General features: G+C 46.0%; 1 long non-coding RNA gene and 1 other non-coding gene across 5 annotated transcripts; both read right to left on the bottom strand.

Moving 5' to 3' along the window:
- Positions 1-19,623: 19,623 nt before the first annotated feature.
- Positions 19,624-19,695, bottom strand: Trnar-ucu (transfer RNA arginine (anticodon UCU)). The gene has a single exon. It is a non-coding gene; the product is annotated as a tRNA-Arg (tRNA).
- A 5,937-nt stretch (positions 19,696-25,632) lies between these two features.
- LOC144165107 (uncharacterized) lies at positions 25,633-128,630 on the bottom strand. 4 transcript variants are annotated; one of them, XR_013321364.1, is made up of 7 exons: positions 128,591-128,630; positions 101,882-102,080; positions 72,736-72,819; positions 62,243-62,287; positions 58,870-58,914; positions 30,646-30,690; positions 25,633-27,122 (listed from the first exon to the last, which is right to left on the bottom strand). It is a non-coding gene; the product is annotated as an uncharacterized LOC144165107 (long non-coding RNA). The 4 variants fall into 4 exon arrangements; XR_013321362.1 differs by having other exon boundaries at positions 128,394-128,605; XR_013321363.1 differs by lacking the exons at positions 101,882-102,080; positions 128,591-128,630 and adding an exon at positions 75,589-75,668.
- Positions 128,631-144,179: the final 15,549 nt, after the last annotated feature.

Here is a 144,179-nt window from a genome sequence, read left to right as displayed (position 1 = left end):
AACACTCCCATAGTCCAATCTAGACCCCACTAGGCTTCTGAAAATACGTAACAGGAGTTGCTTATCCGTTCCATACGACTGGTGGGACAAGATTTTAAGAATGTTGAGAGCCTTTAGACATTTATGTTTCAATTGTTTAATGTGAGGGATGAACTTAAGCCTTTCATCCAACACCACACCTAAAAACTTGTGTTCCTTCCTCACAGGAATCGATACGCCATTAAGGATAATGTCTGGGTCCGGATGGATCCCACGCCTCCTGGAGAAGACAACACAGGTGCTTTTTTCTGGGTTAAGTTTAAAACCGTTCTTGTCTGCCCAGCTGGCAAGTTTTTTGACACCGAGCTGGACTTGACGCTCACAGATGGACATATTACATGATTTAAAAGATACCTGGATGTCGTCTACATACATTGAATAAGAAATTGTTGGTGGCAGTGCCTTCCCAAGGGAGTTCATCTTAACTATGAACAGAGTGCAGCTTAGCACTCCACCTTGCGGAACGCCGTTTTCTTGCACATGAACTCTTGAGAGTGCGCTACCTACTCTCACGCGAAACGTTCTTTCGGACAAATAACTAGCAAGGGTGTTGAGCATATGGCCCGAAACACCGAAAGACTTTAGGTCACAGAGGATCCCGTAACGCCAAGTGGTGTCATAGGCCTTCTCAAGGTCAAAAAATACCGTTGTGCAAAACTGCTTGTGAAAGAAGGCGTCCTTTATATAGGACTCGAGCGCGACGAGTTGGTCGTTGGTGGACCGCCCCGCCCTGAAGCCTGCCTGGTAGCTCTCGAGAAGACTATTGTACTCAAGAAAGTACATGCGTCTCCTGTTTATCATCTTCTCGAGGAGCTTGCACAGGCAGCTTGTGAGGGCGATGGGCCGATAGCTAGCGGGAGAGGAAGGGTCCTTTCCTTCCTTCAGGAAAGCCACTACTATGGCCTCTCTCCAAGAGCGAGGAATGTGCCCCGAAAGCCATATGTTGTTGTATAGATGTAGGAGTGTTTCAAGGTGTCTGGGTGTAGGTGTTGTATCATGGTGTATGTGATTTTGTCTGCACCTGGAGCTGAAGGCTTACTACATGCGTTCAGAGCAACCTTCAGCTCATGAATTGAAAAAGGAGAATTGTAAGAAGTGTGCGACTTGTTGTTATCACGCAGGGACTTCTTTTCTACAGATTTCTTGTGTTTCATGAAAGTTTTTGTGTAGTGTGCTGAACTGGACACGTGTTCGAAGTGTTGCGCAAGTGTGTTAGCCTGGTCTTCCAGTGTGTCTCCTGTTGTACTAACAAGGGGCAGGCTGTGTGTCTGTTGTCCTTTTAGTTTTCGTATTCGTGTCCAGACTTTGTGTGTGTCGGTGTATGAGTTGATGGAAGTGAGGAAGGTGCGCCAACTCTCCCTTTTCGCCTCACGACGCACTCGCTTCCCAAGAGCCTTTGCCCGTTTAAACGAAATGAGGTTATCTGACGTGGGGTACCGGCGAAGGACACCCCACGCCTTGTTCTGGGCCTCTCGCGCCCGCCTGCAGTCCTCGTTCCACCAGGGCCTCCTTGGGTTGCGGGACGCACTGGAGGCCTGGGGCATGGACTTTTCGGCGGCGTCGACTATGTGCGCCGTGACGAGTTGGGCTGCTTCCTCAACGTGTAGGTGTTTTATGGTTGTGTGGTGTAGTTTAGATGTTTCTGTGAATGTACTCCAGTTTGCTTTTGATTCATTAAACCTGTTATGGGAAGATGGACTGCACGGGCCTTTACCTATGTATGTTAGGGATGTGGGGAAGTGGTCACTACCATATGGGTCCGTGCCCACGCCCCACTCAAGACATGAAAAGAGAATTGCAGAACCAATAGCCAAGTCGAGATGTGAGTACGTATTATGTCCCAAGTTATGGTATGTAGGCTGTTTTTGGTTGAAAAGGCATGCTCCTGAAGATGTAAGAAATTTCTCTATCAGGCGACCTCGGGCATCCGTTCTGGAGGAGCCCCAAAGAGAGTTGTGTGCATTAAGGTCGCCTGTTAGCATGTACGGTTCGGGCAGCTGGTCGACCAGCGCCTCGAAGTCAGAGCTCAAAAGTGTGACATCAGGAGGAATGTATATGGAGCATACCGTTATCAACCTATTAAAAATTATTGTGCGTATTGCTACAGCCTCAAGGACGGTGTTGAGAGCGACAGGGTGGCATGCTAGGGATTTCCGGGCTATTATGGCTACACCGCCCGAAGAGTGTGTGCAGCCATCCCTGTCCTTTCTGAAGACCATGTACCTATTTAAGAAATTTGTGTGCTTGGAATTCAAATGCTTCTCCTGAAGACACATCACACTTGGCTGATTAGCATGCAGTATTTCGTATACATCGTCAAGATTTTTAAGAAGGCCTCTACAGTTCCATTGAATTATGTTTTCTCTGCCCATTATTTAGTGTGAGAGCTACTGGAGTGTGTGTGTTTGTTTATGTGTCGTCTTTCGGGGCTGTGACTCTCGCCTTTTTTGGCTTGTCGGGAGGCTTTGGCGTCGGGACGCGTTCCTTGCGCTGCGTTGCAGGCAGGAACGGCCCGACATCCATCTCGTCGTCGGATGTCCGAGGGGTGCCCGACGGACCGGGCCCCCTGGACTTGGCCCCCCCTCGGGAGCCCTTCGTTTGAGCCGCCACCGCCGAGGGCGTCCGGGGCGCCAGAGGTGGCACAGGCGGTGCGGTGGCGGTGGGAACCGGTGCGGGACCCGTGGTGTCCATCACCTCTGTACCCTCCAACGCACTGGAGGGCGGGGAAACAGAGGCGGGAGCGGCACCGGTCCCGACGGAAGAGATTGCCACCACAACCGCTGCTGCCTCCGCAAGCGGCGTGGTGGCGGGTTGGGCTGCCAGAGGCAACCCAGGGGGGGGCGGGCGAGGGACCAGGTCAGACTCGCTGAACTGGGTCCCTGTGGAAACGAGACGCCGCTCCGCCCCCCGGCGAGCCGCGTCGGCGTACCTCCCCAGGGGGAAAGAGGCGAACCTCTTTCGCGCCTCTGGGAAGGTGATGTTTTCAGTGACTTTGATGTTGATGATTTTCTTTTCTAGTTGAAATTTTTCGCACTTGCGGGAGTATGCCGCATGCGGCCCCCCGCAGTTTACACAAGTGAGAGTTTCGGCTGAGCAGTTCTCGCTCGGATGATCGTGCGCCGCGCACTTTGCACACGTCGTTCGGCCACGGCAAGAGTTCGTACCATGCCCGAACCGCTGGCACTTAAAACAGCGCCGCGGGTTCGGGATGTACGGACGGATGGAGCAACGCATAAAACCTGCATTTATGTATTGTGGAAGAATTGCGCGGTCGAAAGTCAAGATAATGTGTTTGGTGGGAATCTCCTTGTCGTCTCTGCGGATGGTGATGCGTCTCACGGCAGTGACGCCCTGATCCTTCAAGCCGGCAAGGAGATCCGCATCCGTTTCGTTCAAGAGATCCGTCTCGGATATCACACCTTGCGAGCTGTTGAGGCTCCGATGGGGTGTGACCCTGATGTCTAGATCAGCCAGTCTAGTCTGAGCTAGAAGCTTCGTCGACTGCTGCTTGTCATTTACCTCGATTAGTAGTTCACCAGACCTTTGTTTTTTGGACTTATATGATTTTCCTATTATGGCTTCAAGATATTTTGCGATCAAGAAGACTGACTGAGATGCAAGAGGGTGGGTTGGATTGAGGGACTCCATGACAAGAAATCGAGAGTAATGATCTGGTTCAGGAAATGTCAAAGATGGCAATGGAGGAAACGATACTTCGGTGCGGCCCCTTTTAGGGGGCCGATCACGTTTGGGGGGGGTTTTGAAAATGCCATATAGCATAGTATAAAAGCAGGGAGACGGGGGTACTTTCTTCTTTGACCTTACCCTGGTAGCCAAAGAGGTCCCGGAGCTCCCTGCCTGGTGAACAGACAGGGAGCCCATCCGCCGGAGCTTGACCTGGGCTCCGACGGCCACCGTTCGTGGTTTCTAACCCTCCACCTATAAACACATTGCCACGGTTGGATCCAGCGTATGTTTGGGGGCTCGGGGTCCGCAGCATCGCCAGTACCGTCACCAAGATTGCTCAAGGTGCCCCGTGCGGGGAAAGAGCAATGCACTGCCTGTGGTATTGCCATAGAAACCTTCCTTCCGGATTTCTACTTTTTCTGTTTCTATAAGCCTACAGGGTGGTTTTTCCCCCTACCATTCTGTGTACCCGATTCGTTGTGTCTGCTGCTTTTACCAGCTTTTTAATTGTTGTCTATACCCCACCTTTGCCTACCAAATTTCCGTACTCCTTGGACAGCTGTATGCTCCTCCGTCTCCACCCCGTGTCTATGCGTATCTATGCGCCTCGATGATGATGATGATGATGATGATTAGTGGCTTTCCCTTTGAATCGGGGCGTCGGTTGTCAGCAATCGACTTGCCTGTTTTATTACGTTTACATGCCCTACTCCCAGGTTAACCTATAGATTTGCTTCCTCCCTCCCATTTCTCCCTCTTTTCTGTTTTAAACTCCTCGCCCCCACCCCCCTTTTTTCTCCCCTCGCTGTTCTAAATTCTCGTCCGCATGATTACTCAACCTGCGTACCCATCCCTTCCCTGCTTTTCCTCCACCACCACTCCAGTCGCCTCTTCGCCACCTCTATGGCCTTGAAGTTGAGGTTCCCCCTCGCCCCAAATCCCAAAGCCTCCGCCAGCGTCGTTTCCCCCTCACCCCACGGTGGCCGTATCTCTGTGCAGCTCCTGACAATATGTTCTATAGTTTCTCGATCACTGCCGCAGCATGCACACGTTTCATCCTGCTGCCTGTAGCTACCCGTGTATGCCCGGGTTCTCAGGCACCCTGCCCGTGCCTCGAAGAGCAACGCACTGCCTCTCGTATTGCCATAGAATCCCTCCTTCTTAATTTCCCGTTTCTCTGTCCTATAAGTCTCCAGGGTTTTTTTCGCTTCCATTCTCTCTGCCCACTTCGTCGTCTCTGCTGCCTTTACCTGCTTTTTAACTGTTGTGTAAACCCCGCTTTCCCCTACCGACTTTCCGTACCGCTTGGTCAGCTGTCTGGTCCTCCGTCTCCACCGCGTGTCCACGCTCCTCAAATACAGGTACTTAAACACCCTCGCGGCCCATCTTTCGTCCTCCATGTCACGAAGTCGCTCCTCAAACTTTATCTTGCTCTGCGCCTCCCTCGCCTCGAAAGACGACCAGCCCATATCCCCTTGTACCGCTTCATTTGTAGTTTTACTGTGGGCCCCTAGGGCCAATCTGCCTACCGCCCTCTGATTTACTTCCAGGCCCGCTTGGGTCTCTGACTTCATGCACAGAACCGAATTAGCGAAAGTTAATCCTGGTACCATGACCCCTTTCCAGACTCCCCTTACCACCTCGTATTTGCTGTATCCCCAGAGGGCTCTATGCTTCATTATAGCCGCGTTCCGTCTTCCTTTCGTCTTAAGGTGAGCCTCATGCGCCTGCGTGTAGTCTTCGCTGTTGTTCAGCCATACTCCTAAATATTTATACTCTTTCACCAATGGTATTTCTACTTGCTGTACTGATACTGTTTTGTGCTCCTCGCCGTCATTAAAGACCATGATCCCCGATTTTTCTCTGCTAAAGGATAGCCCTAGGTGCGTCGCTTCTTCACCGCATATATCCATCAAGCCCTGCATACTTATCCGGTTGTCCGCCATCAACAATATGTCGTCTGCATACATTAGTCCCGGAACCCGTTGTTCCGCCACCTGCCCGTTTTTCATGTAGGATAAGTCGAACCCCATCGTGCTGACTTCTAGCTTCCTTTCTAACCCCGTCATGTAGATCATGAACAGCAGCGGAGAGAGAGGACATCCTTGTTTCAGACCCTTGTAGGTGTATACAGGCCTATTGTATGTTACCCCCTCCCACACTATTTGCACTTGGTTCTCCCGGTATAGCTCCCTGAGTAAGCTAATGAATTCTGCCCCAACTCCCTCGTCCTCCAGGATACTCCAAAGCCGCTCCCTGTCTACATTATCATAAGCCGCTTTAATGTCCAGAAAGGCTAACCACAAAGGTCGGTTTTGCATTTTCGCCACCTCTATGCATTGGCTTACCACGAATAAGTTGTCGTCTAGTCTTCTGTCCTTTCGAAACCCATTTTGAAGCTCCCCTAATATCCTATTTTCTTCCACCCACTGCTCTAGTTCGAACTTCACTGCCTGCATTGCTAACCTGTACAGCACTGACGTGACGGTTACTGGCCTATACGAGCTTGGGTTTTTCCTGACTCCTTTGCCCTTGTACACTAAGTTCATCCTGCTCATTTGCCACGCGGCTGGTATTGCCTTTTCTTCTATCCTTGTTCTGATGGCTTGCAGTAGCTTTCCCTTGCTCTTTGGTCCAAACTGGTTAATCAACTCCATCGGTATCCCATCCGTGCCTGCCGCGGTATTCTTGGGGACCTTTTCCTCTGCTCTTTTCCATTTCAGCTTGTCCCCATCTATCTCCAGACCTTTCGGCCTACCCGCCGCGACATCTCTGTGTCGCTGCGGGGCCTCTTCATCCACCTTACCGAACTTCTCCGTGATGATTTTGTGCAGGTATGCTAATGCTTCCTCTCCCTTGAGCATCTGTCCCTGCTCGTTTTCTATAGTACCGCCTTCTGTGGGACTCGTACGTTTCCCTAATGCCTGCACATGGTTCCAAAACCTTCTCGGCGCGTCTCTACCCCTTCCTCGTATTTGCGTTACCCATCGCTCGCTGTCCCCCTTTATTTTCGCCTGCACTAATTGCTGCACTTCCTGTTTCATTTGCTTATACTGCTCCCATTTTAGGTCCACCTCCTCCTGATGTCTCCCCATCCTCTTGGCCTGCTTGTGCTCTCTAGACGCCTGTTTACGCCTCTCTATCGCCGCCTTTATTTCTTTGTTCCACCAGCTTTTGGGTGTTTTTTTTCCTCTCCATCGGTTGGACCCCTCTGCCTTGACTATTTTTTCCTGCATAGTCTTGATGAGCCTGTCATATTCCCACTCTTCTCCAGGATTTCTTTCTATGTCAGCCTCAATGCTTTTGGCTATATCCGCAATTTGTTTGCTGTTTAACTTTGTGCGCTGCTCCCGTCGACCCGTTTTTTCGCCCCCCAGTTTCCCAAAACTCAGGTTTATGCGCTTGTGGTCACTGCCCAGACTGTGGCCCCCTTCCTCATCTATGGTCATGCCATCCAACCATTCATAAAGTCCCTCTGAAATAAGGCAGTAGTCAATACTCGACTGTCTCCTACCACACTCCCACGTTATTTGACCCTCGCATTTTTGTTCCCTATTTACTATGATCAGCTTCTGGTACTCACACATATCTAGCATTAGATTTCCGTTGAAGTCGGTGTACCCGTCTAGATCTTCAATGTGGGCGTTCATGTCCCCTACCAATAGTACCTCCCCAGAACGCTTCAAATCTTCGATGTCCTTTTTCAGACACGCCACCAGTTTTTCGTTTTGTTCTTTGCTATCCTTACCCGTCCACAGGTAAGACACCCCTAAAGCCATCTCTCTACCCTCCACTATCCCTTTCATCCACACATGGTCTTTACAGTCTTCTTTCACTCTCTTCCAATTAGTCCCCTGCCGTACCAGCATACCTACTCCTCCGCCTTTTCTCAATCCAGCCGTCCTGTTACAACCTTCCCATACATACTCTCCGATTACCGGAGGTTCCTCCAAGTCCCTCAGGTGCGTCTCGGTCACAGCGTATACCTGGATATCTTCCTCTTCTAGCTGCCTAGTAATCTCCATCCACTTCTCTCTTTTCCTGCCACCCTGCATGTTTATGTACGCGATATTCAGTTTTCCCCCTCTCTTCTTTACACGCCGTCATCGTCCCTTTCGTTTGTCTGCACCGATCTGCACCGGCCCCGCTATCTCCCTTTGCTCCTTGCATTTGTCTACGCCATCTTCGCAAAGGCCTGTGGGCCCCCTAAAAAAGCCACAGTTCGCGCCGCGTGTCGTCTTCCGATGGCTGCTCCCACCTGCCCGCTGAAATGCACTCCGTCACGCTGGAACGCCCTTTGTCGGCCCATCCATCGGACATCCCTGTTGATGTCTACGACAGCGAAACTCAGCTCCTTGCCCAGCTCCCGTATGTCTCGGTTTACCGCCACAACTTCCCTTTCCACATGTACCCCTCTCCCAATTATCTCTGGTACTGTGCTCACGACGACCTGCACATGTGGGCACAGCTCCCGAAGTTCCTTCACCCCCTTTTCTAGCTGCTTGCGCACTCCCGCACCCCTTCCCTGCAGAACGTCATTGGTTCCTCCTGCGATAATCACTAGGTTCTGCCCCTGCATATTTTCCCACATTTTATCCTTTGCTTTTTCTAACACTACCCTGACCGTCTGCCCCGGGAACACGCCAACCTGCACTCTCTCGTCCTCTCTCACCCGGCCTCTAATCTCCATTTCTGAGTACCGCATGTTGGAGTCCCCCGCCACTATCACCATGCGCCTTTCTTCCTTTTCCTGGCTGCCCCCCGGCGCGGCCACCTGCTCCGGCACCGGCTGAGTCAGCGCCAGTCCGGGATCGTCTTCCGGCGTGGCGTCTTTGTTCTCCTCCTTTCCCTTCTCGGGATCAAGCACTGCCGACGCATCTGCCTGGTGACCTGCTTCATCCTTTGTTTGGATGTCACCCTTCGTCGCCATTTTGACCTCCATTTGCGCCAACCTCGCTTCGAGTGCCTTCTTCTGCTCTTTTTCATGCTTCAACTCCTCCTGTAGCTCGCCTACCTGAACTCTGAGCTGCTCCTTTTCTTCCTCGAGCCGGTCGAGGCGCGACGCTAGCACACACACTCTGCACATGAAGTCCTGTCCTTCCGCGTCCTCGACCGACTCGAATCTCGTCTCCTCGAGCGGGTATTCGTGCTCGCATCCCGTGCACATCACACCCGGCTTCTTCCTCTGAGGCATGGTACTGTCCGTCCAAGGCGTGCCCAACTCTGGCTTACTTCAGTGCCGCGTTCTCGCGCGCTCCCTTCCAATCTAAAAGTAAGCCGCAACGTGCGATTCTCTCCTACAGCATCAATTCTTCTTTCACGAATTACCAACGCTTACAAACCGCCACGTGCAACAACCGCGCGACACCTCTGGTTCGGTCACTTCCCTACGCTAACTACCGCCCCTTTCAACTAGTCTAACCTACATCTCTCTCTAAAACATGGTCACTCTAAAAAAGGAATAATAAATTTGAAACACTTATCCGTTTTCGTCGTCGATGCCTCCGCCGCGCTCTGTACGTCCGCACACCTCGACAGCTCGACAGCTCGACGTCCGCACACCTCGAGCTCGACCTCGCTCGCAGTGCTCGCGCGCCATCTATTGGCGTCACGCGGCTCCATAACCCTGTTTTCTTAACGCGTTGTTTTTTCTTTCGCTGTCGTAGATGGCAATAGAGCGTACATATGAATTCAAAAGACAACTGTTACGCTTTCACTTGCAGGTAGCCCAAACAACCAAATCGTCTGTAAAAAGTGAGTGCGTTAACACAGCAACCCTGGATATAAGGAGGACAGGACAAACGCCTACCCTCCACTCAATTTATTGCAAGCGTCGTCACATTTAAACACATTCGTTAATTGGAGGCCGCATGGGAAGGTCGACCCAGAAGCGACAAAAATAAATAGGCACATTCAAAGCGAAGCGTCTGGAAACGCCATTTTATTGCCCGCGTGAAGCCACAGAATTCGGGCGAACGCACAGTTCCACCTTTTTCATGATATAAAATGCTTCTAACAGAACCCAGGTCACTGTCCTCGTGTCCTGGCTTCTGCTAAGATTTTTTCTCTGCTCCAAGAAAGGCTCGCACTCGCACGTTTCGCACTGCGCAAGTATACGCGCGCACGTCTTGCTATTCAGACAGGGATTATGCTTGTGTGCCCTTTTTTTCACACAACTGCCCGTACTAGCGGCATAGGCATTGCCGCAAGATAGGGGAATCTTGTAGGCCATCTTTTAAACAGGCATAAGTGTCTTGGCATGATTCTTTTAGCATATTTAATGTCTTGGCTTCCAAAAAATTTGCTTCACAGACGGCAAAGTTTGCGATGGGCGGAAAACATTATAGCTAATTTTCATCTTTCTGCCACCTTCTTCAAGTTGTGCGTACCCCTATGTACATGGCGAAGTACTACTGGTTTCTTCTTCAACAGGTCTGGTGGTCTACGGTATACATGGCCTTTGGCTTTAGGCACTAAGGCCTCAACAGCATCCACCAAGACAGCATGTCAGTCGCAAACCGACTGCAGTTAATCGAGATCATAGTCAGGGCTGTCTTGAGCAGTGTGTAGGCATTACGTAGTCAGTGCATACTCAAAAGCCAGAGATACTATAGCTACTTTCCCTGCCATATAAATAGCAGGAGCATCGGGAAATAGCTGTTCATTATGGCCGATTGTCACTTTTGCATTGTGACAATGTATATTTCTTATACGTAAGAATCAAAGATGCTTTTTTTTGCTTTGAAGATTTTTTTTCGAATTTGAAACGAGGGTGCTCTTTCTTGGTAAGGCTTCATATACACTACAGTATGCTAAGGGCCTAACAAATATTAGGACACAATTTAAAAGTTACGTAGAACGCCGATTGCCGACTGGCACGCTCCTACATATGCTTGCTCTTCCGCTTGGCAGTGCACTTCGCAGTCAACACACAACACTGCTCCTCTTTTGCATATTGAACATACGGGTGATTAGACAATGTTAAAATATTCAGCAAACATGGTGCTATGGTATTCTGCAAGTAACGTTGTAACAAAATTATGAGTGTTGCGGCTACAAACTTTCAAAAGCGACATTGCCTGGGGCGTGTTTCTCTGCACACATTTGTAGCATTAGGAAAGATAGGGGGGTGCCCGTGTTCTCTTGCTAGGCCTTGATCGGGACAATCCGGATAATCTATTCGGCATTTAGAACAGTAGCAGTGTTCGCAATACAGCTGATCGCATTCTGCAGGGGGCCTGGCTCGTGCCATTCCTTGAACACGTAGTTCACAGAGTATTTTCTCTCTATCTGGAACAGAAGATAAAGGAACAAGGCGGTAAATATTTAGAAGCGTAAACATAATACATAAGAACGATTTCGACGCTTCAACCACCGTATATTGTGCGAAAGCAGCATGCAGTTCAATTTATAAAGCGTCGTTTATTCAACTATGTTCTTCTGGGCAATTCTGGGGTATGGTAGTACTTGCTGGCCTAGCGGAAGAAGCCATCGGGAATACACTCTTGTCAAAAACTTCACCTTTTACTTTGAAATATTGCGTTTTGTGACCCACTGGTGCGGGTACAAGCAGCATTTGGGTAGGTGACAGTTTTTTAGAATACGCCACTGCTTTGGCTTAGCATAACGCCTTTATGTCTCATTTCGTGAACGGATAACCATAGAATAAATGCCCTTACTACAATACGTATGTCCGGAACCACGGGGCGTAGCGCAACGCCAGAGCAACATGCCTACTGCGGTAGGCTTTCAGTACAGAAATGCCCGTGCGGTAGTGGAAAACGAAGCACGAGCTCCTCGTTTTATTTATGCTTTTCATTATATGTAGACGACCATAAAGCGCCGACGGTTCGCGCTCACGGAAAGAGCTCTGATGACCCCCGCCCTAACGAAACATGGAATTCCACAGGGCTTTGTGTTGAATCTGGAAGTAGGCAGACGAACGGTTGAGCTGGCTACTTCTGAACGGGGTTTGTTGGGTGGAGTTTCGAGGCACGCCGGCTTGAGGCCGTGCAAGAAGGCGGCTTCTTCGAGACCAATCAGGGTGGTAGCGGACTTCACCATCTTATTTGGGACACGGCGCGGCTCATCGTAGGAGGGTAGAAGACGTGTCTTTGCATTGCGACGTCTCACCCGAGAAAACCATGTGTCGAGGTTGCAGGGTTTCAACGCACAAAAATGCTGCGGCCACGTGATCAAGGTAAGACTGGGCGCAGGTGCTGTATGTAAAAAAAATTAATGGGAAATCTCAGAACGGCCTCGTGCCGCAACTTAAGACGGATCCAAGATGAGTTAAGAATAATCGAACTTTTCCTCGATAGACGCGAGCTCAAAGGTCTACTTCGGTGGCAGAAGAAAGGAAATCCTTATTCTGATTCCCCGCAAAGGTGTAATTTTTTTCAGAAATTGTTGTAGACGGTAACGATGGAAAGGACAGAAAATGGTCGTGCTAAGGAGGTGTAGATGAAACATCCTCCACGTTACTGTCTGAGGTAGCTTTATCGACATTAGCGCAACTTAAGATTCAGGCATTCAAAGCACAAGAGTTTTAGAAGCAGTGATGGTTGCTTTTCTTGATGATCTGAACAAGGAGTTGCAAGTTTCCGACGCATCTGTACATTCAAGGGGCACATAGGAAAATAGTTTTGAGGCCTCTGAGCTCCCTGTCTAATTACTTGAATGGTTCTTACTCAATGGAGCCTTCAGAAATTATATTCAGAGCAATGAAGCAGGAGAAATGTGCACTTTTTTTTCAGTTTATCGGAGGACTGACATTCTCAATCGAAGACTGCTTTGTATTTCTTCGTTGAAACACAACCGTTTTCCCATTGTTTTTAACAAAGTTCAGACAAAGGGTTTGCTAAATCACTAAATTCGGGTTATACAACTTGTTGCTGGGCTAGTTGGTTCATGATCATAACAACTGGGATTGGCGCTATAAAGAACAGGACACACGTAAGAAAAAACGAACAGGAAGCGCCAGTCCTGTCCGTTTTTTCTTACGTGTGTCCTGTTCTTTATAGTGCTAATCCCAGTTGTTATGACAATAAATTGGGGTCGGCGTTACGTAAGTACGTATTTTCTTGCTTTGCTCGTTGGAACATAAAAATTGGAGAGCTGCTACTATCACGGCAGAATAGATCCTTTTTTATTAAGGAGCGTAAAGGCGTAGGCGTGGAAGAGTGGGCACTGTTGCAAGAAACAAAATTTTGGGAGGGTATTTTCTGAGAACTTTGAAATCATGGTAATAGTTATTCTGCGAATTCGTGGATGTTGGAACCTGATATCACACATTGAAATAACAAAAACTTCGTAGGGATGGTTCATGTGCTGTTGCTGTGGCAGTTTCTTATCTCTGGCGCGCGGCAGAAACGATCGTGCGTAATACGACTGGCTTTGCAGTTAGCGACCTGTCCATGCTCGCCGATCCTGCGTGCCGAATTTCTTATTGCTTGTTTAGTTTTTTTTTTGTTCTTTTGGACGCCACTGCACCAGTTGGCGCTGCATTACTCCCAATTTCCCGTTGCATACGCGTTTTATCCCCATTCCATCGTTGCTACTTCGTCGTTTTCTCGGTCCGTTGCGGTCAGCTTTTGCCGATTCCCACTTGGGCACGTGCACAACTACTGTGGCCTCGTCGATGTGCCCAAATGAGGGTTTTTGACGCGAGATTATTACTTGGCTAGGCAGGCGAAAGCACGCACACGGCCGGCGTACACTGAACGCGCTCCGACTCGGATATCATCCGCAATGAAGTGTCCACAGCTGCTAACCATTTGCTAACGCCTTTCATGGCGTTCAACGCCTTTGAAATATGAAAGTATAAACCATCTTAAAATATTCAGCGCCTTTCAAGAGAAAGAAATTATACAAAATTAACAAGAGGAAGCACTCTGCGCGCAATGTTTCAAATAGTGCAACAAAACAAAAACACGGGAAGAAACACTCAGCTCGTGGTCGATTCGCATTGCCTTACAACGCATAGCTAGAGTATACAACAAGAACAATACTGTGTGCGTCAGAAATTCTCCCCGCAGTCTTGGTAGACCTTCAGCTTATATGCAGGCAGTGTAGCAATACCACGAGCAGCGATTTTTTGAAAAAGTGGCTGCATGTGAGTCTTAAACTAAGGTAGGTTATAGTCGACTTAAGCAAGAGCACGGCCGCTGGATGGGAACGTGAGTGCGCCCTTCATCCAGCTCTGCGGCAAACCTAGCCAGAATTAAAGGTTCCGATCGCTTAGGTACGATGGCAGTGGCTCAAAAATATTTCCCGAAGATAACCATGATTCTCACAGCAAGCATTTAGCGGGGACGGTTGTCATACCAAGTTTGCCATTTGTTGGACAGCGCTCGGTTATGGTGAAAGCGCCGCAGCCGCTGAATAGGTGGCGTCGATTAGCGCTGCTTTCGCTGGAAAAGCATATTTCCCGGTAAGAATGAAGCACTTCCACCCACGGAGAGGCCCTGTCGGAGTGTTCACACAAATCCGCGCCTCCCCTGTCCACTTTTGCACGTGCATAGACGAGATTCACGTCAACTGAAAGTGCCTCGATGTAAACAGAAAGTCGATAATGTTTCCGCATACCTAGCCGAACTGAAATGCTCGAAATGCATAAATTCCAGTCGCGCAGGCGGCAATAATAGCAGTGTAGTTTACTTGTATCCGTTGATGTTGGCAAAACAAAGAAACGGATCTATTGATCTAACTATTATTTCTCGTTGCTGGCTGGTATATAGGTAGCGATCTTTACAATCGGCACCGATTAGTATTACCGCTACTTTTTATGCGAGGAATGTCCGGCCGCACTGCGAGCCAACCGAAGCTGCGAGTTTGGGGATTAAAATTAGCCCCATCTGATGGAGCCCTCAGTCCCTACGCAGCAGTCTTTTGGCACGCCGGCTCCCATTATTTCTGGCGGCGATCGGCAGGTCGCTGTCTATAAAGCCGGTCGTGGTGTGTAATGTCTCGTGTGTAGATGTGGACAGATAAAATAACGATCGGCCGTTATCCGCAGCGTCGCTCTGGCGACAGGTGGCTGGCACGTCGCATCTCCACTAAAATTTGAAAAAGGAAATCGCACAAGACAACCACGACGACGAGTTCCTCCTTAGCCACTCTCTTCAGAGGCAACAAAAGAAGACCGACTCAATACTGCACCATCTGTGTGGTGTTCTAGATATCGAGAGGACGGGAGCGTGATTGTGCGCGGATAAGTGATATTCGGGAACTAATATCGTCTAACTGATGCGCAACGAAACTTAAAATTGTGCCCCGCCCTGGTTTCGTGGTGATCTGTGCGCGCACGTCAACCAGACAAGGATATATTGATTTTGATTGATTGTTGGGTTTAACGCGCCGGAGCAACTGGCGATGAGGCGCGCCGTAGTGGAAGGCTCCGGATTAATTTTGAGCCCCTGGGGATCTTTAACATGCGCCGAAATCTCTGGCACACGGGCGTTTTTGCTTCTCGCTTACATCAGAAAGCGGCCGCCGCGGCTGGGAATCGAACGCGCGACCTCGTGCTCAGCAGCGCAACCCCTTAGCCACTCAGCCACCACGGCGGGTAACCAGACCAGGAACTTTGACGACTGGCGTTGGAGGCGGCGGCAGTTGCAACGGAGAGAGCGCTCGCCCTGGAGGAGCTCAAAGGCGTTGCGCCTGGAGTCCGATTGACGCGAAAAAAGTCTGTGCCGTAACGGTAATAAACTGCGTTGGTTTGCTCTGCACAAGTTGGTTGACTCTCTTGCTGCTACCACTGCTTCCCGTAAGCGTCATTTTAGATGCAGAGCATCTGATTCACTCGCCTTGTCCCTCCGGCGTCGTCGTCGGCGGCGGCGGCGTTGTCCGCCCCTCCCCCATTATCCTCGCCGCGCCAGCTGCGCTCTCCGCCGCTCACCCCCTCTCCTCTCCGATAGCGAACACTCTCTCGCGAGGGGCATTGGATTGGATTGGATTGGGTTTGATTGGATTGGCTTGGCTTGGCTTGGCTTGAATTGGATTGGATCGGATTAAAGTGGATTGTGTTGGATTGTGTTGCGTCATAGCCGCGGCACGTTGCGTCATAGCCGCGGCAGACGCGCTGGGGCCAGCGCATGTGCAGTACTCTCTCTTCCGCGATTTCCTCTCCTATGGGCGCACTGCGCATATAACCGGTGTGCCGTTCTCGGGCGAAGCAACATCCACGCTTGGCTCAAACACCAAGAGTCCACGCCGCTTTACAAGTACGCCAACGTCGTCATCGACTGGGACCGGCTTACGCAGTCCCCTCAACGTTATGCGCGCTATTAAACGCGGTCCCTTCGCCGCTCCGCCAACGCGTCGCATCTACACAGGGGTTCCCGCGAGGGGAGGAGGGAGTTTTTTGTCAATCTTCGAGCTGCCTCTTTACCTCTTTGGGCTGTAAAGAGCATCGTTAAGTAGCGCTTGAAACGGGACGACAGTCGAGAAGACACACACGGCGGCGCTGTGTGTGTCATGGCGCCGTCATGTGTGTCTTCTCTACTGTCATCCCGTTTTAAGCGCTACTTAAGGATGTATCAACACCAACTAGCCCAACTGTCTATTTTACTGTAATGAGCATTTTGACTAGGTTTGCCACTGCTGGCGTTCGCCATTGGTGAGCTTGGGAGAATTATACCCCTATGACCCACCTTAAGGGAAGGGCAGAGCGAGTGCGATGACAGCTTGCGGATCAATCTTGCAACTTTTTGTATCATAGTCGTTAGGATTGGGTTTGGCGAAAGCCCTTCCTTTCGCAAACTTTATGAATGTCAGGGGCCTTTTATCATGGAGAGCATTTGTTGCTTTGTGTTTTTATGTGCAATAACATCTCAACATTCGCAAAAAAAGCAATCTCCGAAAATGCACGCCGCGAAACATTCTAAAACTATTCATCCGAACTAGATGACGCCAGAAAATTGCGGAAGTAAAGGTATTAATGCTTCCGGCACTGTTGATGATTACAAATACACTGCGCCGAAGCCAAGAAAAATGATATTCTATTTCGCATCTAAGAACCTTCGGTCAGGAATACCCTACGCTGTAAACCTTTTGTGGAACTCGAATGCCGAACATGCCATTTCATAGTAGATGCGAAAAGAAAAGTTTCCTTCCCTAATTCTGAAATGATGCAGGATTGATTTTACCCGCTCTGCGAGTAAGGGAAGGGGACGTTCCCGATAACTGCTATAACGTTTTGCGAAACATGAAACGTTTGACAAGATTTCGGGGAAAGGGTGAGTGCAGAATGTGTACCCATGCCCGCTCGACTGGTTTGGGTAATTCATCTACACTGCGTAAACGCGAAGGGCGTGAAAGCGAATTTTTCAATAAGCTAGAATTTCTAGCATGATTGAACGCTACCGCAAATTTTTTTAAGCATTTGGGGAGTATCGCTCCTGCTCACAAAATATTCCTCGCACACTCAACGCAACCCAACCACAGCTTTGTATAAGATATTTAGAAGCATATTGAAGAGCGAACATTTATCGTTCGAGGTGAATGCCAAATCTGCCCTAGTTTTTAAGTATCCCACGTTTCTGCGCGTTCACATCTCAGCATTCGCAAAGCTAAGGAGGGCAATGCAAGAACTAATCGCACTAGAGGGGATGGCATCAACTTGCCCTCGGGGGTGACCGTCACACTTGTAGAATTTCGCGACAACTTTCGCGAATTTCGCGACAAGACCACGGAATTTATTGCATGTGCCTCAATCTTGGGATTTTTCCCACACGTAGATATTACAAGCATTCCTTAACCGAATCTAGGCCATCATACGTTTACGGGAAGCTCCCGCTTCAGCAATTGGCGAGGCATTTTGCTGACTCTGTTCGTATACAATACAAGTGCAAATCACTTTTCAATTTGCAGCTCATTTCCCGGCATGCAGTGTGGGCTATGGCAACGATGCGTAAACAAGGACGCGTGCCTCCAACGATGCCAAAATCCAACCTCAGCAATTTCAAATTACCCGCTGATTTGCCGGCGTGCCCCGCAGCTGCTGTAAATAGTGCGTGTCCATGCAACGCCACCCCGCAACTTCCAAATTAAGGGGTGATTTCCCTGCATGTAGCGTGGCCGAATGACGACAGCGTAGACATTGCGACGGCCCAGCGGTAAACAAGTGTGTGCAGCGGTCTCAAAACCCAAACTCCGCCGTTTCTAAACAGACGCTGAAATCTCAGCATGCAACCTAACAACCGCAGCGTCCAAAGCTACAGCAAAGCGGTACTACATAACGCGTGTCTGAAACGCCACCCCGCAACTTTCGAATTAGCGGCTCATAACCAAGCATGCAGCACGTCCTAACAACGACAGCGCCCATGCCAACGGGTCAGCGCAAAGATCACCCCAAACTATTTGCATAGAACAACAGCCTGTCTGCGTGGAGCACTGGGTTAGAACGTCAGACTAGTAAGCCCAGAGTTCCTGTTCAATTCCCTTGCCAGCTGGAAAGCGAATGTCTTTCCTCGGCCTCTGCTCGTGCCGAGCAGGCCAACTACGCCATCGGTCTCGTAAACAGGTAACTAACCTATTAGTTAAGACAGAGTTAATCAAAAACTGCTTCTCGGTGACACTTGGACAGATGGCTTGTCTACGGCTTGTCGAGAGTGGTCGACCAGCGTTTTTTTTCACCACTTTCTTTTCGACAAAAAATTCATCTCTTTCTATGACTCACCACAACCTCCCCTTTGCTTTCCGAGGTTTTCTTGACTGCAAACCCTTATTTTCTGTCTTATTTCACGGAGCCCCTCATTTCCAATTTTCTGATTCGCTACATGCTTAGCGAGGGCCTCTGTTCTGGCAGTCTTGGTGCCAAAGGGAGCTTAAGAGGGTTCAACGCTGGTCGACCACTCTCAACAAGCCGTAGACACTCGAGTCACGGCCCGGGGGTTAAAAAGAAGGTCCCCTTCACCCCGAGTAGTCCGAGTGGCGCTGGCTAACACCCCCAAGTGCAGGAAACAAAAATACCTGAACATAACTACCCGAGAAAGTGCTGGGGAACAGCCCCGCTGGTAGCGTAGTGGTTATCGCACCAGACCGGTATTCTGGAGGTCGTGGGTTCGGATCCCACCAGGCGGGCATTTTTTCACCACTTTTTTTTCGACTCAAAAAATTCTTCATCTCTTTCTATGACCCACCACAACATCTCCTTTGCTTTCCGAGGTTTTCTTGACTGCCAACCCTTATTTTCTGTCTTATTTCACGGAGCCCCTCATTTCCAATTTTCTGATTCGCTACATGCTTAGCGAGGGCCTCTGTTCTGGCAGTCTTGGTGCCAAAGGGAGCTTAAGAGGGTTCAACGCTGGTCGACCACTCTCGACAAGCCGTAGACACTCGAGTCACGGCCCGGGGGTTAAAAAGAAGGTCCCCTTCACCCCGTATAGTCCGAGTGGCGCTGGCTAACACCCCCAAGTGCAGGAAACAAAAATACCTGAACATAAATACCCGAGAAAGTGCTGGGGAAACAGCCCCGCTGGTAGCGTAGTGGTTATCGCACCAGACCGGTATTCTGGAGGTCGTGGGTTCGGATCCCACCCGGCGGGCATTTTTTCACCACTTTCTTTTCGACTCAAAAAATTCTTCATCTCTTTCTATGACCCACCACAACCTCCCCTTTGCTTTCCGAGGTTTTCTTGACTGCCAACCCTTATTTTCTATATATATATATATATATATATATATATATATATATATATATATATATATATATATATATATATATATAGGGTTTAGAAATGAGGGGCTCGTTAGGAAATACAGAAAGAAATGCCGGCAGTCTACAACGCCAAAGAAGACATAGGGGGGAATGGTTGGACTATTTGTTACTGTTAGTGACGTTACGTTATTATTATTTTTTATTAATTACATAATAAACAAAGAAAGAAAAACACGCGCCCAGAGTGGGGACTGAACCCACGCCTTTCGATTAGATCTCGAATGCCTTACCAACTCGGCTATCTGGGCGACTATGTGCTCCTTCACTTTCTGGGGTACTTATATTTACTACAACTGTATCTGACGCTTGAGGGTGGTAGCCAGCGCCACTCAGACTACACGGGGAGAAGGGTACCTTCTTTTCAACCCCCGGGGCGTGACGCGAACGTCTACAGCCTGTCATAAGCGGGCAACTGGCGGGAAACCCTCTTATGCTACCTTGGCATCAAGGCTGCCAGAACCGAGGCCCTCGCTAAGCTTTCGCACGATAATAGGGTTTAGAAATGAGGGGCTCGTTAGGAAATACAGAAAGAAATGCCGGCAGTCTACAACGCTGCCGGGATTTCTTTCTGTATATATATATATATATATATATATATTGTTACAGCGCAGTTTCTACGAAGTACATTCTTTGGGGTTTCTAATGGAAAGGGATTGACCGAGCCCCTTGTGGTTTGGTAGAAGAGGAGGTTGAGGTGGTGACTGTGCCGGCCGCTTCCCGATCTGCTCGCTTGGCCCTTCCCGGCCCACACTACTGTAAATAAACCCATTCCATCCATCAAGACCGTGTCACGTGGTAGAAGTGCGGGGTAGCAACGTCCTGGACCCTGCGGACTCAGCGGAATCCTGCGTTCTCCGTCGGAGTAGGCGAATCGCCGACTTGCCCGTGGACCCGGCTTGCATGGCGCCGCCCCGGAATGGTGAACACCCTTCCCCAGTGGTGGTCAACGGTTGGCACCACAAGGAACCACGCTCGTTCTCTGGGAACGATGACGACGATGTCGAGGATTGGCTCAAACACTACGAAAGGGTGAGCAAATACAATCGCTGGGACACAGCCGCGCAACTAGCCTATGTAGTGGTGTATCTCGTCGAAATAGCTTTGACCTGGTTTGAAAAAGCAAAGCTCACGACATCGGCGAGCTTTGTCGAGGAGCTGAGGAAATCTTTTGGCGACCCCATTTCCCGCCGCTAAAAGGCCGAGCAGACGCTCGCGCAGCGAGCACAGGTACTGGGCGAGACTTGTACGGCATACATAGAAGAGGTCCTTAAACTCTGCTCTCTTGTAAACCCGAACATGACTGGGGAGGACAAGGTGGGCCATTTGCTAAAAGGTATAGCGGAAGACGTATACCACTTCTTGATTGCAAAGGAAAACCTAGCCTCTGCAGCAGACGTGGCCAGCTACTGCCGCGCATTTGAAGCTCTCAAGCTTCGGCGGATTTGCCCCAAATTTGGCCGTCTTCCAAACGTTCCCACTGTCGCTAGCGTGGACAGTGGTCCATCTGGGGATATGCAATCCTTGGTTCGCCGTATTACACGGGAAGAACTAGGGTATCAAGTTCAAGCGTACACCGCCGGTCCGCCTGCCTATTCGGGGCCTCCTGCAAATTGCGTGTTCCACCAGCGCGCCGTTCACGAGCCTTGCCTTCAAGTACCCCGCACCTCCACCACGTGACACGGTCTTGATGGATGGAATGGGTTTATTTACAGTTGTGTGAACCGGGAAGGGCCAAGCGTACAGATCGGGAAACGGCCGGCTGTTGTTGTTGTTGTTGTTGTTGTTGTTCCTTGATATTATTGGCGCATACCCAATCAGGGGATCGGCCAAATATCAGTCGTTAATTCGAATGAGATTACTGCCTAGGTGGATGATTCAAAGAAATTAGAAAAAATTGGAAGCTTTTTTTTGTTGCGTTGGAGTAATTGAGTTTGGAATTTGGTCAATATTGAAACAAAAAAAAGGAAATAAATAAATAAATAACTAAATAAAGAAAAATAAGAAGAACAAGGACAAGAAGAAGAACAAGAAAGGGAGAGGAGGAGGAGAATAATAATAATAATAATAAAATATAATCAAAAATCACAAATGAATGCTTTTGGAGGGCTCAGGTGAGGTGCCAGAAGAAGATGCGAATTAGGTTGTAAATCTTTTGGAATTTTCTATGAAGCGCAGAAGAGCAGAACAAACATCCCGGCACACTCACCACCTCAACCTCCTCTTCTACCAAACCACATGGGGCTTGGTCAATCCCTTTCCATCAGAAACCCCAAAGACAATGTCCTTCGTAGAAACTGCGCTGTAACAATATATATATATATATATATATATATATATATATATATATATATATATATATATATATATATATATATATATATATATAGATATATATACATATATACATATCAAGGTTGCAGTCGTCATCGCCAGTGCTATTCGGCTGTTTCCGAGATATTTATTAGTGCCGAATGACGCGTGTTTGTCTTTAATACAGTGCTAAATTGGCGAAAATATAAGTCGAGAAAAAATCCGCCGTTTTTCTGGCAGCGGGAGTCGAACCAACATCTCCGCATAACGCGTGCGGTGCGTTAACCAATTACGCTACCCCGCAGCGACTCCCCTCTCGACTTTTACCGGGGGGGTTTATATTTACAAGTGCTCTGAGGCCGGACAACTAGCGCCACCCCTCGACTACCGCGGGAGACGTAGAACGTCTTTTTTCCCAGCGGCCGCCACGTAAGACGTTGTCGGAGGTCGGGGTTAGTAGTTGGCATATCCGAACTGCTGGAGCCAGAGTCCTCGTAATGCATGTAGCAGAACAGAAAGATACGGGACGAGGGACTCAGTAAGGACACATATCAAGGTTGCAGTCGTCATTGCCAGTGCTATTCGGCTGTTTCCGAGATATTTAATAGTGCCGAATGACGTGTGTTTGTCATGTTTCTTTAATAGAGTGCTAAATTGGCGAAAATATAAGTCGAGAAAAAATCCGCCTTTTTTCCGGGAGCGGGAGTCGAACCTCGAACCCACATCTCCGCATAACGCGTGCGGTGCTATATATATATATATATATATATATATATATATATATATATATATATAGCTATATATAAACATATATATATATATAGGTAACGTGTTCACTAAGTAGACAAACAACAGTTCGGTTCTCGTCCTTTCACCCCTTCTTCCTCCTCCTCTGGCAGCTGTCCGGCTCTCCGTCGACCTATTCCCCTTCCTGTTACACAGGGGCCGCTCATCTGTTGTCAACCCTCCTGGGTTGATACGGCACTACGTTGCACATAGACGCAGCTTCCACGATGTTATTAGGTCCATTGTAGTATATGTACTTCAAAATTCCTTGTTTGCGAGCAGTCTTCACAACCATGTAGGGCCCTGAAAAAGGAGCCTTTGAACCCTGCAAGCTTTTCCGGACAACGACATAATCTCCAACGTTAATTTTCGGAACCTTGCCCGTGTGAATACGGTCGTAATGCTTCTTCATTGCGAACCGGTACCTTTCATTTTCCCCCTTGGCCTTTCTTGTTCACGGAGTACTATTGAATCAGTAATCCCCAGGAGGTGATCGGCATGCAGCCACTTAGATTTCCCATGATATGCAAAGTATGGACTACATCCTAAAGCTTCTGTGTGCGAGTGGTTGTGGTGCGCAACAGCGGCTTCTAGAGCACATTTCCCGCCCCTTTTAAAATCTGGATAGAGGGAAATGAACTGCTTGATGTCACGTATAGCTCTCTCAGATAACCCGTTCGCTTCAGGGTGGTATGGCGCTGAGAAACAAAGCTTCACATTGCGCTGGAGAGCCCAATTCTTCAAATTCTCGCTCCTCAGCCCCTGACGTCCTCAGCCCCCTACAAACTGTGTCAGCAGCATGGCAACGTTAGCAAATGTTTAACATATTTTATATCAGCCGACACTTGGTCTTGTATACAATCAAACAAAGCAATCGCTGTCATCAGCAGAAAAATAAGCAAAACTGAAAAAGCCGATAGATTAAGGTATAAGAAATGAGGTCAGCAAGACATAAACGAAGGATAAAAACACAAAAGTTTACCGGGAATGATAAGACGTCGATAAAAACATGAACAAAAAAAGCGCGCCAATCCGTCCTGTGAAGGTGGTTGGGAAGCGAAGCTGTAAACGACACCCACAACGATTACCCATGCGACTTCACTTTAATTGACAAACGTGGCTCTAGAATAAGTGAAACCGGAAACCTAACCAGAGCCTTCATTACTTCAAAGAGATATTCTTTCCTAAGATTAAATCAATGCATGGTTCATCAACGGTGGTTGGTTGAGTTGTTTTGCCGAAGCACATGAGCGGAAACGTTTTTTTATAAAATTAAAGGAAGCTAAAACCCGGTTTTAGGCCGTTTGCTAGATGTGTTTATGAAAGAACTCAAATATGTTGGAGAGAAGTTTGCCATCCTAATTTGATAGGCTATAATTGGGCCATTTCGAATATCCAAACCCGAATACTCGGTTCTGGAAACTATTAGCCGATATTCGGAGCCTCTCCCGTCGGTATTATTACCTTCAGTCTAGTCATTTTTTTTATTCTCTAACCTAGTACAATAATGGCAACTACCTGACGAGCGCCATTAACGCAAGTGACTGACTAACAGACTCATCAAGACCCGACTAAAACTGTTGGACGTAGAGATTGCAGATTTCGGGAGTAGATTCCTATCAAGGCGTAGGGACATACTAAAAGTAATGCTTAGGAATAACACCCCTGAGACGGCAAAAACAACAATTGTATTCTGATAATTATGTATATTACTCTTCAACCGTGGGGCTATCAAACTGGTTTTGTATGATAGATGTTACTCGTAAGAGTATCCAAGAGCCAGTTTCACGCTTACGCCCCAGCCGACGCTTGCTGGTAAAATGCTGGTTTGGGGACTAAACTGGGCGTTTTTACGGATTCTTGAAGGTGCCTATGGCTACGTCAATGTTTTTTTTTCGGGTCTTTATAGTTGGGCTTTTGTCTTGTTGGTAAATATTACTCACAATATACGTAAGATATCTATGTAAGATTGTTGTCCCGAAGACTAGGCTAAAAGGGTGAGGAGGACCTTATTTCAAAATACACGCCCAACTTTTGTCAAGATGTAGCAGCCTGACCTAGCTGACGTTCTTCGAAATTGCAGACCGGATGCAGAAACATTTTCGAAATATATTTTTCAGTAATTTCTTATTACATCACACAACCATTGAAATATTGTTCCGATGTTTGCTCGTACACGCAACCAGTACGAATGTCAAAAGGCTGTTTTACGAGATTTTCTCTAACCAATCACTACAGGGACTAGTTTGAATTTTGGTAAATAACGTGTTCTTGGGAAGCTCTCAAAAAAGATCAACCCGTTCATATATCCCATTGGTTTTTACTTCAAACGGGGTCGACACAAATGCCCGTTCACCCAATTTAGGCGTTTTGTCTTATAAACAGGTAAAACGATGGACGCGATCTTTTGAAGTTGCGCCTCAACGCAGTGAGTATGGCTAAGATATCATCGCCCAGCACAATATGCTGGACCTTATTCCAACTTGCATTTCCAGAACTACATTGCAATGACAATGTAGGAGCTCAAATAAGCTTTATTTATTTTTATGCAGCCCTCAAGCAAAGAAAACCACTGGACACGTATCCGCTTGCTTTGAAACCAAATGACGTCAATTGTAGTCTTCTGCCGCCCCTGCCGCGTAACTACCGCTTTTTTTCTTAACCCTTCCTCCATTCCCCTCCTCTTCCGAAGCTACGATATGAATTGATATAGTTTCGTTGTAGGCAATTACATATTCCTGCATGCCAGAGCTCGCTCGCAGTGCTCGCTAACCATCTACTGGGGTCACGCGGCTCCTTAACACCGTTTTTTACCCGCATTCGTTTTATTTTTTTTGCTATCGTAAAAGGCAATAGAGCATGTCTTTGCATTTCAAAGGCAGCTGTTACGCTTTCACTTCCAGGTAACTCAAAATCCCCAATCATACGTAAAAAATTTAGGCCATGGCAAGTCACAAAACACAAGGTTTAGCAGTGACGCCAAACTGCACTAAAACAACTTTTCGGCCACGTGGTGCATGCATAACTGAAACATTTGAGCGCAATAAACACAGCTACCCTAGAAGTAAGGAGGACGAGACAAGTGCGCACTCTAAACTCAATTTATTGCAAGCGTCGTCACATATAAACACATTCTTTTATTGGAGGGTGCATGCGCAGTTCGACCCAGATATAAAACAATAGGGTAGGCATATTCAGAGAAAACCTTTTCAAAACGCAATTTCCTTGCCGCATAAAGGCACAGAAGTGGGAATAATGCATTATTCCGCATTCTTCATAATATAAGATGCCGTATACCCAGACGTAGTGTTTTCGCTTCGGCTAAGATTTTTTATCTGTTCAAAAAAATGTTCGCACTCGCACGTTTCACACTGCGCATTTATATCCCCGCGCGTCGTGCATGCTCTTTAGAGAGGAATTATGCTCGCGTGCCCTTTTTTTTCACGCATCTGGCCGTGTGAACGGCAAAGGCATCGCCCAACGATATGGGTATCTCGTAGGCCATGCAAAGTTGCAAGGCATAAATGTCTTGGCATGATTCTTTTAGCGCTTTTTATGTATTCGCTTCCAAGAAATTTGCGCTCACAGACGGCAAACTTTGCGAGGGGCAGAACACAACTGCTTCTCTTCATCTTTCTGCCACCTTCTTCAAGTTGTGCGTAGCCCTAGGTACATAGCGAAGTACTACTGGTTTCTCCTTGAACAGGTCCGGTCTCCGGTATGCATGGCCTTTGCTTTTTCCAATAACGTCTAAATAGCACCCACCAAGACAGCGCTCCAGTCGCAAAGCTACTGCAGTCAATTCAGCCGGCAGTCACAGCAGTCCTTAGCAGTGTTTGGGAGCTATATAGTCAGTGTGTCCTGAAAGTCTACACACTATAGCGCTTTTCACTGTCTTGGAAAGAGCAGAAGCACCAGAAAATAGCTATTTATTATGTCCCATTTTCGCTTTTGCATTGTAACAAGGGATATTTCTTATACCGAATAATCAAAGATTTTTTTTGCTTCACAGCTCTTTTTTTTAATTTGAAACAAAGATTCTCATTCTTCTTGGTGAGGCTTCGTAGCGTACACTACATTATGCTAAGGGCGTAACAAATGGTAAGGTGCGATTTAAAAGACACGTAGAATACAAATTGATGGGTGGAAAGCCAGGGCTGCGTAACACGTTCCTATATACGCTTTGTCATCCGCTTGGCAGTGCACTTCGCAGTCAACATAAAACATTGCTCCTCATGCATATAGAACATACGGGTGATTTCACAATGTGAAAATATTAAGCAACATGGTGCTATTGCGTCCTGTAAGTAACGTTGCAACAAAATTATCAGTGTCGCGGCTCCAAACTATCATAAGCGGCATCGCCTGGGGAGTTTCTTCGTTGGGCACACATTTGTAGCATTAAGAAAGAGAGGGGGGTGCCGGTATTTTCTTGCTGGGTCTTGATCGGGACAATCCGAAAAATCTATTTGGCATTTAGAACAGTAGCAGTGTTTGCAATACATCTGATCGCATTCTGGAGGGGGCCTGTTTCGTGCCATTCCTTGAACACGTAGTTCACACAGTATTCTTTCTCTATCTGGAAGAGAAGAGAAAAGGAGAAGACGGCAAATATTGAGACGCGTAAACATAATGTATACGAACGATTTCAACGCTCCAACCAACGTATATTGTGCGAAAGCAGAATGCAGTTCAAATTATAATTCAACTATGCTCTTATTGGCAATTCTGTGGGTTTGGTAGGCCTTGCTGGACTTGGAGAAGAAAACATCGGGAATACACTATGGTAAAAAACTTCATCTTTTACTTTGGGATATTTCGTTTTGTAATTCACTGGTGCAGGTACGTGCACCAGTGAATTGGGTAGGTAGGTGACAGTTTTTTAGAACAGAAATAGCAACTGCCCTAAAGCTTCACTTCTTAGGCTTAGCATAACGCCTTTATGTCTCATTTCGTAAACGAACAAACGCAGACTAAAGTGCCCAGACTACAATAAGTATGTCGCGAACCGCGGGGCGTAGCGCAACGCCAGAGCAACATGCCTAGTGGGGTAGGTTTTCAGAACAGAAATGCCCGTGCAGTAGTGGCGAACGGAGCACGAGCTCCTCGTTTTATTTATTCTTTTCGTCATATATAGAAGACGCTAAAGCGCCGGCTGTGCGCCCTCACGGAAAGAGCTCTGGGGCGGTATTCTCGAGTTTTGTCCCTTTTGCGTCCCTTTCAAAAGTGTCCCTTTTGGCAAGCCCTTATTGGCTAAAAGCAAACAACCGGAAGTAACGTAACGCAAGCGCGGCAAAGCTACTGTTAACGCTCATTGCTTAACCGGAAGTACGTCAGGAGGAAGGGGCACAAAAGGGACGTTTTCAAAAGGGACAGTTACGAGAATACCGCCCCTGATGGCCCCCACCCTGACGGAACATGAAATTGCACGCGGCTTCGAGGGAGGGGTGCTTTGATTGTGGAAGTAGGCAGATGAGCGGTTCAGCTGGCTACTTCTGAACGGGGTTGGGTGGAGTTTCGAGGCACGCCGATTTGAGGCAGTGTAACAAGGCGGCCTCTTTGAGACCAATCAGCAGTGTAGTAGCGTTCTTCTCCATCTTATTGGAAACACAGTGCGACTCGTCGTGGGAGGGTGGAAGAGGTGTCTTTGTATTGCAATGTCTCACCCGAGAAAACGATGTGTCGAGGTTGCAGGGTTTCAACGCACAAAAATGATCTGGCCAGGCGGTCAAGGCGAAGGGGCTGAATGTAAAAAAAAAACAAGTAATGGGATATCTCAAAAGGGCCTCGTGGCGCAACTTAAGACGAATCCAAGATGCGATAAGATGAATCCAAGTTTTCTTTCATAGACGTAAATTCAAAGGTCTCCTTCGGTGGCAGAGGAAAGAAAATCCTGATTTTCATTCCCCGCGAAGGTGTAATTTTCTCAGAAACTGTAGACCGTAACGATGGAAGGACACAAAATGGTCGTACTAAGGAGGTGGAGATAACAAATCAGCCACGTTACTGTCTGAGATAGCTTTATCGACCTTACCGCAAATTAAGGTTCATGCATTCAAAGCACAAGAGTTTTAGAAGCAGTGATGGTTGCTTTTGTTGATGATATGAACAAGAAGCCTGAAGTTTCCCACGCGTGTTATCGTTCAAGAGGCAAATTGGAAAGCAGTTTTGGGGCCTCTGTGCTCCCCGTGCAATTACTTGGATGGTTCGTACTAAACGAAGCCTTCAAAACGTTTTCTTTTTTTCAGTTTATTGGACGACTGGCATCCGCAATCGAAAACTGTTTTGTATGTCTTCGTTGAAACAAAAGCGTTTTCCAATTGTTTTTGATAAATTTCAGTCCCTGGCCAGCTTCCTGGCCAGTGAAGTTTCCTGGCCAGCGAGAAAGCGATATTCTTTCCTCTGCCTCTGCTCGTGCTGAGCAGGACCACAACGTCATCGACCACGTAAACGAGTAAGTAGTCACTTAGTTAAGACGGGGTTCATCAAAAACTGCATCTCGGCGACACTTGGACAGATGGGGCCACTTCCAAAAAAAGAGGTCGCTCCGAATGGTGCGCCTCTCCTTCTAGATCATAGATGGCGCCACCCGGAACTGATGATCATGATTGGCCACACCCCGGTTTAAAATTCCCGCGCAGGTCCCTGCATGCAGTGCGCCAAGTCGATGATGATGACTGCAGTGACCTAGCGGCACGTCATAGTCATGTCACGGCGTCACGTGGTTCACCATAAGTACAATTCTCCCCTTGGTATCATTTTACGCTACCTACAATCGACCGCGTTGCAACGCGCCCTAAAAAGATCAAAGCCATTTGAAAGTGCCGAGGCAGACTGCAATGTTTCTCGTTCGAAGCGACAAGATTACGATACCCTTCGATAACATGCGGCAGGAACAAGGCGTCTCGGGCATTCGACAAGAAATTCGTGTTTTCGCGTTCACAAGCCATAAGAATCATTAGGTGTCCTCAGATTTTTCTTAACGAAACCTACAAATATGGACTTTATCCAAATTTCACCGTTTCCAGCCGTCCCAGGCTTTGAAACCCATTAAGTGAAAGCGAATTTAAAGCCGGTTTCGCATTTGCCGCAAAATAAAATTTTGTGCTGATTGGGATTCAGGTTAGGATATTCTATGCGGCTACTAGGCGTTGCTTTGGACGGGTTTAGTTTTTGTGTATAGCATACACTCATTTTTTTATCGCTTGTTTAGAACAGGCACATATGTTTTGTTTTGTTTTCAAAATTTTCCGCAGCTTGAACTTGTGTATGGAAAGCTGGAGAAACAGCAGAGCTGGCGACCCCGCTTCCTTCGTCGGAGACCTGGCTGTAGAACCTCACACGGATTTCTGGACGTGCCGCTGAAAGTTCTCCATGACTGGCAGGCCCGGATGGTTTTGTCCACAAGCCTTCACATCTCTCCCAAAGTGGACAGTGAGCACGCGTTATAACCCATGGAAATCGGACGCCCTAACTTGGTGTCCTTAAGGCGAACGCGGCGTCTGTGTTCCCTACTTCAGGCGCGAACGCAGCTGAACTGGCGACGACCACAGCACGCGAGAGATCACGCAGCGAACATTGCGTGGAGTGTTCCCGAATGTCCAGCTGGCTTACGCCAGGCGCTCTTCTTGCGCGTCTCTAAAAATGCAGCGGGGTGTTATTTTTTCCTGGTATTTTTTGCGAGCTCCTCCCCTGGCGCAATCCCACATGTAAGCCTGGGCGACGCCGGGTGCGCCTCACGAAGTGCACGCTCACGTGCGCTCGGTATGTTTACTTGGTATTTCTACCTGGTAACGCTTGATGGTAGAACTAAAAGCTCAAAGAGCTCTTGTGCTCACATTTTTTGTTTCCTTACATGGTACCATAGAATTAGTACGACACTGCAGATTGAGGCCATACTAGCACGCTGGTCGGCAGTTCCGTTGCGAAATAGGATATTTTACAGAGAAATCATTTAGTGCGTTCTTTAGAATACTGAAATACGACGGGTATATAATGGTGTATAAGGAATTTTTTATTCTGATTCTTTATCGCGAAGTTGTGACGCGTATCAAAAATTCAGTAATAATTAACTGAGCACTGTGCTTTGGTGCGACACTTACTGATATTGCAGGCTTTCGTATAGTAGTTGCTTCCGCTTGTACTACCTGAAATACAGATTGTATAATTTGATATGCACTTATAGGAGAGATTTAACATTCTCCGTTTACAGTTTTATTAAAACGAACTAGAATGTTCAAAATAATTAACACATGAGTTACTGATCCGAACATTGGTGAAATCACCATTGATTGGTTTGTCGAATTGTACCCATGGTTGAATTTGTGGAGGCCCAAAACGTAAACTGTTGCATCTTTATGGTTGCCTTTTGAACAAAATAGGAAGTATTCGAGACCGCAAAATTATTGTTGCTAAAATTGAGTAACGAAAAAAAGGTTAAAAGTCTCATGAATAACTGGCACCCTGATACATGATTACGTGTGCAATTTATACTTCAGCACGTGTAAACTATAGAAATCCTGCTTCATAATGCAGAATTTTATAACGTATACAATACCCTAAACAGGAATACCGATAAACCTTGTAATACCAAATTACAGCGAGAGGTATCAGAAAGATGCCTTATCCTCAGAATACTGGATGTTCGTCAAGCTATCGCTAAATAAAATACAAGTCTGTACAGGCTTAAGAACGTTCGAAATACTTTTGAACAGGAAAGGTTCAAGATACCCAATCTAAAAGCAGTTTTGTGCTTTTCGAGCGTTTTATTCTACCAAGTCTCCGTAAATGAGGAAAAAATCTCTCGGGGTACGTGAAGGGCCATAAAGACAGGATGCGCGTTTCTTTTTTTTTTTTTGTTAATATTCAGAATATTTGGTGTTTTGTAGCACCTTAAGCCCTAGTGCAGAAGCGAAATACGCAATATTAACAAAGAAATTAGGCACATTTAGTAAAAAATTTAATTCACCCGCGCCGTCGTATGTTTCGTTATGTCAGTAATGACGTGCCTAGCACACGTACCTAAAACCAAAAATAGTACTCTCACGATAAAACCGGAGTGGGCTAGGCAGCAGCATTTCCGGCATGACGCTCAACCCTTTCGCTTCGTGCTGCAGGAGGTCACCCTTCTACTTGGATCCTTTTCATGGCCGTACTACTACGCTTCGCAGACGACGCATGCGCACAGACTCGTAGGATTCGGCTCCGTGTCATCTTAACGAGGTGATAACGTCGCCCTCGATGGACCATGTCTGCCGCACTTCATTGACTCAACATGGCTGCTATAATCGGTGACGTTACCTCACGTGGGAGCATCGCGGACTATTGGCGGTGAGATGTTTGAGTGGCGCCCCCTGGCTCTGACGTCGGCTTAGGGACTCGCGCCGCTGTCGTCTGCTACACTCCGCTTGTGAGGGGCAGCAGTGCCTGGGCAAGAAATCACCAGCTTCGTTGCTGTAGTGCGTTAAAAAACGTATTTCTAGCGACTAACTTATTTTGCCAGCTTCTGACGCATCTGAATAATTTGAAGCTGTATCCCCCCAAGTTTGCAACACACGAAGAGATAGAGAACATCTTTCTTGAGAATATCGGTCAGAAGATCGTGTGTAACTCGTCCTTTCTTGCTTATTCGCGAGCATCAGCGATCAGAGCTTTTCGATAAGTATTCAAAATGCGTAGGCTTCCCTGCAGTATTTTTGAGATGCTCCTATGAAGACTCAACAGTTTAATGCTACGTACCAAGCAGCGGCCTCTACACGCGCATCGCACAGCAGGAAATAAAGCGGCTTTCTTCTATTTCTTTCGTTGTTGTCTTGTATCAGAATAATGTTTCTTGCTTTTTTTCTGCCCAACGCATTAATTTTTCTGCGCCGTCACCAACACCTTATAAGGAGGTTTCGGGATGTTTGGGAGGCTCACAAAGGTCGTGTGAATACTTCCTTCATGTTGTATGTCATACATTCCCTACTTCACAAATTGGCTTCCATTACGGCTGCGTGCAAGAAGGTGCATATCCGCAACGTGCTTTGTTTATTCACATGCAAATACAATGAGAAGGTTTGTGCTACGCCCCCGCGATCCGCCCTAAATGACGTGGTCCACAGTACTCGAAGGCGGCTTTTGTGCTCCGAATTTCTATCGTAATTATATCGTTATCATAACGAACTGACTCTGAACTTGAACAATGATGACATGATTACGGTGTTGAAGGCATGATATACTCGCTAACTAACGTAATAAATAGTATATCTGCATATATTACAAGAATCGAAACCGAAGACGAATTCCAAGTAGCTCTTTATTGCTTTTCAACCCTTCCAGGCGCGAAGAACAAATCCTATTCTACTCGGGATGGCGTTCTATGATTTGAAGAAAATTATACTTTTACTCTCTTGTCCTGGACTGAGGACCCGTCCCACTAACCAGATCGATTTAATTGTTAAATAAGGTTTTCCCCTTCTCTCCTTCCTAATCCTCCTCCTCTTGAGTGCAGTTTTCCTATAACGCATATCCGAATATCGGGAAGATATGGCTGTGCAAAATGTTCCGAAATATCCCGCCAGGTCTTAAAAAATATATATGTGTTACTATAAATTTAACGAAGACGTGACTCGTTGTGCTCAATAAACCTCCATACTCGTTAGATGCGTGGTATAGAATCAGCACGCGCGTATATACACACTTGGTTATTTGGAACTCAACCTACAGTTTTTGCACTCTATAGTGCATGTCGGCAAATTTTCATGCCTTGACAACGTAAAGTGATGTGACAAAATACGTTCGAGCGCTCGGCAAGGTTGCAAAAACTGTCTTACCTTACATATGATTACCGGGAATTGTAATGCCTTCTGCCAAAGCCTTCAGCCCTGAAGGCCTAGAATTTGTTTTGGTCTTCCATTTTCGCTGTTATCGGTTATTAGCAGCTGACTGTTCCTTTTGTTCGAATGCTTACTTGAGAAGCTGACGCCTAGCTCCGACTCTTCGCGCTCCGCTCAGGACCGGCTTCACAAGGAATGGGTTGGCGCCGTCAATGTTTCCCCCGTAGCGGTATCCAAAACTATACTTTAATTGACACCATGAGTTAGTGTATGCGATTTTAAGCCTATTTTTATAATAAAAAGTTACCCACGCGCCAATTCTGGTGCGGACAAGCATCAGACATTGACCGAGCGCAAAGAAACAGCAGGGAGAGCGAGCCTGAGTGAAGCAGACGACAAATGCGAGAATCCCTAAGCTGACGTCGCGGAGGCGGGCTTCAAGCGCCGCCTGTGTTCGCGCTCACCGCCAATAGGAGCGCCAACGGAACGCGCTTTCGGCAGTGGGCGTAGCAGCAGCAGCATACCTGGCATGACGCTCAACCCTTGTCACTCCGTGCTGCAGGTTGGTAATTATTCCTCCATTCAGTGTTATCGTAGTGACGACCGTTTTCTGGTGCTGCTTCCCTGCCCACTACGTTTAAGATATCTCCTTTCTGTTGTTTGTTTCGTGTCGCTAATCTGTTGGCATGCGGGGGTAGAGGCGAACCCCAGTCCTACAAAGATGACACAACTGTTAGCCGGACAGGCACACATTACTGCCTCATTTGAAGCAATAAGGAGCTCTCAAAAAGGAATTGAGGGAAAAAAAATTCCCCGTTAACTCAGCGCGCAGAAGTGGTTAAAGCACAGTGGCCGGGCCGGTTTAACCACCCTGAGGAGCAAAGTACAAAGCATTGAGATGCACATTGCTAATCGACATGAACAAATTTCTGTGCTTGTATCAAAAGATAATGATTCGGAAAACAGAGGCCACAGAACTAACCCACTTATAGTTGGGGTAGAAGACCCTGATAAGGAATATAGCGAGGAACTAATGAATGATGTAAGAGAAGAAATTTGGGGAAGAAGCTAGAGAAAACTACGACCGGCATTGAACGATGCCGTAGGCTTGACCGTAAATTGGAAATCAGTCATGTCCAGTAATCATCAAATTTCTAAATTATCGGGAAAAGGCTTGTGTATACAGCAGGCATTTAAACTAAAGAGAACTACGATGTCTACCTCTGAGGAGTTTTCTAGCAGGGTGTGGGTGATACGGAAACATTAGCGGGAAAGCGGAGCTCGGGAAACAGAAATTGGTGCAAAAGTTAAGACATTGTACGACAAGTTGAGCATTGATTACACTCTTTACCATTGGAATGAAACCGAAAAATCGCGTTTTAAACTTCACAAGAACACCGGTAACTGACGCCGTGCTCCTGGGTCTGAACCATTCAGAATCCTGAATGCATATGGACGAAGTGGCTTGAACAAAGCAACTGAATAAAACACTTTGCTCCTTACTGAAAATCCAGATATAATACCACTCACGAAAACATGATCTAATGATGTTTGACAGTGAAATAATCCCACCTGGTCACAATATATTAAGACCAGAGCCTGAAGGCAAGGCAGGAGGCGTTGCAGTTGCGTTATAAGAAATTCCTAATGGTGATTAGAATGCCAGAAATTGCTCAAGTGGTAAGCTTATTGTGCAAAATGTACAACAATAATCTACAGTGTATTGTAGCTCCCACATACAGACTCCCGACATCGTCTATTGAAGTCATCGATTAATTTAAAATATATGGGCTCACACTAAACTTTTTAACACCCTTTAAGGTTCTAGAAGGGTGCACTCAACATTTTGCACCCATTTTGCACCTTTTAGGGACCAAAACATTGCTCCAGCACCCAATGATGAGGGTGCAACAAATTAAGGGATGTAAATCTTAACATTTTTGCACCCTTTAAGGTGCTAGAAGGGTGTACTGAACATTTTGCACCCTTTTTGCACCTTTCAAGCGCCCAAATATTGCTCGGGCACCCCACATCGAGGGTGCCAAACTTCAGGGGTGTAATCAACAGTTTCAAAGGGTGCTACGACCGTTAAAGGGGTGCTAAACAGTATTTCTTCTCGATTGGGGTGTTATCACGGCACCCTATCGTTAGGGTGCCTAAAAGAACGGTGTGTGAATACAAGCATGCAAAATTGCACAAAAACAGGCTGAATGTTTAAACCGCACATTGCACTATTTCACCTCCCATTGAGAGGTTTAAATATGAACTCTCCACATAGACCAGGGGAAATGCTCTAACATTGCTGCTCGTAATTTGCACAAAACGTGCTGAATGTTTAAATTCCACTCTGCACTAATCCACTTCTTCGAATGTATCACAAGGTTCGTTTCGATGTCTGGGTGCACGGGAAGAGAAAGCTACAAAATGCCTCTTGTAGTCCTATAAATAAAACTTTTACGCGAGGCATCGGTGTCCTCAACGAAATCGAATTTACCTAAGAATTTGTTCCCGTATTATTATTCCCCAGGCAAAAAGTCCAACAAGACTTTCTTGTTGGGATCACAGCACGCCTGTGGGGCCAATACAAAGTTCTGTCGGCACTCTATCATTCCAATAGCCTAGTCTTCCAACAGGGAGTTTAACCTTGATGGCGTTTGTGGGGCCAATATGAAGCTCTGTCGGCACTCTATCGTCCCACAGCGTAGTCTTCCAACAGGGAGTTTAACCGTGATGGCGTTTACCGGCTCGCCAACACGATCAGTGAACGCCAACAGACGCCTTGTTCGTAATCAGCGGCGCGAGCGCGCCATCAGACACAACCGACAGACGCCCTGAAGGTGGTTTTTAAGGCCTAAACAGCAGCGTTTATGTCGGGCATAGACGCTAGACGTCAACGTTTGTGTTCTGAATTTTCCCTTCAATAAGTAACAGTCAGACGGACGATAACATAACGATTTGAAGATATGCTTTGGTTCATACCACGGCAAGCACAATCGTTTGTGGCTGCAGCCGATTGGTTGCTCTTCGTCCACAACAAACTGAATCGGCCGTACAGCTTTCTTCGAGGGCGTGTATGCAGGGGTTCTATCTTCCTTTTTTGCGCAGGCCGACGGGGGCGGTCGTGTAAAATCATTTTCGCTCGTCGCTGCCGTTCTGCCTACCTGTTTGCTGTACCTATTACGTCGCCGCCACCGCATGCTTCGGTCGCTTTCTAATAATCCCCACTTGTTACAAACTCAGAGGTTTTCGCACTGTTAGCAGTCGTTTTACACGACGGGTTTGATGCGCCTGACATGCCAGGAGTGACATCGCTTGTAGTATAAGCGCGACGTTGCTTGTCTGCAAGACGGTGCCGTACAAACAAGCGTTATCAACGCCATAATTCTAAAGCACATTCCATTTATTTCGTCGCTACCGTGGCTTGCGCAGGAAAGGTCGGGTTGACTGCGATAGCTTTTCTTGAGTCAAATAAGGGAGCTTTGGCTCAATCGCTTGCAGCGCTAGCAACGCGGCCTCGTCTGCAAGACCGGTGCGTGAGAAACAAGCGTTAGGACATCCAGAATTTCAAAAATGCAGCATAAACTAAACACAAGCGACAATATTTGTTGACAACTTACGTACGCCATGCTAGCGGGAAGGCAGTAAGCGCCTATTTTTCTGCATGCGTTGAGCTGGTATTGTGTACGACGAATACCCTGCAATCATCTGATGTGATCCTGTATATATCTCTGTAAATAAAGTTTTTTTGTTTATCAAAAAAAAAACCGCCCGCCGACATAGCTGAGTGTTAACGCGTCCGTTTACTGTTTTGTAGGTCAATGGTTCGATTCCTCGTCGAACCTGTTTTTTTTTTACGTCAGGGTTTTATTAGCTTTTTGTTTTTCTTACGACCAGGGTGAGCGCCTGTTCCTTGCTTTCTATCACGCCGACATTTACCGCCCTCTTCATAAACCCAAAGTAGCTCGTTTTCTCGCACCTTCTCTCTTGAGAAGCCCGCCGTGAAAACCAAACCAAAACAAACGTCAAAACCTCTTTTCAATATCAGTATATATGTCAATTACTTTATGTGTATTCAATTTTTGTGTTTAAAAACCTTAATAATAAGTTATAAACACATTCCATACTTTGAAAGCAGAAGGATAATTACCAACATTACAGTACTAACACAATTTTCGTCAAACATAGAGGTGCTGCATTTGAAGTCTGGCAACTATCTCTCACTTTTTGTGTGTTTTTTCATGGCGTTTTGTGCCTAGTGGTTGCTGGAGTCATTTGATTAGTTTTACCTATTTCAAGCTTAAATCATAGTTATAAAAGCTTTATGGGTGATGTCTACCCTTCCAACCTACGCGTGTGTTGAACATGGGGACCCCGGAAGAACGATCATCGCCGGATAAAATACTGCGCGTCAAAAGTGATGACATTGCATCAGAACAAAGCGTATTCGTGTGTCCGCGAGATGAAGACGACAGTGAAGGAGAATTGTACGTTGGAAACATCGGTTTTGCTCGGGTAAGTACGCATTTTTTATTATTCTGTATTTGGTTGGAACGAGTTCTGGTGTTTATGGGTCAGTAATTCGCTAGACCCCCATCTCGCTTGCTCTGAGAGCCTACGTGAGTTAGTATACTTGTGTGGCGCCCAGTCCACCGTTTCCGCAGAAGTCAGCATCAATTTACGCTGAAGCTAAACCCTGGCTACGATGCTCGCGCTGTGGTACACGGCTGCTAATAATTTCATATCACGCAAGGCTCTTTAACACCGGGGCGTTTGTTTATGTGTCTCTTAAACAGTGCCTTTGCGGTTGCAGATCGCAGTCGCGATTTCGCGTGAGTGGCACAACGCTGTGATTAATCCTCCCTCGTGAATACTCGCGGTATACCAAGAAATAACTTGAACAGGAGGTTCCCTGGAAGTGCATGTGAAAAAGCGTACACTTGATTCCTTGGCTGGCGTCTCGTAGGTGTTGTGAAATTCCCCCCCCCCCTCTACACGAATTCCGTGCAGTGCGCTTCGCAGCTATTGTGCTCGCAAGACCGGCGACCGTACGCCTCGCGGTCTTCGGGCAGCGAGGAATTCACATACGTGCAAATTTTAGGTGAAATGCACGCATGTGGCCTCGCAGGGAGTTAGCTAGTCTCGGGGTAGTGGGGGAAATTTCACAACGCCTACAAGGCGCCTGCCGATTCCGTCAGAGTGGCTCTCGGGAAGTCTGGGGCATGATATCAGAGGCATATGTATTGTTTCAAATTAGTGCAGAAAATTGAGCGAATTCGCAAGTTCTCATTTTCGCAAAAGTGCAGGCCATACAGAGACTAACAAGAAAGCTGTAGGCACTCACTCAACTCGATTTACATTGGAGAATTGAACGTGCAGATACAAGTCAGACATTGAAATGGAGGAGCCTCAATCACACACCAGTTCCGATTGAAAGCAAGAGATGAGCTGCTAGCATGCGTTCCATGCAAATTAGCTCAGCAGTGAGTTTTCCATATATCACGCATACCCCATTCACAGTATCTGCGGGTCTAATAAATACATTCTTACTGTGACCTAAATTTCACTTGGGGTGTTCTGGGAAGGTTCTTATTAGTGCCTTGGAGGTTACTGTCTTTAAACGATTAAAAAACTACTTGATGTAGGCATTCGTGCTTTGTGTGTGCTCTTCTTGTATTTCAACAAGTGTCAGCACACTCACAGATTATGCACCTGCAGGTGCTGCTGCTAGCTGTCATGGGTCAGCTGCCTTCCAGTCCAGTTTCAAAGGCTTTGCCAGGGCCTCCCTTGGCCAACAGACACTGCACCTGCTGTACCCAAGTACTGCCTGGCCTTTTGTTGGTGCTCCGTACGCTTTGCTGCCAGGAATGGTCATTCATCCATCATCTGGCCGCTTGGACCACCCATTCAGAAGGCAGCGAAATTTGCTCGACACATCGGTCCAGGCACTGCTGCCATTCGGTGCACCCACCGATTATGTACTTCCAGGTTAGTTATTGCATGTTGTGGAACCTGCCATGATGTATACCTGTTAGGAGTGCTGTGGCCTCTTATTATCTGAAACATTTTCATGAAGCAGTGCTGTGCGTTTGGAGCGTGTCATTGCTTAGCAGAGATATTGAAGATATTCTGGGGCCGATTACTAAAGGGCAAGAAGAGAAATTGAGCTGACTTTGAAGCAAGTATTCGTATGTAATCAAGCCAAGCAAACATTAAGGATCTTTTGATATGGTTTTGAACTTGCAATACAAACTGGTCTACTTCAGATCATACTGTTATAATCATACTATACCGAAAAGTACATCCCGCAGTCTATAGAATTTCGGCAGCGCTTTTTTCGCAGTCTCTCATGAAAGGTACTACTCTCAATGATTGAAATAAGTCGAGGTAGCACCAATCTTTAAATCAGGAGACGGTACTTCACCATTAAATTTCCCTAACAAGTACCATATGCAAGGTCGGGAAACATTTCATCCACTCCCAGGTCGCTAATTATTTATAAAATCACAATATCACATTCGAATATCAGCACGGTTTACACAAGGGTTACTTGAGAAACACAACTTTCAGGATTTGTTCCCGATCTACATTGATCCATTGACGCAGGCTTACAAACTGCGGTAGTTTTTCTCGATTTTTCTAAAGCATTCAATCGCATTGCACACCACAGACTACTTCTCAAACTTCACCCTAATGTCCTCACTTGAGTGAAAGATTTTCATTCTTCTGAAATGCAGTTTACTTCTAATAACTATAAACTTCTTTTGCTCGTGCCACTTTGTAGTCTCCCCAGGCAGGTTGCTTGGTCTTGTCTATCTTCCATGTTGCATATCCTCCCATGTAGGTCTATTTGCAGATGATGTTGTAATTTATCACACAATTTCTTTCAACTACTACTGTCAATGCTTTCAATCTGATCTTAACACAATTAACTCCTGGTGCTGCAAATGGCTAATGTCACTTATCTCTAAAACAAAGTGCATGACTTTAACGGTGGCAAGTCTCGAATTGTAAATACTTACTTCATTACCAACAGCCTGATTACCTCTTGAGACAAAGGTGTTTTGGTAGGCCGGTAGGGGAGGGGGGATTGCATAGTGGATTTCAAAAGGTAGATCGATTGGGAAAATACGACGTGTGATTAATATTTTCATTTGCACTCCAAAACTTGCTTTATTTGATATGTTTAACCCACTGCAGTGGCTAGGGTGGTGTGCTGTGGAGGCGAATGTCGGTTAGATACCGCTTGGTGTGGCCGCTTTTCAGGTGGAGGCAACACGTTAAGACGAACGTGTTTTGAGATTTCGGTGCGCACAAAAATACCCAGGTGGTCAAAATTAATGCGAAGCCTTCCCCTACAGTGCTCCCCATATACCAACTGTAGCTTTGGCGTGTTAAACCACAGTTTTTTTTATGTTTTTGGTATATTACCAGCTGCTGTAGCAGGTGCAACATCAAAGTGAAATTATACATGTTTCCAAGAGCTAAATATAAAGGTCTTATTGAAGTGCGTTTATGGGTCTATCTCATAGCAGTAGTGAAAGGTTATATACTCTGGTGCAGGTTAAGAACGGCAACGGCTCATGTGGTGTAGTCCAGTGTTTGACGGAATGCCGTGTAGGCAGGTAAAAGCATTATTGCAATGATGAAACGTAGGTCACTGACCAAGTCAAAAAAGCCATTTAACGGTTTCGTGCTTGTTCACGGTGAGCATGTGTCATGGAAAACGAAGCTATATATTAGGCATTACGCGGCGCAAGGAGTTTGCATGGATATGGTGCAGATTGCCATCCATTATGTTGATAATGTTGGGCGTCGTCTGAACGATGAGGGACTCGAGCAGGAATCGAGAAGAGATAGATTGCACTCAGTTGTCAGTAATTTTGTTTTGTTCCAGTCGACCACGTTTCCCATCCTCTCAGGGTGCTCTGCCACTGGATTTGTTTTTGCATGGCCCTTGTTCACTTCGTTCCAGTGCTGCGTTAATCTTCTGTGCAGATTGCCCGTTTCGCCAATGTACACTAATTTGCATTCAGCGCATGGAATCTAATAAACAACACCCGGAAGCTTGGAGCGTGAGAGGGGGTCTTTCACGCTGACAATGTCAGAACGCAGCTTGCTAGTGGGCAAATGCACGATGTATGCACTGCGTTTCTTGAAAATGTGTGCAAGAGTTTTACCGATGTGTGGGACATAGGTAATTGCTGCACGTTTTGATGCAGTCCTTGTGGCTGCCTAAATCATTATATTCAGAAAGAAGCGAAGAGGGCGACTAGCAGGAATCCGCATTGACATTAGCAGGCAGAAGCGTCCACAAGGCCTGTGTCAAAACGTGCTGCAATTCTTATCCCTCACCTCAATAAAGCTTTTGCACGCATTTTCAAGAAACACATTGTGCACATCGTGCACGTGCCCACAAGCAAGCTATGTTCTGACATTGTCAGCATGAAAGACCCCCTTTCACGCTTCAAGCTTCCAGGTGTTGTTTATGTTTTGAACGAAAAAAGTGCCATTTAAAGGTGACACGTCCTACCTTGCCGATTTCTGATGCCTGATTGTTCAGTTTGTGGGGATAAGTTTAGCAGATTGCTCACATGTCTAACCTGTATTTGTGCTTGAGCAGTCAAACGCTGATGTTAGCAGTGAAGTAGGTGAAAATTGCAGTTTGATTGTAGTTGTGTGCAGATTACCTACATTGTGTTAATTCGTAGAAAAGCAAAACTGAGGTAACCCTGCTAACTGTTCCGCATTGCAGCATTTTATTATGCGAACGTTACGGAGTTCAGCTGCTTGTTAAAGGTGAAATAAACAGTGGTACAAAAAGAAGAGCATCTACTAAACAGAAATATTTTCACAATCGCAGGATGCCAACGGTCCACCTACCAACTTGTGTCCTGCATCGTTTCTGCTGGCTGCAGCGGCTCATGAAGCATTTTCCAGCTTCTCAAAGTTTGTGGTCAAGCGCTTCTCCAAGTGAAAGATGCCGCAGAGTGATCTTTTGTTTTATTGCCACAATTTCACGTGCTCAGCAGCAAATTTACTCGTAAGGCTTTTTAAATATTCATCACCCAAGAGGGCATGTTACCTTCGTCTTCGGTGGAATGTGTCTGCACTCAGGTTATTTGTGACAGAAACAAGTGGACCACGTCGTCAGAGTCATTCAGGCCTTGTTTATTGTGCATGCTTCTGAAATGACATTTTCATTCGGCTGAATACTTTCCAAATATTACGATTTGTGAACAAATTATGGTAAAAGTCATGATTAGTTGTACTACAGTGCAGGAAGGAAAAGCCAACATACGTTTTAAGCACCTCTGATATTTCAGATCGTTGGCTGGTGAGCAATAAAACAAAACTGATTTTTTTTAAAGTAAAATCAAATATTCGTTGTCACCAGTGCATGACCATAGTAAAAGCTATCTAGTCACCAAATTTAGAATTAGACACGAAATGGCAAGAAAAATAGGGAAAGAAAATAGACAACTCACTACAATAAACCAATTCGTAAAATTCCTCAATGTCTATAAAGTGATGATTCAGGCAGGTTAGTTAAGATGTCAGTGGGTTTACACACAAGCACATGAGCTCTCAATATTAACATATTTTTAGTGAAGACCGTCTTCCTTCATTAAGCTGCTTTGCACGTTGATGCCAGTCTGATAAATATAGTCCTGAATTTTATAATGATCAATCTTTGTATGGGAACCATATATTTTTATATGATGTCGCTGTGTATTTCTGAAACAGTATCTAGTCACTAATTCCAATTTGTTGTGGTCGGGTTTTTTCAACTAATTCGTAGCTTTTTTAACAATTATGGTATATTTTGTGTTCCGAAAGGAATGCCTCATTGCATGTTTGCCTATGTAGTGTTGAAAGCGGACATTTTGCTTCAAAGTGGAATGTCGGGCTAGCAACAAGGTACTTCGCGTGCTGCTCACTTTTATTCATGCCATTATTTTTTATATTATTTAAAATTAAAAGCCAACCAATTAGCTGTCGTTTTAAATTTGTCGCCTACTTTATACTTTTTTTTCAACTTTCTGTAAGGATTGACTATCCATATTTTTATGATACCAAGGCGTTGGACTGGGCTAGCTGGTACATGTTTGAATGGATGAAAAACCATAGGAAAACCCAGGACACAGAAGAGAACGACGGGACAAACTTGTGCCGTCATTCTGTTTTAACTGTTTCCTGTGTTAAGGAACTTTATTATGAGCCGCATTACGGAGGAAACTATACCTTTTGCATTTGGTCTTCCTTCATATTGAACCTTTCTGCTCAGCTCAAGAATAAGGCACTAAACATTGCAGGTAGCTACCTTGATTGGAAGTTTGATGCAATACAGAGAAGCCAAGGGTTTTAAGGTTCAAGGAAGTTTTGTGTGGTTGAAGTGTTGCACACCTAATTGCTTTCACGGCACAGCATGGTTAGGCTGTGCAGTGAAGCTCGAAGGATGTGTACTGCAGTTCGGCAAAATGAGCGTATAAATGGTTTTTTACGAAGTTTTGGATAATCAACTACCTCTAAAGTTATAACTCTGTACTGAGATGTGGCTCCTGACTCTTTAAATTGATGTTTTAACAATCGGTGACACAAGTTCAAGGAAATTATCAGCTGACGTTGAGCTTCAATGGAATGTCTCACAGAACCGAGCTTGGAAAGCACGAATGTTTCATACCATAATCGTGTGTGATATTGTGCAATATGTGGTCTCACACCTGCTGCACCATTTGTGAACCGAGGATGACACACCCTATTTGTACCCCTTTAGGTGGGTTCTTTTGCAGAAGATGCTCCTACAGACTGGGGTGCTAAGTAGCACCCTAGGATACTTTTAGGCGGAAAAGGATGTTATAAGGCACCTGTCTTCTGGGGTGCTTCACAAAGGGTGCTCCTGCGGCGGCAAAATCCAAGCACCCTAAAGGGCGTAAAATATTCAGTTTTTAAGGTGCTCCTGCGGCGACGAGCTGAAGCACCCTTTTGGGCGTAAAAATTTTTAGTGTGCACTCATGCAAAGTGAGTAGATTGGATTATGTTATCAGGAGATTTCAAGCTACCAGATACAGATTGGGCCTCTCTTTCAACAACTAAGCAGAACGATATCCTGGGAGAAGCAACGCTTGACGTGCCTTTAATTTTCATTTGTTACAAGTTGTTGACGATTTCACTAGGGTGCAGGGAAGTTCAAAATCAGTTCTTGATCTGTTCTTTGTTAGTTGGTGTAATAAGGCTTCAGCCAGCTGTGAAGTGGTTCCTTTCCTTTGACTCCTTTTTAAATAGTACTGCTGATGTGCAATACCATAGGGACTCCTTTAAGCATTTGGTTATTGAATGTATTGATCGCTTTGTTCCATGTGCTCTTAAAAAAATAAAAGAAGTAACCCCTAGATTTCTCGAGACACTTTAAATCTCAAAAGGCAGTTAAAAGGATCAAAAAGCATCGTAATCTTGGGGATATCACTGGTGTAAGCGAAAAAAATTCCGAAGATTGCACCTGAGCTTAAAAAGCACAACTATATTGACAAAGAGCTGTATATTGGCGAATCGGCACCAAACTTCATTTAAACGTGTCCCGAGAGATTTTCGCGGACCATTAGGACTACATCTTCTGAATGTAATGCTGTTTGAAATTGATGAAATTGATGTTCATGATGGCGGGGTATTACACCATTGAAAATAGAGTTCTTCGAATGTTTAAGGCAGATTATCCAGCTATACATGACGCTGTTGTCTGTGAGCGAGGCATTTTTCAAGGTGCTTCTTCAACTCTGTATTACAAAGACACCCGGACCAGACAACATACCAAACATATTTTTAAAGCGATATGCCGAGTTGATCGCCAAATATCCGCATGTCTTATTTTCAAAATCACTACATGAAGGCCGAGTACCAGATGATTGGAGGGCCAGGCGAGTCAAGTCGCTTTAAGTCTGGTAAAGAGCAGCACATCTCCTATTATCCCCCTATTTTATTAACGTCAACTACCTGTCAGCTGCTAGAGAACATGGTTTATATTCATGTATCTGAATTGCTTAGTAAACATAACACCCTAACAAAACACCAGCACGGTTTTAGAAAACGTTATTCAACCTGCACTCCACTTGTCGAGACAATATGCCATTTCGTAACTTCTATTACACACTAAACATTTTTACGCCCAAAAGGGTGCTTCAGCTTGTCGCCGCAGGAGCACCCTAAAAACTGAATATTTTACGCCCTTTAGGGTGCTTGAATTTTGTCGCCGCAGGAGCACCCTTTGTGAAGCACCACAGAAGACAGGTGCCTTGCAAGGTTTGGTGGTATATGGAGTTTTATAAGCATACCTTTAGACTAAATGACCCCACATAGCAATTACAAGAACTGCAAACATCACAGAACAATGCATACAAGTTCCCTGGTGAAGCCCATGGTTGAAATGTAATGTCATTGTTCAGAAAACATTATTTCATCATGAGGCTAGCTTGTACATGGTGCGTTGCATTATGTCCCTGCCGAAGGATGTGGGGTCATTTGTCACTGTTGCAAATGAAAAGCCAACAGCCAGGGTCCATTAGTTTTGGCTAGTATTACGAGGTGCCTCACGGCAAGCATTCTACGTCGATAGACTTTTTTAGAGTTGACTAGAACTTAAATCAGCAAAAGATTCTCAACAAAACATTCAGTCTATCCGCAGCTTTAAGGTTGGCTAATTTCCATATTTGGGTTTCTTCTGCCTTTCTTAACAACATTTTTCTTTTGATAAGAAGGTGCATAACCAAAAGAAAAAGCTTTTCTGTAAACCTTTGGCAGCTATATAATTGTTACAAAATATTTTTCTCTAAATACGGCAGCTTAAACTGAGAATATTTGCATTTAAAAACATTAAAATAAGTTTAAATTGATCATAAATTTTTAGCTGTTTTTACGCAAAACTGTACATGGGATATGAAGTGCACCACAAGGATGGCTTTGGATTAGCTTTAGCAAATTTGGGACATTTAAGGTGCACTGAAATCTCAACACATGCGCTTTTTCACTTTCTGCATCCACCAGGAAAATGGCTGCCAATTTAGACAGCGATTCTAAGTAGTTGACGTGCATTTTAAAATGATCTCAAACATTATAGCCACACAATTATTTTTACAAGTTGTAGACATTGCCCGTTACACCAGACATTGGACTACACTGTCAAGAGCTTTGACATCTACAATGACGTCTACAAAGCAAGCTTATACTGGCAGAATGTTTCATACCATAATTACTGTATGTTCAGAGCTCACGTGTGAAGTATGGATACTGCTGCTTCTGCAAGAACCGAGGATGAGCACCCTTCCTGGTTCTGAAAAAAATAACAGAGGAAATGCCTTAAGCAGGATTCCGAAACAGGGTTGAAAGAAACAAGAATGAACAAGAACTTCTTTCAAAACATGTAAAGCAATGCAAACAAATATTTATTTCAACTTCATTTCTACAAAAGACCACCTTATGAAGACTGGTGATGAGGTATTGGCTCAAAAATAGAGCAGAGAGCACTTATATGAATGCTACAGGGAGCCTTCGCAGCCAAAAATTGTTTGAGCACCTAAACTAATCACTGTTCAACAAACTCATAAAAAATGTTTGAATGCATAAAAAAACAGTGGTAAACACAGGAAACAGTTAAACAGAATGACGGCACAAGTTTGTCCCGTCGTTCTCTTCTGTGTCCTGGGTTTTCCTATGGTTTTTCGTCCATTCAAACATGTACCAGCTAGCCCAGTCCAACGCCCTGGTATCATAAAAATATGGATAGTCAATCCTTCCAGAAAGTAGAAAAAAAAGTATGAAGTAGGTGACAAATTTAAAACGACAGCAAATTGATTGGCTTTTAATATTAAATTATAATATAAAAAATAATGGAATGAATGAAAGTGAGCAGCACGCGAAGTACCTTGTTGCTAGCCCGACATTCCACTTTGAAGCAAAATGTCCGCTTTCAACACTACATAGGCTAAACATGCAATGAGGCATTCCTTTAGGAACACAAAATATACCATATAGGTTAAAAAAGCTACGAATTAGTTGAAAAAACCTGACCACAACAAATTGGAATTAGTGACTAGATACAGCTTCAGAAATACACAGCGACATCATATAAAAATATATGGTTCCCATACAAAGATTGATCATAACAAAAATTCAGGACTACATTTATCAGACTGGCATCAATGTACAAAGCACATTAATGAAGGAAGACGGTCTTCACTAAAAACATGTTAATATTGAGAGCTCATGTGCTTCCCTGCAAGTTGGGTGCAAACCCACTGGTATCTTAACTAACCAGCCTGAATCATCACTTTATAGACATTGAGGAATTTTACGAATTGGTTTATTGTAGTGAGCTGTCTAGTTTATTTCCCTATTTTTCTTGGCATTTCGTGTCTAATTCTAAATTTGGTGACTAGATAGCTTTTACTAGGTCATGCACTGGTGACAACAAATATTTGATTTTACTTTTAAAAAAATTCAGTTTTGTTTTATTGCTCACCAGCCAACGATCTGAAATATCAGAGGCTCTTAAAACGTATGTTGGCATTGCCTTCCTGCACTGTAGTACAACTAATCATGACTTTTACCATAATTTGTTGACAAATCGTAATATTTGGAAAGTATTCAGCCGAATGAAAATGTCATTTCAGAAGCATGCACAATCAACAAGGCCTCAATGACTCTGACGACGTGGTCCACTTGTTTCTGTCACAAATAACCTGAGTGCAGACACATTCCACCGAAGACGAAGGTAACATGCCCTCTTGGGTGATGAATATTTAAAAAGCCTTACGAGTAAATTTGCTGCTGATCACGTGAAATTGTGGCATTAAAACAAAAGATCTCTCAACGGCATCTTTCACTTAGAGAAGCGCTTGACTACAAACTTTGAGAAGCTGGAAAATGTTTCATGAGCCGCTCCAGCCAGCAGAAACGATGCAGGGCACAAGTTGGTAGGCGGACCGTTGGCATCCTGCGATTGTGAAAATATTTCTGTTTAGTAGATGCTCTTCTTTTGTACCACTGTTTATTTCACCTTTAACAAGCAGCTGAACTCCGTAACGTTCGCATAATAAAATGCTGCAATGCGGAACAGTTAGCAGGGTTACCTCAATTTTGCTTTTCTACGAATTAACACAATGTAGGTAATCTGCACACAACTACAATCAAACTGCAATTTTCACCTACTTCACTGCTAACATCAGCGTTTGACTGCTCAAGCACAAATACAGGTTAGACATGTGAGCAATCTGCTAAACTTATCCCCACAAACTTAACAATCAGGCATCAGAAATCGGCAAGGAAGCGGGTGACACCTTTAAATGGCACTTTTTTCGTTCAAAACATAAATAACACCTGGAAGCTTGAAGCGTGAAAGGGCGTCTTTCATGCTTACAATGTCAGAACATAGCTTGCTAGTGGGCACGTGCACGATGTGCACAATGTGTTTCTGGAAAATGCGTGCAAAAGCTTGATTGATGTGTAGGACGAGAATTGCAGCACGTTTTGACACAGGCCTTGTGGACGCTTCTGCCTGCTAATGTCAATGCGGATTCCTGCTAGTCGCCCTCTTCGCTTCTTTCTGAATATAATGCTTTAGGCAGCCACAAGGACTGCATCAAAACGTGCAGCAATTACCTACGTCCCACACATCGGTGAAACTCTCGCAAACATTTTCAAGAAACCCAGTGCATACATCGTGCATTTGCCCACTAGCAAGCTGCGTTCTGACATTGTCAGCGTGAAAGACCCCCATCTCACGCTCCAAGCTTCCGGGTATTGTTTATTAGATTCCATGCGCTGAATGCAAATCAGTGTACATTGGCGAAACGGGCAATCTGCACAGAAGATTAACGCAGCACTGGAACGAAGTGAACAAGGGCCATGCAAAAACAAATCCACTGGCAGAGCACCGTGAGAGGACGGGACACGTGGTCGACTGGAACAAGACAAAATTACTGACATCTGAGTGCAATCTATCTCTTCTTGATTACTGCTCGAGTCCCTCATCGTTCAGACGACTCCCAACGTTATCAACATAATGGATGGAAATCTGCACCATATCCATGCAAACTCATTGCGCCGCGTAATGCCCAATATATAGCTTCGTTTTCCATGACACATGCTCACCATGAGTAAGCACCAAACCGTTAAATGCCTTTTTTGACTTGGTCAGTGACCTACGTTTCATCATTGCAATAATGCTTTTACCTGCCTACACGGCATTCCATCAAACACTGGACTACACTACATGAGCCATTGCCGTTCTTAACCTGCACCAGACTATATAACCTTTCACTACTGCTATGAGATAGACCCATAAACGCACTTCAATATGACCTTTATATTTAGCTCCTGGAAACATGTATAATTTCACTTTTATGTTGCACCTGCTACAGCAGCTGGTAATATACCAAAAATATGAAAAAAAACTGTGGTTTAACACGCCAAAGCTACAGTTGGTATATAGGGAGCACTGTAGGGGAAGGCTTCGCAATAATTTTGACCACCTGGGTATTTTTTTGCGCACCGAAATCTCAAAACACGGGCGTCTTTACGTGTTGCCTCTATCTGAAAAGCGGCCACACCAAGCGGTATCTAACCGACATTCGCCTCCACAGCGCACCACCCTAGATACTGCAGTGGGTTAAACATATGAAATAAAGCGAGTTTTGGAGTGCAAATGAAAATATTATTCACACGTCTTATTTTCCCAATCGATCTACCTTTTGAAATCCACCATGCAATCCCCCCTCCCCTACCGGCCTCCCAAAACACCTTTGTCTCAAGAGGTAATCAGGCTGTTGTTAATGAAGTAAGTGTTTACAATTCGAGACTTGCCACCGTTAAAGTCAAGCACTTTTGTTTTAGAGATAAGCGACATTAGCCATTTGCAGCACCAGGAGTTAATTGTGTTAAGATCAGATTGAAAGCATTGACGGTAGTAGTTGCAAGAAATTGTGTGATAAATTACAACATTATCTGCAAATAGACCTACATGGGAGGATATGCAACATGGAAGATAGACAGGACCAAGCAACCTGCCTGGGGAGACAACAAAGTGGCACGAGCAAAAGAAGTATATAGTTATTAGAAGTAAACTGCATTTGATAAGAATGAAAATCTTTCACTCAAGTGAGGACATTAGGGTGAAGTTTGAGACGTAGTCTGTGGTGTGCAATGCGATTGAATGCTTTAGCAAAATCGAGAAAAAGTACCGCAGTTTGTAAGCCTGCGTCAATGGATCAATGTAGATCGTGAACAAATCCTGAAAGTTGTGTTTCTCAAGTAACCCTTGTGAAAACCCCGGTGATATTCGAATGTGATATTGTGATTTTATAAATAATTAGCGACCTGGGAGTGGATGAAATGTTTCCCGACCTTGCATATGGTGCTTGTTAGGGAAATTTAATGGTAAAGTACCGTCTCCTGATTTAAAGATTGGTGCTACCTCGACTATCTTCCAAACATTGAGAATAGTGCCTGTCATGAGAGACTGCGAAAAAAGCGCTGTCGGAATTCTACAGACTGCGGGATGTACTTTTCGGTATAGTATGATTAATACCTGTATGATCTGAAGTAGACCAGTTTGTATTGCAAGTTCAAAACCATATCAAAAGATCCTTAATGTTTGCTTGGCTTGATTACATACGAATACTTGCTTCAAAGTCAGCTCAATTTCTCTTCTTGCCCTTTAATCATCGGCCCCAGATTCTCTTCAATATCTCTGCTAAGCAATGACACTCTCCAAACGCACAGCACTGCTTCATGAAAATGTTTCAAATAATCAGAGGCCACAGCACTGCTAACAGGTATACATCATGGCAGGTTCCACAACATGCAATAACTAACCTGAAAGTACATAATCGGTGGGTGCACCGATATGGCACCAGTGCCTGGACCGATGTGTCGAGCAAATGCGCTGACTTCTGAACGGGTGGTCCAAGCGGACAGATATTGGATGAATGACCATTCCTAGCGGCAAAGCATACGGAGCACGAACAAAAGGCCAGGCAGTACTTGGGTACAGCAGGTGCAGTGTCGGTTGGCCAAGGGAGGCCCTGGCCAAGCCTTTGAAACTGGACTGGAAGGCAGCTGACCCAGGACAGCCAGCAGCAGCACCTGCAGGTGCATAATCTGTGAGTGTGCTGACACTTGTTGAAATACAAGAAGAGCACACACAAAGCACGAATGCTTACATCAAGTAGATTTTTATTCATTTAAAGACAGTAACCTCCAAGGCACTAATAAGAACATTCCCAAAACACCCCAAGTGAAATTTAGGTCACAGTAAGAATGTATTTATTAGACCCGCAGGTACTGTGAGTGCGGTATGCATGATATATGCAAAGCTCACTGCTGAGCTAATTTGCATGGAACGCATGCTAGCAGCTCATTCCTTGCTTTCAATCGGAACTGGTGTGTGATTGAGGCTCCTCTATTTCAATGTCTGACTTGTATCTGCACGTTCAATTCTCCAATGTAAATCGAGTTGAGTGAGTGCCACCAGCTTTCTTGTTAGTCTCTGTATGGCCTGCGCTTTTGCGAAAATGAGAACTTGCGAATTCGCTCAATTTTCTGCACTAATTTAAACAATACATATGCCTCTGATATCATGCCCCAGACTTCCCGAGAGCCACTCTGACGGAATCGGCAGGCGCCTTGTAGGCGTTGTGAAATCTCCCCCACTACCCCGAGACTATGCTAACTCCCTGCGAGGCCACATGCGCGCATTTCACCTTCAAATTGCACGTATGTGAATTTTTCGCTGCCCGAAGACCGCGAGGCGTACGGTCGCCGGTCTCGCGAGCGCAATAGCTGCGAAGCGCACTGCACGGAATTCGTGTAGGGGGGGGGGGATTTCACAGCACCTACGAGACGCCAGCCAAGGAATCAAGTGTACGCTTTTTCACCTGCACTTCCAGGGAACCTCCTGTGCATGTTATTTCTTGGTATACCGCGGGTATTCACGAGGGAGGACTAATCACAGCGTTGTGCCACTCACGCGAAATTGCGACTGCGATCTGCAACCGCAAAGGCACTGTTTGAGAGACACATAAACAAACGCCCCGGTGTTAAAGAGCCTTGCGTGATGTGAAATTATTAGCAGCCGTGTACCACAGCGCGAGCATCGTAGCCAAGGTCTAGCTTCAGCGTAAATTGATGCTGACTTCTGCGGAAACGGTGGACTGGGCGCCACACAAGTATACTAACTCACGTAGGCTCTCAGAGCAAACGAGATGGGGGTCTAGCGAATTACTGACCCATAAACACCAGAACTCGTTCCAACCAAATACAGAATCACAAAAAATGCGTACTTACCCGAGCAAAAACGATGTTTCCAACGTACAATTCTACAATTCTTCATCTCGCGGACACACGAACACGCTTTGTTCTGATGCAATGTCATCCACTTTTTACCCGCAGTATTTTATCCGGCGATGATCGTTCTTCCGGGGTCCCCATGTTCAACACACGCGTAGGTTGGAAGGGTAGACATCACCCATAAAGCTTTTATAACTATGATTTAAGCATGAAATAGATAAAACTAATCAAATGACGCCAGCTACCACTCGGCACAAAACGCCATGAAAAAACACACAAAAAGTGAGAGATAGTTGCCAGACTTCAAATGCAGCACCTCTATGTTTGACGAAAATTGTGTTAGTACTGTAATGTTGGTAATTATCCTTCTGCTTTCAAAGTCTGAAATGTGTTTATAACTTAAAATTAAGGTGTTTAAACACAAAAATTGAATACACATAAAGTAACTGACATATATACTGATATTGAAAAGAGGTTTTCACGTTTGTTTTGGTTAGTTTTCACGGCGGGCTTCTCAAGAGAGAAGGCGCGAGGAAACGAGCTACTTTGGGTTTAGGAAGAGGGCGGTAAATGTCGGCGTGATAGAAAGCAAGGAACAGGCGCTCACCCTGGTCGTAAAAAAAGAGCTAATAAAACCCTCACCTAAAAAAAACACGTTCGACGAGGAATCGAACCATTGACCTACAAAACAGTAAACGGACGCGTTAACACTCAGCTATGTTGGCGGGCGGTTTCTTTTTTTTGTTCTGGATAAACAAAAAACTTTATTTACAGAGATATATACAGGATCACATCAGATGATTGCAGGGTATTCGTCGTACACAATAGCAGCTCTACGCATGCAGAAAAATAGGCGCTTACTGCCTTTACGCTAGCATGGCGTAAGTAAGTTGTCAACAAATATTGTCGCTTGTGTTTAGTTTATGCTGCATTTTTGAAATTCTGGTTGTCCTAACGCTTGTTTCTCACGCACCGGTCTTGCAGACGCGGCCGCATTGCTTGCGCATCAAGCGATTGAGCCAAAGCTCCCTTATTTGACTCAAGAAAAGCTATTGCAGTCAACCCGACCTTTCCTGCGCAAGCCACGGTAGCGACGAAATAAATGGAATGTGCGTTAGAATTATGGCGTTGATAACGCTTGTTTGTACGGCACCGTCTTGCAGACAAGCAACGTCGCGCTTATACTACAAGCGATGTCACTCCTGGCATGTCAGGCGCATCAAACCCGTCGTGTAAAACGACTGCTAACAGTGCGAAAACCTCTGAGTTTGTAACAAGTGGGGATTATTAGAAAGCGACCGAAGCATGCGGTGGCGGCGACGTAATAGGTACAGCAAACAGGTAGGCAGAACGGCAGCGACGAGCGAAAATGATTTTACACGACCGCCCCCGTCGGCCTGGGCAAAAAAGGAAGATAGAACCCCTGCATACACGCCCTCGAAGAAAGCTGTACAGCCGATTCAGTTTGTTGTGGACGAAGAGCAACCGATCGGCTGCAGCCACAAACGATTGTGCTTGCCTGTGGTATGAACCAAAGCATATCTGCACATCGTTATGTTATCGTCCGTCTGACTGTTACTTATTGAAGGGAAAATCCAGAACACAAATGTTGACGTCTAGTGTCTATGCCCGACATAGACGCTGCTGTTTAGGCCTTAAAAACCACCTTCAGGGCGTCTGTCGGTTCTGTCTGATGGCGCGCTCGCGCCTCTGATTACGAACAAGGCGTCTGTTGGCGTTCACTGATCGTGTTGGCGAGCCGGTAAACGCCATCACGGTTAAACTCCCTGTTGGAAGACTACGCTGTTGGGACGATAGAGTGCCGACAGAGCTTCTTATTGTCCCCACAAACGCCATCAAGGTTAAACTCCCTGTTGGAAGACTAGGCTATTGGAACGATAGAGTGCCGACAGAACTTCGTATTGGCCCCACAGGCGCGCTGAGAGCCCAACAAGAAAGTCTTGTTGGACTTTTTGCCCGAGGCATACTAATACGGGAACAAATTCTTAGGTAAATTCGATTTCGTTGAGGACACCAATGCCTCACGTAAAAGTTTTATTTATAGGACTACAAGAGGCATTTTCTAGCCTTCCCTTCCCGTGCACCCAGACATCGAAACGAACCTTGTGATACACTCGAAGAAGTAGATTAGTGCAGAGTGGAATTTAAACATTCAGCACGTTTTGTTAAAATACGAACAGAAATTTTAGAGCATTTCCCCTGGTCTATGTGGAGAGTTCATATTTAAACCTCTCAACGGGAGGTGAAATAGTGCAATGTGTGGTTTAAACATTCAGCCTGTTTTTGTGCAATTTTGCATGCTTGTATTCACACACCATTCTTTTAGGCACCCTAATGATAGGGTGCCGTGATAACACCCCAATCGAGAAGAAATACTTTTTAGCACCCCTTTAACGGTCGTAGCACCCTTTGAAACTGTTGATTACACCCCTGAATTTTGGCACCCTCGATGTGGGGTGCCCGAGCAATATTTGGGCGCTTGAAAGGTGCAAAAAGGGTGCAAAATGTTCAGTACACCCTTCTAGCACCTTAAAGGGTGCACAAATGTTAAGATTTACACCCCTTAATTTGTTGCACCCTCATGATTGGGTGCCGGAGCAATGTTTTGGTCCCTAAAAGGTGCAAAAAGGGTGCAAAATGTTGAGTGCACCCTTCTAGCACCTTAAAGGGTGTTAAAAAGTTTAGTGTGTAACAATGGGACGCAAGCTGATGCCATTTTATTGGCTTTGCAAAAGCGTTTGAGGAAGTCACACACAAAAAATTACGTTTTAAATTAGAGAAAACGCTTAGAAATCCGCGATTAATAAAAGGGATAAAGACTATTTCGTCAACCGTGAACAAGTTCTCATTCAGGCATTACGGAACCAGGGTGTAGGCGAGCATTATGTAAAAATACCAGAGGATATTAACAGTGAGTCCACAGCTACCATCATCCTCCATAAGGACAGAAGTAAAATACCTATAAGGAAGGGCGTCAGGCAAGGAGACACGATCGGTCCGATGTTATCCACAGCATGTTTAAAGAAGTATTCAGAACATTGGATTGAGAACAGCTGGCAGTACGTCTTAATGGAGAATACCTCAGTAACCTCAGATTTGCTGATGACGTCGCCTTGTTAAGTAACTCGGGGGAGGAATTTCAAAGCATATGAGCCTAAACATTAATATGCAGAAACCTAAGTATTGATCAATAACCTCGGGACCGCACATCGGTTTGAGATAGGTTCCGAGGCCGTGGAAGTGGTAAGCGAATATATCTACTTAGGCCAAGTTGTGACCCAGGATCCCAACCATGAGGCAGAGTGCATTCGGCAGACATTCTCAGATAATGAATGGCAGCCTGGCATTGTCCCTGAAGAAGAAAGTGTACGACAGCTGCATCTTACCAGAACCTACAGGGCAGAAACTCCGAGGCTCACAAAGAGGCTTCAACTTAAATTGAGGTCGACTCAGCGCGCAATGGAAGGGAAGATGATAGGTGTAACATTAAGGGACAAAAAGAGAGCGGAGTGGGTCTGGAAACAAACGCGTGTTAAGGACATATTAGGTGAAAATAAGAAGAAGAAATGGGCGTGGGCAGGGCATCTAATGCGAAGGAAGATAATCGTTGGTCATTAAGGGTAACAGAGTGGATCCCCAGAAAAGGCAAGCGTGAAAGGTGGCGGCCGAAAGTTAGATGGGCAGATGAGATCAAGAAGTTTGCAGGGATAAATTGGTCGCATTTAGCGCCGGACCAGGGTAATTGGAGATTAATGGGAGAGGCCTTTGCCCTGCAGTGGGCGTAGATAGGCTGGTGGTGATGGTTATGATGAAAGAATTTGTTCTTTTTAACTAATACTGTTCGGACGAGGCAGCCGTTAACTGTGGCGCTCCACAGGGTACTGTTCGGGGACCCCTTTTTTCTCGTTTTTATCAGTGGTAATGTGAATGAAGTTCCTGTAAAAATTAAGTTGTGCGCTGATGACTGTGTCACATATTCTGAGACATCCAGTGTCACTGATCAAAATGTTTTAAACAGTGCTTTTGAGAAAATTGTTGATTGGTATGATTTATGGCAGATGTCGATTAAGCTCGCTAAACCAGTATTTATGCGAATACCCCGCAAGAAAAACCCTTACTATTTAGTTTTCCACCGCAAGCTTCACCCTTTCGTAGGTAACTTACATAAAGCAACTTGGCCTTTGGATTACAAATGACCTTAACTGGACTGAACACATTTACTCCGTAATTAGAAATGCTAACCGAAAGCTAGTTTTTCTTGGAAAAGCTTTAGAGCCTTCTAATTCCGCGATGAGGACTCTAGCCTAAAAAATATTATTCCCGCAGTGTTAGAATATGTGTTTCGGACCCCTTCATTAAAGCTAACATAACAAAATCGGAAAACGTGCATAGAAAGGCAGTTCGCTATATTTTAAACAGCATTAGGCGCAACTCTACAACTGAACTCTTAGAATGTGCCAAAGAAACTTTAATTGCCCCAAGACATCGTTTATTAAGAATAAATATCTTCACCAAATAATTAAAGTGCATTACAAGCTTGGCGTTTCCGATATCATTTTAGTTTCATCTGGGTACGCTAGCCCCGAAAGGCATCAACTAACAATAACCCGTTCTGGTTTGCGAAATAACTGCTTCAAATATGCCTTTTTCCCGCATACCGTAACTAAGTGGAATCAACTATCAACCAAGCCTGAGAGCCGTTTTATTGTTATTTGCAGCACATTTGACCTGATTATTCATATTTTGCTGTTGTTTTTGTTTTGGTTTGTTTTGATGTGTATATTCTTGAGCGCAAACATTGTGGAAAAGTTGTGTCTGTAACCACCCTGCTAAAATCTCTGTAATAGGGATTGCAGTATCAATAAATAAATAAAAGACACAAATCGGCGCCACGGACACGAGGACGAAGGAAGGCATTTTCAGACTGGAGCGTGGAGGAGAGACTGTGAAGGGCATGAGCTCGAGAATGCTGACTCGGTTTAGCAGTGGTTCTTATCATCCCGAGAAGCTTGAGCACCTGCTCTGCTACTGCCGCCAGCACGACGCCCCGAGAGCAGAGCTTTGGGCCGCACTCCGCAGTCTCGAGCTGCCAAGCCACACCCTGAGGGATCTGCTTTTCCTGACGGGCCCCAACTCCATCCGGCGGGAAGCCTTCCGTCTTGTCCTGGTCTTCCTCGAGGAGACCGACCTCATCAAACGGCTGTAGCGCAATGCCTGCCGGCTGGCCTTACGCACTTCTTATCTTTCTTTCTCTCCCTCTTTCTCTGTGCCCATTTGTTTTCACCTGTCCCCTTTAATTTTCCTTCTTTCCTTCCCCCGGACTGGGTTTTATGCTCACAAATGAATTCAAATGAACTCACAAAGGAATTCAAAATATCCCCAGTCCACTTCTTTTCTACCTTCTATTTCAATAAATCACTCACCAATACGAGCGTTTGCAAGCAAAGATTTCTAGCTCTACCAAGCAACGGCTTCGTCGGGGCGTGCGCGACAAGAAACTGCCAACGCGGCTGACGAAGGGAAGGGCGCTTTTCACTCACCTATCACAGTGTAGATGGCGCGGCGAATTGGCGCTATTACTCGGCATTCCCCGTGCGCTCTCCGGCGGGGCCGTCGGCGGGACCTTTCCATCGGCTTTGTCGTCTGCTTTAGCAATGGTTGTTTTGGGCCTGTTTTCGCGCAGCTTCGAGTTTATTGCGCGCTTCCTTCGCACGGCTTGATGATTTAATTGTTCGACAGTACCTCAAAGGTAACCCGGACACCAAAAAAAATAAATGGTCTTACGGCCCATATACGTTAGGGATTGCTTTGCGGGATGGGAAACCAAAATGTGGGATCACATACAGATACATGGCCGCTAGGGAAACGCAACCTTCTGCGCACTGCTTGCCACGACTGGAACTCCGTTTTCTAAATTGGTAAATACCGATTCGGTTTTGTTTTAACAGGCATTACAAAAAGCGAAATGAGCAACTGATTCTGACAAATAGTGATTACAAACGTTCCTTCAGCTTTCTCGAAATTTTCAAACTTACTAAACTAACTAGTTCAAATCGGTATAAATGGGAATCACTAAGCTCACTTATTACAAAGTTGTGACTTAGATCAATGAGACAGTAATTATAGCTTGCTGTGTTCTGGTCCAATACTCACTTGCATTGCAGGCTTGCGTACCATTGTGGACTTCGCTTTGATTACCTGCAGTACAGATTGAATTATTTTATATACACTTATGCACGAGATTTAATTTTGTCGATTTCCTGTTTCATTGAGAAACAAACAGGAATGTTTTAAACTATTTAAACCTCAGTTACTTATCTGAAAAGTACTGAAATAACTCTGAATTGCTTGATAAATGGGGCCATGGTTCAATTTGTAGAGAGTCTAAACATACAATTCTGCTTTTTATGACTGGCTTTTAAACAAAATATTTGGGACTGCAAAATGCTCGATGCTATCATTGGCCCTAATAAAACAAGGAAAAGAAACTCACGGACAACTGGGCACCATGCCCACCAAAATTGCTTGTTCAATGGATATTTCAACACGTGAAGGTATAAAACAGCGTATTCATAATCCAGAATATCGAATTATATTCAATAAACTCAACATGAATAACTATACATTTTGTAATACGAAATTGCACATAAAAGTCTGACAAAGATTTGTCATTATCAGAATAATGGGCTGTTGTCAAGATATCGCGATTTAACATACGAGCAATTATAGGCTCAAATATGTTTAACATACAAATTGCACTAGACAGGCTCAAGATATTCCATCTAAAAGACAATTTCGTGCTTTTTAGAGTGTTTGATTCTGTCACGTCTGAGCAAACTAGAAAAAAATCTCTCAAAACGTGAAGGGGCCATGAAGAGAAAATGTACGTTTCGTTCTTGTTTTTTTAATTCAAAAGATTTGGTGTCTTACGGTACCCTAAGCGCCTTTGCGACAGCAAAATACGCCGTGTTAAAAAATAAATTAAACAGAGTAACACCACACTTCTATTCTCGCGCCGTGTCGTATGTTTCGTGACATGAGTAACGTTGTATCTACGGCAGGTACCTAAAATCAAAGATAGTGCGTCGACCAGGGTTTCGACTATTCCACAGGGACCCCTTTTGTCCTTGTTAACCTTTGCGTTTGAAGATGGCGTACAAAAAGTGCTCAAACACCCCATTTCGCACATTACTTCTGACCGGATCTGTATATCAGGCATAGTTTTGTTTCTGTTGATATAAATACTTTATTAAAATATCAGTTGTGAGTCGACAAACACGGCCACGTATGTAACCGTGCCGATAATATCAGTAGGACAGCGTCGTGTCACAGAAGCCCTACACGCTTGATGGGTGTCAGGTAATGTCGGCCCGAAAACCACAGCACAGCCTTATTCCATGTTTACGTGTTTGCTCATAACTGTCAGTGTCTACTTCACCACTCTAACTGCTATAAAAGAATACGCACTAAATAGATGTTGAAAGCTCGTTTAGCAAGATTACAGGCCTTGCTTAATTTTCGTTGATTTGGCCGGCCTGAGCCAATCTCTAACGAGCTGCCCATAATACGCCATCAGTTAGTGCGGAAAGCAGCTGGTGAGGTGCGTGCTTATTCTCTATTTTTTATTATATGGCGTACTTCAGGGACGTTCACGTCAAAAAACGGTGTCAGTGTTATTTTAACGAGGCAATATTTCCAATGAACAAAACTTTCATTTTGTCTTCATGGCGCCTTTAATTCTGCTTATTGGCTTTAAAGGCGAAAGTCTGGCATTAGGTATTACTAATACATTGTTTTTGCATTTCTTTTATCGCTTTTATTTCTCCGTCTTTTGGCATGAATAACTTGAACAGGCTTCTTTTGTACGACAATATTAACGCGTCTCTTTCATTGCGTATAGTTTTTGGCCTTTCAACGCGAATTACTTCGCCAAGCTTACTGGCACACTCCACAGCTCCCCGACAGAGTTCTGCGTGGAACTGTTCTTCCCAAGTTCTATCACCTCCAGGTTTCCCGCGGCAGCACCATAGTACTTTTACGCTCCCGTTTCAGAGTTTTAGCAATTTCGCACAGCGACACGCTTTGTCGCACTTCCCCACTATTCTTTAGTTTGCCTATCTCTGTTGCGTGTTTATTTTGGGATTTGCGTTATATAAACGCCCTCGTTTGTTCACTGACTTTCCTCTATGAATAATTATTTCCCTGAGCCTGGCAGTAACTGTGATCTCCGCAAGGACGCGACTACCGCGTTTTGTACTACCCATAAAAATGCATTAGGCATTAAGGAACAGTTAGGCTTGTGCGGCGAAAAACTTGGAAATTGGGTACTCGCCCAGCGAAATTGCTAGCGCTAAAAATATCTTTAGAGCAATGGACAAAGTCAGTTGGGGACCAAGTGCTGAAAGAGATTACCGGGTGAGCAAATGCAGGCTGCCAAATGAACAAGGAGTGTCAGGAAATTGAAAAGCACACGCTCCAGCTTTGACAGCGGCTTGCGGAATTAAAAGCAGAGATGAAACAGGTTATTGAATCTGGTAGCGACATCGAAACGTTATTTCAAACGCAAGTGGCGGAATCGCACGCACTTGACTGTTTGTAGGTCTGCTAAGCCCAAGCTGATTAATGACCATAGAATAAATCTGTCACATCCAGCTGTCTCCGGAGCAGAGCTATGCGCCAGAGTCTCGAGATTGCAGACAGGATATCGTACGGTGCTTCGGGGCTTTGGAGCTCGTCATAGGCAGTCAACGCTACAGCCTAAATACGAAGAATTCCTTATGGATCGTAAAAATATAATTACTTTTACACATCATGCAAAAATTCCGCATTTATTTGTGGAGGCTCTTTTATTTCGGGGCTTTATTTGTTTAACCACGAACATTGTTTTTACCCAAGACAATTTAGACGACTTGCAACAGCAAACCTCAGCACAAAGCCTGTTGTTACCTAACAACAAGCAACCGATTTAAGAGCCTTGAAAACAGGAAATTCTAGCAGAGACAACACCCCTGAACATTCCTTTCTGTCTACGTAATCTCCAATACCCGCATCATCAACGCTCAGCCTCCACAACCGAAGAACATCAATCTAGTTAGCCGTATAAGTAATGAACACCTCGTGAGCTCCATCGCATTGAGCCTGGCTTAAGTGGTAGGCGCGAATTCTGGCAATTTTAGCGCTGGTGATGGGAATCGACATTACCGGAAGTAAAGGAAGTCGGCGGTGCAGCCCTTTAAGCGATAATAAATTTTTTACCCGGCTATTGCAGGGCCCACAGCCATCAATCCAAACTTTTTAGACCAAGCTGTTAATTCTACTCGGATTGAATAGTATCGGCCTCTATCGGTCGTCTGAGTCGTTTTAAAGCCCTTACATTTAAACAATTCCTTTTTAATGTTATCAAATAGGGAATTTTTAAGTTCTTTTTCATATCAAGAAATTGAGTGCCTTCTATATGCTTTTCGGTTTTGGCAATGAATGCTTTGGAATTGTAACTCATCATCTGAAGTTTATTTGACCCACTTACCGGCTGAACAAGTCCCTGTATAATTTGCGTCTTCATCGTGATGACCTGTAACAGAGATTGCTGTACATCATAAGCATTTATGCACAACGTTTTTAACGCAAGCTTTGCTTTTATCTAAAACAATCCTCAATCTTTCCAGACACCTTCGCAAAGTAGTTATATGCTCGGAGGTTAATCGCTCAACTTCGTGGGTTTTCGCAAATGGAGCCAATGGTAGAAGAGAGGAAAAACCAAAGTTTACAGAAACGCTATACCTGGCAACATTACTAAGCAAATCGATGTTGATTAGTGATGTCGTATTCCTTTAGGCCATAATTTGCTGTGCAAAGGAGGGAAAACAAGGGATAAATAGACTGCCTACAAATACAGAGAGCAAAACACTGTACTGCCGGTCTACAATGTAGACACACTACGATAAAGAAGACCCTTACTATGAATTAGGGCCCGAATATAAATAAATGTCAGAATATGGTTGTGTATCGTCATCGGCTGTTTTTAACGCCTGTGGCTGCAATACCCAAACACTATCACAAAGGCTAAGGTGGTAAATGTGGGGAGTGCTCCGTCATGATATAATTAAACAAGGGCACGACGAAGCAGCCCTCGCGGCTTCGTAGAAAGAACTGTCCCATCCATCCATCGAGCCCGTGCTACCTCTCCTGGACCTCCTGCCGGCTTATGGGCCCCAGCTCCATTGCGTCGGCCATCTTCTTCTGTTACCACACCGGGCGTCCGTGCTCTGCACCGGCCACCTAGTCATCGAGCAATCCACGCGGGTGCCACCACGTCCTCGAGTGTGCTAGCCGTCGGGGAAACCTGGCTGTGGTGCAGTGCCTCTGCTGTGTTTTGGGAGTCGCCTACGCTTGCTGCGCACGGCTACTTGCCGTACTTGCTGATATCCAAGCCGGTGCTCCTGCTGGACCTTGCGCTGCACCCGTGCTCACGCGACGGTTTACCTACTTTTACGGCCAATGTAGGTCATGCTCAGCCCTTCTGCGAAGAGCTGAACATCACCCGCGACCGGGATAATACGTACCATGCCAAAAGAGCCTCTAATTGGGAGCCGATTTCATTCCTTTTCTTCAGCTGTCGTGACCCTACCAGGAGTGTTATTTGCACTCGAGGATTTTATAAGACTGTTTTTCACGCTATCTTTCTCATTTTATCGTTATGTCATTTTCAATACTCCTTGCTTCGTTTATTTTTTTCCCGCATGTGTCCTGTTATTCCTGCGGTTAACATTATGCCTTTATTTTTAGCTTCCATATCATGTCCGCTTCTCCTCTGATGTACATACCGAATCGTTCAACCCGATTTGTTAATACCACGAGCCATTCGTTTTCATGTAGCCAATGGCAACGGATGTGTGTTCGAAGGATAAAAGCTTGTTTAGGCTAACTCGTTCCTAGGAACAAATATGAAGGAAACACAAACGTCGTGAAGCATTCAGCACAGTTATGTGCAGAAATCAGCATCGAAGGATGAAATTAAGCGGGGTCTGCTCTGCATGCATTTATCTTGAGTGCTATTGCTTCAAAAAACATTGATTTAGAAGAAAAAAGTACCAACAAAGCGGAACAGCCTAGTATAATAACTGCAAAACAAAACCTTTTCTATATCAAGCAAGAGCTCGTTGTACACTAGAAACGAAAAAACGCGTGGTTTGCTTAAAACAGAACATGATAGCTTGGCGTGGCCAGGTGATGGTAGCAAAACATCAGTAAGCAAATCAAAAGCCATTTTCGGTGGCATTTCCAGCCCCCCAAGGTTGCATGAGCGCATTCTACAACAGTTGTTCCAACAATACAAAGGTTTTCATCTCACCTAGTAAAGCTGAAGGCGAATCACACAAAAAATGTCGAGCAGCTGCGTCGTCGCGATGCTTCGTTGGCCCCGCAGTAAACAGCCTAATAAACAAATTACCCAACACGTCTTTGATGATCTGACAACCGTCGCAGAAGCACTCGCTGAGGCCGCTGTGTTGGATTGTGGTCCCAACTCGCGCTATATTCCCTAGGTTATAATGCTGGTCTCGGCTTCAGAGGTTGCAGGACCACTGGTGTCGACGAGCTGGTGGTCCTGTGGATGATACTCAGCAATCTAGCAGGACTCATCCGCACGTTGTGGACAGCGCTTAGGTCATTCTTTTTCTACGAGCAGCGGCACGCCTTCGAGCATAGTACTCGGCTGCCTTGATTAGATAAGCTCGAATGGAGTCATCTTGAATTTCTAGGTAGCTGTATCGAACGCACACGACAAGCAACAGAGAATTTCGTACAGAGTCTATAGTTCAACGTTCAACATCGATGCAGCGTATCGCGATTTTTTTCAGGAGTTTTATTAGGCGGTTCATTTGGGGGTGGGTCGCAATGGTACTCGTTTACCTCTGTTGCTGCAGAGTAAGACTCTCTGTATGAGCTCTGCAATGAGGACTGTTCCGCGGTACGTGAATTGGTGTATAGGTGCTCCATCTCGAAGAGCAACCTAGTGGGCAAAGGATTTTACTACTTTTTGGGCAGTTTTCTCATGAAGAAGGGCGGTATTTATGTCTCGAGTATGTATACTCTAGGCGTGCGACGGTGCATTTGCTCTTGGGAATCGTGACGCTTATAACGGGCCTATAGAAGTCGAATTTCATTCCGCTGGAACGCCCTTGATTGTACGCCGACTGGCTGTAGAAGGGTGCTGGGCCTCGTCTCCGGCGGCTTCCGTCGCCCGCAATTACGGCAGCTTATGATTTAAAGGGTGATAGGGTGTGTAAAGCGCGGAAATAGTATTTCACTTTGTGTTTTTCATGTCCACAAACGGCTCTGAGATTCACCGAAGGTGGGTCTGGTAGCGTGCTTCGAATAATTTTTCCATTAAGGTCGCGGTTGTGCTGACAGGATCATTCTTTTTGGTCTTGCGCTGAAGCATTTAATATGAGGACGTAGTTTTCGAGGAAGAATGCAAACAATTTCCGCTGAAAACCCATCGTCACGGCGATGTCCGTTATTCAATGTGGCAATCGTGACCCGCAACTTAAGGCAGTGACTAATTGCGCACCACATATCTCGGCAGCCAGTTGACTCTTACTCGGTCACTCCGCCACTCACACGTCTTCACCAAGCACAACATCTTACACAGAGTTCTTCTGTGATGAGTCAGCGTTAAGTCTGGAGGAGCATTGGAGGAGCAAAGGCGGGATTAGTATTCGTTATTTGATAACGGTGAATGCTCAATTTTGGGCTTCTTACAAGCGTAAAGAAATTTGATGCGCCAAGAGCCACGGGTTTGGCAAAGTGTCGGAGTTTTTCCAAAGGTTGGAAGGATTGCGTTCTTTTGTCCTAGAGCAACCTTACAAACAGAAGCGGCTGCGTCCAGTTTTGCTGCATGGTCTAGGCCATTGCCCACCCACGACGTTAGCGTTTCTGCTTCGGCGCTGCGATCCAGACGAATACAGCGAAGGCGAACAGGTAAAACGCATTACGCCTGCGTGGTGTGGGACAGCAATTTCTTGATTTTGTTTACCCGCTTCCCGGGCAACGGCGGGATGCGTCTATGAGAAAACTTTGCTGAACAGACCACTTGTGCTTCCATTGATTGATTTTAGAGTTTAAAGCGCCGACACAACGCCGGTGATGAGACGCGCCGTAGTGGAGGGCTGCGGAAGAATTTTGACCACCTGGTGATCTTTAACGTGCGCCGAAATCGCGTACCCCTGGGTGTCAGTGATTTTCGCTCCCATCAGAAAAGCGGCCGCCGGGGCTGGGAATCGAACCCGCGTCTTCGTGCTCAGCGCTGCTTAGCCCCTGAGCCACCACGGCGGGTCACTTGTAGTTCAATCGATAATATATGTTCCGGAGCGGAATGGCGAGTTGGGCTACTTGGTGAAATTTTTTTTCGAATCCTTCAGAAAGTGCAACACTGAAAAAACGCAAGACGAAGAAAGGGAACACAGGACAAGCGCTATAATGTATGTTGCCGGCTTCTCCACAGTTGCAACACAGTGAACGACGATCGGGAGTTAGCCAAACGTCGGTCTTCTTGGGTGTTTGGGTGTGCGTTGTAAAACTGTGGACTTTGGGGCAGGCGAAAATGAACGGTGTATTTTCTTGACAAATTAAACTACCCTGCAACACCTTTGTCATCTTTTTTCAACATCCTAAATGCTTGGAGAACGTAGTCAAGCAACACCTCCAGTACTTAGATAAGGGGGTCGCAAAGTATCTTAGCCAAACAATTATACTCTAGGCCCATCAGATAACTTCGAAACCTCCTCAAAATATTTTTTCTCGTTTTCCCCGTCTTGTCGTTCCTCTACCGCTGGAATTTCATGATCTCAATGGTGTAGAAGCTATTGGCCTGCTTTCATTCAGTTGAAATAATAAACGCCTTCTATAGCCACTTAAAAAGAAAGCCATAAAAGCAAAGTAGAAACGGAAGGCATTACTGCTGCAACGAGCCCATCACGCAGTCATGGTCCGTGATCACAATAACTACATCTCTCGCAGTGCTTGCAGACGCCAAGAAAAAAGTGAAAGCGTTTATCCGAAGTGTTGCAGAGTCCCTTTAATTGGTGAGGGGAGGACGACGAACCGACTCCCAGTAAAATATAGCATGCACCTAACGGAATGCTTCCGGTAATGTGAAAGTATTTAGTCCATGTCGAGTTTTCTCCCATATCCCCAAACGTAGCGCTCTGAATTGAGATTTAACCGCTGTTGGAAAGCGTTTTTAGTTTCTCGCTAACTGTGGGGCAGATGGTTCGCGGTATAGCGTTTGTTTCCATAATTACTCGAAAACCTGTCACTCGCACTGGTACCGAGCTACAAAGGAGAACACTCTGTATTCTTCATTATAGCTACTTCGAACAGAAATTCACCTGCAGTTTTTTTTAGTCTAGCTGCGAATGAGGACAGCGAAAAGTTCTAGTCGGGCTGCCTTCGCAAAAACCGATTAATACTTTTCAGTTATGGAGTTCGCACCATAACGGCTGCTTCATCTCACCGAAGAACCTTTCCGGTTTTGCATGCCAATCGGCAGCGGCAGCTAGGCCCTTTTCTTGCACACTACCCTACAAAATGTATCTAGCAATTTTGAGCGGAATGGAATCTAGGTTCCCAGGGAGCTCTCCTGGTCCTAATATCAAATGCGAGAAGACTCATCTGGATAGAAAACCGATTGCTGAAAACTTACTCGTTGTCAGTGGTTAAACGTTCCGATGCGCTCTAGTGGCTCGAGCCGTGCTTCACAATCGCCTGATGGAGACCCATGGATTAATGGTGGTTCGAGGGGCTGCTCAGGCACTACAAGAGTTCCGGTATCGTACGGCAGGGTGACTGCTCTGTATATTATAATGGTTAAAACTTCCTTTTAGAAGCGAAGCATCTCATGCTCGGGGATGCCCTTAGTGATTGGCCAACCAAACAATCCATCACGATAGCTTCGCGTTCAACCACCGTCGCCATCTTCTTGTAGGGGAACCCTGAGTAGTATGCGAGGTATTCCTCCTATCCTCTCCGACACTCCTCTCCTCTCCGACATTCCTCTTCTCCTCTCCTGGATTGTGCAACGAATGGCAACACCTGCGGCTCCGCGCGCGATAATGCGAAGCAGCTTAGTGTTAGAGACGCCACGGTAGCCGCTGTATACTCCGCTGGGGTGCCACTGTAGCTCCGCGGTATAAATGACGCCAGCGCGCTCCGCTCCCTTCATTCTCCTCCCGCAAAGCCATGATCGAGCTGAAACCTAATGGCTACTTGAGTCGACCCCATACTACTCAGGGTTCCCCTACTTGAAGATGGTGGAATTTTTTGGTATTTCTTCGGTTCCTACGCTAGTTGTACAGACTCGAGTTTAACACCTTGGTGTCTTCAGCTGGGACAAGTTTAGTTTTCTCGTCGACTCCCCGCAAATGCATGGAACAAGAAGGTTCATACCAGCACTTGCTACAGATATTCCAAGTTCGTGACGTACAGCTGCGTCCACACAGGTTTGTGTTCAGCGAGTCACATCCTTTTTCTATCCAACAATATTGTCTTTCGCGGTGCCGCCAATAGCAACAAAGCGCGCTATCATCCAAAAACCGTATAGGACTGCGGGCGCCGCTGGTGATAAAAGAGGTTGTAAAGCATGGTTCGCCGCAGCACATTTTGTCACATTAGAAAACCTGAAATACCTCTCGGAATATTTTAAAAGTAATCAGATATATTTTTTTCCAAAGCGCCACACGCATGGCTGTTTCTTCTGCGGACGCTCTGCGGACGCTCTGGACGCTCTTTATTTGCTCACTCGCCCAGCCGCACTAAGAATCACCCGACACCATGCAAGACCCTAAAAGCTACAACGACCAAACAACTTCGACTTTTCTAGATAGACGCAGAATGTTTTCCACAGCACCGTATGAGAATTTAACGTGCCGCCTAGGAGCAGATTTATTACGAAAACACGCGTGCGACGGTTTCTCGTTTTCTTTTTTCTCCTTTCTTTTCCTATTTTCTTTTTTTTATGCCGAAATATCCAAGGTATGGAGTGCAGCCTCGTCCGGAAGTAAAACACCAGCCCGGATACCTTGGAGGCTACACTAGAAAGGTTCAACCATGCTAGGAAGGCTCTTGGGGACGGCGGTGGTCAGGCACGGCGGTGGTCAGGCAAGTGATACAGCGGAGGGTGCTAAGAATCCCTGAATCCGGACAGGCCGCCTATGGATCTTGAACTTGGCAACGTTCAATGCACGAACCCTCTCTAGCGAGGGTAGCTTAGCTATGCTATAGAAGGAACTCAAAGACGTTAAGTGAGATATTATTGGGTGAAGTGAAGTTAGGAGAACAGGAGAAGGCTGCATAGAGCAGACTAGCGGGCATATTCTGCGCTATCGGGGGCCTCACGAAAAGAAAGAGCACGAGATAGAATTTTTGATAAAATAGGGAACTATCACGAAATGTGGAAGAATTCTACAGTGTTAATGAAAGGGTCGCAGTCGTTGTGATCAAGCTTCCAAGCGGTACAGGTTAAAGATAATGCAAGCGTATGCGCCAACAGGTAGCTACGAGGACGAGGCCGTAGATAGTTTTTACGAATACGTCGAGTCAGCAATGAATAAGGGAACCGCACAGTTCACAATTGTAATGGAGGCTTTAACACAAAAGTAGGTGCATAGAGAGTAGTAGAAAAATTAGTTGGAAAGTTTGGAATAGGCACTGGCAGCTGTCGAGGTGACACACTCGTTGGATTTTCTGAGAGGAATAAACTCAAACTACTGAACACATTCTTCCGGAAATGCAAGAGTAGGAAATGGACTTGGGAAAACCATGACGGGATTACAAAAAACGCAATTGAGTACATTCAGAGTGACAACCAAGGTGTTGTGCAAGACATGGAGGTACTAAGCAAGATTCGGTGCCGTGATCCTAGGATGGGTAGGTGCAAAGTAAGGCTAAATCTCAAAAAAAAAGAATAAAGCTCGTAAGAAGTAAGAAGCCCAACGTCAGGTCAGTAAGATACAGGACGCATGGATTTAAAATAACCCTTCAGAACAGGTTCGCACTTCTAGACGGTCAGAACGAGTACAGTGTGGACACTCTAAATGATACCTAACATTGGCTATCACGGAGTCAGCAGTGGCTGCTGGAGAAGCAACATGTAGTAAGCAAACTGGAAAACCTACTACGCAAACAAAGGAACTTATTTTACAGCGCCAGAAGATGATATTGTCGAGTACGGTGGATCAAACTGAACTAGCGGAGCTGTCAACATTGATAAACAAAAGTAAAACAAATGACAATTGTGCGTACAGCATGGCGGACATCGAGGAAACTTTAAAAAGAGGAGAACCTTGAAGGCAACAAGGTGGAAGCTGGCTATTGGCCGAGACAGAATGTACGCACTTAGAGATGAACAGGGTAACGTTACGCACAATATGGAAGGGATAATAAAAATCGCAGAACGGTTCTACACCAGGATATACCCCAGTGACGCTGGAGGGAGACAAAGTACTGACCCTGCAAGCGTTGCCTTCGATGTTCCACCAGTAATGAAAGAGGAAGTATAAAAGGCACTTATGGGCATGAAAAGAGGGAAAGCGGCAGGCGACGACGGCATAACCATAGACCTTCTACAAGAGGGTGGAGATATAATTCTTGAAAAACTTCTTGAACTATTATCAGTATGTTTAAGGACTTTAAAAGTACAAAAGCCTGAAAAAACGCTAACATAGTTTTAATTCACATGAAGAGAGATAACAAAGATCTTAAGAACTACAGACCCATCAGCGTTCTGGCGTTTGTATACAACCTATTTACCAATATAGTACTTAGCCGCATTACCACCTGCCTAAACTTCCAACAACCCAGGGAACAGGATGGGTTCATAAAAAGTTACTCTACAATCACATCTATGTCATCAACCTAGTAATAGAAAAATGCGAAGAGTGTAATAAGCCACTTTACATGATATTTATAGACCATCAAAAAGCGTTCGATTCAGCAAGCACGCAGCAGTGATGGACGCCTTAACAGACCAAGGAATAGAGAAGACCTACCTACGGCTCCTAGACAACATATATGAGGAATGCACCGGCAGAATTACGTTTCCCAAGCAAAGTGATAAATTCCCGATCCGAAGGGGAGGGCGACATGGAGATACTATCTCACCAAAATTGTTCGCAGCATGCCTGGAGAGTGTCTTCAGGAGGCGTGACTGGGAAAACTTAGGCTTACGGATAAACGCCGAATACTTGAGCCGTTTAAGGTGTGCAGGTGGCATAGTCTTGCTCAGTGGATCTGCAGAGCAACTTCAAAACATGATTGAGGAACAGAAATCACAGGGCTTCGCTGTAAGGCTAAACAGAAACGTGAATAAGACTAAAGGGATGATAAGTAAACATGCTGAAGGCGCCTTTTTTATACTAGGAGATGAAACACTGGAACAAGTAGAAGGATATAACTACCTTGGCCAGATCGTGAGTGCGGACCCAAACCACGGGAAAAAAATTAGGCGCAGAATAGGACTGGGATGAGGTGCATTCGGCAAACACTCGCACATAATGAAAAGCAAGATGTCTCTAACCCTAAAAAAAGGTATTTAACCAATGCGTCCGGCCGTTGATAACATAGGGAGCTGAAACTTGGCGACTTACTAAACAATTGCAAAGCAAGCTTGGGCACTCCCTACGTGCCATGGAGAGAATATTGTTAGGAGTAACGCTTGAGGACAGAAAACTAGCTACCTGGATAAGGGAACAAACTTGGATAGATGATATCATAGTCCAGGTTAACATAAAGAAATGGACTTGGGCTGGACATGTGGTACGACGAACGGACAACAGCTGGACCACAAGGACAACAGAATAGACACCGCTAGACGGAACTAGAAAGGGAAGTCCATTACCTCTATGGGGACTATGAAATAAGAAAATTCGGAGGCAAGGAATGGACACGGGCAGCACAGGACGGAAACGGGTGGAGGTCAATGGAGGAGGTCTTCGTCCTGCAGTGGACCCAAATATGATGATGATGATGATGGTGGTGGTGGTGGTGATGTTGATGATTATGGTGATGGTGATGAAAGATTGTGGTAGTGGTGGTGGTGGTGGTGGTGCTGGTGCTGGTGGTGCTGGTGGGGCTGGTGCTGGTGATTATGATGCTGATGAGAGGGGCCAAACACTTTTGATTGTATTCGCAAGCACAAGACGATATCGGCAGTCGGTGTTCTGCAAATAGCTTACGAAATAGTTTCTGAATTCTGGCATGTCTAAATCTAATACCATATGCGCCAATGTCTAATACCATCAATACCAATGTCTAATACCATCTGTAAGTTATTGCTGTGCATTATAGAAAACACACACCACGATTATCGTTATAACAATAAACACGATAAAAGCTAAGCTGAGTCATGAATTCGACAAACGCGGCGCAATATTCTTAAGCTACAGATTAGGGCGTCTGGGGAGCGCACTTTGTGAATTGGCCAAGTCTGATTAGAATCTTTAATAGCGATAGGAGATAATATGATTCCGCAAGGTGCTGTGTACCGAAAATTTTGCTTAATAATACAGTGTATATAGGCGAAACTCCAAAGAGTAGGCTGCAGCCGGATGATAAAAAACTGTTTTTTTTCACATGTTAGCAATTTGAATTCGGGTAGTTGTAGCCAGCTTTCAAGCAAACCATTGAAGTGTGTATATTTCACAAAATCCGGTCATGGGCGCATCATGCTAGTTGTAAAAAACACAAACATGTGCCACGCCATCTGCCTGCAAAGTCCAGCATTTTAAACCATATTTTTATAAAATAATTGTTTCTGTCTTTTTGTTCTGCGAGCATAAAAACAGAGTGTCAAGCAAGGAAAACTTTTCACTCACGAGCGTATTTCCCCATACGTTTTGGCAAAGAAGCACGAAAGCAAAAACATTAAAATGCAGTGATTTTGTGCTCAATAGCTTACTTTACTGTGCTGCAACTATGAGGCAGTAAGACAAAGATTACGCATGGGTAGGTAGATTTCCTTACCATGATGGGGATATCTGGTAATGAACACAGCGCACACCTCCGCAGGTCCAATCGCTACTAACGTCTCGTTCCATGTCTTGTTTTCTGCAGGAAGGAAAATGCGTATTTTCACCAGCCCTGCTGAAGTTTGTCTGAATGAAAATGTATTCTGAGTTTTCCCCAGCAGGCCAGGGTTCAATTCTTGGCATCGGGCTGCTTCGCAGCAGGTTTTGAGAGTTGTCTGGTTTCTTTATAAAATCGCCGAAATATTAGTAGGGCCATGCCAAGGGGGCGGTACTACTGAAGGAAAGCTCTATGGTATACCCTTAACACTGTCCTACGAAAACGCCTCTGGCTACTGTGATTTAGTATTCTGCCAGAGATCTATGAACCGAAAGCCGCCATCACACCCACCAGCCTTCCGTTGCTGTGCGGCAAGGTACAAATGCGGTAGTCATGGGAGCGACAAAACATTTTTCAAGAAGCTCCGAGTAGGCACAGTCCTCCACTGAAACCTGAACCTGGCAAAACCTGAATTCAGGTCTGTAGACTGAGGACTGCTTAGCTGTGATACTGCAAGACCATCCGGGAAATCAATCTGATAATATTAAACTCAGGTATTAAATGGGTGTACGCTCGTATTTATTGCGTAGAAAATATTTTCACGCTGCCGAGCGTCGCAATTACTGAAGAGGCAGTTTCTTTTTCCACGAAGAGATATCAGCCAATGTGAAAACGTTCTACAAAATTAGCAATAGTGTCGCGGGCTTTGTGATCAAGCTAAAGTACCTACGGTTGATAGGTTGTTGTAGGCCTATGCGCCAACGCACGGCTCCGCAGGTTACAGAGTTAAATGTTTCAAAGAGGAATGAAAAAGTAAACACTAAAAACATTAGACTGATGGGAGACTTTTATGCTCATTTAGGAAAGCAGCATGAAGGCTAACTCGTTTGTGAACTAAGGCGTTGCGCTGCTGAGCACGAGGTCGCGGGTTCGATTTCCGGCCGCGGCGGCCACTTTTCTGTTGGAGGTGAAAAGCAAAAACGCTCGTGTATACGAGATTTTGGCGCACGTTAAAGATCCCCAGGTGGTCAAAATTAATCCGGAGCCCTCCACTACGGCGCGCTTCATCGCATGAGTTGCGTCGGCGCGTTAAACCCTTCAGTCAATCAAACTCGTGTGGGAAGCTTTTGAATAAGTTGTCGACATACCCGCGGGAATTCGTTTTGCAAGAAACCATATGACGCTGATCAACACATTTTGATGCATACGATCAATGCGCAATGAGATTAGAAAATCTAAACTGTGAAGGCAAAAATGACGTTATTCCATGTGACAATCAAAGTAAGGGGTGATAGGCACGGTCAAGAACCCTATTCACAGGTTGATAAGGCGGGAAAATACGTTGAATATAAAAATACAATAAACCAACTAGTGCAGAAATCAAAACCAATCCTGATGCCAGTAAACCCTTTGCTACAGGTGTTCCAAACAACGCCTAAGATGAATTTTCGGCTTAACCGTACTGGCAGGAAGTGTTGCCCTACTCAATGATAACAAAAATAAGATAACGGCTGACTAAGCAGTAGCCGTGGCAGGACGACGACTTGGACAGCAAAGTGTGGGAATGGTTAAGACAGAGATAAAACTTCTCAAGACGCTGTGGTTTGTGAATGAGTCAGGTGCGAAAGAGCAAACCAAAACTATGGTATGACTTGGATTGCGCGGTACGCGAAGAACAAAAATAAAATGTGTAAATAAAGCTCAAGTAAATAAAGCCGAGCGACTGCCGAAACAACCACAGCTTTACTAATGCATGGTGGGGTTGTATCAAGATAGCTAGCAAAAGTATTCTCAGAATTCCTTAGCCCAAAACAGGTTCCACGAGCCTAAAAAGATAACTGAAGAAGGAAAACAACTGTCGAATTACTATAGGGTACCACCTAATAAAAACACAACGAAAAAATGAATATAAGTCAGCCGCTGTCATAGAAATACCCTAAGTTGCGCAACACGCCGTTGAATTTTCTAGGGGTCGAAGAAAGTTGAAGGTGACATCTAAGTGCAATTCGTAAGATGCACGTCGTTATGGCGTTACGACAACATCAAGATAGCGCTTTGGAACGAAGATTTGATATTTCCCCTACATGTGTTTCAGCTCAGCGAAGACGGGTGGAAGTGTTTTAAGGGAAGATGGCATTCACGCTTATGCTGCCTAAAATGAGGGCGTGAAAAGTTGCGGCTGTGGGGTGCTTGTCACTTTGCGCCAAAAACCGACAGTGTCAGTGTTTCGGAGTGTTTTCACTGTCGTGGGAACCTGACTCAACCGGCTTGTTTTTTTTTGTGTGTGTGAGAGAGAGAGAGAGAGAGAGAGAGAGAGAGAGAGAGAAAACTTTTTTACGTGAGATATAGTGCAAGTTCAGGAAAATACGGTGAACAGATAAAAAGATGTCATTCCAATAATTTGAAGCCTAAGACAGGCCCGACACAAGGACAAAAAGATTGGCAGAAAAAAACTACCAGGTGACGTTACTGCAAACCGTAACAAACTTATCTCCTCTGCGGTCACCCCCTGCTTAAACTTTGTCTTCTCGTTTATTTAAATAGCAGCTTTAGGTGTAATTAGTGAGGCTCTTGTGTAGGGTTATAAACAAAGCGCTACCTGGGGAAATGGTAGTGACCGAGTAACTGGCATTTACCTTTTTATCTTTTTTTGTTAGTTTGCTGTTGCGTTCGAAAACACAAAAATAGCATTTGCAGTATATTACGACTGTGAACAAATCAACATTATCCTCGAAATATGTAAATATTGATATGTCACAGTGCGTAATTTTGCGGAAATAATGTGGTTCGAATAGAACGCATTGACGTCACCTGGGTCAGTAATAACCATTGTTTCATTTCCGCGGCCCATATTACCAGTTATTTTCGCCATAAGAAGCTTGACTTCCCTGAAAAAAGCACAGAAACGTTACTATTGAATACGACCAAACGGAATCTAGAATACCTGAAAACAGTTAGGTGTTTACCTGTTGTAGTATGGGCCCGTGTATCTTGAGAAGTTAAACGTTCCGTTGTTGTAATCCGTTAAAACTGCGTCCACTTTGCAGTGCATTTTGGGTGTGTAGTTTCCATACGCAGTCCAAACAAAATCCGGTACGGCCATAAACTAAATAATAAAGAAGTAGGCATTTAAGGCAACTGAATTGATGAGATATCGAGAAAAACGTGTAGTGACCCTTAATTGTCCCACAAACTTTTCGCTGTGAAAATATGGTAGGAGACGCAAAAACGTTCTGATTTTGTTAGTGGCACAATGAAAGGAAATATTGTAGCGGAACATGGCTGTGCAATGGCCCATGGCACCATAGGGAATTAAGGGGACAATGCCCGATAGGATGGATTGCTTTCGGCTTCAAAGTGTTTTGACTCCTAAAATGATGACAGACGTTTTTGCTTGACGCTAACCTGAGCTTGCCGCAGACAAAGCAAGAGCAGCTTGTGGAACTGCGGGGAAAGTTCAGGAACTCCTTCTCGTCAACGACACGTATCCGAATACCTCCGCGGACCAAACACCGCATCATCGCAGATTAATCTGAGCGACCTCTTTACGAGCATCGCTAACGCGTGTCCTCAAAGAACAAGACACGTTAAAGCGGCAGGCACAAGAGGGGTTTGCTGATGACGACATTCATCCTTCGGAAAGCCCCTCTGCGTCGCCAGTTGGTTTGTTGAAAACGAAGGTGGCACCGCCTGATTCTGTGCCGACTATCGCAAACACAATCGGGAGAAAATAAAGGACGTATATGTATTGCTTTAAGTTGACGCTTGGTACTTCTTGTCTGTGGATTTGAAGAGTGGTTACCACAATTACCACAATAAAGGTTGATGAATGCAGCCGTGAAAAGACCGCCTTCGCCCCTTCCAATAGATTATGCGAGTTTAAAGTCCGCCGTTTGGCCTGCACTCAGCTCCCGCAACTTTTCCACACATTATGAAAACTGTACTATCACGTCTTAAAGGGCAAACTTGCCTTGTGAACCAACCTGGCGCTGTCGAAATTTCCAAGGCATCTGAAGTACAACTAGGACTGCTTTCATTCGTCCTACCGGTCATGCTGTCAGCTTGGCTCACGCCCAAGTCATAAAAGTGTCAGTTCGGCTATGAGGTGCTTCTCTTCTTCGGCTAAGTCGTCAGCAGCGCTGGCATCGGTGTCGACCTGGACAAGTTAGAAGCCGTTTTCAATTTTTTTTAATCTACTAACATAAACTAGTTCGGTGTTTTAAGAGCCTTTCGTCGTACTATCAGCGATTCATTGCAAAATTCACCCACATTCCAGCCACTGTCATGTGCCTCACTCGTAATGACATCATTTTTGTTTGGTCCGCTAAACACCAAGTAGCTTTCGAACATCTACGGCCCTGCCTGCAGGCACCACCTGTTTCAGGCCACCTCGATGAAGAAGCACCAAATATGGTAAATAGAGAGCCAACCTTCTCAGGCTAGACACGTTACACGGTGTAAAAAGAGACATTGCCCACTCAAACCGAACGCAGTCGCGAGCGGAAAACAATTACGCGTGAAAGGAAAAGACGTTTTTAGCTGTTGACTGAGCGTTTTTGAAATTTCGACCGTACCTTTATGGTTGAGCTTGCAAGGACAACCATCATTTTCTGAGTTGGCCTGCGAAGCCTAAAACTAGTCTGGTTTCTTGCAACGATGGAGTCAGATTCTAAGAGTATGACATGACCATTGTCTACGAATCCGGTACGCCTCATCCCGATGCAGCGTGCCTCTCGAGAGCGCCAGTATGTAATCTGCCAGTGGTTGACGACGACAGCACAGATGAGCCATTGAGTGGAGTTTTAAATGTGGTCACCATTTCAGGGAGACCTGGAACTCCTGCCAATAATTTGTTTCATGAAAGGCCACGCCACAGTCCCACCCAAGCCGTTTTTTAAAGGCCCACAACGTCTTGCCTTCCCAGCGGCATGCATAAAAGTTCACACCAAACGGCCGGAGCTAATCTTGTGTACGCTCTTAACCTCGACTAAACGATAGCTTGTAGGCGTGCCATGATGAGCGCCAAGCGGACCACATCGGTTACGCGCGTACGCTTGCTAAAATCAAAAGGGCGCATTACTGGCCGGACCTCTGAGAAAACGTGAGGCAGTACGCCTGGAATTGCTTGATTGATTGATTGTATGGTTTAACACGCCGACACAACGCAGGCGATGAGGCGCGCCGTAGTGGAGGGCTCCGGATTAATTTCGACCACCTGGGGATCCTTAACGTGCGCCCAAATCTAGTACACACGGACGTTTTTGCTTTTAGCCTCCATCAGAAAGGCGGCCGCCGCGGCCGGCAGTCGAACCCGTGACCTCCTGCTCAACAGCACAACGCCTTAGCCTATTGAACCACCTCGGCGGGTCACGCCTGGAACTGCAATGACTGCCAAAAAGGTAAAGCCCAGCCTGTCGGACCGGACCAATTTCTCCGACTGGTTCTAATTCTAGACGGGCCATTTTCGCAGTTTGGCATGCGCTTGCTGGACCTCTTCCCCAACAAAATGGGGAAAAGGTGGATAGTAGTCGTCACTGACTACCTAAGTAAGCAAAAACAAAGGCACTTCACAAAGAAATGGCACTTGGAGTAGCGGGGGATTTTTTTCAGACGAATACTTTTCCATCAAGGGGCTCCAAAAGTCAGTACGGATCGTGGAACCGCATTCAGGCGAAACTGCTGAGGAAGTGTTCACTCGGAGTGACTCATCTTAACGACAAGCTTGTGCGTACCACCCTCACCCGAATAGTTTGAAAAAAAAAACGGCTAAACAGAGCTACCGCTGACATGCTCACATTATTCGCTAACCTCGACACCGGCTTGGGATGCAGTTCGCTGCTACCTCCCGTTTGCGTATAACACGGCCCAGCAAGACGACTCGATCGACACCCTTCACCATCCTCTGCGGCAGAAAAGCTACAGCAATGTTCGACGGTATGCTGCTTTATGACATCTAAAACGGAGATTACATCACCGCGAAGGAGTTTGTACAGCGCTCCGTAGAAGCGTGGGAACTTGCCCGCCTCCTCATCAGGGAACACGAGCGCGAGCACGCCTTCCTGTACGACCTCGGCCGCCGCCACGCGGCCTTTACGCGGGTTACCTAGTTTGGGTTTAGATACTTATCCGACGTCGAGGACAACAAACTAAGCTTCTACGCAATGGTGTCGGGTCAAGTACTTCATTATCTCAGCGAGGTAACCTACGAGGAGGTACACGACACTGCAAGTGTAGCCGGACGTTGTCGATATCATCCTAAACGCTTCACATCGGTTCTATGGAACCGTACGTTTTCTGGTAAGGCGACCGAACAACCATCTTGTTTTCGGACCCTGTTGATGCATATATATTCTTCCGCATTAAGACGATGTTCCTTCGAAGGACGGATAGTGCTACGTGTGTAATCTGTGCCGGAGCGCATACAACTCTCATGCAGCATTTCCTTTCGTTATGGGCCATCATCCCGAGTAGGTGCGCGCCATTCATATGTAAGCCTTCATTGTAATCATCATTGCTATCTTAAGAAAACCATTATCATAAACGCGCAGCCCGGAAGAAGACAATGACCAAGCACTTCCGTAAGAGCATATTTCTTGCGTGTCTGCAGCCAGGCAACAGGCACAAGTTCGCCTACGTACGTCATCTTTCCTGTTCGCTGTGTTTTTTGATCAGTTGCTGCGCCATGACAATATGCGCAACGAGGAGAAACATAAACGGCACACTACTGAGGGAACTTATTTTCGTGTTGTATTTGTCCTGGACTTCAATACTTACGATATTTTCAGAACAACTCGGCGTTTCACAAGGCACAAATGAAAAAAAGCAAACAGCGACTAAGCTTCTTCGTGTGTGTGTGGCTTGCTTCTTTCATTGAGTGCCCTGAAACTAAGCTGCAATCATTGAAGATAAATATTTCACTAAAGCTTCAGTGTGAAAAAATGTCTATGTATCTCTGACAGAATTTGAGGAAACAGGCGCGAAAAACTTTGCCCCGCATAAAGAGCAGCATTAAGCTACCTTTTTGCACAAAAATACTTATTACTGAAATACTGGGGCATATTAGTCAGCCCCCTGAGTTTTTTTAAGATATATTTTTTGAAAGAAAAGTAAATATTTTCACGTTACTTCGCGTAGGTTTATTAAAACAAACCCTCAGAAGTTCTGGCGCGTTCTCGGCTCAAGATATAACGCGGATGGGCTTGTAAGAGAGTCGAGGGGGTGAGCTGACGTGTCAAATAAACAGTTCTATTCCAGATTCTCTCCAAATGAACACGACAACCAGTTATTGAGACCTTGCATATTCCATGACAATCATTTGATGATGCTCTTTTGAAGGTCTTTTTTCTGTCTTATTGAACCTTAAAGAAACACCTTCAGTCGGCCTGGATATTATTCCAGTGCTTTCATGCACCGGTGTGCCGAGCCCGTGTCGTATATCCGTACTGCAATTTTTCGTCATTGTTTATAACTGGCTATCATTCCAGATGATTGATGTGTCGCCCGGTTAGTCGCAGTTACCAAAAAATAAGAATCCTACGAAAAGTAAACTACCTCCCGATATCCCTGACTTCATTCTGCAGTAAAATACTTGAACACATCCTGGTACATTCCTTTGCACGTTATAACTGATATCAAACCACCAGCACGGATTTCGCAAAAACCTCTCCACAACCACCCAGCTCTATTATTCATGAGATCGCTTCAACGCTTGATTCCGCCGGGAAGACTGTTTTAGTTTTTTTTTTACCCAAGCGTTAGATCATGTATCCCACAGTAAACTTCGAAACAAACTCCAGAGATTTCGCCTTCCCTCTTTTATTAATACTGAGGTAAAGCAGTACTTGTCCTACCAAACTGAATCTGTGGATGACGATGCGTACCCGCCCAAGGGCTTGCCGCTTACGCCGGGCGTGCCTCGGTGGAGCGTCTTGAGACCCATGCTTTTTCTCATGTACGTAATCTATATAACCACTGCTGTGTGTCCTAATGCTCAAATTAGGTCATTCGCTGACGATTGTTCAATTTTAAAGAAAGGGACTAGCCAGAACGACATTTCATCATATAGTAGTCTGGCGAGATTTCACGAACAAGGCACAACCCAGTCGATGTCTATGAATTCCGAGAAGGCTGTGCTGCTTCAAATCACCAATAACTGAGAACCGCTTTTAATCACGTACAAAAAATAACAAAACCGTAGTGGAAGCTGCAGAACACAAATATTTGCGATTGACAATTACGAACAATCCCATGTCGTCCTCGCACATCGAAAAAATGTTTACAGCAGCAACCCGAAAACTCGGCTTACTTGCACAAAATTTAACAAAACGCTCCATTTGATTGAAAGTTTTTTCCTACAGGACTTTTGTTTTGCCTAACATAAATATGTACGTGTAGTTTCCTGCCCATACTATCAAGAAGATGCGCATAGGCTTGAGGTTGTACAGCGGTGGGCAGATCGCTTTATATTTAGCAAGTATAATAGAACAGATTCACAGCGTCTATAATGCTGGTAAAGAAGATTCAAAAATTAGATCCTCGCAAAAAAATTGCGACACTAAATTTTCATTTTTGCTCTATCCCAACAAACTGAATGTGAATGCGCCCGCATATGTTCACCCGTTTTTGTCAAGCACATCGAGCAGTCGGCTTGCATATACTCCAGTTCCCTATCAAACGCGCACTAAAGTTTTCAGGAACTCATTTTCGCCGCAATCTATTGCTGTCTGGAATTCACTGAGGAAAAAAAGTGTGTTATCGCAATCTGGAAATGCTTTTAAACTGCGCTACTTATTGATTTAGGAATTCAATAAAAGCTCATGTCACTTTTTTGTCTGTATTTTGTTATATTTGTCATTTTACTGATCAGTGTTATTTCATAATTAGCACGCACTGAATTGGGGCTCGCGGCATACTTCTAAGGGAGTGTTCCTTTTCTCATATCCCTGCTTTGTATCTATTGAAATATATTACAGGTATTGTTTTATGTATTGCTCTAATCTGCTTCCCACCTGCATGGTCCTTCGCAGCCGCAGTACACTGTAGATAAAAGTAGCGCGGTGCTTTCAAATTTTAGTTTGGTGTTCTGTAGTTTATTTCCAATAGATATATTTCACACTTTTATTGTGCTGTGAGGCTAGATTCTTACAGTATCATTGACAAATTGTGATGCGTTGTTGCTTGTCCTTGGCCAGCTAGCAATACACGTTTTTTTTTCTATTGAACCATCCAGAACTCTGTTGATGTACAACGTAACCACTTCCGAAAAGTAGGTGTTACATTGACGAAGCTGTTTGAAAGAGGACGGTGGGAAAATATTACTTCTGTATACAATCAAAATTGGAAAAGAAAGCAATGAGAAGAGGCCACCGTTTGGGTCCGGCATTGTTGACTCAAAAGTTTCGGAGATCTGAGATATTTCTCTCTGGACCGCATCTTCTTTTATCTACCAGCACAGTGTAAACAAGTTGCTTTTTGTGGTGCACAGATATTTTTTTTTCCTTAAATTTTTTTTTCCAACAACAGTATCAATATACAAGCCAAAAGAACGACAATTTACACGACCATGCTTCCTTCAAAGAAACAAAGAATATCATGAAACCTTGAGCATAACCGCCGCGGTGGCGCAGTGGCTGAGGCATTGCGCTGCGGTGCCCAAGGTCGTGGGTCAATCCCGGCATCAATGGCTGCTTTTTTTGGTGAGGCGAAACGCCAAATCGCATGTAAGATTTCAGCACATGTTAAAGATGCTCAGGGGGCCAAAATTAATCCCTACATTCAATTACGGCGTGCGTCTTAGCCAGGGGTTGCTCGGCACGTTATGCCCCATATACTATATGACCGTGAAGCATAAGCTTCACATTCATATAGTTTGACCGTGAAGCAGTCGTAAAGTTTGGACTGCGAAGCGTAATCTGCACAGTCAAACTTGTTCAGTGACCTGTGGCGAGAACCGATAAAATGGATCTAGCAAATGCTTAGGTCCCATGGATGAACACTCAGTAAGATATGCACCTACACGTTTTGGCCACTGCTTCCATTGGATGCGTAACTTCAAACACTTGGAAACCTGGCTTTCGCAGAGACATGAACTGTACGCGCCAAGAGGAGTAACACTGTTCATTTCACCGGCGTTATAAGATGCACGTGCATTTGCACAGCTGATGCATATTAAGGAGTGCTGTAATTTTGCTGAAAATTCAGATTCTACATTACGTTCGAGTTGGGCAACTATTGAAATAACTTTTTAGGCAATGGTGTGGGAGCTTTTCATGCGAGCAAGAACTTGCTTCTTATATTACGACTGGTGTAAGATAATGAAGGATGTCCGAAACAAAAACATGAGTAATTAAAAAAATAGTACCATTACTCAGCTGTATGGTATTAGTAGCAATATACTCTCCAGATGTCAAGTTTCTAGCTCCAACATGTTGTCTAGAGAGTTGACGTGGTCACAATCACTTTCACTGGATTAGTTGTGTAAGCTTAGAAATCCCGCTACAATTATACTGTTTTCTAGCACGAAACTCTAAATATCAGTTTCGGTTTTCCGTAGGGGCCTTTATACTTTCAAGAAATAGTCGACAGGTTATGTAGATAGCTCAACTTATATTAGGCACTTTTTAACCGCCTCTAAGAGAACCTAAATTCAACTTTGTCCTACTGGATGATAATTGGGCGATACCGGGTAAAAAAGTGCTAAAACATTTTCATGTGGTGTTTGTCAGCAATGGTTGTTATTTCTTCACCGCAATGAATGAAAATGAGAATGTCTTGAGAAAAAATTTAGCGCAATTCACTGCCCTTTTGGTTCCGTTTCAAACATTTCAGCTTCTATGCCATAATTAGAATGTACTCCGAAGATTTCAGTATTTTTCAGACTTTCGTTTTCCTTGATGTGGTGTAGTTGTCGAAATGTCCTGTTAGGCGTTTTCATTTCCTCGAGCTTTGACTTCAGAATGCTTCCAAAGCGATTTCGAAGGCCTGCTAAGAGAAACTTTTAAATTTGGTTTTTAGCTTGTGAAGGTTAAATTAGTGACCCCACCATCAACAACAATTATGCGAGCTGACAAATTGTTTCGGAAATCCCAAAACACGCAATTACGCCCAAGATCTCATTGGACCAACAGGTTTAGGAATCGCTAAGCACTGAGCAACATTTTCTTATTTGTATGTGTCACGTATACCAGCAAAAAACTAGTTTCTAATTATCATTATCTTCCCAGGTAAAAGGAAATTGAAGTAAGAACAATATATCCTTTTTCTTCTTTCAGGCCTGTATTTTACCAAATATGCAACCTCAGGGACGAGGAAGTTACAGTAGAACCGCACTGATACGTTCTCGGGTAATACGACTTCCCGGTTACTAAGCTCTCCATCGTGAGCACATAACAATTCCCTATATTACGTTTGTTACCGCATAATACGTTTTCCCGGATTGTACTTTTCTCTCTTTGGTTCTTTCCTTTTTGAAAGTGTATCAACGAGGTTCTATTGTACTACAGAAATGTTTTCTCCACGTTCAATACTTTCAAATGGGTGTCCAATACTTTCAAATCAGAGGCCAAAACATTTCGTGAGAGATGAAAAACGTTAGCAACAAGATCTGGCCATATAAAAACCGCCCGAAATCGCCACCCTGAAAAATTACAAACCATTTCACTGTGTGAAGGTGTGTGATCGGCCACGCTTGATCCAGGACACTACAAGGCCCCCCCATTACGAGAACACATGAGAAGTGAAATTGAAAACACAGCAGGGAGATTTTCCTTGTGATAAGACCACCGCACCGAGGGGTCGCAGAAAAACTGGAGAGGCAAACGCTTGGAACACCGAACAAGAAATTTAGGCAGGAACGTAAGCGCCGCTTGAGGGCGGGGAACAAGAAGACCCGCAAGAGCTTCGCACGCAGTTGAAAACGAAGGTATGACCAACGCACGTGAACAGTTACACTTTTTTAGAATAGTTTTCCTACCTGAAAGACCACTGTTCGGTATCATAGCACCCACCGTACAATTTTAATCAGGTATTCAGTAGCACTATTGGTAAGTATACAAACCACATGCTAAAAATGAAATGAAGTGTTTCATTCCACGAGAAGAGTTAGTGAACCACGTAGAGTGCTTCAAATGGAACTTTTATTTTTTACGGTTGTGTCAATCTTTCTGTCCCTTTCGGAGACAACATCCTAGTCTTAATCACCGGTGACCTTTTTAAAGTGGTGTGACAAAAATAGCAAGAAAAAATAACGGCGATTTTTCTTCGCGTATCTGAGATCATTCCTACGACACTCAGCCGTTCATTTTGCTATTATTGTACTGTTTTGCAAAATCATTGCTACACACATGCAAGAGCCACGTGGGAATCCAGTCACTTCCAAGCTACAAACTTCGCGCAGAAGGCTTTCGCGCAAAGCATGAGAAAAGGACTTTTATAAAAAAGACTGGCCCAAGACCCCACATGCCCAACCTATTCCAGACTATCGCAAAAAAATATATATAACATGAAAGTGCCGTACCAATTTCCTGAATACAACCTTAAGCCATGCTTGGGCAGATAGTATCATCCTGTCCTACGCCCTCTGCAATGGCGAATTTGTCGCTTTGCTTGTAAAGTGTTATCCTGCCCGTACATCATTTTTATATGTCGTCTGGGAGTCTCATGTAGATCTTCCCGGTTTGCTTATCTTTCAACGTCTCCACCACTGCTGCAGTGCTTACTGAACCAAACGCTTTCTCGGAGTTTATAAATGCCATGTCAAGGGGTTTATTATAGCCTCTAGGATTTTCTATCACTTGATTGACAACATAGATGTGATTCATTGTTGAGTACTCATTCCTCAACCCAGCCTGCTCTCTCGGTTGTTGAGGATCTCTGCGATTTCTGATTAGGTTACTTTTACTTTGGTGAACATCTTGTCCACAACTGAAAGTAGGCGGATGTGTCTGTAGTTCTTAATGTCTTTAGTGTCCCCTTCTGGTGAATCAAAATTGTTGGCATTTTTTCATGCTATGGGCGCTTTTAGATTCTTTAATATTCTGAAAATAGCGCAGCAAGATACTCCAGCAAAATATCTCCTTCCTTCTTTAAAATATCCGCGGTTATGGCGTCGTCACCGGCAGCTTTTCTGTTGGCATGCACTTGAGAGGCTTTTCTACTTTGTCTTTGGTTACTAGTTGGACATCACGAGCTACCCTTTTGACTCAGTAGTTTCCCCTGCTCTAACAGTGCTGGCGTATAGGGTGCTGTAAAACCGTTCTGATACTTTTAATCTCTCGTCCATGTCATGTACCCTACTCATCTTTGATTGCGTACATTCTGTCGTTGCACCTAACGAGCTTCGTTCTACTCTTCAGCTTCCTCCAATTTCTAGCGTTCCCTCCATCACTTTCATGTTGTACCCAATACTTTTGTTAGATCTGCTTCTGTTAATAAACTTCGACAGCTCGGCTAACACAATTTCGCCCGCCGTACTCAAGGCTTTCATGTTCTTAAGTTTTGCAACTATTGCCCTCGCTTCCTGAGTCAGTTTTTCAGTTTCCAACAGGCTAGTTATCGGAGAGCTGCTGTTTCTTATTGATTGCCGTTGTATAATTGTCATTTTGCAAGTGTAAACTAACCTAGTTCACCCCGTTTAAAAGCAAGTGGATATGGCAACTTCTTGAAAAGAGATATAAACCTGTTCAATGTTTCGCGTTAAATAATCCTAATTGGAGATATGAATGCCAACATAGAATATTTGGATAGATACACAGACCACAGTGCTTCTCTAGTAATACATCTATGTCAGGAGAGCCGGCTAATAATATAAACACAAACGAAGCATTATGGGCCAATAACGTGGGAATACTGCAACAGATATTTCAGCATATACTATAGTCTGGTCTCCGAGACAGTATACCAAAGGTTGTGGGAAAAACGACAGATGAAAACGGAACAGACACCTTAGGAAGCGACCACAAGCGACTTACCTTATATTCTCGAGGTGAAACCCGGACAAATTCAGAAATTGGTTCCACCGGAGGAACTAATTTGAACGATAAACAGTTGAATATCATCGCTGATACGATGAAAGGCAAAATCAATAAGTACCCAGACGAAATTGAAATTACGATTAAATGATCGCGTTCATAAAACATAAGATGGACGCAGCGAAGCCACGAAACCGACGGAAAGGCAAGAAAAAGCCGAAAAGCTCGTGACATATAGAAAAAAAGAGGCTATTTATCAGCGAAAGAACGCGCCGAGAGGACAGAGAGAGGCAAAAGAAATAGTATGGACGCGTAAGTAGTGAAGGAAGAATGGGGTAGCTATTCTGGACAAAAAACTAGAAGTGCAGAAAATGCTGCAAGCAAAGATCAAAGAAAAAAGCGAACAATGAATGGAAGGAATACGGAAGAAGAACAAAACCGCATCCAAGAAGTTTACGAACTATGTGAAATCTCTAGGCTCAAAAACGACATCAATCGAAAATTCTTGATTGATGAGGGGGCGAAACATTTCGAAGGAGAGCTGGCGTTGGTGCATTTCCATGGAGGGATTAGTGAGAAGATCAGGGAAATAGAGGTAGGAAAGCCTGCACCAATACCATCAACGCCACAGAAGACTGCGGAAAGGAAAATAAGTTTGTGCAACCTTGTTTGAAAAAAAGCAGAGCAGAAGATTTTCCCCCAAACAGCAGTGGGCCCGGACGGAATACCAATGCAGCTGATAAACCTGCTTGGACAAAAAAAACGTCGTTAATAGGGCGATAAATAAGGTGGTACAAACGAAGCAAATCTAGGAGGATTGGCTAGGAAGCAGGAGGAATTTAATATGTAAGGTCAGAGGCAACAAAGCCAGTACTTATCAATAGAGACCACTTACAGTAACGTCAGTGGTGTATAGGTTCGTATCGCAGACGATAAAGTCATAATTTCTAGCATCGAAGGAAGAAAATAAAATTTTTCGGCAACTTCATAATGGATTTATACAAGACAGGCGCTAAGATGAGGATTCGTTTATTCACAGTAATCAGCACGGATTTATGCTTGCCCGGTATGTCGAGTCTAACCTTGCCTTCTTTTTTAGTGACGCCAGCAACTGCATACTTTAATGTTTTCAAATGAACGTCATCTACTTCGACTGCAGCAAGGCCTTCGACAACGGAAACCATGATATGCTCCTTCGCAAGCTGTCTGCGTACCGCCTGTTTCTTGCTTTTTGCGTGTGGTTGTCTACTTGCCTCAAACATAGAAGAAACTTCGTTCAGTACGCTGGCTGCAGCTTCGCTGTACCGTCCAGCGCTCCCCAAGGCTCCATCCTCGACCCTTTACTGTTTAACGTATTTGTGAATGATGTACAGTTCTTGTAAAGCATTCCTCTTTCTTGCGGTTTGCAGACGACATGAAACTTTACCTTGCAGTGGTATCAGAGGAAGATTACGCCCAGCTTCAGAGCGACGTACACGCGATTTCCCTTTGGTGCAAAACTAAATACTTAGACCGAAATGCTCTTAATACCTGTGCTATTGCATACATTCGAAAAAATTCTCCTTTGGCCTTTTTGTATCACTTCGGCTCTCAGACGCTCAAAAGAGCAACCGTAACACGCGAGTTGAGTGTTTTCATGAATTTTTTACTTACACCTCTTGTCAACCACCTAGCACGCACATCTCTTCCGACTCTGGGTGCGATCTCTCGTGCAACAATATAGTTCTCAAGTGAATCGTGTTTTCTAGCCTTGTAGAAAGCCCTTGTTATCCCAACGGTGGAGTTTGCAGCGGCAGTATGGAACTGTGTGAGTGCTTCGTCATCACTGCGCCTAGAGAGGGTGCAAAAAGGTTCACTCGCATCTTCTCTCACTGCTACACCCCGCATGTAAAATACGACCACAACCACGTCCTAAAGCGTCTTAACCTGGAAGAATTACAACGTAGACGAACGAACCGCGATTTATTTTTTCTGTTCAGGTAAATTCGACAGCCCCAAACTGGTGAGCTCTGTTCTGGTAAGGGAGCCAAAGCGAGCACTCCGTCCCCACTTGTGGTTTCATGTAACGACCACAGAGATGCTTTCACCGTGTATGTCGTCTGCAACACCTCGATAATGATGATTTTCATGTATTCTTAGGCATTTTTTCACGCAATATTAGATATTTAAAACACGCTCTTCAAAATGCAAGTACCTGAAGCTATTTGTGATGCGGGAGTATGGTATACAAGGGACTGCGCGTTAACGTTTTTGTTGGCATATGTGGCCGTATGTTTTGTCCATACATTTCAACGCACTTTACATGTATTTCGTGTTATTTGTTTTCTCCGATATGATACGTCAATTTGAGAGTTTAGAACATGAGTGTTTGCAGATGCCTTTACTTTTTCATTGTCCGTCTGTTCCTCCTTGCTGACGTACCCGACCGAAATGTTCATATCTTTCTCGTGTAGTTTCTGCTTGTGTGTTTGATGATTTAGGGTTTTATGGCGCAAGGCCGACGAGGGCAAAGAGCGCCATGACAATGGTGGGGTACTATGAGGCAATAATAAAATGGAATCTGAAAAATCCACTACATTAAAATTAAACTATGGAAGTTGGTGTATAGGGCCATAATTAAAAGTAACAAATATAGGTGTGCAAGTTGTTAAAAACCCCACAATACCGCCATTGTTTTGTGGCGGAACATGAGGACAAGTGAGATCATGGGGAGTGAGTTATGTACTTTAAGATGTTAACATCGGTAAGGTAATTAAAGACTCTTCTGTAAGAAAACATGGGACTATCTGATAAAAATAATGAAGGGTGCAAGGGTATGCAATGAGTATATATTTCATGAAAGTGAAGTTTTCTTTCTATGTTGCACATCTCGCATTCAAAGCGCATATGAAGAACTGAGACCTGCCCCCCACACCGATGACAGTGTGGCTTGTTTGCGTCTGTTAAAAGGTATGAGTGTGTAATGTGTGTGTGGCCAATTCTCAATCTGCATAAGGCTACCTCCACAAATCTGCCATGTTTTTCATCAGGAGGCTTTTCTATTTTAGGTTTAACAGCATGTAGTTTATTCTCTGCTTCTCTGTCCCATTGTTGCTGCCAGTGGTCCCGCAGCTTCCTTTTTACAAAAGGTTTCAGATCTTGATATGGGACCTTGTTTATGTCTATGCTGCTTCGAAGGGCGGCAGCTGCAGCACTACGGTCAGCAGCTTCGTTTCCAGGAATGCCGCAGTGGCCAGGAACCCAGCAGACTGTGACAACGAGTTTCAGGCCATAAGCAGAGTGGAGAGCTCTTAAAACACAAATAAAAGTAGGGTTTCTACTGACCTACCCAGATGAAAGATTTGAGACAACACTGAGAGTCTGTGTATATAACTGACTTCTTAACTTTGTTTCGAAGAATGTGGTTCAAAGCCAGTAGAATACCGTGCGCCTCTGCAGTGAATATACTTGTGTTCCTGTTCATTGTTTTGGATATATTAAGTTGGGGACCATTTGCAGCACAGGATACGGTTGTGGTAGTTTTTGAAGCATCTGTGTAAAATTCAGCTGCCTTGTATTTGTCACGGAGGAACAGAAAATGCTGAGTGATGAGAAAGTTTGGTACATTTTTCTTTTGAATTTCTCTAAAGGACAACTCACATTGAATTGGGAAAGTGTCCCACGGAGGGACCAAGTCATAAACTGAGGTACAGTATACATCAGTGAGAGGAACTTGGAACTCGCTGACGAGGTGTGAAAAGGCGAGCGGGAAAGGTGGAGCTATGGATGGTCGGTTTTCAAAGATATGATCAGTTGTATTATTTTTCATTATGGTATTCAAAGGGTGTTCCTTCAAAGAAGTCATATTTGCGGCATACATCAGAGCAGTGTAGGCACGCTGGTACCCTAGAGACCACTGGTTTGATTCGACATGAAGGGATGGAATAGGACTTGTTCGATATGCCCCTGTGGCCAAGCGAAGCCCCAAGTTGTATACTGGGTCCAACATTTTGAGTGCTGTTTTGGTTGCAGACTGGTATACAATGCAGGCGTAGTCTATTCTTGACCTAAGAACACTATTAAGAAGTGCTAGCAGACATTTTGTATCCGTACCCCAGGACTGATGAGATAGTGCCTTTAAAATGTTCATTGTTTTCAGGCATTCTACTTTTAGTAATTTAATGTTGTAGTATGAATGTGAGCTTGTGGTCGAGAAAAATACCTAGAAAGCTGTGTTCCTTTTTCACTGGTATGGGCTGACCTCCTAACGTGATACAACGAAGAGGTTGTACACCGCGTATCCTAGAAAAGACAACAACAGCACTTTTATCAGCGTTAAACTTAAAACCATTTCTTTCAGCCCATGTAACCAGCCTGTTGACACCTAATTGGATTTGACGTTCACATATCGACAGATTGCAGGATTTAAAGCTAACTCGGATATCGTCAACGTAGGCAGAGTATGAAACAGTCCGAGGGAGCACAGTTTTAAGAGAACACATTTTAACAATGAACAATGCACAGCTCAGCACTCCTCCCTGGGGTACGCCATTTTCTTGAACAAATGTTCTAGACAGGGCAGTCCCCACACGGACACGAAATGTGCGATCAGACAAATAGTCTTGAATAACATTGAGTATATTGCCACTAAGGCCAAACGACTGCAAGTCCAATAGAATGCCATATCGCCACGTTCTATCGTAGGCTTTCTTCATATCAAAAAATACAGAGAAGCAGTGCTGTTTATGGACAAAAGCGTCTTTAACATACGATTCAAACGCAACCAGATTATCTGTAGTTGACCTCCCAGACCTAAACCCTGCCTGATTTTTGTCTAGAACACCGTGAAACTCCAGAAAGTAAAAAAGTCGCCGGTTTATCATTTTTTCCAGGAGCTTACACAAACAGCTGGTCAGGGCAATAGGCCTGTAACTAGCAGCAAAGGATGGTTCTTTCCCCTCTTTCAGAAGAGATACAACGATTGCCTCTTTCCATGGTTTTGGAAAGCGGCCTTTCTGCCATATTTTGTTGAAGAGAGATAGTATTGTGTAAAGTGTGTCAATGTGTAAGTGCCTGATCATCTCATAGCTGATTCTGTCAGCTCCAGGGGCTGACTTACCACATGTGGACAATGCAGTAATTACTTCTGGCATCGTAAATGGTGCATTGTATCCTTCATTTGAGCGTTGGTTCACACAAAGGGGCTGGCGCTCAGCTCCTTTCTTGTGCTGTAAAAATGTTTGTGTGTAATGAGAGGAACTGAATACGTGTTCAAAATGTTTGCCGAGAGCATCTGCTTGGTCTTTTATTGTGTCACCCACACTATTTACAAGAGAAGTAGGGTTGGTCTTGTAGCCTTTTAATTTCTTTATCCTAGTCCGTGCTTTGCGAGAATCTGTGTAAGAGTTTATAGACGATATAAACCTTGTCAAACTTTCGTTTTTTGCTAAGCGCCGTGTCCGCTTTCCTTTGGCTTTTGCCCGTTTAAAGTTAAGCACGTTGTCTGCCGTAGGATAGCGGCGTAAGAGTGCCCATGCTTTATTCTGCTCGCATCGTGCACGCTTGCACTCCTCATTCCACCATGGTCTAGGTCTGGGGAGGGTTTTAGGAGTGGTCTCTGGAATGCTCTTTTGAGCACAGTCAAGAATATGGGCCGTAATAAGTGAGCTGGCTGCCTCAACATCTAAATGACTTATTAGTGAAGGGGTTAATCTGGAAAGTTCTTGGAATGTTTTCCAGTCAGCTGCATGTTGTTTAAAAGTTCGAGGCGAATCGGTGTCTTGGGAGTTATTGCTTATAGCTAGTAGTTTCACGGGGAAATGGTCGCTGCCATAGGAGTTGTTAATTACTTTCCACTCACAGGTGGGCAGTAAAATTGCGGAGCCAATTTCCAGGTCTATTGCAGAATATGTGTTGTGGGCCGTGTTGTAGTATGTTGGATGTTTCTTATTAAAGATGCAACTGCCGGATGATGTGATGAATTTTTCAATTAGCCGCCTTCGCGCATCAGCTCGCGCAGATGCCCAGAGAGGGTTGTGGCCATTAAAATCCCCAATAATTAAGTAGGGTGCAGGTAGCTCATTGGTGAGGTTTTTGAATTCGACGCTGGATAGACGATAGTCCGGTGGAATTTAAAGAGAACACACTGTTATTAGTCTATCAAAAATTATGGCTCTAACGGCAACTGCTTCAAGTGAAGTTTGTAGCTGCAATTGTTGACAAGCAACAGATTTTTGTACTATTATTGCCACACCACCAGGCGGATGGTGGTAGTTCAGTCTGTCTTTACGAAATATAGTGTATTGTGTTAAAAAGTTTGTCTGAGATGGGCGTAAGTGTGTTTCTTGGAGGCACAGTATGTTTGGTGTGTGATTTCAGAGTATATCATATATATCGTCAAGGTTGTTCAACAGCCCCCTACAATTCCACTGGATAACACTTTCAGCAGCCATAAATACCAAGAGAAGAGAAATACAGATCACGAGACGTTCTTTTTCCATTAAAAGGATCATTAGTGAGGGAGTTTTGTTTTTGGGGCCCTTTGAGTAGTTTACCTAAATCGCCGAGTTAGTTCCCGGTGTAGTGATCTTGGACGACTTCGGTTTGTTTGATTTACCCCGACCAGCGGAACTGCGGCGCTTCTGTTGTGTTTCAGAAGCGGGTGTGCTTGGAGAGACATCCATGGCCTCATCCAAGGTTTCCGAAGGAGAAGTGTCAGTGGAGACACTGTTTGTGCTAGAGGCCGCAGCCACAGCACTGCACATTGCTGCAACAGCAGTGACAGCAGGAGCAGCCTTCTGCTGTTTTGCAGATGCCCGGGATGGAGCCAGATCATCACTCATCTGGACTGAGCTCGTGCTTGAGCCCTTGGGCACAGCACCAGAGCTCGTGCTAGAGGCCTTAGGCGCAGCACAGGTGGTCGCGCTGGAAGCCTTAGGCACAGCACTAGAGCAGGGTGTAGCAGCAGAAGCCACGGGAGCAACTTTCTGCTGCTGAGCGGGGGGCTGTGGCGGGACCAGGTTGCACTGGGTGCCCGCATCCACCAGACGACGCTCCACCCCCCGGCGAGCAGCGTCTGCGTAACTTCTGCCTGAAAGCAGGGCATGCTTCAGGGGTGCTTGTGCAAAGGTTAGGTTTTCAGTGACTTTGAGTTGAAATATTTTTTTTCCTTTTTGAATGCGGGACATGCACGTGAATACGCAGCGTGTGGTTTCCCACAATTTGGACATTTCACTTGTTCTTTTTTGCAGTCATCCATCACTGGTGTGGTCAGCACGTGCACAGTGAGCACAGGTGGGTCGGCCACGACAAGACTGAGTTCCGTGGCCATACTTCTGGCACTTGAAACACCTTCGAGGACTAGGTATGTAGGGGCGTACTGGACTGAACAGCATGGACGGATTCAGGAAGCGTTGGACGGTTGAAGGTCAGAACAACATGCTTAGTTCGAATTTCCTCACCTGCGCGACGCATGATGATCCGCCGCACAGCCACGACGCCCTGGTCCCTCACTCCTTCAAGCAAATCCTCATCTGTCTCGTGAAGCAGTTCCCTCTCAGAGATCACGCCTTGCGTTGTATTCAGGCTACGATGTGGTGTGACCGTTACTTTGAGTTCAGCTAGGGTGTTCTGTTTTAGTAGGTTCTGACTTTGGTTTTTTCGTTGCACCTCTACCAGCAGATCACCAGAGGCTAGTTTCTTAGCTTGGTAATCCCGGCAGACAACGCTCTCAAGGCACTTTGCAATGAGGAAGACGGATCTTTTAGCAAGTGGTGCATTGTCGTCTTCAGAGTGGATAACCAGGTATTTTGTGAAAGTTTCACCTTGGGAGACTGGTTTCAGTTGTGTTACCTCGGTGCGGCCCCTTTTAGAAGGCCGATCAGTCTTTTGGGGGACGATAGAAAAAGCCATATGAGCATGGAATCAATTCGGTGGCAGAGCCGGTCGCCCACCACCGAGCCCGACAAGGGAACGTGACGTTAAAGTACACGCTAACCGTTACCCTGCCGCTATAACCCTATACTTGGTACCAAGGTTGATATGCTTGCGCAGGGTTAACCCTTGCCGCCAGGAGAAATGTAGAAATCAGGAAGGAAGGAGATGACAGGACAAGGGTAGGAGAGGAGATAGGAAAGTGAAAGAGTGGAGAGAAAGAGAGGAAAAGGCGACTGGCTGATTCCCCCGGGCGGGTCAGACCGGGGTACCGTCTGCGAGAAGCGGGGGCCAAAGTGGAGTGTTGCCGCTGCTGGGGGGCCGTAAAGGTACAAAACAACCCCAACTTTGGCTCAGCCACCAGGTTACCCTTTTCCCCGGACACGGCAAAGCCACGCACAGCCGGGACGTGGGTGGGCCCAACCCACATGTGCTCGGGTCCGTGGTGTTGCAAGACACCAAGTGCCTACGGCAGTAGGCACCCCTGCGGAGCGCGGGACCGTGGTGGCGCTACTCACCAAAACACCTTGAGTACACAAGGTGCCCCCGGCGGGGTCTGCTTGTGTGTTTATGTATGTGTGTTTCGGTGTGCGTGCGGGCGCGCGCACGGGCGTGTGTATGTATGTGTGTGTGTGTGTGTGTTTGCGTGCGCGTGCCTGCGTGCGTGTGCGTGCGTGCGTGTGTATATGTGTGTGTGTGTGCGTGCGTGCCTGCGTGCGTGTGCGTGCGTGCGTGCGTGTGTGTGTGTGTGTGTGTGTGTGTGTGTGTGTGTGTGTGTGTGTGTGTGTGTGTGTGTGTGTGTGTGTGTGTGTGTGTGTGTGTGTGTGTGTGTGTGTGTGTGTGTGTGTGTGTGTGTGTGTGTGTGTGTGTGTGTGTGTGAGCTGCGTGCATGCGTGCGCGCGTGCACGCGCGCGGCGCTACACTGTACTCCGTGAGTCACTGCACTTCGCAACCAGTATCCCTACTTCATTGTTTCTTTATTCTGTGTCGACCTGTACTTCCAGTGCATAACCCAAGGAAGGCCTAGGGCTGTTGGTGGGAACTCCGAAATAAATAAAAATAAATAAATAAATAAATAAATAAATAGCACAGTGCACTGAAATTGCGAAAGCTCCGAATAGACCATTGTAGATTATGTTCTTGGACATTAAAGGGGCATATGATAGCGGAAACAGAGAACTGCTGTGGAGAATGCTGAAATTCCTGTGCTTAGATGAGTTTATTACAGTTCGTGATATGAATATGTAAAAATAATAGTGGGCACCTGACATGGGAAGGGCAGAAATACGAACAGTAGGTCAAACCCCACTCATAAATGAAACATGGATGCCCTTTAAGTCCAGTACTGTTTCTGCTTTACATAGCAGGCTTAGAAAACAAACTAGAAGAAAGCCAATTCGGGGTTCAACCTAACGCATATGCTGCAAGGCGAAGTAATTCAGAAGCGTATTCCGGGAATTTCATACGCAGACGACATTGTTCGTTCGGCTATTAACCAAAGCTAATAGCCAGAGCAATAACCAGAGCTAATTATTGTATTTCGGCTTCGTAACTTCCTTTCTATACGTGAACAGTTTACGGTAGTTAATGGTTATACTTTTCTTTCCCCTCTCACCTCCGGCGTGCCTGAAGGCAGCGTTCTCGGCCCCTTACTTTCCTAATATTTATAATGACTTGCCTTATCTTCCAACTTCTTGCATGCGACGTTTTGCTGTCGATTTTATATTCTACCGGAAAACAAAATAACCCTAGTGTTAAGTTCGGGCCCCTCACTTAATAATTAAAACCTGCGGGCAAATAGATATCTTCCGCTTGGGTTAGCTTGCTTACCTGTATTGTGTTTGTTTCCCCGCCAGCCGAGCTGAGTTGGCGTGCGGGGCGTGAGGAAAACCGCGGAGGCTTCTTTGTTATTCGCTGCGCTTTTGTGTCCACCCGACGAGCGGGCTCGGAGACGACGCATACAAACGCATCAGTCACTCCATAATAGCTGAAAGCGATGTAGGCTTTAGATGGATTTCCTTGCGTTCGTGTGAGAAGCCGGCAGATGGGGACCGTTGACATTTTAACGGCCGCGATTACCGCCGCGAGGTTTCCCGAACCGGACAGGAGCTGAAGGTCTGTTATGGGGTTAAAGGAGCCATGAAGAGAAAAACACAAGTTTGGTTCATTCGAAAGATTGCCTCGTTAGAACCATAACGACACCACTTATAACGCAAACTTCGCTCAAATAAGCTACATAATTAGGAAAAACGGGAATGGTCATGCGACCCACCAGCTCATTTCCCGCAACAGAACCTATGCCGTCACATGGGCTAAGCTCTGCGATTGGCGGAGGCCGGCAAAAGCAAACGCATGTTAGGCAGGGCTTACAGTTTGCATAGCGAGCTAAATGCCCGTGAAACATACTGCACATTCTTTTTATGACAAAGAACGGTGGAGTAAACGGTTGAAGTTCCGAACGAACACGCAAGCGTGTGCGCCAATGCGTACGAAACAACCGCCTGGCCGAGCTCGACATCTCGCCGTCGCGCAGACGAATTTTCGGGTTCGAGGCGCTCTGACCTTGGAGGAAAAATGCCGTAAACACCGCGCATTGGCGCTCGTATCTTTCTGGTCGAAGCAGAGAGCTCGCGCGAACGGCTTTCCATACACGACACCGGCCAACTGGCATAAGCGATACTGCTACTGAAGTTGAACTATTATTAACCGTAATAAAAATACGGCACATACGTACCAGTCTGTATTCGTCCGTGGCGACGGCGCTGACGAGGCAGCGGTGCCGACGGCAGGGCGTTCGTCTGTTGTGGCTATCGCGGAATGGTCGCTTTCCCGTCCACCGCGTATCCCACAACTCTTGCCGCTCGTGCACTTAGAAGCGTTGAGCGTTCAAGTGGTGTGAGGTTGTTAAATGCAAGCCGGAGCTCCTCGGCGAGAGTTTTGTTCTCCGGATCAGGCGATTCCATGACTAGGGCTGCGGGTGCACTAGGTTTTACTAGCATTTTTAAAATGGCCGCCGTCTCGGTCGACTCCCGCGTGTGGGTGCTATATGGAGTCGACATACTAAGTATCTGTTTCATGGACCGGCCCGTGTGACACCATTGCTCACGTCACCAAATGTGCAATTTTAGCGGGAGATTTAAAATTTTGGCTTAAATTGCCGTATTTCTCAGTGAATAAAGCATCATTTGCTTCCGGGAAAGCGCTTGGGGTACTAAGAAACACCTAATCTTTCGAATAAAACAAACTTTTGTTTTCTCTTCATGGCTCCTTTAAGGACAGGAAGAGGGCACCAGACGTTCCGTCTATGACAGTTGCACTGCTCAAAGTTACTGGGCGAAGTTTCCGTTCGCCACGCGTCTGAAAGTGGCGACTCGGCAGCTGTGATGCGTCAATAGGTAGGTGATCAGGCTTTGTTTGGCGCTCCACGTGTTAAAGGGGCACTGACACAAAAATTTTGCATGTTGTTTTCTTTGTTGCGATAAGTAGCTAGTGACCTATTTATCACCTGTAGAAACCTAATTTCCTTCAGCGTGCGACGGTTGTTTAATTAGAGGCATTTTCAATGCGGCCAGTCACAGTTTCCGTTTCAGCGGGTGCCGCGAAACGATGGATTTTTTGTGAACAAAGCTGACCACGTGACCATCGGAGGGATATCACACAGCACAGCTGCCGTAGCACTGGCGAATCCGCGGCGCCGGCAGTTTCTGCGAATGCCCCCACGTTCTGATCGAATCGAATCCGCGACCTCGTGCTCAGCAGCGCAACGTCTTAGCCACTGAGCCACCGCGGCGGGTATTTAACTGAAATTATCTGCTCTGGAAAACAGATAATGTGTAAGATAACAGAGCAATTTGGTAAAAAAGCGGGAAGGCAAGAAAAGAAAGCACAAAGGTAACTGAAATTATCTGCTCTGGAAAACAGATAGTGTGTAAGATAACAGAATCATTTTGTAAAAAAGTAGGAAAATGAAAACCGAAAACCGGCAGTTCACATAAATTTCGTGATTAACGTGAAAAACTGGCCGTGTTGGTACATAATCTAGGCAAAACAGCGCAAAAAAAGACAACGACCGAGAGAGATACACGCAAGGGACTGCGGTGAACTATCAATCGGTTTTACTGTGAAAGAGAGACAATATATATAAACGCCCAACGTAAGGTTTATGCGCGCATGCGTAGAAAATTAGTTCTTTCTCAGACACCGTGTTACGGGCTATATGTTTCACCAAACGTTAGCATCCGTTCTGATTCTACCCTTTCACGTGATAGCCGTGATTTTGACTGTCTAATGATGGAGGTGTATTGTAATTCTGGCAAACAGTCCTTGCAATTCGAACAATCGCTTGCCAGGCAGCCATCCGCATCTTTCCCCTCCCTCGAATTCTTTACATTGTTCGCGTGCTTCCTTAGCCTATCGTTGACGCATCTCTCCATTTGGCTAACGTGAACTTTTCCGCACGTTAAGGTAATTTGGCAACTACCCCTTATGCACATTCAGCAAAAAGTCGCCGATGTTTTGTGCCACCGCCACAAAACATCAGAGGTTGGAGGGGTATATAAATTGTCTCTCCTTCCAAATAAAACCAGTTGATAGTTCAGCGAGGTCCCTTACGTGTATCTCTCTCTGTCCTTGTCTTTTTTGCGCTGTTTTGCCTAGATAAATTTTGTGTTTTAAAAAGAGAAAATGCTTGAGAAATATCAGAAACATAAAAGACAGAAAACAAAACTTTACACAAAACTTCTAGCAGGACAGCTGCCAGAAAATTTGTATTTTCGAGGGAACATTTTTTACATTTTGAGGATTCCTTTATGTCTTACTACTTACGTTTCAAAGCAAGAATTACCAATTTATTGCTCTAAAGTATTTATTGTTCAATACAGCTGTACCTTGCACACATTTTAGTTTAGATTTATATTTTGCCACTCCAGGATTGAAAGGTTACAGTTGCTAACCTGCTGACCTAAAATTGTTTACTGGTAACGAATACAACTCTATCTTACGTCCATTTTCCTGCTTGTGCTTCCATTCGAAATGCAACTGTTAGTACGAACACTTATTTTTTACTTCCATCAGAAGCAATCGAATAGAAATTTCCTGTGTATCGGCGGCACTAACCAAAGCCTTTTTCATGCACACGTTTCGCATTCGTTATGTCATCAACGCACGCTTCTAAGCCCAGAGACTCTATTGTATTTGCAATAGAATAAATGCATATTCTTAATATCGGGGAGAAACACATACCAATTATACAATGTTCATTTATGAATTCTACATGGATTTAATGCGGTTGACTATGCTGGGATAAGAACTATGATTACGGAGCTTAAGCGCTAATCTTCCTGCGGCACTGATGGGATTACTTCTTAATTTCCTGAAAGCACTTTAGAATACAGTTCAATAATACTGCATGGCATCTTCAACAAATCTCTTAACGATGGATGCTTGACTACTGATTGGAAAGCAGGCAAAGTAGTTTCGCTTCACAAATCAGGAAACACGCAAAACATATCTAACTCCCGGCCAATCTCACTCACATCTGTGCCATGCAAAATTCTTCAACATATCATTTTTTCGCACCTCGTTAACTTCCTTAAATCGAATAATTTTTCCATCCATCTCAGCATGTATTTGGAAAACATTGTTGGCGTGAAACGCAACTTGTCACATTCACTAACGATTTGCACTCATCTCTCGACTCCGAATTCGAAACCAATTGTGTGTTTTTAGACTTTACTAAAGCTTTCGACACGGTTAACCATCAACTTCTAATACTAAAACTCAGTCGGTTAAACACTGATACTCAAGTCTTGCAATGGATTATGGCCTTCCTAACTAACCAAACTCAGTATGTGCTCGCTAATGAAATAAACTAACCTCCAACTCCCGTCTGTTCTGGTGTGCCTCAAGGCTTTGTTTTAGCACCATTGCTCTTCCTCATCTACATCAATGAGCTTCCTAGTAATATATCTAGTTCTATCTTTGTTTTCGCAGGTGATTGTGTTGTGTACTGCAAGCAAACTACTAACTCAGATATTGCAGCGCTGCAGGCTGACCTCGATAATATCACTGCTTGGTGTACGCTCTGACATATGCACCTGAACATTTCTAAATGCAAATCAATGAGAATTTCGCGCCACCAATCATCCTGTCCAAACTATTATCTCAACAATATTCCCTTGACTCCGCAGTTTTATACAAATACCGTGGTATACATATATCTAAGAATATATCCTGGAAACGGAATACCGAGTATAATGTTTCAAAATTGAACCGTATGCTTGGATACCTGAAACGAAACTTCCACCTGGCACTACCTCACTCAAAAAAAATTTTATTTCGCTTACACTAGGTCTAACCTACCTAAAATACGCCTCTTCTGTTTGGGACCCCGGTTACGTCACCTTAATAAATAGTTTAAAAAGTGCCAAGAACCGCTCTGTGCACTTCATTCTTTCCGACTACCACCGCACAGCAAGCGTTACTAACATGAAAGCGACACTTAACATTCCCTCTCTTGCCTCTCGCAGAAAGGTTTCTCGACTATACCTCTTTCACAAGATTTATTATCACAATCATCTGCTTCAATCACGTTTCATCGCATCCCGTTCCTATACTTGTACCCGTTAAGACCACCATCATAAAGTTCGCATTCCATTCCAGCGCACTACATCATGCCGTAACTCCTTTCTTCCTAAACGTGCACTGATTGGACTCATCGGCCTGCCATATTGGTTACTATCACAGACACTCACCTTTTCATGTTGCACTTACAAGCCTTATCTAAAACATGCACCCCTACGCCCTATCTGCTTATCTTTCTTTTCTTTAATGTTGGTGATGTGAAAGCGCACGCACTAACATCAACTCTGAATTTTCGCACAGCAATCTATTTGTTAGTTCTTGCTTATGTTCACTTTCTACTTGCATTCTGGCTGAGCAGTGTGTTTTTCAGTTTTTTATCATATTCACTTTATATTTGGTAGTGTAGCGTAACATGCGGGTCTAGGCTCATGCCTTCTTGCTCTTGGTTTATTTCTTTGAGTTCTCTTATTTTACGTGCCTTGTATTCCACTATTGATGTAGCCTCTCCCCTCTAGAACGCTTCTTGTAAGCCCTCAGGGTAAACATAAATAAATAAATAAATAAACCTTCTGGTTGAAATATTTCTGCTTCATCCGCAGTCAAAATGACAAATACGTGAAACAGCATGAATTGAATAAACTTACTTCGTATATGAGGGAGTAGTCTGAACAGTTATTCGTTTGATTTGCGCCAGAAACAGGAGTGAAAGAGGTCCAGCTCAGTAGTATGCCCAGCGTGACGATGTACGACGACAACGATGAAATGCCGCAGCTGAGGTTTCCCATCGAATGGCTCGTTCTCAATGTCATGAGTTCTTTCAAGTGCGGTGCTCTCGTAAGGCCTCTGCAAAATATGCCACCAGTGGCAATTAAGTAAAGACAACATCTGCTTAAATTTACAATCCCTAAGGAATTGATTTTATTCAGGTTATACACTTGCCATTCCCTGGAAATTCGAATTTTTGGTTGGACCAATTTACTGAGCCGTGTATTATGCAAAAATCTTGTTCTAAACGTTCGATTTGAGCACTGAGCGTCAAATAGTTTCTAGTCAGCCCATTGCAAACATTGTAATTCATTGATCAATTCAAGGTTTACTCCTTCAAGTGTCCTAAAATTACCACTGTAGACTGCCCACGCCGAGCGTTTTTTGTTCGCAGCAAGCACCACATGCAACAAGTAGCAAGTGAGGGTTTAGGAAGAGTGTAATTGAAGTTCCACAACAAATTTTCGTAGAACAGTTGGTAATCAATACAGATGAAGTAGAGAAATACGACAAAGGATGATTTTATCGCTGCCGTTATTTCAATTGCTGTATATTGAAGGGACACTAAAAGCTGATTTAACCGTGCTTTTTTTTTGAAAAATCATACGTTTTGTAGCTCTCTCGGCTTTTGGTCGACGATAAACGATGGGGTATTTTCTGAGGAATAAGTAAATAAAATCTGGCATTTTTCTCTCTGCTTTACCTTTCCTTTTTTGGTGATTTAGCGATTGGGTCAAACTGTAAGGCACCGGTGAAGTTTTGAGGAGAAAAAGCTGGTGCTAGGCGCTCTCACCCTGGCAATGGTAGCTTTTAGGTGTCCAAGCCATGGACGACCTCGACAACTTCTCTGGCCGAGGAGACCGGATGGTACTTTTAAGATTTGTGCCCAACGGAATGCGAAATGCGCTTAAATACTCGAGCGGCTGGTCTGGTTGACTACATCGACCCCTTACACCACAATGACCGGGTCACAATTGGAGCCCCTTCTGAAGCGACAAGTGACAACTCTGTTCTCTGGCTTTCGGTGTGCTGAGCCCGGCTAGGCGGCCGTGACGCTCAGGCAGGCGCCTTTACCTCCCTTCGTCTGGCTATCACGGCTGTCTCCTATTCTCTTTCCTCGCATGAACCTATCATGAAATAAACTCTTTTCCCCGCACCCGTTTTGAGCAGTTCTCGCTTCCCGGGCCCAAACATAACAACAAGGGTAGAACTAAGCACGCACGCTTTGCGGATTGTTTGTCAACAGCGGGTCGCGGCGAGCGGAAGGGCACAAGGTAGGATTAAAGTCGGTTGGCTTACCACTTGAGTAAGTACCCCATACCTTTTACGGCCGATACAGTTCGAACCTGGGGCGGGCACGCTTTACCGATAGCTCCAACCACACGCCGAGAACGAGGTATTGAATTACAGTAGGGTAGCCTAACCACCTGCAGTACATCTTGTTCCTATTGTCATTACCTTCCGACATGGCACCGCATCGAAATGAACTGCAGCAAAATCAACTACTGGTTTTGCAGGTGGCAGTCACGTCGGCTGTTTGCACAGCGCTTCCCGGCACGTGCAGACTGCGCCCCGATGATGTGACGCCACCTTGGCCAGCCTGGGAACATTCAGCGCAGAACAGCCAATTTACCTTTGCGCATATCTGGCAACAGCACTCTGGGACAACGACGGCCACGAGCGAAAAAGTTTGAACTACCAGCCATCAAGCTTCCACTTTGGGCACGGCACCGCATCGAGTATGCAGTGAAATCAACTACTGATTTTGCAGGTTAGTTACCTATGAGGCGCTGCGTGCATGAGGAGCAAAAACTGCTGTTTGATCATGCCGTCGTGCCCAGTTGAGTGTATTGACTTGTTAAAGCACTCTGATTCACTTTTGAATTCTTTCTGATCTGCAATGTTCGACATGCTCCTCTTGCTATCTGGGCACGTTGAATCTAACCCGGGTCCGATGTACAAAGCTGAGTCGAAGGAGTTGGCTGGAGCTCTTGAGACCACAGAGAATCTTCGGGTGGTAGAAGCGGAGCTGTTAGCAGAACTAGAAAGCGTAAAGAGTAAACAACCTACCACTAACAACGAAATCGTTGCTTTAACTGCTAGGGTTATGGCGCTTGAGTTGGCCTTGACCTTAGAAAAAACAGCTGTTTCCAACGATGAAGTAACTGAAACAACGACTTGCGGGATGTCTCAGATCCGCTATCAACGATTACATTGAGGTGCAAGGACGCTGAAAATAGGCTCAGACACAGAAACTTGCTCTTTTTCGGGATGCAGGATGAGCCTAAAGAGGACTGGACTGCAAATGAAAAAGAGGTAATTAAGTTGTGCTCGAAAAAACTGCAAATTGAAACGAACAGTTCGCAGTTAGAGCAAGTACATAGGCTAGAGAAACACCAAGAAGAAACAAACAGACCTATCATAGCGAAACTGACCTTTTTTAGAGACAAGAACGCATCCTATTATCTGGGAACACGGTAATTGGCTTAGAATATTCAATTGGTGAACTCTTCTTGCCGGCTACGCGACAAGCTACTAGGAAGCTGCTTGAATTTGCGATCCTTCAAAAAGTGCCTTTCGAGCAGTCGGTTGATCGCCTGCTCATCAATAACAAAACATACATGTACAGTGGGGTCCACTGTTAGAGGGAAACGGCGAGCTAGTGGCCACTGCGCTACGCGAAGCGCCGGCGCCGAGAAGTGGCGAGAATCGGAGACAGCCGGCACATGCGCACTGACCACACGAGGCGGGAGATGCCGCTGTGTCATCTGCTACGGCGCTTCGCCCGGCCGATGATATCCTTCGAGTGCGCAATCCCTCAGCTGTAGAAAGCTGAGCGGCACAGTGGAGAACCGTAGCAGACGACACAGCGGCTTCTCCCGCCTCGTGCGGTCAGTGCACATGTGCCGGCTGTCTCCGATTCTCGCACTTCTAGGCGCCAGCGGAGGAGGAGGAGAAGGAGAAACCTTTATTGCAGCAAGTGGTCAGAGAAGCACGGTGGCCACCGGCCTAAGGCTGGTAGCGACTTCGGTGGCTCTTTTGTCCAGGACTTCTTGTGTAGCCCGGTCGGAGCTACCCAACGCCTCCCTCCACTGCTCGCTGCTGGTGATTAGAGGGAAGGGGTCTTGGGGGCACTGCCATACGGAATGACTTAGTGAGGCGTGCTCCCCGCACAGGGGGCATGCTGACGAAGGGAATTCTGTCGGATGGATGTGGTAGAGGCGAGCTCTGCTTGGGAAGGTGTCCGTTTGCAAGAGCCGCCAAATACGCACCTGGCTTATCATAAGGGATGGATGAGGCGGGGAAAATTGTCGACGAGAGAGGCGGTAGTGCTCTGTTATGTCATTAAATGTGATCAGTCGGTCTCTGGCGGAGGAACGATACTCACGCCGGCTCGGTGTGTGAGTTCGCGAGCCATAGCGTGTGCAGTTTCATTTCCCTCCATGCCAGTGTGGGCTGGGGTCCATATGAGTTCCACTGAGTCCTCTGGTGGATTTTGCTTGGGAATTCTGAGCGCCGTGGGAGAGATATGCCCCCGGGCAAACTTTTGAACGGCCATTTTCGAATCTATGATTATAATTACCGGATGTGGCCTATGTGTGAGGGTTAAGGCAACTGCCGCCTCTTCCGCCACAGTAGGGGAGGTGGTTATGACTGTGAGGGCGTTGAGTGGAGCAGTGCTTTTTTGACCGGTGATCGCTATAGCGTATGCCCCGTGATGCCTGTACTCCGCTGCGTCAGAGTATACTACTTCCGAAATATTTCTGAGCTGCCTAGCGAGAGACCGAGCTCTTGCTTTGCGTCGTGCCGAATTGTGAATAGGATGCATGTGCCTATGTAGAGGCTTTACGATTATTTGCTGGATTATATCAGCAGGGATAGGTAATGACTCCTGAGTCTGTTGCGAAACCGCAATGTTTTGCCGCGAGAGAATCTGTTGTCCCGGTCGAGTGAGCTCTAAGCGTGTTCTCTGAGAGCACAGGTGAGCTTCAATGAGCTCTTTAGCGGTATTATACACTCCGAGTTTGTTAAGCTTGTCGGTGGACGCGTTGGGGCGAAGTTGAAGGGCAGCCCTGTATGCTTTCCAAATGAGGCCATTAATTTTATCCAGTTCACTTTTACTGTCTCTAATGTAAGGTAAAGTGTAGAGAAGTCGGCTAAAAAAGAAGGCTTGGATAAGCCGAAGTCGGTCACTTTCGTCCATCCCACGATTTCGATTTGTGATCCTTTTGAGGAGAGCAATGAGCTGGTCCACGTGGGAGCTCAGCTGCTTAATGAGCTCCGAGTTAGACCTGTTCTGCTGCATGGTAAGGCCCAAGACTTTAATTTTGGGGACCGGCGGGACCGTGTGGCCCTGCACCTGGATGGTGATTTGGGGTGTCGTAGCCGTTCTTTTCTTTGGTGGAAGCACCAGTAACTCGGATTTGGTGGGTGAGCACTTAAGGCCAGCCAGGGCTGCCTGTTGTGATACCACATCTTCTCCTGCTTGGAGGGTGCTCTCAATGTGTCCATCGCTTCTCCCAGCCACCCAGAGGGTGATGTCGTCCGCGTATATACCAAAACGGAGATGCGGGATCCGCCTTAGTGCATGGGTGACCGGCAGGAGGGCCAAGTTAAAGAGACGAGGGGAAATGACCGCCCCTTGAGGAGTGCCCCTACTAGCCAAGTCATACGGTCCACCCTCATTTTGGCCCATTCGGATAGTAACGGTGCGGTCGGTCAGAAACGGCCTGACATAATTGTAGACCCTGCGACCCGGGTTGATGGAGGTTAGACCGATCATAATGGCCGTGTGGTCTACCGTATCAAAGACCTTTTCTAAGTCTAGTGCAAGCAGTGCTGTGCTATCAACTTGACTGGTTGCCTGTATGACTTCATTCGAGAATTGCAGCAACAGGTCTTGCGTCGACAACTTAGGGCGAAAACTTACCATTTCACATGGTAGTGCATCCGCCTTGTTGATGTGCCGGGTAAGCCGAGCTAGAATGATATGTTCGAGGACTTTGCCAACGCAGGACGTAAGGGATATTGGTCTGAGATGTTCTAGAGCCACACGCTTACCCGGCTTGGGAATGAACGATATTTTGGCTGTGCGCCACTGCTTGGGTAGGGTGCCCATTCGCCAATAGTGATTGTAATACTCAGTTAATTTGGCGACAGATTTATCGTCTAGGTTCCTCGGCATTTTATTAGTGACAGAATCTGGACCAGGGGCCGAGCCTGTTTTGACATTTTGTAGGGCGCTTCTGACTTCCGCTTCGGTTATGTCCGCATCTAGGGCTTCGTTTTCATATCCCTTGTAGTCCGGGAGAACCACTCGTGCACCATCTGGAATGTAGATTGACCTAAGGCGATCCATGAGTTGAGAGATTGTGCCGGGGTTTTGATGGACGAGTTTTTGTATGTTGTGGGTCTGATCTGTTTTATTGTTTTGGTGGTTGAGGAGGTGTCGCAGGAAAGTCCATGTTTTCCTCATACTTAGCGCGCCCTTGAGCTGGTCACAGATGTGGTGTCATTGCTCTCTGGCCAACTGTTTAATGTAATTTTGTATGGTAATTTCCAATTCAGCGATCTTTCGTCGGAGGATTCTGTTGCGTATGTTTCGCCGCCATCTCTTTTGCATGCTGCGGTAGGCCATCCATAGATGCTGCAGGCGAGAGTCCATTCTTTCTGACGGTACTTCGGGATCAATTTTACTACTGGCTGCTTTAGCATCCTTAATTAACTGTTGCGTCCAGCTCTCTAAATCCATCTGCTCTGAGGGGTCTTCGGATGTTTCCTGATCTCTGATTCTGCGAAATTTGTCCCAGTCCGTGATGTGGGTGTGTCTGATCGGAGCTGTGTATTGTTTAACGGAAAGGATGTCAGACTGGATAATGTAGTGGTCACTACGCAGCGTATGCTCCGTGCACGTCCACTGCATTTGTGAGATTCCGACAGATAGCGTGAGGTCTGGGGAGGTGTCTCTTTGCACGCTAGTGCCGATTCTGGTGGCCGTGTACGGGTCAGACTCAGGAGTGAGGTGACACTTCTGAATCTGCTCCCATAGTAGCCTTCCCTTTCTGGTCGTATATGAGTAGCCCCAAGACGTGTGAGGAGCGTTGAAGTCCCCAACTATTAAGAGAGAATTTCGCGCTGCTTTCTGTTTAGCCGCCTCGAGCAGGGAGCCAAACCTATGATGCTGAACTCGGTGGCTGCTGTATACATTCAAGATAAAAATACTGCTGTCCGCTTTACTGCGGCGTATGACTTCTATGGAGTTGTACGGAATTTCCGTTTCCGCTAGCTCCACAAGATCCGCAGTGAGATTACGTTGAACCAAGACAGCAGTTAGGTCTGAATCGGAGCTTTGGAAGCTTTTGTAACCTGGCAATTTGATTTTTGTGCCTGCCTCTTGGATGGCTATGATATCTGGAATTTTAGATCTGGATTGGACATGAAGCAGCCGAACGGCGTCCCTTTTCCTTCTGTACCCCCGGCAATTCCACTGCCAAACTCGAAGAGTGTTAGAAATCTTGTTCAGCGCCATCAGAGAGATCAGGGAGAGGTTGCGAGATTGCGTGAGGGGCCATAGGGAGATCAGGGAGAGGTTGCGAGATTGCGGGAGGGGCCATTATTACACCCATGGTAACCGTTAGCTTAGCGACCTCTGTTTTCAAGGCCTCTACCATTGCTTGCATAGAGGCTTGGTTATTCAGGAGTGTTTGATGGAAATGGGTATATTCAGCTTTTTGCTCCTCGAGTTCGCGTTTGCAAGTGCGCTCGACATTTACGAGTCTGTCTTCGAGAATGGGATACTCTCACCAGACGGCTCTGACCCTGTTTTGCACGTCTCTTAGGGGGCGGAGGCGTTGGAGATGATTGTAGACGGGAGGTAAGGGGGGCTTGATTGACCTGCTTGGCTGGCAATTGGGCAGCACGCTTAAGAGCCTGGTTTTCTTCCATGAGCCTTTCGTTCTCCATGCGAAGCTAAGTCAGTTCTCTGCGAATAGTTCTCAGCTCGTTTAGAAACGTTTCTGGAATTTGCAGGGGAGGGAGGGGAGATTGCAGCGAGCCAGCAAGAGGAAATCGTTGGGTGCTCACCTTTGCTGTTGAGTTGAGAGATTGAGACGCCCGGTCGGGCTTGCTCTTCAGGGCTTGTTTGGTTGAGCTTCCTGTGGAAGAGGTCTTTGGGACCTTTTTTGGTCCCTGTTGGGTCCCCACTGTGGAAAGCAGAGTGTTGGCGGCCACTTGCGCGTACGTGGGCGATTGCCTCCGTGGTTGGAAACGGCGGGGGCAGTCCGCAGAGACTGTGGGGTGGGCTCCTTCACACTCTATACACTTCGGAATGCACGGGTGGTTGTCTATAGGATTGGTGAGCCCACACAGTGAGCAGCGTGGCTGTGGCTGATTTTCAGGGCAGACGTCTTGGCGTTGGCCAGTACGCCAGCATGTTGTACAGGCTTCCGTCTTTCGTCTGAATGGCTTGCATCCGTACGTAGCTGCGCGGTAACGAACCCAGAAAGGCACCTTCGTTCCTTCGAAGAGGATTTGGACGATGTTCGAGGTATTGAGCCTTCTTGCCTCCAGAATCCCTATGTCGGGGTTGTAGTGCATAAGGCTATGGATAATCAGCCGTGTCTGTGCTGGGGATATTGAAGATTACAATGAGCGCAGTGTTCGCCGGGGCTGAAACGTGCGTTGCGATCGGAAACTGCTGCCCGCTGAGTTCGAGGTCAGTGACCCTGGTGTATCTCCTGGCACGTTCTTCATCGGGAGTACTAACGGTGATGAAGTTCGCTTTCGGTTGTATCCGGACTTGGTCTGTGTCGTTGGGTGTTAAGCATGCGGCCTTCATTATGAGGTCTGCCAACGTGGCAACGGGTACCGATGTAAGAGCCAGTCCAGCTCTAGGCCTGAGAACGATCTTGATATCCGTCTCTGGTAGCGGAATAATGGGAGGATTATTTGCTATCTGTTTGCGGCGCCTTCGCTCCGACGTGCCTCCGGTACCGGCGGTCGCTGCGGGTGAGCCTTTGTCGGGAACTCCGACGAGATCTCTGGACGCTTTATTTTGCATTTTGCGCCGGGTGGTGAGCCAGCCTGGCTGTTCCAATTCCGCCGGGTCGATATCTTCGCCTTCCACCATGCTTTCCATCTCTGAAGGCTTCGAGAGATTACGGTAGCGCACAGCGGGCGCTCACCTTGTTGGTAGGCTTAGCTGTACGTCGGCGTGGTGGCGGTGACGTTCGGCGGGCTCCCAGGTCGAGCTTAGCCTAACTCGGCTGAGCACAGCGAGTTGCAGGTAAGCGTGACTTACAGAGTTTATGAAGCAAAGATAAGCGATTTCTTTCTCACATGAAGCACACGCGATGATCTGAAGGATGTTAACGACCTCTGGAGAACAAAACTTTGTCAATCCATGGGCACATTTCGCAGACATCGAAGCGAAAATACGGAGCCGGTGTGAAGAGCGCTTTCACGCCGTAGCCGCCTAGCGGCAGCGGTTCGCGGAGCGCAGTGGCCACTCGCTCGCTATTTCCATTTAACAGTGGACCCCACTGTACAACAAAGTGACTTCTACAGTTGTCTTGTCACATAGATAGCTAGGTATCAGCACGTGTCCAGGAACAAGTTGTCAGCAGAAACCACCCATATCTGGGACATCGTTAGCAGTATCTTTTGCAAATATTCTCAGCATTCTGCCTCAACGCGGCTTAGTCTGTTCTCTACTTGAAGATAGCCAATCGAATATTCTTGTTCTCACTGAAACATGGCTTAATTCTGACATAACCGACAATCAAAGTTTACCGCATACCCAGTATTATAGTGTTTATCGCAAAGGTTGAAGTGGACAAAGAGGTGGTGGCGTTCTTTTAGCCATGAGGAAATCCTTACCATCCTTTATCATCGACACAAATTAATCCCTCGAAATTGTGTGGGTGGCTGTAATAATAAATACAACCAAACTACTACTAGGTGCTTGCTGCCGTCCACCTCACGCCAGCTCATCATTCGTTTCCGAACTACGCAACAGTTTAACCACGGCTGTCCAGCTCTGTTCAACAAATTCTATTTGTTTGGAAATTTCAAGTTTCCGCTCATAAATTGGGGTAATCTATCATTTACTTGTCGAAATAGAGTTGAATTTGTAAATGTTACTCCAGATCTTAACCTGTTTCAGACTATTCACCAACCTACCCGTGGTAATAACATTCTCCATCTTTTACTTACCAGTGCTCCAGAACAATCGGACCCGTAACGCACCTAACGGCTTTAGCGACCACTATTTACTTCAAAGAGCCATTAATGTTCAATTACCATTTTCAGGAGTCTCAAAGAAAATTGTACGTAATTATAATAAAGCTAACTTCTCTAAAAGAAACGAAGAACTCGAAATATATTTTTTTAATGATACGCTACTTCCGTCTTTTATTAACCGCTCTGTTGAAGATAACTGGGTTTGGTTCAAGAATAAAATTTCGGACCTAATTAACCAATATATTCCGTTGATATCAATAACAAACTACAAATCCAATACCCTGTGTTCACTAAAGCGCTGCGCAAGTTTAGGAACAAAAAGAAACGTCTTTACAATGCAGCTAAACGTATTAGCAGTTCCCCTGCATGGGAAAGGTTTAGTTTGAAAACCTACTGTTCTGCTTTAACTGAAGCTAAAAATAAATACTTTCCTAAAGATTTACCTTCTCTTCCTCAAACGAACCCCAAAAAGGTCTGGCAAGTAATACCCCCTAACCGCGACTCAAACGGGATATCTTTAAATTATGACACCGACGCCTCCCTTTCAGATAATGATTGTACCTCTGCATGTAACGCATTTTTTCATCGGTTTTCACCCGAGAGGATCATGGCCCTTTATCTAATGTGGATGATTATGACTGGGAGTACATGGAAAGTATTGAAGTCACACCGGAGGGCGTTGCATGTTTCATCTGAAGTTATCTACTTCATCCGGTGAAGATAATATCAGTTCCAAAATACTCAACAAACACCACATCTGTGTCTAGTAAAAACTTTTGTCTGATATTCAAGCAGATGGTCTAGGGGGCCGAATAGTAAACACGCACCTGGCATGGGCTCCATTTTAACGGCCGATTTTTGTTCACCTGTTGACTACATCGACCTGCAAATAGTGTCACTGAACTCCTAACGACGAGAGCTTCACGTCGACACCCCCCTTGGCCCCGACAACTCCATCGTTTTGACAAAGTGACCCCTGAAAGGCTGGACCACGCCGGTGATGCTGCTAACCCTAACGCGGTTGGCCTCGCCGCCGCCCCAGCGCCGAAGCCCCGCCTCGCTATGCCTAACGCCGACGAAGACGGCATGGAGTACGATGCCCTCAGCGGCCGCACTCTGCCGAAACCTGGCCCTTGGCAGATTATGCTTGACAGAAAAATCACCCAGGAAACTGCCGCTGCACAACCCACACGCCCGCCGCGAACGCCACGTCAACCGACCAGCCCCAGCGATATAGCGCCCCGACTACCCGACGCCGACTACAATGTAATCTTCCGACCTCGTACCGGCCTCAGAATATCTGCATGTACTCACCGCCAAATAGCCTAAGGCCTACAACTGACTAGTGGAATACCAGAAGAAATCTTTAATGTGCACGGTGACGGTCCAATCCCAGCCAATTCAGAACCTCATCATCGCAAGCACTCCCGACGGACGCTGCCCTCGGGCTCTAAGCAGCACCATGCTCGTGCACCTTGGAGCAACAACGTACGAACTGCAACCATACTTGAAACCCTTCCCGGGTACGGTACGCGGGGTCATTCACGGCCTTGACCAGGACATTACCACAGAAAAACTGGCACACATATTAGCTCCAACCCGCATCAATGGCGCCTCCATCATCGATGCAAGAATGCTCAGCACGACAACTTCGGCACTGAGCACTTTGCAAGGCAAGCACGTCCCTTTTTACGTGAAAGCCTACGGAACTCTTTACCGATGCCGTCCCTACCGTCAAACAGTGCAACACTGCTTCCTGTGTGGTGAGCTCGGACACCGCCGAGACGTGTTCCCCGAACCGGACAAAACTGTGTGCGCGAACCCACACGTGCAACGTGCAACGTGCACGAACCCACACCCGACCACGAATGCACTTCCAAATGCCTGCTGTGCGGCCTGGATCATCCTACCACGGACAAAGCCTGCACGAAAAGGTTCAGGCCCTCCCCACCGCCTTCGAAGACCCCGCAGCGCACTGCTCAAATGAACCAGCAGCACCTGATCCCGCAGACCACCCAACGATAAGCCGCCACACCATTAGGACCAGCACGGGAGCCGCAGGTAAGCTGGTCAACCCTTTTTAAAGCCCCGCCCACTGCTCAAACCCAATCCCCCCCCTTCCTAACACAACCCCCATCCAACCACCCCCCGACCCCCGCCTCCAGGAATTACATCACGAAGACACGCAGCTCAGACAGCAGAATTCCAAACTACAACAACAACTCGTCAACATGAAAACGCAAATAGATCAACTTGCAACCCAGATGGCAACTATTTTACAGAATCAAAATACACAACAACCAAGCCTGGCCACTGCCCCACGCAATGAGTCAAATCCAGAACTCCCTTCCCCGGCGGATACTACAGACGCTCGACTCACAGCCATGGAAACTCGACTGGAACGACTTTGCGAGCAAATAAAGACCAATTTCGCCAACATTGCCCAACCCACCACTTCATTGGATACCCGGGTTGCTGCCCTGGAAGAAGATTGGCAAAAGCAGACGCAGCACAAGAAACCCAAAAAATACACCCTTCCGACGATCACTAATACACTTTTCTAATAACAATGACCGCTCTTTGTACACAGACCCCGACACTGCGTAAATCCCTGACTATCTGGCAATGGAACTGTCGCTCACTACGTGGCAAGAAATCGATTGTGCATCCCTTTGCGGCCCAATGTTGGCCCTTTTTGCGGGCCAACATGCACCAGACCTAACCGCGCTACAAGAAACGGAGACTGATAATATATCTTTCATTCGATACACAACATTTGTATCTGATCCGACATCTCGCACCCCCATCCTGGTTAAATCCTCCCTAACAGCTCAACAACTCACTGCACCCACGCAACTGGACTATACCTTCGTAGAAGTCACACCACGACGCAAACAGCAAACCAGCCTATTTGTGCTAAATATATACAGCCCCCCTGATCACGCCCTACCCGGAATAGACCAACTAGTCAGAACCATCCGACAAAGAACGAAAGGCCACAAATTATTAATCATGGGAGACTTCAACGCCCACCATACTACGTGGGGCTATATCCGCTCCAATAAAAAAGGCACCTCCCTGTACGATTCCATACAACAAAATCAGCTGCATCTTTGCAATACTCCCCAAGTTACTACCCGCATCGGCACCAGTATATCTCGGGACACGACACCAGACTTGACGCTAAGGCATAACATCAAAGAAGCTACATGAACAAGGCTCGACGAGACACTGGATAGCGACCACTAAATCATCCAACTTCAACTACCACATAATCCGAACCTGAAGTGTAAAATTGACAAAGCCCGTCTCACTAATTGGAAGAGCTTACGTGAGGCAACACCCGTATACCCCACCACCAACCTAGAAGAATGGACCTCCAAACTACTCGAATAGTCTCAGCAACACACCAAAGAATTGACTCAGACTGAAGATCACCCCGCAGTGGACGCGCACCTATGGGACGCCTGCCGAGGCTTACGCAAAATATGGGAAAAACACCGCACTAACAGCCGTCTAAAGATTCGCATCGCGAAGCTAACCGCAAAAGCTGCAGCATACGCGCAACGGCTCAGCCAGCAAAACTGGACACAATCATGCGATAAATTGCCAGGAACACTGGGAACTCCACGCACATGGCATCTGCTACGCTCCCTTATGGGGACTGGTACGTCCAAGCAAGCCACAGCACAGCAGCTTCAACGGCTTATGCACAACTACCAGGGAACAGAGGACTACCTGCTCAACGAACTCCGAAACCCCATTGAATTAAAGCCGACCACCTCCCCCAAGACTTATAAGGCCCCGCTGCACACTGGTCAAGCGAATCCTGCCATGGACGAGCCCTTTACAATGGCTGAGATCGAAGCGGTGATCAGAAAACTTACCTGCAACACCACCCCGGGAAGAGACGAGATACGTAACAAATCACTTTGCAACCTGAATTACATAGCCCTGGAAAACCTCCTCAACTATATCAACGAACATTGGATAGCCGCCACCCTACCTCCACAATGGAACCATGCCGACATTACGCTAATTCTAAAACCAGGCAAGCCACTCACCCCCAAACACCTTCGCCCAATATTACTAACTTCTTGCATCGGAAAGGTTTTTGAGCATCTAGTTCACAACCGACTACTTTCACACATAGAAGAGAATGACAACTTCCCCGACACGGTATACGGCTTCCGACCACACCTATCAACACAGGACATCTTACTCCAACTAAAAGAAGACATCATAGACAACCTCAGCAATCAAACCAAGTAATCGATATTGGCTTTAGACGTCAAGGGAGCTTTCGACAACATCTCCCACGACGCTCTCTACGCTGGCCTGGCTTCAACAAACTGTGGCCAACGGACCTACGACTACGTATCCTCTTTCCTCAATGACCGCACTGCAACAATAGGCATCGGGCCCCTTCGCTCCCCCATTTTCTCAACAATACCAAAGGTAACCCCACAGGGCTCAGTCATATACCCCTATTATTCAACATTGCCAGGAAGGATCTGCCACCTCTCCTTCAACGCATCCCAAACCTCAAGCATGCAATATACGCGGATGACCTGACTATGTGGACCCCCATGGGCTCCACAGGCACCCAACAAGACGCTCGCCAAGAAGCAATACAAACTGCCCAACGATACTTGGAATCTCGTGGTTTAGAATTAGAATGCGCCGCTGAAAAAATCCGCACTTCTCACGCTATGTAAAAGAACTCGCAAAAACCAGGAACAAGCAATCCCGGATCCTGACCTGCACCTAAATGCCCAACCAGTACCTAAAGTATCTCACCTCCGAATTCTAGGCCTCAACATCCCGAAGGACGGCTCCGGCTCTCACACCATTATTCGTCTTCAACAAACTCTGAATCAGTTGGTCAGCATCATTCGCGGGTCTCTAATCTCCAATACAGCCTTAATGCCGCCGACACCACGCGCATAATCAAAGCTATATTGATTAGTCGAATGACTTATGGTGCGCCATACCTATCCCTAAAAAATGCTGAAAAACAGAAGCTAAACATTATGATTAGGCAGGCCTAAGAAACTGCACTGGGTCTACCCCCGAAAACGGCCACACTCAAACTACTCCAACTTGGACTTCACAACACATGGTAAGAATTACAAAAAGCCCACAATGTCGCCCAGCTTTCACGCCTCAAACTCACCAAAACTGGACGCCCTACCCTCGCCCGCTTGGGATATACGGTCCCGCCACCACAGGACCAAAAACAGCGCATCCCTCTCAACATCCGGAAAGCCATGAGATTCGCTCCAATACCAAGCAACATGAATCTACGCAACATGAATACCACGCAACATGAATCCCATCTACAATCATGCATGACGCGCCCGCGTCAGAGCCCTCCAAAATGAGTATGCTGGGCAAGCTGACACCCGGCATAGCGACGCCTTCGCGTCCCCGCACAAACCCGCTCATGCAATCAGTGTAATTGACTCCCGTGGAACCGAACTAACAGCAGTAACGATAGGCACTACAAGCACAGAAACTGCTGAAGAACTAGCCATCGCATTGGCCGCAACTGCTGCCCCCCACAAGGATGAAGAGGAATTCCTCACGATAATTAAATATTCCCAAGCAGCATAAATCTCCACTATTGGTCGAATATGTACCTCCGCACTTAACATCCTACGCTCTGCAAAGACGCTACCGCAAATACAACTTGTCTGTACCCCCGGACACGAGTCCCTCGAGGGAAATGAAGCGGCGCACGCCGCGGCCCGCGAACGTACACTCCGGGCCATTTCTCCAGAACGCAACGCTTCAAGACCTGAGCCGCTGTTAAACTACACAGCCATCTTGGCTCACTACCGCCACGAGCGCAGAAGTTTCCCTGCGCCTCACCCAGAACTGACCCGCACCGAAGCCACCGCTCTGCGCAAATTACAAACTCATACCCGCATGGCAACATTCTACACTCAATCCACACGACCCTCCATCCCCGAACCTGCAAATTCTGCACCCAGCCCAGCAAACTATACCATATGGTATGGGAGTGCTCACAAACCCTTAGCCTCCCCCCAAACCCCAACCCCACCTACGAGCAGTGGGCGGCCCGGCTGACCAGCTCAGACCTCTCCGACCAGCGAGACCTGGTACGAAGAGGAAGAGGAGCCAGCAAGGACCTGGGTTTTCCAGACTAAACAAGACCGCCCCCCCCCCCCCCCCAAGGGCATGTGCCCCTAACATCAGCACCTAAAGCTCGTCTTAACTAAGGTTTATTCCATCCATTCAAACCATATTCAAACAGTAGCTCTCCTCTGGACAGCTGCCCAGTGACTGTAAAATAGGTAAAGTGGTCCCCGTATTTAAATCTGGTAATAGAAATAGCCCGGAAAATTACAGCCCCATTTAATTGACCTGCATTTGCTGCAAGTTTATCGAACATATAATAGCAACCCATGTTTACAATGCCCTAGTGGACCTTTGTTGCCGCTCCGCGATCACAGTATCATCAGAGTTTTCGCAATGCCTACTGGTCACGAAACTGCCCAGTACCTCTATGGGCTAGTTTCACATTGTTATGTAGCGACAAGGTAAACATGAAACGAATATTTGACGATGGAGCAGCGTTGTATTTACATGTATGAACTATGTACAAACGGCCATGACAACTAGAGCTAAGCCCGCGCCACGCACTCCTTCATCGCCCTCAGCGTATATCCCCTGCACCTACGTGCAACTGTTCTTTTTCTGATTCCCGTAACAGTATGCTGCCTTTGGCTTCCGCGTGGTGTCACTGCCGTCTGCATGGGGGCACTCACTTCGTGGAGTAGGGCTCCCCCCAGAGACTGGAACGCGGTCTCTTCAGAGTTCTTGGGGCGAGAATAAACGCGCAGCGAGCTTCTCACACTGTGCATTATTATGCGACCAAATAGTACGCGTAAAGAATGATGTCAACAAGTGTTGTGTCCTATCAGGCCGTTGGATACAAGACACCACTCAACAGAGTCTGAGGCAGTAGTATAGTTCCTCCCATGTCTACGTGTCCTTCGGGGGAGCTGCCGAAGCGCCGACATCCAGAAACCACGATTCTACACCCCTCTACCGCGTTTCCAATTTAATGCATCAAAAAAGAATATGTATATATACATATACAAGTGTTGTGTCCTATCAGGGCACAACGGAAAACGTTTCACTGTTGTGTTTACACAACGACGGAGAAAGCGTCAGAAATGTAAGGAAGCCATTCCCCGGCAAGAAATGCGTGACTTCAGCTCCGACTCCAGGAGTGCGCGTGCATCCGAGAAGCATTTTGACACCACCTACATCAATCGTTTCGATTAATTTGCTGTCAAATTTGATGCTTTGTCACTGGAGGGCCACAAGCCTGACGATGTCGCAAACGGCGTTGCAGCCTGTTTCCATCCTTCAAACCGCGATCTCGGGCGCGGACAAGACCACCGAGAAGACTACATATCCAAGCGCGCCCCAAATTGTCGAAAGCTCATGACACATTTGAAAGCCAAAAAACTGCTTTTGCTCGGTTCTAAATGGACATTGTTAAACAAGGTTTGCTTGATAACCGTAGTGTCAGCTGCTTTCGGCTGCTGCACTGCTTTCTGGGAACGTCGGCTGAACTGATTCGCTTTTTTATTCGTGAGCGCCTGCATTTTTCTACACGAGAAAAATTAATAAGTAGCGTATGAGGAAAACAGCAACATGCACAATACGTGGAACGACGAAATCAAGCTGACTGAGCAGGGATCAAAGAAGTTCACCCTTTTGCGAGCGCACTGGACGTGTCGTGTGCAACACTAGCTCAACTGACATCCTGATTTCGCGTGACCCGCAAGTTACCAGCTGCAGTTAAATTATCTGCTTCCAAATTGGCCCAGCCTTGTGCCCAGTTCGGCTCGTCAAGAAAGGCGTGTAATGCCGTCTTCGTGCTTTCATATTCTATATCCTGTTGTCGCTCTGCGCTGCACATAATAACACAAGAAATAAATTTATTGCGTTTACTCTGGATCACGCTAGTTTACCACTCTTTTTACACACTGGTTTCGTTATTTTTTGCTTCCTGTGAGAAAATTCATTTCACTTTTTATTCTGATTTCATTTTTTCAACGGTTGAAAATAGTTCCTCGAGAAAGGCTTGGCACAGGCTGTCTTTTCATGTTTCGCTCCCAGAGCTTTCTCGAGCGGTTTTTAATGCTTTCAAGAAGGTATTGGGCTTTTATTTCTGTGTTCTTCTTTTTCTGGCGAAATCGCCGCATTGTAGAGCAGTTAAACTATTTATTGTATACTCTGAACAAAACGTATTTCGGTTTCTTTTTTTATTGCATTTTTAGCAGCCCCTGACTAAGGAATTCCCATCGTTATAACAGTTATAACGTTTCCGAAAAAAGCGTTAAATTAAACAAACATTAGTGCCTTTCCACTCCGAATAAGGATGACCTGCAAAGCTGGACGCAGTCCACGGAGTGCACCAAACAAAAGACGTTTATTGTAATTTGCGAAGCAGTATGCTTCCTAGCTCATTATCTGAATGAACCTCTCAAGGAGATGCAAGCTTTGTTCTTGCGGATAAACATGGAACTGCCTGTGTCCCTCCCGCGTCGTGGGCATCTTACTGTTTGTGCAAGGACGGGTTCAGACCGTATCCGCAACTGTCGTAATAACTTTAAAGAATGACGTCATTTCAAGTCTCAGCCAACCAAACTGAGTGTCATGCCATTTCGTTATGTCCGTAGATCACGATACGGCGCTTGCGTCGGTAGTTTGAACATAGCCTATCACACAAACCCAATCCGCTCTACCACTAAGGACTTCATATAGGTCCCATTGGGCAGTTTAACGTCCGCGTTTAAACCTTGCACCAGCACAACGGACATGCCATTCATCCGTACGGGCACAAAACCTATAGCTGCGCGTGCAAACCTCATCCTCCCTGCCAGTATTCTCCCCTGCGCACGCATAAACCGTTAACCGGTCATGTGCGCGTACTTAGAAGTGACAGACGCCGTCGAAAATGTCCCCTGACAGCCCTCTTAAGGAGTGATATTGGCTCACGCCGGCGTTCCCAGTGGGCAAGTAGCTGTTCATCCGGCAGAGATTCGCCGCTACTCGACGAGCTGAATTTGAGGCGGTAACGGCGGCGCCAGTAGCTTTCCGTTGCTTTTGCGCCCATGCGCCGTTCTGGTCGGGCCAACGCTTCAATTCTGGCTCTTCTTCTTCCAAACGAACGCCATGCGTCCGTGCCATAACGATGTAAAACGTGGAAGCCTTTGAGCTCTATTCTCGCGTTCAAACATGTTGCTGTCCCTTTGCTTTCCCTCGTATGCACCTTACTCTGGGTGTGAGATGTCTTTGTAACACATCAACCCACACCCGAAGCACTCGATTAAGGACAGCCGACTAACCGCATTGAGCCATGTAATTAGACATCTAAATTCCCAACATCCCATCCACCCTTACATCGGTAGCGGTATGACGCCTAGCTCGGCGGGCGCGCCCCCTTTTTCTACCCGCTAACCGTGTACGCATAAACCACCAACCAGTGATGGCCCACACACACCTGCGAAAATGTCGCTCGGAAGACCTTCCAAGCTGAAAAAAAAAATATGGACTGAAGCCGGCGTTCCAACTGGGGAAGTTTCTCTTGTACCTGGAGGAATTCGTCGCTACTTGATGAAGAGAATTTGAGCGGAAATGGTGACGGTGGGTTTCGGTCAGTTTAGGAGACAGCCCTTTGGCATCCGTTACCAGGGCTTCGCGGGAGCAGCATCAGTTTATGTCCGCCTAACCGAGCGAGCGAACGCAGCAGCTACGAAAGAAAGAAAACGGAGAGAAGCGTCTAACAAAAGGTGAAGTAGATTACGACACGTGCGGCTACGGCATCATAACACTCACTGCATTTCCCACACATGTCTCATGTGTCGCCACCGAGGAGCGACCTCCCCCTGACACTCCCAAGCGCTGTTCCATTCTCCGCTAATCCAAACCACGAGACGTTTGCGCGGGAGGTTCAAACACGATATCCAACAACACGCTCGCTGCTCCCTTGTGCGGGGATAATCCGAACCACGAGACACGAGGTTCAAACAAGATTTGCAATATGCTGGCCCTTGGTCGAACTCTAAATGAGCATCTCAAGTGACAAAAGATCTGTTGTCTTTTCTGCGAAGCACAGGACTTGATCAGACTCATTAAACAAGACTCTATTAACGAGCGAATCATCTTCATCACATTCATTATCATCATCTCTTCATCGATTTCATTTTTTGATACATCTGGTGTAGCAAGCTAGGCGCCTTGGCCAGGCTAACCTCACCAGTATCATTAAAGACTATTCTCTCTCTCTCTCTCTCTCTAGCAATATGCTGACCGGTGGCGGCGCCGCACTGCAAGGTAGAAGCAGAGTAGCAGTAGCAGAAGGAGAAGCAGAGTAGCGCACGCCGCCGTGCGTTCGCAGATCACGCGAACACTTCCTGCGACGCAGCAGAAATGCGCCGTGAACGAGAAGGCTGCAGCTCGCGCTGCGCAGGAATTTCAGATTAGGACGTGCTGTAATCATCAGTCATTTTTTACGCCAATCCGTGCTTCCCTTTATTTTTTGCAATCGTCTGATAACCGCACTACCGCCGTTACCTGCCGACTGCGCAACTTGCCAAAGGGGCATCGGGGAAGCCTAGGGCGAAAATAGTCGTGAAAGAGGTGTCAGCGGTGGTGATGAGGAGCCCCGGAGCGACGCCGAGTAAATCGATGACACCGGAATAAAAACTGGGGGAGGGAAGGACGGGCTTTGCAGTAAAAACGGTAAATATTGTTACACACTGAAGCCAAAGGACGCGGGTGCAGAGATAGGCCACGGCTGGAGTACGTAGGGGATATCGAAAACAAATTAGCGCACCTTGCACTGGCGGTGCACGGCTGGAAAAACAGCCGGGCTGGCGGAGATCTGGCTATTCTACCTCACATGAATTGTCGAAATTTGCGCTGAAAGTTCTCCATCACTAAAAGCTCCGGATAGTTTGTCCGCAGGCATTCACATCTCTCCCAAAGTGAACGGGTTCGCATCACCAGCACCGGCAAGAACCAGCTTCGCGAACTCGGCGTCGCGAGCTGTAGTATGCCACAACTTCAGGCGCAAACTCACGTCAACTGGCGAGGAAAATATCAACCGAAAGAACACGCCACAAACTATGGGATGTGCGTTCTCGAAGGTCGAGAGGTGCCGGCACGCGCGATGACGTCATAGCTTCGCGATGCTTTGCACCTCCTACACAGCTGGGCGAAGGTTGTGCGAGGAGCCTCGCGCCGGAGAAGTTTTCTTCTTGGATTTTTTTTCGAACGCCAGCAGACCAAGCTCAAAATTAAAAGGACACTAAAGGGTTAAAACAAGTTTGCCTCTATCGACAGATTATGGTTCCGAGAATCTAAATACACCATTCTCGCGATTAGCATTTGTTTAACAAAGCAGAGAACCCCAGAAAAATGAAAACGGGTGTCGACGCCCCGTGCGATTTTGGGTACTATGGTTTGTGACGTCACAAAAGTGAACGGCGAGAGATCATTGAAGAAGCATCTATAAATTTTTTCCTAACACAAACAGTTCGTAAGGGGTTGAGCGCGTAAAATAAACATGAATAAATGATTTTAGTGAGCTCATTTTATTTAACAAAACACAGAATACAGCCTTTATACATTGCGACACAAGTTTCTGCCCTCATACTTCAGAATTGGCCACTTTGTATACAGTTTTGTTTTGCAAACGACGTGCTCTACATTGGTGCGCAATCAGCGAAGTCAACAATCTGCGACAAAGGACCCCCGAGCTTCTGCAAGCAATTACCCCGGGAGTGGGTCAGCAAAAGGAACAAGGTGTTTAACCGACCCACCTATGCTTCTAACCTTCGGTTCTCAACGCGCGGAAATTACTATCGGTAAAGGGTGCCCACGCCCGGATCGAGCTTTATCAGCCGTGAAGGGTAAATGGGTAATTATTGTGTGTTCTTCCGTTCGCCGGAAGCTGCTGTTGATAATCAGTAAGTGTCATAAAGCTCTACGCTTGGGCCCGGGGGAGCCCGGAAGGACTACTCTTTGCAGTCCGTAATATCTGTCCGGCGGTTTATTCAAAGAGCGTACAAAAAGCACCTTCGTTGTCAGCTGGTGGAAGAGGTTAGCGCGGTCGCGACTGATTGCATTTCACTTAGGCACTGTTTACCGTGCCGGTAGCGCGCCACTGCGGGAACTCGCTAGAGCGGCCTCCGAGAAGGCTCGCGCGTCGTACCCGTTTCACGTGTCACCTCGTAGTCGTGTTACCTTTGGCAGCGGTTGATGCGGTTGATGCGGGTGCAGCGATGGCGTAGAGGTAGAACCCCCGCCTCGCGTGCAGAAGGACCGTGGTTCGAATCCCGGTGCCGGACAATTCCCACCGGATTAAAAAAAAATCCGCGTATTGATGGAGTTTCACAAAGGGGCTTGGGGTGTGGCCTGACCCCGGCGACCATTGCCGGTAATGCACTCCCTCACCAGACCAGGATTGGTCACCCTGGTGTAGTACCGGCCACAACCTCCCCTGAATACGCCAATTAACCCTCGGCCCTCAGTCCCCAGCGGCTGAGAAGCAACTGACCACGGCGGCGGTGAGACCTGTGACGCAACAAAGGGTGCTAAGAATCCCTGGATCTGGACAGGCCGCCAATGGAATCTGAACCTAGCAACGTTTAACGCGCGAACCTTATCTAGCAAAGCAAGTCTCGAGGTGTTGTTCGAGGAATTAAAGCGCATCAAATGGGATGTAATAGGGCTTAGCGAGGCTAGGAGGGCAGGCGAGACCCTCACGGTGCTGAAAAATGGACACGTCATATGTTACTGTGGTCTAGAGGACAGAAGAGAGCTGTGAGTGGGATTTCTAGTCAATAAAAGCAGAGCTGGCAACATAGACGAGCACTATAGCATTAACAAAAGGGCAGCACGTCTTGTAATTAGGCTCAACAAGAGGTACAAGCTCAAGGTGGTGCAGGGCTACGCGCCCACATCCAGCCACGACGACCAAGCAGTGGAACTCCTCTATGAAGATGTGGAATCTGCAATGGCTAAAGTAAAAACACAGTATACCGTAGTTATGGGGGACTTCGATGCTAAAGTAGGCAAGAATCAGGCTGGAGACAAGGCAGTTGGGAACAATGGTCTGGGCTGTAGAAATAGCAGGGGGGACTTACTAGTTGACTTTGCAGAACGGAATAACCTGCGCATAATGAATACCTTCTTCTGTAAACGGGAGAGTCGGAAGTGGACCTGGAGGAGCCCGAATGGGGAGCACAAAAATGAAATACACTTCATATATGCGATAACCCTGGCGTCGTGCAGGATGCGGAAGTGCTGGGAAAGGTAAGGTGTAGTGACCACCGTATGGTAAGATCTCGAATTAGGCTACATTTGAGGAGGGACCGCAACAAGCTAGCACGAAAGAAGCCGATAAATGAGCTAACAGTAAGACGTAAAGTAGAAGAATTCAGGATCGCGCTGCAGAACCGATATTCCGCTCTTAACGAGAAAGCCGAGCCTACGACACAGGAAGCGAGCGAAAACCTTACACGCATCATCACAGAGTGTCCAGTAGAAGTCGGGGGCACTATGGCTAGACAGGATACTGGTAAACCTTCACAGGAGACGAAAGATCTAATCAGGAAACGGCAAACCACGAGAATCTCTACCGCAGCTGACAGAATAGAACTAGCCGAGCTGTCGAAGCTAATCAATTAGCGTAAGAGAGCTGACATACGGAAGTTTAATATGGAGAGGATCGAATACGCTGTAAAGAACGGAGGTAGCCTGAAAGCAGTGAAGAGACGTCTTGGCGTGGGGAAAAATCAGATGTATGCACTTAGGCATAAGCAAGGCAAATAGGGATAAAATAGTCAAAGTGGCCGAGGAGCTCTATAGGGATCTGTACAGTAGCCGGGACATACAGGATAATGCCGAACGAGACAGTAGTTCAGAGGAGATAGACATCCCACCAGTAAGGACCGAAGACGTAAGGAAGGCTTTGAAAGAAATGAAAGGGGGCAAAGCACCTGGTGAGGATCAGATAACAGCACACCTCTTGAAGGATGGCGGAGACATTGTACTTGAAAAACTGGCAAACATGTATACGCAATGACTAATGACCGCAATGGTACCGGAATCTTGGACGAACGCGAACATTATCCTAATTCATAAGAAAGGCGACATGAAGGATTTGAAAATTTATAGGCCGATCAGCTTACTGTCAGTCGTCTACAAGGTATTTACCAAGGTAATCGCTAACCGAATCTCTGCAACCTTAGATTTCAGTCAACCTAAAGAACAAGCAGGGTTCCGTAAAGATTATTCAACAATGGACCATATTCACACGATCAATCAGGTAATAGAAAAGTGCGCTGAGTATACTGAACCCCTATATATAGCCTTCATAGATTATGAGAAAGCATTTGACTCGGTCGAAACCCTAGCAGTCATTCAGGCATTACGGAACCAAGGGGTAGATGAGCTCAGGAGTGTATTGGTTTGGGCGAATTGGTACATCTGGCGTATTAAAGCGCAGCAAAGACGAGGACAGGAACACAGATGACGACACACAGAGCATTATGTAAGAATACTAGAGGATATCTACAATGGGTCTACAGCTACCATCATCCTCCATAGGGAGAGCAGTAAAATACCAATAAGGAAGGGTGTCAGACAAGGAGACACAATCTCTCCATTGTTGTTCACAGCATGCTTACAAGAACTATTCAGAACGTTGGATTGGGAACAGGTGGGAGTAAGGGTTAATGGAGAATACCTCAGTAATCTCAGATTTGCTGATGACCTTGCCTTGCTAAGTAACTCGGGGGACGAATTGCAAAGCATGCTTTCCGCACTGGGCGAACAGAGTAGAACCGTGGGCCTGAAAATAATATGCAGAAAACTAAACTAATGATCAATAACCTCGGGACAGCACAGCAGTTTGAGATAGGTGGCGAGGCAGTGGAAGTGGAAGCGAATATATCTACTTAGGCCATGTTGTGACCCCAGATCCCAACCATGAGGCAGAGATAATTAGAAGGATCAGAATGGGGTGGGGTGCATATGGCAGACATTCTCAGATAATGAATAGCAGCCTACCATTGTCGCTGAAGAAGAAAGTGTATGACAGCTGCATCTTACCGGTACTCACCTACGGCGAAAAAACTTGGAGGCTCACTAAGAGGGTTCAACTTAAATTGAGAACGACTCAGCGGGAAATGGAGCGGAAAATGATAGGTGTAACATTAAGGGACAAGAAGAGAGCGGAGTGGGTCAGGGAGCAAACTGGTGTTAAAGACATATTAGTAGAAATTAAGAAGATGAAATGGACGTGGGCAGGGCATGTAATGCGAAGGCAAGATAACCGCTGGTCATTAAGGGTAACAGAGTGGATCCCTAGAGAAGGCAAGCGTTTCAGGGGGTGGAAGAAAGTTAGATGGGCAGATGAGATCAAGAAGTTTGCGGGGATAAATTGGTCACAGTTGGCACAGGACCGAGATAATTGGAGAATAATGGGAGAGGCCTTTTCCCTACAGTGGGCTTAGATAGGCTGGTGATGATGACGATGATGCGGTGTCACTGCCATGGCATCACTAATATGTTAAAAAAAGAAAGGGCCCATATCCCCGCAGGGGGACTCGAGTAAATGCGTCGCATAGGGGGTGGGTGTATTGCGTTAACGTTTAGTGTTTGGGGAGTTGGTGGTAGTGAATGCATTGTATCAGCAGCTTGTTGACGTAGTTTGAATGAGTCAAGGATATAAGGCGCGTTCGTAGCCTTTCATTCTGTGTCGGTTTTGTGGCGCAATAGGAAGAGCACCATGTACCTCGCGTTCCCCCCACAGGTAGTGAATGCGTTGTATCAGCAGCTTGAGTCAACGATATAAGGCGCGTTCGTAGCCTTTCATTCTGTGTCGGCTTTGTGGCGCAGTGGGTAGGGCACCATGTACCTTGCGTTCCGCCCGCAGGGTCGTGGAATCGAAACCAGGCGCCGGTAAGTATTTTTTTATATAGTGTAGGGGGAGGGGTGCGGACCTGTTGTTGAGAGCGAGGAGGGTAGCGGGATGCGGGAGGGGAGGAGTGTAGGAGAGGGCGCACCTGGAACGGCTGTTGCGGACGCCGAGGCACGCCGACAACGCCGGGTGACATCGTTAATTAAAGAAATGCTCTGCATTTAAAAGCATTTCTCGATTCGTCAAGGTCAAATCATAGAAGTCCAAGCTAGCCCCTTAGGCCAGACAAACGCTGTCGGCGTCGGCCATGGCTTGCCGACGTAAAAGCTACTTTTTTCCAGAATGAGGGCACCTATACCGCACCGGTGCCTCGCTTCAAACTTTGTAAAGCAATGGCTACGTCACGAAAAGTGAAAAGGAAAGGGTAGAGAAAAATGGCAGCTTTATTTATTTATTTCGCTGCAAATAACGCATCGTTGCTCGTCTAACAAAAGCCTAGAGAGCAACTAAACGTATGATCTTTCAGTTAAAACAGCATTTCATTTAGCTTTTAGTGTCGTAATAAAGACACCATTCACTTATACCTGCCAACACAACAAAACAAATATGAAGAAAATAACACCATGGTTTCAAGCCGCTTCCGCTTGGAATTGAATATCATAAAAATAAAAAACGCCGTTTGCCCGCAGACTTCTATGACTAGCAAAAATTTATTTCAGTCCAAGAATACACACAGACTACCTAAGCTGCATTTTTTGTCTAACCGGTAGAACTTGCAATATTTATTTGCTACAACATTTATTACCCGCGTTTTTGTAAGCTTCTCCTGTTGTAGTCTGGGTAGTCGACTTGGTTATATTACTCTTCTATTTTAATTAGGTTCGCAGATTTTTCTTCTGTATACCGTACCACCATAGTGGTCGTTTTAGGAAAAGCCTACAAATTTTATTGATGACAACACTTCGTATTAAAAGTGGTTTACTTTTATGTAATCAACTGTTGCTACGTCTCAGCACAGTATTTAGAATTCAATACCCTTCAAATACAGTTCAACCCCGCTGACCTTCTCCCAATATGTAATACACGTTATCCTTTCTACAACAACTTGAAGAAACTATTGGGTGTTCGAAAGATACTTGCAAACATTTTCTTATGAAGGTGAACTTATAACATACCTTGGTCCAACCTCGTAATAGAAAATAAGCTAACGAGTAGACGGTATCAGTTCTTAATACCGACACCTACAACTTGTTCAATATTTTCTTGAACAAAAATGCATCTCAAGCAAAACTCGACATTTGCGAAAATTATGATGAAAATCGCTCGTAAAGCATAATGTTGATTCTTGCCTATGTATAAAAAGACAGCTCACCAGCCTCCGAACCCTTTTTGGAAACCTAAGCTGCACAGCGGTCAAGTAGGTACTTGGTATATATACCCAAACAAGTAACTTGACGTTATAATGAAATGTGCTGGGTTATGAATTTGATAAAATAACAAAATACGTTGCTGTGCTTGCCCCGTACCTCTGAACAAGGCTTCTTCTTTGTGTCGTTGACACTAGACCCTTTCACATATCTCTGACGCATGCTTTAAACTATCAATCTGTACTTTCGTATGCAACTTGAGTTACCTAAAAGGAGATTCTGAGTACTCGGTTGACGTAACAAGAAAATACTGCTTCCAAATGACAGCCACAATACTTAACTTTATATTTTCACGTAATTCAAGAAGGAGAGGATTACTCTGCTACTAAAGGATTTTTTATCACCTAAGCGTTCTTACTAGACTTGTGCTTGACCTATGTATGCCTTTCTGGACCACCTTATACAATCCGCCCGTTTGGTATTCATGTGTTAATAAAAGGTAGGTATAAAATTTATTTAAAGAGTACTTATTCACGGTGACGACTGCGCTCTCAGGCAAGACTAGTATTATGTCTTTCTTCTATGAATATGACACGACCATACGACAATCAGTGACTATCGCTTAACTCAATGGTTGTGTTTCAGGACTTTCGTTTGGATGGGCATATATTTCATTGCATTTTGTTTGTTTTTCCATGTTAAGGCCAAGTATAACTGCAGAAAAGGGGAGAACATTTTATAGCAGATCATGGGTTAAGAACACAAAGAAAAACAAATAAAATGCAGCCTTAGTACGATCACAAAAAAAACAACCCCGTGCGAAGAAACAAAAAATACATTATTATTTTTGAGTGTACCGTGTTATCTGGAGTGTCCGGAAAAATAGAGCCATCAATACCAGCCAAAATTTTGGAAAGAAGGTGATGATAACATGCACAGGAAAAAACGTTAGACCGGCTGGACAGCTGTATTAGTGTTATAAGTAATAGCCCCCCCCCCTCCTTGGGATGGTTATCGATGCGATGAGGGAATTATTGTGCCTGTAGTATAGGTTCGTGACGAAGATTACATGGTGTTACAGTTTATGAAGAGTTGTTAAACGGTGCACTTTTCCACGAGATGACCGATTAGGATGATACAGACTAGCTTTTATTGCAGATTTACAGGCAGCTCATTCGTAGTGTGAAAATATAAAATGTGTAACATAGTAGCAATGTAAATGTGTAAAATAGTAGTAATATGGTAGCAACGCTACCATATTAGGCTGGGCAAGTACAAGAACCCAAAGGGATATTCCGGAATCTTTCTATTTAATGAAAGGGAGAAACAATTGCGTCAGTGACACGTCATTGCTCCTGTCTATCTAAGAGCTGAACTTTTTAAACGTGGTGGTTGATTGTTAACATTTCGTTCATGGGACACATTGTTATTCACACATACACATGATGTTGCCGGTAGGGTATTTCTAGGTGTTCAAGAGCCTTGTTTGTTTCAGTTGTTAGTGCGAGCTTGCCCCGTCGTTTTCTTCTGTGTCCTGTGTTTTCCGCTGGTTTTTATTCCAATCAAACATGTACCAACTAGCCCAGTACAGCGCCTTGGTAGTTCAGAACTAGAGTGACCTGCCGTTAAGACGAACTCGAAGGTACCATGATAGTTTGTTCGTCTTTTGAGATGTGCGTCTTATCAGAAGCCCTCGAAAAAAAGAATCGGCAACACGGCCAGGTACGTGCAAATATCTTGTTTTAAGACGGCGAAAAGGCGAATGAAGTAGACTTATAATGAAGGAAGAGTAAAAAAAATAATTTCAGTGCGCAACTTTACAGACGACTGTCTTCAAGTGAGGCGGTTTTTTTCGAAATGAGCCATATCCAGAAACCGAAACTGAATCAGATAAAACTGCAGTGACAAGAAAAATTCGTCAACTTTCCCCTAAAAAAGAGGTTGCAAAAAATTAGTTGAGATAACGCCCTGAAAACGCGTACGCAGATCGTAGTTCGTATCGGAATTGAGCCAGAGCCTGCGGTTTGACGAATCAAAATGAGCCAAATCCATTTGCCCAATGAGAGTTTCCTTTTAGATTGACTGTTTGGAGTGTTTTGTGGGTGTTTCCGGTAGTATTTTTTTCATTGCTTTTCGGAGCTGGCTGATTATGAATTCAGACGGCAATTAGGAGGTGGCCGAAATGATTTACCGCAGATGTCAATGACATAGTGTACAGAAGAAAAAGTGAACGAAATGAAACTCAGAAATGTCAAACAATGATTTCATGTCGTCTTACCCAACCTTCCGAAGTAACTATAGTTATATTATTTTTACTTCCACGTTTACCATTTTAGTACCTAACAAAATAGCCGCCGCTTACAAGCACTGGCAAATCCCCCCTCCCTCTGAGAGTACGAACCACTTCATTAAGGTAAAGAACAAGACATGAGCAGCCTTCCTGTGAAGCGTTTTGGAAAGTCATGACAACGCAATGAAGAGCTTGCTTACTTTATGAGTGCCTTCAGGCACCCTCGCGAAAATTATTCTAGAGGAAAATTTTGAAAGAGCTGCTAACGGTGCCCAGAGGACTCACCTTATCTCCTGCGGTACTTCTAGTGTTCTTGAGTTCCTGTTGCATATTTTTGTAGCCTTTTCCACCAAACTGAATCGCACCATGCTTGATAGTCAATTTATATAAAGTTTTCATAAGAAGCCACACCAACTGGCGTGTTTGAATTCTATATGAGCCAAATTCAAACTCATCATCGAAATATTCATCAAATTCACGGCATTATTTTTAATTACTTGGGGCCATAAACGTCCCCTAGCTGTCATGTAAAATACATCATATAGTAGTATTGATGACGCTGCATTTGGGTCCGGTATCTAACTTCTGCTTGTTTCTAAAGTTTGTGTTAGGTGTGTCTGGCTCATTTAAAAAAACGTCTCAAGTGTTTTTGCCTCGTTATACCCAGTAAAAGCTGCGACGGAGAGCGTACATCTGCTCCTCAAGCGACAACGCAGCAGAGACAGCGTAGCGAGTGTGACATGGTTGGACGCGCGACGCCAACTGAGGCGAACTCAAATTGCCCCGCTGAGAAACGGCATCGGTCAGGAGAGCTGCTGTGTTCGCGAACACGAAGTCTCCGTTGTCGCTTTTTTTTACTTTTCGATCTTCCTATTTTTCGTCTCTCTCCTCCAGAGCAGAGCCACCACAAAACGTGCCCTCGCTCATTTTTTCCTTCTGCTTTCCCGCTGGTTTCGCGGGTTCAAGGGTGGGAGAAGTGGAACCTTTATCCGCGTGTCTTTTTTCCTCACTCCCCCCTTCCTCCGTTGCGCGAATTCGCTCGGTGCTACGCTCTCCTTTTACTTTTCTTTACCGTCAGTTGAGTGATTGCCCCCGCCACACCTCGCCGAGACTGTCATGTTCGCTTCCCAGAATCGCCTGCAGTGGTGGTCACTCCGAAAGTTGTTCGTCTCAAACGAAGAGTACATGCAAGGCTGTTTATATTAAGCGGATTTTCGATGCACTGGGACTATGGAATCCAAACTTCCCCACGTTGTTCGGCATACGCGATAATTCGCATTACCGAGTTCGTCTTAACGGGAGTGCACTGCAGTTCAAGCGACGCATTCTGGTAAAAAGAGGATGGGAGTATTACTTCGATGGGTATTACTGCCGAAGCTACTCTATTTGTAGCGTTAGGCGACACTCTGGTAGGATTCGTAACTAACTGTGATTGTGAGATGACAGAACAAAAAAACTTTAGAAAGCTCTGAAAATCTGATAAAACCTGCCCCAAAACCGTATATCAATTGATGCTTGGGAAGTTAAAATCGCAAGAGCGAACAATAGATATGATAAAAATCGAACAATAAGAATCTTGACTGCGTCCTGCAATGGTCTAACAAAATACGATATGGAAAATGCGATGCGGCAGCACACACACAAGGTTACTTTGGGATGACCGAACCTTTTTATAAATACGCCTTGCACTTAGTAAAAAAGGATGACCAGCGAGGCTGAGCTCAGCCAATGGAGTGCACGAAACAAAGCACGTTTGTCTACAGTTTGCGATTGAGCATACTTTCTGGGGTATCTTTTGCGTCCTGTGTCGGGTCCCAGTCAGGGTACGTGCAAATAAATCTTTTTTGGCGTTCCTTCAGACAAGAATAAACAGAGTATTGTGAAAACGTATTTTTCTGTATCTTACTGAGACCTATGTGCGCGCCATTCGGCGTCTTTACATTTTTGTAATTTTTTTTTATTCTTTCATCATATGGCGCAGCAAGGCAGAGCGACAGCTAAGCTAACATCACCGTTGCTCATTAAATTTATTTTCTCTCCCTATCGCAGGCAATTCGCTTATTAAAACTTGGAAGTACTGCAGCTTTATTACAGCGGACAAACATGGGACTGTTCGTTGCACTTCCGCGTCGTACGCATCTTACTGTCGGTAGAATGAACTAGAAGATAGAGGCGTTCAAACGCCCCATAGGCCCATGCATTAAAATTGAGGCAAGAAAGGGATTGGAACCATTTAGGGGCGCTGCGAGCGTTACCCCTCTATGGCCGCGCAACAGATACAGTACTCGGCTAATGCGCGAAAGACTTGGGTTCAAATCCCCCTAGGAGACAGTTCTTTTTCTCTTTTGTTGGTTACACTTTTGGAGCTGTGATGTAGCCAGTGCCTTTTATTTTGCTGCGGAAAAAGATAGCATAAGCTAACCCCTTGTGCAAATCAAAAACTAGCCTTTCTGTTTTTTTTTTTTTATCTATACAAAACACACCAAACAACCTTTTTGTGTGCACCGTGGTTAAGTTGGCCATAAAACGAGTGTGCTGTAGCGAAACATGATGCCATTTTAAAGGTGTAACACAACTATGCACGTCGTTTGCAATGAAGGTCACGGTATTCAAAAATTTAAATAAAAACAGAATTTAATGATGGTGTTGTTTCTGTGAAACGATATCTGCCACGGTTTCTATATGTGCATGATTAAGCTGCATCTCTATACTCACCAAAACGGCTTGTGTAAATTAAAATTTTAGAAAGCGACCGGAGACAGCGCAATAATATTAGAAGCATTTTTTGCCGAGAATACGTGTCGTCTGCGTAAGCGAAGAAGCACATACAACGGTATACATTCCTCGCAGACGACGAGTTCACGGCTGCGTCACGCTGAAGCACAATACATGCAAACGTTACATCGTAACGAGACATGTTCCATTTAGTTTAATCACATTATTGGCTTCAAAAAAATTCCTCACAGAGAATTTTTCAAAGCAATGATGAACAATCACCAGAATATTGTTTTGTTTATTTTTAGTTACAGCCTGATTCGGCTTACATGTAACAGCAGAAGTGTGTGATGTTACTTCGATCTCTGGCAATTGAAGCCTTTTATTCGCGGTGATTAAAACTTTGTTGTCATGCCCTCGCCTACGACGGGACCTTTCCTTGATGCTGCATGTGCTCCTTGTGGTTTTTCTTCGCTTTATGGCAATAACTCAGACCCATTGCTTAGCCTGTGGCTGCCCCGATGGCTCCCTGAAATATATGTGTCCGGTTATGTACGCGTTTGGAGTAGGCAGGGAAGCTACAGAAGTGCTTCCAGCCATTTCATGGCCGATGTGTTAGTTGAAGGAGGGGAACAGCGCAAATTGACAGACACGAGAAGAAGGAGACGACACGCACAGCGCTGACTTACAACAGTTTATTCTTTACCGCTCGGGCACATATATATCACCACGGTTTAAAAATACAAGGAAAAGCAAGACTAACACGATAGTGTCTCTTATCCCCATTGCTCGTCACACATCACCACTCGCTCTGCGCCGCAAAAAGACGTGCTGCACTAACCTGGGGTCAAAAAATGTAATTCTTTTTGGGAGAGGGTCAGAGAGGGCATGCTTACGCATTTATCTTTTAGGCGGGCGATGTGTTAATATATGTGTCCTTGTTTCTGTTCGCTCTGTAGCTATTTTTAAAATGTGTTATGTGTTGGTTGTTTTAAATGCTCGCCTCCTCCACTTACAACCACACAACATAGACAAATTCAATAATTTAATGCACAGCCACAGTTCACGGTGGAATCTAGGCGCTTTTTTATGCCCAATGTAAAAGAGAAAAAGGATGGCTTAGCCGGGACTTGAACTCGGGTCTTTTGCGTAGGAGCTCAGTACTGTACCCGCTGCGCTACGATGGAGGGGTAACGTTCGCAGCGGCCCTAAACGGTTCGACCCCTATTTTTTTCTCACATTTTGGGGCCCGTTTGAACCACTCTATAATTCTAATTCACTCTATTGTCGGTTCTAATTCACTCTATTGTCGGGGATGTTCCCAATAACTTTTTGCGACAGTGTGCACGAGCAGGCGGAACCCTAGGACACCATGAGCAACCATGGCACAAGCAATGCAAGCAAAGATTGCCTTTATAAAACAACACGGGCAAATGCAACGCCGTTGGCGCTGCTCGCATGTCCACTCTGGTGTCATAAAATAGGGCATAGAGCAGGCATTCGACCTTCAGGTGGATACAAGTGAGGTGGTTAGGGCTGGATTAGGTTGTCCAAAAAACTCGCTGCGTCGGGTATGGCGCCTGCGCACCTTCTCTCGCGAGTCGGGGCAAAAGCAAAACGCGCGCGCCGTGTGTCCACAGAGGCTCACCGTTTCCGGTTCAAGGCCGTTCGGTGGCCAATCACTATAATACTCGGAGCAAGTTTATCTGGCAGTGCTTGATATATTTTTATTTATTTATTTATTTATTTATTTATTTATTTATTTATTTATTTATTTATTTATTTATTTATTTATTTATTTATTTATAGTTTGTTGGTTGATTGGTTTGTCTGTGTGTGTGTGCGTGCATGTGCGTGTGTGTGTGTGTGCGTGTGTGTGTGTGTGTGTGTGTGTGTGTGATTGACTGAGTGATTGATTTGCTTGATAATGATATCCCCTTTGCAACAGGGTGAGTACGTGTCATCTCACCAAATTAATACAATACATCTATATTGTGCTACTGGTTCAATGCTAGCGCTGCTGCAGACTCAAAATACATTTTATCCATTACTGGTTGTAGCTGGGCAAGGCAACATTTCTCTCCTGGCTGCTCTTCCACCAGCATTCCAATCTTCATTCCGTCGCCTCAGTAGGCTTGAAGTTAACTCCCTCTGTGCTACTTTTAAATCCGAGTGCTTCGCGAATGACAAGATTTCCCTCAAGTAGCTTTGGATAGATACACTCACATTCCAACACTATGTGCCGCATAAATTCTTTCCGCAGACCACGCATATCCCATCATTTTGTGTGTACTTCCTTATAAACCTCTTAGTTATCAAAAGACCTGCTCTATACCTTCAGAAATGACGCACTGAACTTGGAATTGTCGTAAAAATGTTCATTTCTTATGCCGAATTTGTCTTCTCTGTACATCTCTAAGTACGTTTTGGCGTCCAGTTTTTCTCTCCATTTATTTGCTTAAGTCTGCCTTTGTTCTTTTATGGTTACTTTGGCTGTCTGATTATTCACTGTTCTTCCCATATTTATTCGTTAGCTTTCTAGTCTTCCTTACACACTGCGTGTCCAGGCTTCAAATACCTAACCTGTCTACTTACCTGGAGGAGAAGGAATAAACGTCCCTGTGAAGCAGTTCGCCTTGGGGAACAGTCCTTATTCCAGGACCCCTTGAGACCGTCCGGCTTCTTTGGATCTCTTCACCATCCAAGCTGGTCGTCAGGGTCCGAGCTGCACAGTGCTCTGTCTCAGTGCTCAGGGGAGGGGAAGGGCAGGAGGGGTAGGTTGGGGTTCTTATCGCAGCCCCACACAATATGGTTAAGCGTGCCCGGAGCCTGACAGAAGAGGCATTCCGAAGAGTAGAGGGTGGGGGCCAGAATGTGGGCTCTAGTTGGGTGGGGAAAGTGTTGGTTTGAACGCCTCAAAGTTTGTGTTCTTGTTCTCTTGTGGGGTTTTTGTGTGGAGGAGGGTACATGGTTCGCTGCAGGCGCTAGTGCTGCGTGATTTCTGTGTAGGACAAGAGGTGACAGACACGCCACTGCTCGCCGAACTCCTGACTAGCCCGGTGTGTCAGGTCGCGGGCACACTGATGGGCAGCTTCGTTCCGGGCACGTCCGCATGGGCGGGAGCCCAAATAATCCTTACACGGTATTGTGGAGGGTGCTCCAGTAGAATATGTGTGGCGCAGGGTGAGACGAAGCCGTTTGAGAATGTTCTGCGTGCTTGTTGGCAGTCGGTAATGATGATTTGTGCAGGGGTTAGAGAAATTGCTAGGGCTATGGCCACTTCTTCTGCCTGTAGTGCATGGATGGTAGGAATTGATGCACGTGTGAGGAGGGCTTGAGCTGTAGTCATAACAGCGCTCATAGCTCTCCTCCCGGGATAGGAGGCTGCGTCCGTGTATACTGTGGTAGAGTTTTGGCCGTACTCTTTCAAGATTGCTTTCGATCTGGCGTCTCTGCGATCCTGGAGGTGTGTCTGATGCATGTCCCGGGGCAGTGGGGCCACATCAATGAATTGGCGAATCTCATCGGGAAGCTGAGTCCCATCGGCCAGGGATGGTTGAAGCGGTGAGCGCAGGCACAGCTGGTTCAGAATTTTTCTGCCGGTGGAGGCGGAGCTCAGACGTAATTATTGGTTCATATGATGAGCTTCGAGGAGTTCATCAAAGGTATTCATCATCATCACCATCATCATCATCAGCCTATCTACGCCCACTGCAGGGCAAAGGCCTCTCCCATTATTCGCCAATTACATCGGTCCTGTGCCAACTGTGACCAATTTATCCCAGCAAACGTATTAATCTCTTCTGCCTATCTAACTTTCTACCGCCCCCTGCAACGCTTGCCTTCTCTAGGGATCCACTGCGTTACCCTTAATGACCAGCGGTTATCATGCCTTCGCATTACATCAAAGGTATTATAAACTCCCAAGTTTAGTAGTTTCTGAGTCGAGGTGCTGACAGGTAGTCCCAACGCCAGCTTGTATGCCTTGCGTATAATAATCTCTACCTTGTCCTTTTCAGCCTTTGAGAGCACAGCGTATGTGATGGCATAAGTAACCCTAGAGATGACTAAGGCTTCGACTAGCCTTAGCACATCCGCCTCTAGCATACCTTTCGTTTATGTGCTGACCCTGCGGATCATGTGGGAGACTTGCTCCGTGGTGTGCTTAAGTCGGTTCAGCAGTTTGGTATTGGAGCGATGCTCTTGTAGAAGCATGCCTAAGAATCACACCTCCTGAGTTGTAACAATAGGGTGGCCATCCCGTTCTCGGGAGATGGTTGGCGACCCGAAAGGAGTGTTTTTACGTGGTAAGACGATAAGCACATCAGATTTTTGCGGCGCACACGCTTGGCAACATTGTCGTGCGTATTCACAGACAATGTCGGCTGCCTGCTGTAGGTTGGTCTCCATTTCCCCCAGTGACCCATAAGTGGCCCATATGGTGATGTCATCCACGTATAATCCATGGCGTATGCCTGGTATGGCCTACGATGGCTATATTATACAGCAAGAGGGAAAGGACCGCACCCTGGGATGTGTCCTTGATGCCGAGATAAACTGTATTGGACTCTACATTTCCCACCTTCAGACTGGCTTTTCGGCTGTCGAGGAAGTCTCGAATGTATTTTTAGGTTTGTTCCCCGCAGTTAAAGCCATTCAGTTGTTTAAGTATGGCCGTATGACTGACATTGTCAAACGCACGTTTTAAATCCAAGGCTAAGTTGGATTTCGCGTTATCCCTCGAGAATTTCAGCATAACCTCTTCCTTCAGTTGAAGAAGGATGTCCTGCGTGGAGAGGGGATTGCGAAATCCCCACATGGTATGTGGGAACAGGCTATTTTGTTATAGGTACTGCTGTAGCCTTTTGTAGATGGCGTGCTCTATACGGTTTCCCAAACACGAGGTTAGTGATCTCGGGCGCAGGTTCTCGGTGCTCTGTGGCCTTCCAGGCTTCAGAATAAGGCGCCCCTCTGCCGTCTTCCATTCTTCCGGAAGTTGGCCCGACCTCCATACCGTGTTCAGGTGGGCGGCGAGTTTAATGGTGGAATAATCATCCAAGTTCGCTAGAAGCTTGCTAGTTATGCCGTCCACCCCACGGGCTGTGTTGCGTCTGATGGTCTGCAGGGCCGCTTTTACTTCATAGATGTGGATCTTCATTCAGTTTGAGTTTTAGCTGTCCCGAGTACGGCGATAGTGGCGTTTTCGAGTGAACGGGGAGGTGCTTGTCAAGGAGGGACTTCATGAGGGCACTGGAATATCCTGGGTGCAACTACATTATTTTTTGCATTGTTTGTTTTGACTCGGTCTTGCTTTTTCAAGGGTACAAAGGATATCTGAGCCGTCTCCGTGTCTTTGATGTACTGAGTTGGCCCCGGAGACTGCCGCAAAGGGATAGCCAGTTTTTTTTTTTTTTTTTGCACAGGTGAGCCGCATAGCAGGCTGCTTCTTCTGTTAGAAGGGCTATCCTCCTTTTCAAACGACGATTTAGGCGCTGTCGTTTCCAGCGTTTGATGAGGCTTCTTTTAGCTTCCCATAAGTGGAGAATGTGAGGGCCTACATAGGGGGTTTTAGTGCTTGTCTTAATTACTCCCCACCCTCCTCATCCCTCCAGAATATCGAGAGGTCCTCTATCCCCTCCCTATCCCCCGCAAAATGCACCCCACTTATCACACAAACCGTCGCCTGGCGCGGGCGCGATACCATGCCCAACACTTCCCTCCCTCCTCGGACACGGTGTACGTTGATGCTGCAGAACAGCAACCCTGCCATAGATACATTATAGCAGCAGTGAACCACACCCCAACCCCCTCTACCTCAGCCACCATCCGCGCTGCCCATCCCCACGAGGTGGAGGAAGCTGCAATTGCCCTGACCACCACCCTCCACCCCACCCCTAGCCTCATATTAAAGGGACACTGAAGTGATTTGTAAACAATGCGGGATTACGAACGCAAATTGTAGTCCGGAGTCCCTAGGCCCTGTTTCGACCACTCTGAGCGCTTTTACGCGAATTTATTTAGTATAAAAATCAATTCGAAAATGCTGTCCTCCACTCTTTACGCTCGCCCATTTTCTGTGGCGTTTTCGCGTGACGTCAGCAGGAGAGGAGCTGGCAATTGGCTGCGCTACTGCACGGCTTGCCGACCTTCCGCGACCGAGTCAGTCAGCCCAGCGTTTAGTCCGCCGGCCGCCGACGGGTCGTCGCAATTCGCTCGATCAGTTGAAACTAAGCCACAACACGTTTGGGAATGGACGAATGTGCCTTTCTTTACTTCATTAGTTTGTACACTGTATCTAGCTCCAAGTGAAGGTCGCTTCACACAAGCGCTGCACAAGCGCACATGCGGCGCTTCGCTGACTGGCACGCCAGTAGGAAAATATAAGGCCTCTTGAAGGGGGAGAAGAGTCAGCGAAGTCAATATAGGTACTAAGGAAATAAAATCAACTGATATTTTTACCGTACAGCGTAAAACTAGGGTGCGGGAAGCACTTTTTTGCGCTGCGCGAACAAGCACAGTGGTCAGCAGCACGACTACGCATCTGCGAACGCTTTTCCGTCTACGAAATGCAATAGACCCTATGCGAAATTGCTTGGTGATCTAGCAACACTGATGTAAACGAGACCGTCGGCCATATTGGTACGGGCGCCGATCGGGAAGTCTCGTATTGTTTACTGTGGAAGAGCAGGTGACGGTAACGCGGTATGGCTCAAACTGGACGGCGTTTCCCGGCTCCCGACCGCGGATTGTGGACGAAGGACTTGTCTGCGCTGCCGACTGTGTCCGAAGACTCATACCACTCGGGGTGCCGCGCCAAAGACCCATCCGAGCGGCAGCGGAGCAGGGCATGCCGCCTAGCCACCGAGGCGCATTGCTCGCCTTCATCGGTGCGGACAAACACGTGTGACTCGCTGTACGTAAATATTTCTTTGTTTTTTACTTGACGCGAGTTAACCGGTATGAGCATTTGTATGGCACTTTGTTCACCGTTGTTTACCATGCAAATGCGCAGCGGCGACCCTGTTGCAGTAACTCTGAAAGAGGAAAGCGACAATCGCCAGACCATACCGCTAGTGGGTGGATTAGGTATTTTCAAATGCTGTACATCGAATTTACGGGATGATTTTTGGCGAAGATGTTTACGGAAAGGTTGCGGCCGTTTTCCGTGACGGTCGTCTGCCCGCGCGTTTGCCGCAAAGCAATCGTGCTTTGCGGCGAAGTCAACTACAAAAGCGCACATACGCCTTGAATTTTCTTTTTTTGTGTGTTTTCATTATTTATTGCGCATGTTCTGCGCAAAAATCTGTTTGTGTGTCTTTCTTCTCCTTTTTTGGCGGTGGGGTGGTTGTGTTTGTTTCTAAAGCGCATGTTTTTGGTGTGCACGAATAGATAATACAGTAAAACCTCGTTAGCCCGAACTCACTGAACTAGAAGTTTTTTTTTAATTCGATGGGCCATCGGTATAGCCCGAATGTTTACCTGTTTATCTCGAAAGATTCTGGAAGTGAGTCCCAGATAATCATATTATTGCTTGCTTAAGTTATGCCGAACACGATTATGCGGGTACTGGTAAAAACCTCAGCGGGTACCCACGCTGAGGTTTTTAAATGTTAAACTTCCTTCTCTTGAAAAATGCATTAACAAAGCATGCAGAGATACTTGCACGCTCGAACTTGACAAACAATTTTGACATCATTGCTGTTTGAGGTGTAGATTATTGGCCTTGCAACAGTGTTAAGGAAGACACAAAATCTGGTCATTTTGAGTCTGTTCCTTGCGGCCACTTCTTTCTGCTCTGTCCCTTTACCATAAACTGTAGCGGACTAGTCCTGTTCTTCACTGAGTGTTATTTACTGATACTCGGTCTGTTCTTGCAGGTTGGGCCTCATCCATGTGCTCAGCAGCTTCTTTCGCTCCCAGAAGAAAAGTGGCCGGCCCTAAGTTGTGTGCCTCACCTTTGAGATGGACAGTGGGGCGATTGGGGAGGCATCGTGCGAGTGCCCGGCGGGTTGCAGTGGAGCATGGAGTCACATCCTGGCTGCTGTGCACCTACTCGCCCTCTTGCAAGCCGAAGGTTTTAAGAGGCGCCACCAAAGCTTGCGTGCACTGAGCTGCCACAACAGTGGGGACGCCCGAGACAGCAGGGCATCAAGCCAGCGAGTGTCCAAAACATTGACTGGAGAAGCCCGCGATAAAATGGCCCCTCCCTTCCCTCGCCAATGCGTCTGTTCGATGCACGTCGAGTACAGGAGCAATGCGAGCAGCAACAAAGTGCCGTGCTGGCGCTTGGGAGAAAACTTGGTAGCCTTGGGAATGAGTTTTTTGCCCCAGTTGTGCTGGCCTCCCGCTCCTCCCCCCCCCCCCCCCCGCTAGTGACAGAAACAAGGACTGGCATGGCACCTGAAGGGTCACCTATGAGCTACCAGCAAGCACTCAGGAGCACGCAGAGCACGCAGAGGCTGGGCAACGTCGTGTTTACTAGACCGCGACATGCAGGGGTGCGCGAATGCTTCTTTTTGTTCCATTTATATCCACAGTTTGCTATACTGCACGCGTTATAAATCAGCGAAGCAGTTTAATTTACTGGGATTTTCACTGTGGATACAAAAAATTAATGCAAAAGCTCTCAAGCTGATGCGCGGCAGCCTGATGCAACTGTGGCCGTTTTCTTTTTGAATAAAACTTGAAAATTGTCTCAGGTACCTACATCAATGTCCACTATCATTACGTCGGAGTCATGCGTGCAGCGTGTGACAAACTAGAGGAGTGAGTGTGTATTTTAGTCGCAAAATATTCGACAGTAAATATATCGTTGCTGGAATGACAATGGGCACCAAGTTAACTTGACGTAACAACAAACCTTTCAGCCCGGAAAATCGGGAACCAAGTGCAAAAGCTCGAATTTTCCACCGTTAGATCATCATAAAACAGCGTTCGCCACTTCTGCAACGACACGCGGCTAAATGCAACGTAAAGAAACCAACAACACACTCCCATACCGTGCGCGCCCGCCACAGAGGAAATTTTCGACGGCGTAGTGCGGCAAGAAAAGTTTGTTTACAGCCCTAGGTAAGATAAAGGCTCGTGTACGGGCTAAGCGGTACCATTTAACAATGAAATGAAGCGGGCGCAGAGCCACAGGGACGAGTAAAGAAACAGCCTAATTTTGGCAACGTGTGGTACTGTTTTCCCGGTCGAGCGCCGCTGTCAGTCGCGTGAATAGGCGGCGCACGCTCAGGCTTCATTTAGAATACAAAGGCTGGACAAGAGAACTCCAACGCAGCTGTATTTTTCATACGGACAGCGACTACGGAACCCCGCGCTTAGCGAACCAACGACAAATATTCGCTCCAAGCGCACCGCGCCCAGCGTGTCACAAAGGTTGCTCGCGCCGGCACAGTTCGCGTCATAAAGTTCGTTCAAAAGCGTGGAACTTCACGTACCTTTTCTCCTTTTGAACCGGTAATTCTGCATTGCGTGCTCTGCGGCACGAAGCAATGCTCCGGCATTGTAGTCCATCACCAAGAGCGGTCAATGCCCGCCTTCTATGTTTTGCTAATTGGTTTCGGTTTCAAACGACCGTACCAAAATGGCCGACCTAGTTACCGGAGTTGACGTGAGATGGCGGGGCGCATTTTGCATAGGGTCTATTGCTAGATGTGAGCTATTGTGGAAACTCGGGGGACGCTTACTGCACTTGCGCAATACAACAAATAGTCACCGAAGCTGCTTGAAATACTAAAAGTAATAAAACTGTAAACTGGTTATACATTATATAGCTTATATTTCCATCATCAGCATCGCCCGTCCTTGTAGTCTAGTAGTCTGGAGCGCTAGGTATATCACCTGGATAGTATTGCCAGTCACAAGTTCGAATCCCCGCGGGTACATGCTTTTAAGTTCACTTTTTCGTTTTTCGCCGATGTTTTCTATACTGGGTTCACCTTTTTTGGGGCCGCAACGTTCATTGCTCCACGAACTAGTCCACAGAACTCGCGCAGGCTGGCACTGGCGCGCTAGCGAGTTCTCGTTGGCGTGCTGTTGGCTGTTGCCATATGCACCGACTGCATGCAGGCCGCGGGCCCAGGCCAGAATCAACAGACCCTTGGGCTGGTGCGAACACGCTTTTTACGATACAGGCATGCATTTTACGATACAGGCAAGCGCATGCATTGGAGCGTCTGCGGGGACGCGGAGGGCGTTCATGCACTGCGTAGGGATCAGCCAATGAATGCTACAATTCCAAGCCGTCCTGGGAGGCTTATCTTATGCATTTTACAGTCGACAACATGGCAGAAGCGCGGTACTACGATTACTGTGATATATGCCCATCCAACTATGCCATCGGATGGCAAACATGTTGTTTTACAGAACCGAAACCGAAACCGAAACTTGTTTGATTGCTAACCTTGGGCATCGTCCAATCACGGTGCTCCCTCCTGCCAACGTCACAGCTTAGTTGGTGCGGCCGCCGCAAGCCGCGCATGGTACTTTTTCTTCTTTCGCGCTTTGTAAAATAATTATCGATTAGTCAACCGGATAAACGATGAAAAGTGTGCTAATTTCAGTGCAAGCAAAAACGGGAGCTT

The sequence above is a fragment of the Haemaphysalis longicornis genome, unplaced genomic scaffold (genome assembly GCF_048455015.1).
Source record: "Haemaphysalis longicornis isolate Haplotype H1 unplaced genomic scaffold, Haemaphysalis longicornis Haplotype H1 scaffold_14, whole genome shotgun sequence".
Lineage (NCBI taxonomy): Eukaryota > Metazoa > Arthropoda > Arachnida > Ixodida > Ixodidae > Haemaphysalis > Haemaphysalis longicornis.
This window is presented reverse-complemented; position numbering and strand designations above follow the sequence as displayed.